We start from the raw sequence: 144,179 nt of genomic DNA, 5'->3' as shown, positions 1-144,179 counted from the left end.
CCAGACATCACCGGCACCAACATCATAGGTACAAGCCCACCATCGCTGGACCAGACAGAATTGGCTAAAAGTGCTCTTCACTGACGAGTAGCGGTTTTGTCTCACCAGGGGTGATGATCGGATTCGCGTTTATCATTGAAGGAAAGAGCATTACATCGAGGCCTGTACTCTGGAAAGAGATCTGTGGAGCTTGTTCAGTTTATGTCTCAGTTGTTGAATCTTATGTTCATACAAACATGCTAAGTTTGCTGAAAATCAACACAGTTGACAGTGAGAGGATGTTTATTTTTTTGCTGAGTTTACAGTCTATTAGACACGGTCTCTGGGATGGCTACTTCTGGAGATCCCTTTTGATCTCGAAACAGTTCGATAGATCTGCCTTTAGTTATTTTGCACTTTGCTTGTGGGACGGTTTAGGTGACACTGAAGCAGTTCAGATGGGTGTGTAAGGACTAAGGATGCAACAGTACACACTATGTTATTGAACCTTCGGTACGCCCCCTACAGTTCGATACGCAGATGTGAACAGCAGAATTACATTTCATTTTCCTACAATTTCCAAAACTTGCTACAGGCACGTTGTACATTTAGATCCACAGATCCAGACGCGCTTGTGGCCGTTAGGGGGCTCCTGAGGGCTGACAAACTTTACTCCACAGCAATGTCTCAAAATGTGGCAACCGCAGTGACTGCAACCCCACTCCCCTTACCTTTTGTGTTAAACAACCCATGGACGATTTGCAATGACATCTCAGTAGGAAACCTCCCTAAAGGGGCCCCATGAAGAGAGGGGAAACTAAAAACAAATATTCTTTCAGCTCCAACATGACAATAACGAGCAATAGCAAGACAGAGAGAAGCAAATTTGAGGAGGCACTGACCTCTTTCGCCTTTCTTTCAAATCCGCCTTGTGGGAACATTTTGGATTCAGCGTTCAATACGATGACGAGGGTAAGAAGACCGTAAACAAACAAAGTACACTCTGCAAGCATTGCTTTGCCACTGTCGGTTACTCGAGTGGAAACACTTCTACGTGATGTGTCATTTATGTCGCCATCATCTGGCTGTATCACTTGCAGGTGGAGCTGGAGCAAGGAGAGTCCACTCGTTAGCGAAAACACAACAATCTCTCGCTGCTGCCTTCCAACAACAATTTGCGACAAATTCAGAAAAACATAAAGAAATAACGAAAGAAGTGGGAGTATTCATAGCCAAAGATTTGCAGTGGTTACTGACTCGGGAGCGCATCACCTGATGAAAGAAATTTAACCATGTTACAATGTCCCCTCCCGCACACATTTAAGCAGCATAGTAATTTCCAAACTCTATGAAACATCACGGAGATAAACTGAAAACAAATTGACACAGACACTATCTAGCTCTCTCCACTGGTAGTTGGACCTCCAGAGCAACTCTTAGCTACCTCACTGTGACAGCTCACAATGTACTGGATTGGGAGATGAAGAGATACAGGTTGTCAAAGCTAAGAAGCACTTGTGATTTTAATGTTTTTCTACCCTTGATTTATTTCATACAGTAGAGACAGAAACCAGGCCTAGTCAGTCATGCTGCCATTTTTCTGAATGGGACGTTTTATTTATCTATAGGCAAAATAAAGCCTTAATTGTTTAAAGGGTGGTGTTTTTATTTTTTTCTTAAATATAAAGATACTGAAACTGTACCTTTACCGCGGCCCACAAACCGTGATACCTACCGAACCGTGGGACCACTGTACCCTTGCATCCCTAGTGAGGACCTTAAGGAAGAATGTGTTTATTTCTGATGATTCTATACTTGATCTTGTTTCTTTTTGTTTTATTTATGTTTTTTGCTTGCTTATATATTTTATACGTAGGTTAACTATGTATTTTCACTATATTTTGTAACTTTCCCAAGGTCGTTGCTGTAAATGAAAGTATTATCAGTCAACTCAGCTGGTAAAATAAGGAATACATATAAATAAAGCTACTTCTCAATGCCAAAAAACATCCCACATATGGTGCTTATTAGGCTAATACGCTAGCATGCTAATCCCCTCTCAGCCACTTGTGAGGGATGGTAGGTGACACAGGAGCTCAGCAGACCTAATTAATGGATCTGCAGAGCAGGCCAGAGTAAATGATGATCACAGGAGAGCTGTACTCTTGTGCTGGTGTGTCTGAAACCGCACTTGTGCTGGTGTGTCTGTTTCTGAAACCGCACAACTCATTACTGTTAGCCTTTCTCCAACCTTGTAGGGACCCCCATCAGACCATCATAGTTTAATGGATTATGTGAGTGACATTAAAGTAATTTACCATCAGTAGGCTACTGTAGTCCTCCTTTAGCAAGCTACTGAGTTTCTGCAGGTGACCTACAGTATGTTATGCTCTTTGAGTAGAGGGTGCAAATTCGGGAAAATCCTGTTTCAAAGATTTAGAAAACAGTGGTTGTGTTTTTCACAATGGACAAATGTCTCCACGTGTAGCACATTTATTTGTTCAGCCTAAACTGCGTTAAATGGGAACGCTGAAACAGCTTTTTTCCCATTAGTTTGCCTGAGGACTGCTTGCCTACAACTAACATCTTGTTAATTATGGCACATGAGCAAAACACCAAACAAAAGACCTTAAGCTAATGTTTTCAATTAGGGCTTTTATTCACACCATTAGGTTCTTTTTAAAAGTAGGGGTTCCTCTTACCCAAGAGTTAACTGCTAATAATAGCCTTTCGCTTTAATGCCAAACGATGCTAGCAGTTGCAGTTCAGAACAATGCAAATTAAGGAGTGATACAGCCTCTTCTTTAGGTTGGTGCATGCAGGCATAGGCATCTGTAGCCACATTTTTGTCTTATAGAACTGCCACAAATAAAACTGCAAAAACATTTGAACATCGCTAATACACTAGCCTTGGGTTACAGTAGTTAACAAAGTTGAATGTAAAACATAACCGTCTAGGTCACAAAATTAACATGAGTGGTAACTTAAACAGAATCAGTAGTCATACTAACTTGATTACATTAAGTAATACTTTTACACAATTCCTCGTGTGTATCATAGCCTTTGAACTGAAATGTCTGTCATCTTGCTTGATTGGTCATAACAAAATCGTGAGCTACTTAGAAATGACAAATAAAGAAGCAATTTGCATATACTGAAAATGTTGCACACCTTGCATTTTACTTCTGGTGGATGCCTGAAGAACGGAGGCAAGAGGTCATTCATTTTTAGATCAAACGGAGCTTGACTTATCCTCAGTTCATACTGTACCATTTCTTCTCTAACTGCCTGAAAAAGAAACCCTTTATACGGTTCTTCCTCTTTAGATGAAACATATTCTAGTTTGCTGTTGGTTTTAGTGACTCAAACACTGTTAATTCCAATGTCATCATACAAAGAGTCTAATTTCCTAAGTACTGGACTCAATTTCAAGTTGTAGTCTGATATCAAATAAATTAATCAGAAATGCAGAAACTAATTTGGAGAGAAAGTAATTAGGCCTACTATGTCTATGACCATATGATGAGAATGTGGAAGACCCTGTGTTGATATGGCATGGCTCAAACATCAATACATTTTCAGCTACCCTTCCTTATTGTTTCATTCAACCCCTGACGTCTCTCAATAGTTAGCTCCCTCACCACTTTCAGTGGGGCTAGGATTAACAATTGTTTCAATCTTGTAACATAGATATAGTGCCTTCAGAAAGTATTCATACCCTTTGACTTATTCCACATTTTGTTGTTACAGCCTGAATTCAAAATGGATTAAATATTTTTTTCTCACCCATCTACACAATACCCTATAATGACTAAGTGAAAACATGTTTAAATAATTTTTTGCAAATGTATTGAAAATTAAATACAGAAATAACAAATTTACATACAGTACCATTCAAAAGTTTGGACACACCTACTCAAGTGTTTTTCTTTATTTTGACTATTTTCTACATTGTAGAATAATAGTGAAGACATCAAAACTATAACACATATGGAATCATGTAGCAACCAAAAAAGTGTTAAACAAATCAAAATATATTTTATAATTTGAGATTCTTCATAGTAGCCACCCTTTGCCTTGATGACAGCTTTGCACACTCTTGTTGCATTCTCTCAACTAGCTTCACCTGGAATGCTTTCCCAACAGTCTTGAAGGAGTTCCTTTCCTTCACTCTGAGGTCGGTGATTGTGGAGGCCAGGTCATCTGATGCAGCACTCCATCACTCTCCTCCTTGGGCAAATAGCCATTACACGGCTTGGAGGTGTGGGTCATTATCCTGTTGAAAAACAAGTAGTACCACTAAGTATAGTACCACTAAGCGCAAACCAAATGGGATGGCGTATTGATGCAGAATGCTTAACCATGCTGGTTAAGTGTGCCTTAAATTCTAAATAAATCACAGACAGTGTCACCAGCAAAGCACCCCCACATCATCACACCTCCTCTTCCATGATCACGGTGGCTACCACACATCAAAATAAAATAAAATGTTATTGGTCACATACACGTGTTTAGCTGAGGTTATTGTGAATGTTCTTGAGATGCACCTGTTCTGACCTCGCCTTCTGGATGATAGCGGGGTGAACAGGCAGTGGCTCGGGTGGTTGTTATCCTTGATGATCTTTCTGGCATTCCTGTGACATTTGGTGCTGTAGGTGTACTGGAGGGAAGGTAGTTTGATGTGTTGGACAGACAGCACCACCCTCTAGAGAATGACTGTGGTTGCAGGCAATGCAGTTGCCGTACCAGGCGGTGATCCAGCCTGACAGGATGCTCTAAATTGTGCATCTGTAAAAGTTTGTGAGGGTTTTAGGTGCCAAGTCACATTTCTTCAGCCTCCTAAGGCGCTGTTGCGCCTTCATCACCACACTGTCTGTGTGGGTGGACCATTTCAGTTTGTCAGTGATGTGTATGAGGAACTTGAAGCTTTCCACCTTCTCCACTGCGGTCCCGTCGATGTGGATAGTGGGGTGCACCCTCTGCTGTTTCCTGAAATTGGTATTCCTCTTGTCCAGATGGGATAGGGCAGTGTGCAGGGCGATGGCGATTGCATTGTCTGTGGAGCTATTGGGGTGGTAAGCAAATTGAAGAGGGTCTAGGGTGTCAGGTAAGGTACAGGTGATATGATCCTTGACTAGTCTCTCAAAGCACTTCATGATGACAGAAGTGAGTGCTACGGGGCAATAGTCATTTAGTTCAGTTACCTTTGCTTTCTTGGGTACAGGAACAATGGTGGCCATCTTGAAGCATGTGGGGACAGCAGACTGGGATAGGGAGAGATTGAATATGTCCGTTAATACTCCAGCCAGCTGGTCTTCGCATGCTCTGAGGATGCGGCTAGGGATGCCGTCTGAGCCGGCAGCCTTGCGAGGATTAACGCACTTAAATGTCTTACGGCGGCCAAGGAGATCCCACAGTCCTTGGTGTGGGCCACGTTGGTCGCACTGTGTTATCCTCAAAGTGCACAAAAAATGTGTTTAATTTGGCCAGAAGCAAGACGTCGGTGTCCGCGACGTGACTGGTTTTCACTTTGTAGTCCATGATTTTCTGTAGACTCTGCCACATACATCTCGTGTCTGAGCCATTGAATTGCGACTCCACATTCTTTCTATACTGACGTTTTGCCTGTTTTATTGTCTTATGGAAGGAATAACTACACTGTTTGTATTCGGCCATATTCCCAGTCACCTTGCCATGGTTAAATGTCGTCATTCCCGCTTTCAGTTTTGCGCGAATGCTGCCATCTATCCACGGTTTCTGGTTAGGGTAGGTTTTAATAGTCACAGTGGGTACAACATCTCTTATACACTTCCTGATAAATTGTAGGCATCCCAGAAGTTGGAGTAGCAGTGGTCAAGTGTTGTAGCAGTGCAAGTACTGCAGTCAATCTGTTGATAGAACTTCGGTAGCTTTTCCGCACATTTACTTTGTTAAAATCCCTAGGTACAATAAATACGGCCTCAGGATATATGGTTTCCAGTTTAAATAAAGTCCAGTGGAGTTCTTTTAGAGCCGTTGTGGTATCGGCTTGAGGGGGATCATCTGTTCACCTACTCTGCTTCTCACAAAGACACAGCGGTTGGAACCAAAAATCTCAAATTTGGACTCATCAGAACAAAGGACAAATTTCCGCCGGTCTAATGTCCATTGCTCGTGTTTCTTGGCTCAAGCAAGTCTCTTCTTATTATTGATGTCCTTTATTTGTGGTTTCTTTGCAGCAATTCGACCATGAAGGCCTGATCCATGCAGTCTCCTCTGAACAGTTGATGTTGAGATGTCTGTTACTTGAACTCTGTGATGCATTTATTTGGGCTGTTATTTCTGAGGCTAGTAATGAACTTATATTTTTTTGACTGCACTTGAAGAAACTTTTAAAGTTTTTGAAATTTTGTGCATTGACATGTCTTCTTGTCTTAAAGTAATGATGAACTGTCGTTTCTCTTAGCTTATTTGAGCAGATCTTGCCATAATATGGAATTGGGTCTTTTACCAAATAAGGCTATATTCTGTATACCACCCCTACCTTGTCACAACACAACTGATTGCCTCAAACACATTAAAAAAATTACTTCTCCAAAAGCTCATTTGAGTCAGCTAACCTGGGGTCCAATCAGTGAGACGAGATTGGAGATGTTGGTTAGAGCTGCCTTACCCTCTAAAAAACACTCACAAATTTTGAGTTTGCTATTCACAAGAAGAATTACCTGATGTGAACCATGCCTTGAAGAAAATACATCTCAGTAGACCTAAGATTGAGAATTGTTGACTGGAAAGGGTTACAAAAGTATCTCTAAAAGCCTTGATGTATATCAGTCCACGGTAAGACAAATTGTCTATAAATGTAGAAAGTTCAGCACTGTTGCTACTCTCCCTAGGAGTGGCCGTCCTGCAAAGATGACTGCAAGAGCACAGCGCAGAATGTTCAATGAGGTTAAGAACAATTCTAGAGTGTCAGCTTAAGACTTACAAAAGAAAGATGGCACTACAGTTGAGTTTTTTTGGAAGTGAACACTGTCGTGGTAATTTCCTATATTCCTAAGTGAAAGGAGAGTTTACAAACCACACACAAGTCAGAGTTATACTTTAAACTTCATATTTTAATAATATGAGCTTCACCATAGCCCTTTGACTCTCAGATCAATTCAGTGTCGATAAATTAATTCTGAGAGTGTCAACATAATGGTAACTGAGCAAAGATAGCAAAGATCCACCCCTCTCAACTCACAATGATGAACCACAGGTCTTAGGAAAACTGCTCAAAGGAAGACTTTTACTTGAGAGAGGAGTATCCCATAGCCAGAGAGCATTAGCTATAAATTATTGTTCAGTTTGCTCTCTTAGACGAGGTTCTACTTCTCGTTCTTGGTACTTCCTATTACCAAAACATTACCTCATCCAATGGCATATATCAATTGTCAATTCTAGATATTCCTATCTCTCATACAACCACTCCTGGACAAGCTCACGGAGAGGAGTGAGCCTCTAGGTCATATACTACGAAAGACAAGTTTCGACATCAGAGGGGACATACAATGGTTCCAAACACTGCCATACTCCTCCCCCCAATGGGAAAAGTAGGGAGTGACTGGTGTACAGACCTTGTGGAGCCCTTCACATATTTTAACAGATACACCCACATATGAAGACAATCCTGACCTCTCCCCTCTCTGGGCCCCAAAAATTTTTCCACATAAGCATATTTATGAAAATTGATAAACATCTTATTTATCAATGTTACCTAACTAATTCTGATTCTGCTATGACAACACACAACACTATGTGTGGAGAAAAAAAGGCACAGCACTCCAACATCAAAACCTCATCCCAACTGAAATGTATGGTGGAGGGAGCATCATGGTTTGGGGCTGCTTTGCTGCCTCAGGGCCTGGACAGCTTGCTATTATCGATGGAAAAATGAATTCCCAAACGTATCAAGATATTTTGCAGGAGAATGTTAGGCTATCTGTCTGCCAATTGAAGCTCAACAGAAGTTGGGTGATGCAACAGGACAACAACCCAAAACACAGAAGTAAATCAACAGAATGGCTTCAACAGAAGAAAATACCCCTTCTGGAGTGGCCCAGTCAGAGTCCTGACCTCAACCCGATTGACATGCTGTGGCATGACATCGAGCAGCTCACACCAGACATCCCAAGAATATTGCTGAACTGAAACAGTTTTGTAAAGAGGAATGGTCCAAAATGCCTCCTGACCGTTGTGCAGGTCTGATCCGCAACTACAGAAAACATTTGGTTGAGGTTATTGGCGCCAAAGGAGGGTCAACCAGTTATTAAATCAAAGGGTTCACAAACTTTTCCCACCATGCACTTTGAATGTTGACACGGTGTGTACAATAAAGACATGAAAACGTGTAATTGTTTGTGTGTTATTAGTTTTAAGCAGACTGTGTTTGTCTATTGTCGTGACCTAGATGAAGATCAGATCAAATTTGATGACCAAGGTATTTCCAAAGGGTTCACTTACTTTTTCTTGCCACTGTATATGTTATTTCATAGTGTTGATACCTTCACTATTATTCTACAATGTTGAAAATAGTAAAATAAAGAAAAACCCTTGAATGAGTAGATGTGTCCAAACTTTTGACTGGTACTGTAAGTATTCACACCCCTTTTGCTATGACACTCCAATTTGACGTCAGGTGCATCCAATTTCCTTTGATCATCCTTGAGTTGTCACCTAATTTTGATTGGAGTCCGCCTGTGGCCAATTCAATTGGTTGTACATGATTTAGAAAGAAACACACCTGTCTATAAGGTCCCACAGTCGACAGTGCATGTCAGAGCATAAACTATACCATGAAGTCTAAGGAACTGTCTGTAGATCTCCAGTATATAATTGTGATGAGGCATGGATCTGGGGAAGGGTATTAAACCATTTCTAAAGTGTTTCAAGAGCACAGTGAGAGAGCACAGTGGTCTCCATCATTGGGAAATGGAAAAATATGGAACTACCCAGCCCATTCATAGAGCTGGTCGTCCGACCAAAATGAAGGACCTTGGTCAGGGAGGTGACCAAGAACCCGATAACCACTCTGACAGAACTACAGAGTTCCTTGGCTGAGATGGGAGAACCTGCCAGAAGGACAACCGTCTCTACAGCACTTTACCAATCTTTGCTTCATGCGAGAGCTGCCAGATGGAAGCACATGAGAAAAAGGCAAAAGATTCTGTGGTCTGCTGAGACAAAAATGTAACTCTTTGGTCTTAATGCAAAGTGCTATGTCTTGGGAAAACCAGGCACAGCTTATCATCCATCTCCATTCATCTTCCTACTGTGAAGCAGGGCGGTGGCAGCATCCTGCTATGAGGTTGCTATTCAGTGGCAGGGGCTGGGAGACTGTTAAGGATAGAGGGAACAATGGATGGAGCCGAATACATGAAAATCCTTGATGAGAACCTGCTTCAGAGTGCAAACGATCTTTGACTGGGATGAAGATTATACGTTTAAACAGAACAATGACCCCAAGCATCGAAGGAAAATGGCAAGAATCGTACAGGGTAACAGGTGGGCCACAAAGAGGCAAATAATGGCATAGTACAACAGTGTGCAGAACGGCATCTCAGAACGCACAAGTCATCAGTCCTTGTCACCTATGGGCCATTGCAGCAGACGACCACACCGTGTCTTCACTCCTATCAGCAAAAACAAGAAGCAGCGGCTCCAGTGGGCACGTTATCACCAACACTGGACAATTGAGGATTGGAAAAACATTGTCTGGTCCGACAAATCCAGGTTCCTGTTGAGTCATGCTTATGGCAGAGTCAGAATTTGGCGTGAGCAGAATGAGTCCATGGCTCCATCCTGCCTGGTGTCAATGGTGCAGGCTGGTGGCGGTGGTGTAATGAGTGGTGAAGGTTTCCTGGCACACGTTAGGTCTCTTGATACCAACTGGGCAATTTTTTTAATGACCCAAAGAATGCATTATTTTCTGGAGGCTACAGGAGGTCCAACCTGGTACTAGTTGGGTGTACCTAATAAACTGACAACAGTGTATATTTCTATATGTTGTTGCATAGCTGACTGTTTCAGAACTAGGAAAGTATCTGAGAATTTTAGATAGCTATAATTCCAACGTGATTAGTCAAATGTGTGATTCAATCTCTGACTGAAATGGTGATCAATATGAAACGCTGATGACAAGGGTTTTCATCCTCACGATTTGATTTAATTTCCTTACAAGTACATTTCCTGTGAGGTAAAAGGGGGATCTGTGTCAATTAAAATTGAGAACACAAAATCACAGCCTGTATGCCATTATCTGATGAATCACAGTAGCACAATCTGTATTATGTGCATATGTAACCTATACTGCGGAACCAGGGGGTAGTAAACCCAATTATTGAAATGCTTAATAAATTATTTTAGTGTAACAAAGTTAAGAATGTGCTGTAAGCTCACTCAACAGCTAGTTTGAAGTGTTGAGGATGGAGCCATCCAATCGGTGCCTAACTTAATGGCATAAAATAAATGCCTGAAACTATATCCCCTACATATTGCTCTTGACAAACACTTCTACACTGTTCAACCAATCCAGTAAATGTGGAGGAGGGATTAAGATGGTGTCGCCTTTGTAACATCTAACGTCCAAAAGCAGACTTTGTGTAATGGGCTGTCTTTCCATTTCCCCTGAAAACCAGAACATTTGGCTGTCGGGACTCAGTAGAAGCTCGGGTGGGTCAAACCGTTGGTAAGTTGTCAAGGAGGAAGGTCACGTGTGTTGTGAGGCAGAGGATCACTGGTTCCTCTGCCTCACAACACACGTGTATGGGACAGTGGAGGAAGCTAATCTGTTACTAGCACACTGACCCCTGTTACATAAAAAATACTACAGTTTTCTATAGAATACTACAGTACTCACTATACTATACTACATACTGAAGTATCCCTCGGTCATGTGTAGACCCCAGTCCTAACCACCTGCAGGTTATGGAAATGTTTATATTTGTGTATTCTTCCAGTAGGTTTCCTCAAGGAGAAAGCCTCCACAAAAGAAAATCACTACAATAAGGTCCTCAAAAACACTACAATAAATACTAAAGTATACTACAATCCGCAAAAACAAATACATTAATTCCTATAGTGTACTATATATAGTACAGTTATTTTACTACAATAGTTATACTATAGTTTACTCTAAAAAATACATTATACTAAAGTTAAAACTTCAGCAAAGTCTGCAAAAACACTACAGTAAATACTGTAATATTAATACCATAGTATACTATAGTATTTTTTTCATGTGGTTAGCTCAGCAAACAGTTTACTAATTTACATAATATGTAGCTAACATCTCCCTGTTTTTCATCTATGTGTGGATCAGTTTGATGACAATGCACGACAAATATCAAATTACCGGTCAGAAATTAGAGGAACTGGTTGAACTGTTTAAGGGTTTATGCAATACCTATTAAAGCAACTCCTATTCTAACTGGTTTTTAATGACCGCATTGGAATTTGATTTGAGGACTGCAGTCTTTGTTAATGAGGGCAGAATTCTGAAGTACTTTGTCTTCTGCTTTCTGGGGCATATGAAAGCAGCGATGGAACTGTCTTTGCCTCCTGCAGCAGATTTTTTAAAGAATCTCAGTACTCCCCGGGTCACGAACTTCAAAGCGCCAAAAACGGGATCCCTCTCCATACTGTCAACAGCTAGTCAATGCAGAAGACTGCAGCAAATGTCATTCGTGTCACTGGATGTGTGTAGGAGTCGTGTAGGTGAGGGGAAGAAATTATCATAAATTACAATAGAGTAAAGATTAATTTAACAGTCCATTAGCACACCATTAGATTAATCCACACCCTTATGAAGATAGTTATTTCTACATTGCAGAGAATAAAGTTAATTATTATTCAAATGAACACATGTAATGCAATTTCATGTTAAAATTAAGTAATCAACCTCACATGAATGAAAATGGTTGAAGATGCTATCTTCCTCATTGAACACTGTCTATTTGTTTGTGAGCTCAATTTTATTTTTCAATTATCCTTTTTTTCTCTCTCACTGTAATTGTACCTCCTTAATGGGAAGTCTGATGATGCCTGGACAGGAAGACAGGTTTTCAAGCAGAGACATTATTTTTCTATCTGTTTACGGTATCGATGCAAGGTGTTGGAAAAGCTTCTTGTGGTTCTGTTTCAGCTCAAACTGTAGTAAATGATGTATTATGTCCTATATACAGATGAAGTCAGAAGTTTATATACACTTAGGTTGGAGTCATTAAAACTTGCTTTTCAACCACTCTTGTTAACAAACTATAGTTTTGTCAAGGCGGTTAGGACATCTACTTTGGGCATGACAAAAGTAATTTTTCCAACAATTGTTTACAGACAGATTATTTCACATATAATTCACTGTATCACAATTCCAGTGGGTCAGAAGTTTACATACACTAAGTTAACTGTGCCTTTAAAAAGCTTGGAAAATTCCAGAGAAGTATGTCATGGCTTTAGAAGCTTCTGATAGGTTAATTGACATAATTTGAGTCAATTGGATGTGTACCTGTAGATGTTTTTCAAGGCCTACCTTCAAACTCAGTGCCTCTTTGCTTGACATCATGTGAAAATCTAAATAAATCAGAAAGACCTCATAAAATAAATTGTAGACCTCCACCAGTCTGGTTCATCCTTGGGAACAATTTCCAAACGCCTGAAAGTACCACGTTCATCTGTACAAACAATAGTACGCAACTATAAACACCATGGGACCACGCAGCCGTCATACTGCTCAGGAAGGAGACGTGTTCTGTCTCCTAGAGAGGAAGGTACTTTGGTGCGAAAAGTTCAAATCAATTCCAGAACAACAGCAAAGGACCTTGTGAAGATGCTGACGGAAACAGGTACAAAAGTATCTATATCCACAGTTAAACGAGTCCTATATCGACATAACCTGAAAGGCCGCTCAGCAAGGAAGAAACCACTGCTCCAAAATTGCCATAAAAAATCAGACTACGGTTTGCAACTGCACATGGGGGCAAAGATTGTACTTTTTGGAGAAATGTCATCTGGTCTGATGAAACAAAAATAGAACTGTTTGGCCATAATTACCATATGTTTATAGGAAAAGTGGGGAGGCGTGCAAGCCGAAGAACATCATCCCAACCGTGAAGCAGGGGGGTGGCAGCATCATGTTGTGGGGGTGCTTTGCTGCAGGTGGGACTGGTGCACTTCACAAAATAGATGACATCATGAAGCAACATCTCAAGACAGTCAAGAAGTTAAAACTTGGTCGCAAATGGGTCTTCCAAATGGACAATGACCCCAAGCATACATCCAAAGTTGTGGCAAAATGGCTTAAGGACAACAAAGTCAAAGGTATTGGAGTGGCCATCACAAAGCCCTGACCTCAATCCTATAGACAATTTGTGGGCAGAACTGAAAAAGCATGATTGGGCCACAATTCACCCAATTTATTATGGGAAGCTAGTGGAAGGCTACCCAAAACATTTGAAACAAGTTAAACAATTTAAAGGCAATGCTACCAAATACTAATTGAGTGTATGTAAACTTCTGACCCACTGGGAATGTGATGAAATAAATAAAACATTCTCTTCTATTATTCTGACATTTCACATTTTTAAAATTAAGTGGTGATCCTAACTGACTTAAGACAGGGAAATTATTAAACGTCAGCAATTGTGAAAAACTGAGTTTAAATGTATTTGCCTCAGGTGTATGTAATCTTCCGACTTCAACTGTATGTGGCAGGGTCTACAGAAAATCACGGATTACAAAGGGAAAACCAGCCACGTTGTGGATACCAACGACTTGCTCCCGGACAAGCTAAACACCTTCTTCACCCGTTTTGAGGATAACACAGTGCCAACGACACGGCCCACTCCCAAGGACTGTGGGCTCTCATTCTCCGTGGCCAACGTGAGTAAGACAATTAAGTGCGTTAACCCTCGCAACGCTGCCGTCCGCAGAGCATGCGAAGACCAGCTGGCTGGGGTGTTTACGGACATATTCAATCTCTCCCTATCCCAGTCTGCTGTCCCCACCTGCTTCAAGATGTCCACCATAGTTCCTGTACCCAAGAATGCAAATGTAACTGAACTAAATGACTATCGCCGCGTAGCTCTCACTTCTGTTTTCATGGAGTGCTTTGAGAGGCTAGTTAAGGATCATATCACCTCCACCTTACCTGACACCCTAGATCCACAGATGATGCAATCGCACTGCACACTGCCGTGTCCCATCGGAACAAAAGGAATACCTATCTAAGAATGCTGTTCATTGACTATAGCTCAGCCTTCAACACCATAGTACCCTCCAAGCTCCTCATCAAGCTTGGGGCCTTGGTTCTGAACCCCACCCTATGCAACTGGGTCCTGGACTTCCTGACGGGCCATCCCTAGTTACTGAAGGTAACACAGGGGCCCCACAAGGTTGCGTGCTCAGCTCCCTCTTGTACTCCTTGTTCACCCATGACTGCGTGGCCACGCATGCCTCTCACTCAATCATCAAGTTTGCAGATGACACAACAGTAGTAAGCCTGATTACCAACAATGTCGAGAGCCTACATGGAGGATGTGAGGTCCCTGGGAGTGATGCCAGGAAAATAACCTCTCCCTCAACGTCAACAAAATGAAGGAGCTGATCGTGGACATCAGGAGACAGTAGAGGGAGATTGCCCCTATCCACATCGACAAAACTACAGTGGAGAAGGTGAAAAGCTACAAGTTCCTCGGAGTATACATCACTGACAATCAGAAATGGTCCAACCACACAGAAAGTGTGGTGAAGAAGGTGCAACACCACCTCTTCAACCTCCGGGAGTTGAAGAAATTTGTCTTGGACCCTAAGACCATCACAGACTTTTACAGACGCACATTTATAAGCATCCTATTGAGATATATCACCGACTGGTATGGCATCTGCAATGCCTGCAACTGTAGGGCTCTCCAGGGGGTGGTACGGTCTGCCCAACGCATCACTGTGGGCATGCTGCCTGCACTCCAGGACACCTACAGCACTCGATGTCACAGGAAGGCCAAAAAGATCATCAAGGTCATCAACCACCCTAGCCATAGCCTGTTCACCTCGCTATCATCCAGAAGGCGAAGTCAGTATAAGTGCATCAAAGCTATGACCGAGAGACTGAAAACAGCTTATATCTCAAGCCCATCAGTCTGTTAAATAGCCATCACCGGGCTACCACCCGGTTACTCAACCCTGCACCTTAGAGGCGGCTGCCCTATGTACATAGACAAGGATTCACTGGTCACTTTAATAATGTTTACATACTGCTTCCCTCATTTCATTTGTATATAATGTATTTTACTGTATTTTAGTCAATGCCATTCCAACATTTTTCATCCTAATATTTATACATGTTTTAATTCCATTCATTTACTTTTAGATTTGTGTGTATTGTTAGATACTACTGCACTTTTGGAGCTCCATCCGCAATAACATCTGCTAAATTTGTGTGTGACCATTAAAATGTGATTTGATTTGTTTTGCTTTTGACCCTTTGTTTGTTTTGCTTTTGACCCTTTTGACCCTATATTTCCTAGTCAATGCTGTATATACACACACAGTACATTGGCACTCCCACAGACATCCACATACACTACATATATACACACACACACACACACACACACACACACACACACACACACACACACACACACACACACACACACACACACACACACACACACACACACACACACACACACACACACACACAGTACATACACATTACACACTCACATACTTTTACACTCATAATTAGCTGCTGCTACACTGTTCTTTATTTTACTCTTCTTATTAACTATCCTGACGCCTAGTCACTTTATGCTGCCTTCAGGTACATATCTACCTCAAATACCTTGTACCGCTGCAGATTGTTGTGGTACTGGTTTCCCTGTATATAGCTCCATTCTTGTGTATTTTATTCCTTGTGTTACTATTTATTGGAAATGTTTTAACTCTGCATTGTTGGTAGCTAACCGAGCAGCTAACCGATCGCTGCAGCTGTACATAGTCCATCTGTAAATAGCCCACCCAATTGACCTATCTTATCCCCATACTGTTTTTATTTATTTACTTTACTGCTCTTTTGCACACCAGTATCTCTACTTGCACATGATCATCTGATCATTTATCACTCCAGTGTTAATCTGCTAAATTGTAATTATTCGCCTACCTCCTTATGCCTTTTGCACACAATGTACTGTATATAGACTCTTTTTTTTCTACTGTGTTATTGACTTGTTTATTGTTTACTCCATGTTTAACTCTGTGTTGTTGTCTGTTCACACTGCTATGCTTTATCTTGGCCAGGTCGCAGTTGTAAATGAGAACTTGTTCTCAACTACCCTATCTGGTTAAATAAAGGTGGAAAAAAAGGTCTCATAAGCAAGTTTTCAAGGTAAAGTCTAAACCAGATGTATTCGGTACATATGACAAATACAATTTAATTTGATTGATTTGAATGTCTTTTCTATGGCTGTACCATAGCCAATATTCCAACAGAACCTTAAGGTAGGAACAGATTTATCCCAAAACCAGTACTGTATCTAGAACAGTGGCTCCCAAACTGTGGGGCGCGAGGTGTCAGCAGACTTTAAATGGTTTTAAACTTACTCTTGAAAGTTGTAATAGTAGAATGCACAAGGTGCAATTTCGAAATTGGGTAGTGTATCATCAGTATCTCTTGTCATGTTAGTCACACCTTAGAGAGCTATTTATAACTTGTCAGAAATGTCTAGATCAATTAGCTCATGTCAGCTGTTTTTTTCTTTCTTTTTTTTAGACCATATACAGTAAATTGTTGAAAAAAATGTGTCACTCAAATATCACATGAATACGCATTAGACATGGCAAAATGTATAGAATTGCAAGAAAAGTACCTTTAAAACAAAATAATTTTCTTTGCACCACATGACAAAGTGTGTCGAATTACAGGAAATAAGATTGAAACCTGCAAAATTCTCTACGCCAACAAGAGGGGTGTGAACAGTTTGTGTCATGAACAGTGCTTGTGCCCATAGAAATAGACTTGGCATGTGCCAATATTGGAAGGGGGGCCCCGAGTGAAAACATTTGGGAACCTAGAACACTCTGTCATAAAGCATTAGTACTATTTCAATGGTAATTAAAAAGGCTAATTAAAAAGAGCATAAAATTCAGGGTATGGATTACCCTTAGTCTGTGTTTAAGAAATGACAAAGTGAATTTCTAACTGTTTAATGCATCCTCATACTTAACTTTGAGCTGCAGATACTGAAAAACGTCCTCCGCTTAAAACTACTTAGGGTCTTTGTCTTGTACCTATCAAGCGTAAACATCACAGAGAAGACCTCTGATTCACTGAGAGAGATATTTAAGAGCCCTCAGCCAATGGATGTGCAAGCGGCCGAGCACCCAGCCTTGTGATGCCGCCTTCCCATTCATTATCACCCAGTACTCCCAGCCGCCTCAATCATTTTGCTCTCCTCCTATTGTTTCCTGGTGATGAACGAGCAACAGAGGCTCTAATCTATCTGCAGGGCAGCTCCATTTATCCACGCGGCTGAAAAATAGATGGTATATGAAGTGTAATTTGGTGCCATTGCCCGGCCCTGTCCCTGTGGATGTGTCAGCGCCGGTTTGATTAAATCCCCTTTATAGGAAATCAATACTTTCTTCATTAGGCCTCTCCATTCAACAATCCAGCCTTCTTCATAAACATCAAACCCATGTGGGTAAAATGGAGAAGAGAAATGAGTGGAATCAGCCACTCCTATTCACTCTGGCTTTCTCCCTCTTCCCCTATTCCCTCAGTCATAACCACCCCCGTCCTCATTCCCCTCTCATTGTTCCCACGCTACTGGAGTGGAGTAAGCAGGCTCAGAGAAGATCAATAGCAGAAATGCTAATGCTCACCAGAGAAAAGGTCTCAGAGAGGGCCTTGTAAAGGGCCTGTAAACCATACACTCTTAGAAAAAGGGTTCTTTGTCAGTGCCCATAGGTGAACCCTTTTGGGTTCCATGTAGAACCCTTTGTGTAACCAAAAAGGGTTCTGCAAAGGGTTATCCTATGTGGACAGCCGAAGAACCCTTTTAGGTTCTCGATAGCACCTTTTTTTCATAAGAGTGTACTAATGAACAACGAAGAAGCCTTTGAGAAATATTACAACCAAACAGCAAATCCCAGCCAAGTGGATAGATCAGACGCAGAGGAACGAATATCACATTAGGTAGCATTGACATTCAATACAGTCAAATTATTTTGTGAACAGCTGGTCAGCTAGCCAGTTAATTTTTCTATGTTCTGTGGGCAGGGGACCTGAGGCGAATCATTTTAAAGGCCGGGAGGGCGAATGACATTTTTTATTTATTCTTCCTTTGCTGATAAAGACACGGCTAGCTCTGGCCCCGCTTCCACCAGGGCTACTTTAATGTTTGCAAGTGTCACCTGCTGTCAATTTAAATTTGAGGAGAGAAGCTCCCTGGAGGCTAATTTGCTGTTGCAGTGGCTACGCGCTAGCGAATGGCAGCACCCATGCCTGGTGCATTCCCGTCACTCTCTATCTCCCCCACATAATCTCTTCCTTCATTCCTTCATCCCCTTATGGTGAAATGTTCTACTTTTGCCGATTGCATTGAAACTTCAGCCACCTACTGTATAGCCTGCCAAAACAATGCCCGGTTACACCAACCCCCAAAGGAGAAAAAAACAAGCTTATTTATCATCCCTTGTTATCGTGAAAGTGGTGTAAAACAGGATATCACATATCACGAGGCCCTAATTTCAAATCAAATCAAATTGTATTGGTCACATACACACATTTAGTAGATGGTTATCAAAATACGTGTGTTCCTAGCTCCAACAGTGCAGTAGTATCTAACAATTCACAACAACACACACATCTAAAGGAAAAATAATGCAATTAAGAAATATCTAAATATTAGATTGAGCAATGTCGGAGTGGCATTGACTTAACTTCAGTAGAATAAATACAGTATATAGATATGAAATTAGTAAAGCAGTATGTAAACATTATTAAAGTGACTAGTGTTCCATTATTAAAGTGGCCAGTGATTCCAAGTATATAGGGTAGCAGCCTCTAAGGTGCAGGGTTGAATAACTGGGTGAAAGCCGGCTAGTGATGGCTATTTAACAATCTGACGGTCTTGAGGTAGAAGCTGTTTTTCAGTCTCTCGGTCCCAGCTTTGATGCACCTGTATAGACTTCGCCTTCTGGATGATAGCGTGGTGAACAGGCCGTGGCTTGGGGCGTTGATGTCCTTGATGATCTTTTTGGCCTTCCTGTGACATCGGGTGCTGTAGGTGTCCTGGTAGAACCCTTTTGGAGAGCCCTGCATTTGCCGGCTGTGCAGTTGCCGTACCAGGTGGTGTTACAGCCCGACAGGATGCTCTAAATTGTGCATCTGTAAAAGTTTGTGAGGGTTATAGGGGCCAAGCCAAATTTCTTCAGCCTCCTGGGGTTGATGAGGCGCTGTTGCGCCTTCTTCACCACACTGTCTGTGTGGGTGGACCATTTCAGTTTGTCAGTGATGTGTACGCCGAGGAACCACCTTCTCCACTGCGGTTCCGTCGATGTGGATAGGGAGGTGCTCACTCTGCTGTTTCCTGAAGTCCATGATCAGCTCCTTTTTTTGTTGATGTTCAGTGAGAGGTTATTTTCCTGGCACCACACTCCCAGGGACCTCACCACTTCCCTGTAGACTGTCTCGTCATTGTTGGTAATCAGGCCTACTACTGTTGTGTCGTCTACAAACTTGATGATTGAGTTGGAGGCGTGCGTGGCCATTACAGTCATGGGTGAACAGGGAATACAGGAGGAGGCTGAGCATGCACCCTTGTGTGGCCCCTGTGTTGAGGATCAGCGAAAAGGAGATGGTGTTTCCTATCTTCACCACCTAGGGCCAGCCCGTCAGGATGTCCAGGATCCAGTTGCACAGGGTGGGGTTCAGACCCAGGGCCCCAAGCTTAATGATGAGCATGGAGGGTACAATGGTGTTGAATACTGAGCTATAGTCAGTCAATGAAGAGCATTCTTACATAGGTATCGCAGTGTGCACTGCGATGGCAATTACACCGTCTGTGGATCTATTGGGGCGGTAAGCAAATTTATGTGGGTCTAGGGCCGGGAGCCTTGCGAGGGTTAACACGCTTAAATGTCTGACTCACGGTCGGTCATGGAGAAGGAGAACCCACAGTCCTTGGTAGCGGGCCGCATCGGTGGCAGTGTGTGATCCTCAAAGCGGGCAAAGAAGGTGTTTAGCTTGTCCGGAAGCAAGACGTCGATGTTCGCGACGTGGCCGGTTTCCCCTTTGTAGTCTGTAATTGTCTGCCAGAGACGTCTCGTTTCTGAGCCGTTGAATTGCAACTCCACATTGTCTCTGTATTGACGTAATCCCTGTTTGATGGCCTGGCGTTTTGCGCAAATGCTGCCATCTATCCACGGTTTCTGGTTTGAGTAGGTTTAATATATTCACAGTGGGTACAGCATCTCCTGTACAACTCAGTCACCATATCCGTGTATTTGTCGATATTATTCTCAGAGGCTACCCAGAACATATCCCGGGTAACAAACCCTTGTTGGTGATTGCTTGAATTGATAAGTACTGACCCATTTCACAAGGTGACCTCTTAACACACCTACAGGGAGCTCCAAAAGTTTTTAGGACAGTGACACATTTTGTTGTTGTTTTGGCTCTGTACTCCAGCACTTTGGAATAATGATGAGTGAGAAAGTTAGAAGCTCAAGGTTAGCATTTTGGGGGGGATATGATATTTATGCCTCTAACTTTCTCACTCATCAAAATTCATGGTAGCATCCACTTTAATGTAGAAGTGTTTAGAAACCTATTCTTATTTAGAATAAAAGTGACTCCAAAATGACACAATACATTATTTACCATTCATTTCTATTGGGCACAAAATTATCTGAAACACAACCAAAACAAACACGAAATGCCTCCAACAAATTTGTAGAATTCCATGCTTGATGTAGTACTTGCGTGCTGTAAATATGGTATCAAATACGTATAACATGAAGGGTAAATTGACCTGCGCTAACACGTCTTGCTGGCTATTCCTGTGTGGAGTGGGTTGAACCACAGGTAGAGACTCTGGCCTATCTAAAGTGCATGCCTGCAATGCCCCTGCAGATGTTGAGTGTGTTACTGGGGTTTTTGTATGTTGCACTAGCAGGCCTCCTCTAGCACACAGGTCTGTGTGTGGCCACTACTCCTACTGCCCACCTCACACCACCACACACATCACCCTTACTGCCTAACACACACCACACACACCACCCCTACTGCCTGACACACACCTCCCCTACTGCCTGACAAACCACACTACCACCCCTACTGCCTGACACACACCTCCCCTACTGCCTGACACACACCACACACACCACCCCTTCTGCCTGTGCTAGTAAAGGCCACGCACCATTAAAGCTGGATGAACACAGATAAGCAGAAGAGAGAGAAACAGGAAAATGGCTGCAGGGACAAACTTGCTGCGAATATCAGAGATTGTGATGGAAATTAATTCTGCCAGCGAGGGAGGGCAGGCGAGGAAAGTGAAGGAAATCAGTGGCAGCGGTTTTTCGGCTGTGTTAGGGGGAGGAAATGCAGTGAGGCAGCATGGCCCCTGGGCTAGCTGAAGGGCCCTTCGTACTGGAACTCAATTATGCATCAGTCTGGTGATCCATTGAACATGGTCGCAGCTATGCTAATGGTTTATCAAGTTGCCCAGCTGCAGCCCCCGGCCACGGCACTGTGTCTGCGGAAAGGTCCCTCTTCCCAGGCAACATTAGAAATGTATTGGTGGTTGGGAAACGTGCATCTAATTAATGTTTTTGGAGCACGGTGCAAACTTATGCAGAAGGTTCACCCAGTGCTGGTGTGATGGAAAAGCTGGGATTTGGAATAGAATGCCTGTCAGTTTATATGTGGATAATGGCAGAAATAATTTGAACAGAATGTGTAGAAAGTTGAAACGGGAATAATTTTTTTTTTATTTTAGACCTACTGGAATTTACGTGTGTGTTTTGAAAAGAACAGCAAACAATACTAGATTAATCCCCATGTCAGCGACATTGCAAACGTTGCTGATTTTTTTCTAGACAAAATAAAATATTCAGTGCTCCAACTGTCCTTGGAGGACAGTCAAAAGATTCATGTTGTATTGCTCAACAGTGTGTAATGTTGTTTACCTCCCTTGGTATGACCTTTTACACAGTCAACATATAGACTGTCGCTGTTCGATAGACACATGAAAACATATTAAAAGTACAATGGTGCTGGGCTGGGCCATAGTGTAAATGGCTGCAGGTATTAGCAATATATTTCCTGCTTGCCTGACAACGGTGGCAATGGGTGTCAGCACTTCCTATTGGCAGAAGAGAGACCCAATAACTCAAAGGAAGAAAACAATCAATATACCCCCACCTCTGTTGTTCTGCTGGCGGTTTCACAACAGAATATGATGGACTGTGACCTTCACGCCTGTGCCGCTCTGCTAGAGCTTGCTAATTATTGTGCAAATGATAGCGGAGAGGCCGGTAATAAGCAAGACATCACATTCTGACAGGGAATTAGGATCTACCAGCCCCACCACCTTAGCTCTATTGTGGAAGAGAGAAAAAAAAGTGTGCTATTACACATTTATTAAGCCCTTCGCTGTTATCTCGGGAAGGACATGTACCTTCTGGGGTGACTTATATTTGTTTTTCTCAGGTGCCAAGACACTTTGGGATATATGGGGCTTTGCACTGACCTGCTTTAGTGTCATCTAAGGGTATGAACAATGATTTATATATACACTAGATGACATACAGGGGGACTGTTTTGAAGCCAACGTGCCTCCATATTGGTACTCCCCCACCGTTGTAAAAAAAATGCATTTATTAATGTCTACATTTGTTTTTGCTATGTTTATTCTATTGCAGATAAAATAATGCATACTTTAAAAAATCTAATAAAACATGAAAAAATATATTAAAACGTATTAACTTATATAAAAAAATATATTAAAACTTATATTAAAATTTCCTTAAAGTATATGTATATTTTTAAGTATTTAAGAAATACTTAAATACAATTTTATTTTACCCTGGAAGGAGGTCTGCTCCTACCAGGGAGTGCCAATATGGCCAACTGGTGGCTTCAAAGCCTCTCATTGGCAAATACATAGCATCCGCAATGCACGGTATATATACATCACTGGGTACGACCTTGAAAGGAAGGGTACGACTTTGAAAGGAATATGAGCCTCAGATCTTGTTCCCACATTGCTTCTATGTCACGTTCTGACCTTAGTTCTTTTGTTATGTCTTTGTTTTAGTATGGTCAGGGCGTGACTTGGGTGGGTTTTCTATGTTAGTTTTTCTATGATTTGCTATTTCTGTGTTTGGCCTGGTATGGTTCTCAATCAGAGGCAGCTGTCAATCGTTGTCCCTGATTGAGAACCATATTTAGGGAGCCTGTTTTTTATTGTGTTTCGTGGGTGATTATTTTCTGTTTTCTGTTGTGTGTCTGCACCAGCCAGAACTGTTTTCGGTCGTTTCTCTTTGTTATTTTTTTTATTTCGTGTTCATTCTAATAAATATGGACACATACCACGCTGCACCATGGTCTTCACCTTCTTCCACCAACAACGGCGCGTACAGAATCGCCCACCACCAAAGGACCAAGCAGCGTGGTAATGGGCAGCAGCAGCAGGAGCAGCGCTATAAGGAGGAATGGACATGGGAGGACATTCTGGACGGCAAGGGTTGCTACACATGCGATCCTGGTTGGAAGGGATCGCCTCCCATGGGAACAGGTGGAGGCAGCCAGGAGAGCGGAGGCAGCAGGTAAAGGGAGCCAGCGCTTTGAGGGAACACGGCTGGCAAGGAAGCCCGAGAGGCAGCCCCAAAAATGTATTGGGAGAGGGCACACGGGGAGTGTGCCTAAGTAGGAGACCTGAGCCAACTCCCCGTGCTTACCGTGGAGAGAGAGGGACCGGGCAGGCACCGTGTTATGCCATGAGGCGCACGGTGTCCCCAGTGCGCAGGCATAGCCCGGTGAGGTAAATAGCAGCGCCTCGTATCGGCCGGGCTAGAGTGGGCATCGCGCCAGGTGCCATAAAGCCGGCTCAGCGCATCTGGTCTCCAGTGCGTCTCCTCGGGCCGGAGTACTTTACACCAGCCCTACGCATGGTGTCCCCGGTTCGCCAGCACAGCCCAGTGCGGGCTATTCCACCTCACCGCACTGGCCTGGCTACGGGGAGCATTCAGCCAGGTAGGGTTGGGCAGGCTCGGTGCTCGAGAGCTCCAGTGCGCCTTCACGGTCCGGGCTATCCGGTGCCACCTCCACGCACCAGCCCTCCGGTGGCAGCCCCCCGCACCAGGCTGTCTCTCCGTCTCCTTCCTACAGGTGCTCCCGCCTGTCCAGTGCTGCCAGAGTCTCCCTCCAGTCCGGATCTGCCAGAGTCTCACTCCAGTCCGGATCTGCCAGAGTCGCCCGTCTGTCCTGAGCTGCCGGAGTCATCCGTCTGTCCTGAGCTGCCGGAGTCGCCCATCTGTCCTGAGCTGCCCGGAGTAGCCTGTCTGTCAGGAGCTGCCAGAGCCGTCCGTCAGCCAGGAGCTGCCGAAGCCGTCCGTCACGCCGGCGCTGCCAGAATCACCCTTATCTCCGGAGCTGCCGGAGTCTCCCGCCTGTCCGGTGCTGCCGGCGTCTCCCGTTCATTCGGTACCCGTGGCTAGGGTCCCCAGTCCGAGGTCGGCGGCGAGGGTCGCCGCTCTTAAGAGGCCACGGAGGCGGGCTAAGAGGCGGACAAGGACTATGGTGAAGTGGGGTCCACGTTCTGTGCCAGAGCCGCCACCGTGGACAGACACCCACCCAGACCCTCCCCTATAGGTTCAGGTTTTGCGGCCGGAGTCCGCACCTTTCGGGGGTGGGGGGTGCTGTCACGTTCTGACCTTAGTTCTTTTGTTATGTCTTTGTTTTAGTATGGTCAGGGCGTGAGTTGGGTGGGTTGTCTATGTTAGTTTTTCTATGATTTGCTATTTCTGTGTTTGGCCTGGTATGGTTCTCAATCAGAGGCAGCTGTCAATCGTTGTCCCTGATTGATAACCATATTTAGGGAGCCTGTTTTCTATTGTGTTTCGTGGGTGATTATTTTCTGTTTTCTGTTGTTTGTCTGCACCAGCCAGAACTGTTTTCGGTCATTTCTCTTTGTTATTTCTGTTATTTCCGTGTTCATTCCAATAAATATGGACACATACCATGCTGCACCTTGGTCCTCACCTTCTTCCACCAACAACGGCGCGTACAGAACCGCCCACCACCAAAGGACCAAGCAGCGTGGTAACGGGCAGCAGCAGGAGCAGCGCTATAAGGAGGAATGGACATGGGAGGACATTCTGGACGGCAAGGGTTGCTACACATGGGAGGAGATCCTGGTTGGAAGGGATCGCCTCCCATGGGAACAGGTGGAGGCAGCCAGGAGAGCGGAGGCAGCAGGTAAAGGGAGCCAGCGCTTTGAGGGAACACGGCTGGCAAGGAAGCCCGAGAGGCAACCCCAAAAATGTATTGGGGGAGGGCACACGGGAGTGTGGCTAAGTCATGTAGGAGACCTGAACCAACTCCTCGTGCTTACCATGGAGAGAGGGGGACCGGGTAGGCACCGTGTTATGCCGTGAGGCGCACGGTGTCCCCGGTGCGCAGGCATAGCCCGGTGTGGTAAATAGCAGCGCCTCGTATCGGCCGGGCTAGAGTGGGCTTCGAACCAGGTGCCATGAAGCCGGCTCAGCGCATCTGGTCTCCAGTGCGTCTCCTCGGGCCGGAGTACATGGCACCAGCCCTACGCATGGTGTCCCCGGTTCGCCAGCACAGCCCAGTGCGGGCTATTCCACATCGCCGCACTGGCCTGGCTACGGGGATTATTCAGCCAGGTAGGGTTGGGCAGGCTCGGTGCTCGAGAGCTCCAGTGCGCCTTCACGGTCCGGTCTATCCGGTGCCACCTCCATTCTAAGAGCAAATATTATTCATATACAGTTCTTTCGGAAAGTATTCAGACCCCTTGACTTTTTCCAAATTTTGTTAGGTTACAGCCTTATTATAAAATGGATTTAAAAAATACAAATCCTCTGCAATCTACACACAATACCCCATAATGACAAAGCAAAAACAAATGTATAAAAAAATTCAAAACAGCTTATTTACATAAGTATTCAGACCCTTTGCTATGATCCTCGAAATTGACCTCAGGTGCATCCTGTTTCTATTGATCATCCTTCACATGTTTCTACAAATTGATTGGAGTCCACCTGTGGTAAATTCAATTGATTGGACATGATTTTGAAAGGCACAAACCTGTCTACAGTATATAAAGTCCCAAAGTTGACAGTGCATGTCAGAGCAAAAACCAAGCCATGAGGTCGAAGGAATCATCCGTAGAGCTCCGAGACAGGATTGTGTCAACGCACAGATCTGGGGAAGGGTACCAAAACATTTCTGCAGCATTGAAGGTCCCCAAGAAAACAGTGGCCTCCATCATTCTTAAATTGAAAACATTTGGAACCACCAAGACCCTTTTTAGAGCTGGCCGCCCGGCCAAAATGAGCAATCGGGGGAGAGAGTTCCTCTGTGGAGATTGGAGAACCTTCCAGAAGGACAACCATCTCTGCTGCACTCCACCAGTCAGGCCTTTATGGTAGAGTGGCCAGACGGAAGCCACTCCTCAGTAAAAGGCACATGACAGCGCGCTTGGAGTTTGCCAAATTGCACCTAAAGAGTCTCAGACCGTGAGAAACAAGATTCTCAGGAAACAGAAACAAGATTTATAAAGATTTAACTCTTTGCCCTGAATGCCAAGCATCATGTCTGGAGGAAACCTCACACCATTCCTACAGTGAAGCATGGTGGTGGCAGCATCATGCTGTGTTTTTTTTCAGTGGCAGGGACTGGGAGAAGTCAGGATTGAGGCAAAAAAGTACAGCAAAGCTTCCGAGAGCTCAGGACCTCAGACTGGGGCAAAGGTTTACCTTCCAACAGGACAACGACCATAAGCATACAGCCAAGACAGCGCAGGAGTGGCTTTGGAACAAGTCTCTGAATGTCCTTGAGTGGCAAAACCCAATCAAACATCTCTGGGGAGACCGGAAAATATCTGTGCAGCAACGCTCCCCATCCAATCTGACAGAGCTTGAGAAGAATGGAAGAATGGAAGAAACTCCCCAAATACAGGTGTGCCAAGCTAGTAGTGTCATACGCAAGAAGACTTGACGCTGTAATTGCTGCAAAAGGTGCTACAACAAAGTACTGAGTAAATTGATTAGATGACGGCCATAGGTGTCGCACAATTGGCCCAGCGTCGTCCGGGTAAGGGGAGGGTTTGGCCGGGGTCGGCCATCATTGTAAAATAAGAATTAGTTCTTAACTGACTTGTCTAGTTAAATAAAGGTTAAATAAAAAAACATTTAAAAAGTAAAGGGTCTGAAGAAATGTAATATTTGGCTATCGATTTTTGCTTTGTCATTATGTGGTATTGTGTGTAGATTGACAAGTAAAAAAAAGATTTTATCAATTTTAGAATAAGGCCGTAACGTAACAGACATTGCCTCCCAGAGCTCTCCACACAGACACACAGGAGGCCGGGGAGCAGCTTCACACTGTTCTGTTCAATAGAATCAACTTTAGTCCTTTCAACTCTTGTCTTTAAAGTCCTTTTTTGTTCTTTTACACACTCAATTTACATACTGTAGAATTCTGAATCTCTCAAAATGCAACGCCTATAGTCAGAGTGCGAATTACACCACGACATGGGGGGGTCTCTATATAAAAAAAAATGATGGGCCTATTAGTAAAGACGGTATTTAAACGGTAAAAATGAATGACCTTTTAATGTGTCACACAACATTTCATTATTTTTTCATCTGATTGTCAAACAAATCACTTCAAAAAGTAGGCTTCCTGTGCATGTTCATCCACTCCAAAATAATTCCAGCTTCCAAACGGCATGCATACTCGCGCCATTTGATTAATGGAAATAGACTTCTGTTTACAAAACACCAAAAAGTGTGCCCACTGACATTCAGCGATTGCCATTGATTAGGCCTACATGAATTGATGCATCTTCCTGACAAATGTTTTAAAAAATTGCAGCCTGAAAAGTCAGAAAACCTGAAATGTGGCTGAAACTGTCCTAGTTAAAATAGGATGGTCACATGTATAAGGGCACAAGGTGAGACCCAAATGCAGGCACAGGAGCAGATGGTTGAGCTCCGATATTTATTATAACAAAGGAAGTAGGCAAAGGCAGGTCGGGGACAGGCAAGAGTTCATAAACCAGGTCAGAGTCCAAACAGTACCAGGTGATAGGAAGTCTCGAGGTCAGGCCAGGCATGGATCAGAAACCAGATTTGAGTCCAGAACAGTACAAGGGGATAGGCCGGCTGGTAGTCAGAACAGGAGTGGTCAGGCAGGCGGGTTCAGAGTCAGGACAGGCAACGGTCGAAACCAGGAGGACTATCACAAGGACAGGTGAACCAGATCACGGTGTGACAAGATAATAAACTTATTAGACTAGGCTACAATGTGTATTACCATGAACTTCAAAAAGGCCTACCGGTAGCCAGTGATATTGTGGTAAAAATGGTTGGTGAACTGATTCCTGGGCGCGGTAAAAAAAAAAGAAAAGGTAATGCTCCCTATACTTTCAATGCATTTTTCTGAAAAAGCTGGTTAAACAGCATTTACTTGTGTTTACCCTCCACTAGGCCTACACCACCGGTAGCCTACCCTCTCAACCGAGGCAATTTTACACACATGAACACATGCACAACAGGTAGCCTACGTTCAATATAATACATGAGTTGAATCAAAACATGTTTTACACATTGGTTCATGAGTTGTCTATAATTCATGAGTTAATGCTTGGAGTCTTCACAGATTGTGTGACATAAAACAATACCTTTCCTTCATTACATTGATGACATTTATGACAGTGTTCTTTGTCATTAATTACAACATCGAACTAAACCCTGTACGAATCATGGATCTTGGAGATCTTGGAAAATGCACTGTATGTCAGAGTCGTGTGTATAGGTGGCAGAGAATCAAACTGAGTGTAATGGAGTTATTTAATAACAATAAAAGAAACATACTCCAAACACCTAATGTAACAATAAACAAAGAGGGTTCGAGGACCCGTCGTGCACCAATACAAAAACAACACAACACTGAATAACAAACAATCTCTGACAAAGACATGAGGGGAAACAGAGGGTTAAATACACAACAGGTAATGAATGGGATTGAAACCAGGTGTGTAGGAAGACAAGACAAAACCAATGGAAAATGAAAAATGGATCAATGATGGCTAGAAGACTGGTGACGTCGACCGCCGAGCACCGCCCGAACAAGGAGAGGATTTGAACTTCGGTAGAAGTCGTGACACTGTAACTATCCCTACGTAAAAGTAATTACTTTTCACCGTGAAAACAGTTTTTATGGGCAATCCAAAACAATGTAAGCCTATGTAAGCCAAAATGAAATGCTTCTAACTGAGCGTTAACCTCTTCTAGCTGAAATAGTCATCTACAGTGCATTCGGACCACTTGACTTTTTCCACATTTTGTTACCTTACAGCCTTGTTCTAAAATTGATTACATTATTTTTCATCCCTTATAAATTGACACACAATACCCCATAATGACAAAGAAAAAACTGGTTTGTAGAAATGTTTGTAAATGTATAAAAAACCCTAACCTGAAATATCACATTTACATAAGTATTCAGACCCTTTACTCAGTACTTTGTTGAAGCACCGTTGGCAGCGATTACAGCCTTGAGTCTTCTTGGGTATGTCACTAGAAGTTGGCACACCTGTATTTGGGGAGTTTCTCCCATTGTTCTCCGCAAATCTTTTCAAGCTCTGTTAGGTTGGATGGGGATCGTCGCTGCACAGCTATTTTCAGTTCTCTCCAGAGATGTTCAATCTGGCTGGCCCACTCAAGGACATTCAGAGACTTGTCCCCAAGCCACTCCTGGGTTGTATTGGCTGTGTGCTTATGGCCGTTGTGCTGTTGGAAGGTAAACCTACCATAAAGGCCTGATTGGTGGAGTGCTGCAGAGATGGTTGTCCTTCTGGAAGGTTCTCCCATCTCCACAGAGGAACTCTGGAGCTCTGTCAGAGTGACCATCGGATCCTTGGTCACCTCCCTGACCAAGGATCTTCTCCTCAGATTGATCAGTTTGGCCAGGCGGCCAGCTCTAGGAAGAGTCGTAGTGGTTCCAAACTTCTTCAATTTAAGAATGATGGGGGCCACTGTGTCCTTGGGGACCTTCAGTGCTCTAGTCATGTTTTGGTACCCTTCCCCAGATCTGTGCCTCGACACAATCCTGTCTCCGAGCTCTACAGATAATTTCTTCAACCTCATGGCTTGGTTTTTCTCTGACATGCACTCTCAACTGTGGGACCTTATATAGACAGGTGTGTGCCTTTTAGAAATCATGTCCAATCAAATGAATTTACCACAGGCGGACTCCAATCAAGTTGTAGAAACATCAAGGATAATCAATGGAAACAGGATGCACCTGAGCTCAATTTTGAGTCTCATAGCAAAGAGTCTGAATACTTATGTAAATAAGGTATTTCTAATAACCTGTTTTCACTTTGTCATTATGGAGTATTGTGTGTAGAATGATACTTATTTAAAAAAAACTATTAAATAAGGCTATAACGTACAGTGCCTTGCGAAAGTATTCGGCCCCCTTGAACTTTGCGACCTTTTGCCACATTTCAGGCTTCAAACATAAAGATATAAAACTGTATTTTTTTGTGAAGAATCAACAACAAGTGGGACACAATCATGAAGTGGAACGACATTTATTGGATATTTCAAACTTTTTTAACAAATCAAAAACTGAAAGATTGTGCATGCAAAATTATTCAGCCCCCTTAAGTTAATACTTTGTAGCGCCACCTTATGCTGCGATTACAGCTGTAAGTTGCTTGGGGTATGTCTCTATCAGTTTTGCACATCGAGAGACTGAATTTTTTTCCCATTCCTCCTTGCAAAACAGCTCGAGCTCAGTGAGGTTGGATGGAGAGCATTTGTGAACAGCAGTTTTCAGTTCTTTCCACAGATTCTCGATTGGATTCAGGTCTGGACTTTGACTTGACCATTCTAACACCTGGATATGTTTATTTTTGAACCATTCCATTGTAGATTTTGATTTATGTTTTGGATCATTGTCTTGTTGGAAGACAAATCTCCGTCCCAGTCTCAGGTCTTTTGCAGACTCCATCAGGTTTTCTTCCAGAATGGTCCTGTATTTGGCTCCATCCATCTTCCCATCAATTTTAACCATCTTCCCTGTCCCTGCTGAAGAAAAGCGGGCCCAAACCATGATGCTGCCACCACCATGTTTGACAGTGGGGATGTTGTGTTCAGGGTGATGAGCTGTGTTGCTTTTACGCCAAACATAACGTTTTGCATTGTTGCCAAAAGGTTCCATTTTGGTTTCATCTGACCAGAGCACCTTCTTCCACATGTTTGGTGTGTCTCCCAGGTGGCTTGTGGCAAACTTTAAACAACACTTTTTATGGATATCTTTAAGAAATGGCTTTCTTCTTGCCACTCTTCCATAAAGGCCAGATTTGTGCAATATACGACTGATTGTTGTCCTATGGACAGAGTCTCCCACCTCAGCTGTAGATCTCTGCAGTTCATCCAGAGTGATCATGGGCCTCTTGGCTGCATCTCTGATCAGTCTTCTCCTTGTATGAGCTGAAAGTTTAGAGGGACGGCCAGGTCTTGGTAGATTTGCAGTGGTCTGACATTTCAATATTATCGCTTGCACAGTGCTCCTTGGGATGTTTAAAGCTTGGGAAATCTTTTTGTATCCAAATCCGGCTTTAAACTTCTTCCCAACAGTATCTCGGACCTGCCTGGTGTGTTCCTTGTGCTTCATGATGCTCTCTGCGCTTTTAACGGACCTCTGAGACTATCACAGTGCAGGTGCATTTATACGGAGACTTGATTACACACAGGTGGATTGTATTTATCATCATTAGTCATTTAGGTCAACATTGGATCATTCAGAGATCCTCACTGAACTTCTGGAGAGAGTTTGCTGCACTGAAAGTAAAGGGGCTGAATAATTTTGCACGCCCAATTTTTCAGTTTTTGATTTGTTAAAAAAGTTTGAAATATCCAATAAATGTCCAAATTCCACTTCATGATTGTGTCCCACTTGTTGTTGATTCTTCACAAAAAAATACAGTTTTATATCTTTATGTTTGAAGCCTGAAATGTGGCAAAAGGTCGCAAAGTTCAAGGGGGCCGAATACTTTGGCAAGGCACTGTACCAACATTTGGAAAAAGGAAAGGGGTCTGAATACTTTCCTGAATGCACCGTACCGTCATTAAAATATAGCCTACTTGTTGGATGGATTGGATGCACATTGGTGTCTAACTGTAGGCTAGTTGTCTCGTGATATTGTTGACCATCATCACCTGATCCAGGAAAGAAAACAAATATTGATACAAAATAATAAAGCTAAATAAACGGTCTACTACTTCTGGCCACGGATGGCACAGAAAACACCAGTAGCCTATTCGCGTGCACCAACAAACAGCTGACTGACAAAAGCAAACGATGATAAATGAACAGATACATCTAATGTATTGGAATTAAGGCAGCATGGAAAACAAATGGCGAAAATAAGGAAGTACAAAGGAAAATCTATGCTTAAAGTAGCTCAGTTGAAGCCGAAATTCAGCACTACTTAGTGGACAGAGCCACCACATAGAAATAAATGGTTTAAACCATGATGGAGAGGTGGGGGTGTTAGTTTCATTTGGAAGCTTTTATTTTCATATTTACCACGGTAAAACATATTTACCACTACATCTAAAACAAATAGGAGAATGGTTAAATTAGCATTATTTAGAGACCCCCCAAAAGTTAGACTTTGTTGTATTTAGGGGAGTTAATGTCTCATTCAGGGATCTGAGTCCCCCCTGGCTCCCCCATAATTTGCACCTTACCTAAAGTAACAGTAAAACTGACAGTACTGGGTGACTCTTGGAACTTAGTTTTCAAATAACTGTGTCTGCAAACCCACTTGTGCACAGATGCCAATTTAATATCTATTACACACGTTGGTTCAACATAATTTCATTGAAATGACGTGGAAACAACATTGATTCAAACAGTGTGTGCCCAATTATTTTTTGGACATGTTTTATTTCACCTTTATTTAACCAGGTAGGCTAGTTGAGAACATGTTCTCATTTACAACTGCGCCCTGGCCAAGATAAAGCAAAGCAGTGCGACACAAACAACAACACAGAGTTACACATGGAATAAACAGACATACAGTCAATAACACAATAGAGAAAAAAAGTCTATATAGAGTGTGTGCAAATGAGGTAAGATAAGGGAGGTACGGCAATAAATAGGCCATAGTGGCAAAATAATTACAAAGAAAGCAAAAAGCAAAAAAACAAAAACATTATGGGGATGAGGTAGTTGGATGAGCTATTTACAGATGGGCTGTGTACAGGTGCAGTGATCTGTGAGATGCTCTGACAGCTGGAGCTTAAAGTTAGTGAGGGAGATATGGGTCTCCAGCTTAAGTAAATTTTGCAATTCGTACCAGTCATTGGCAGCAGAGAATTGTAAGGAAAGGCGGCCAAAGGAGGAATTGGCTTTGAGGATGACCAGTGAAACATAACTGTTGGAGAGTGTGCTACGGCTGGGTGCTGCTATGGTGACCAGTGAGCTGAGATAAGGTGGGGCTTTCCCTAGCAAAGACTTATAGATGACCTGGAGCCAGTGGGTTTGGTGACGAATATGAAGCGAGGGCCAGCCAACGAGAGCATACATGTCGCAGTGGTGGGTAGTATATGGGGCTTTGGTGACGAAACGGATGGCACTGTGGTAGACTGCATCCAGTTTGCTGAGTAGTGTTGGAGGCTATTTTGTAAATGACATCGCCGAAGTAAAGGATTGGCAGGATAGTCAGTTTTACGAGGGTATGTTTGGCAGCATGAGTGAAGGATGCTTTGTTGCGAAACAGGAAGCCAATTCTAGATTTCGTTTTGGATTGGAGATGCTTAATGTGAGCCTGGAAGGAGAGTTTACAGTCTAACCAGACACCTAGGTATTTGTAGTTGTCCACATATTCTAAATCAGAACCATCCAGAGTACTGATGCAGGGCGGGCGGGCAGCGATCGTTTGAAGAGCATGCATTTAGTTGCAATGGGAAGTGACAGAAGTCTGTTAAGTGATGGCAACCTTGATGTTATTTGGTTTTCTTTTGTCCATCATTATCGATTGTTGAAAGGAATTCTGCATATCTTGTCTAGTATTTCTCTATTAACTCACAGCACCTCATTGGGGCGGCAGGGTAGCCTAGTGGTTAGAGCGTTGGACTAGTAACCGGAAGGTTGCAAGTTCAAACCCCCGAGCTGACAAGGTACAAATCTGTCGTTCTGCCCCTGAACAGGCAGTTAACCCACCGTTCCTAGGCCGTCATTGAAAATAAGAATTTGTTCTTAACTGACTTGCCTAGTTAAATAAAGGTTAAATAAATAAAATTAAACCAATGCAGTTTTGTCCTCGCAGCAAGTAGAATATCTACCACAGCAAAACATCCACCAGGGGACGTACAGTATAATTCCAAAACAAAACAAAAAAAGTTGAAGAGCAACTTATGACAAAGAAACTGACAAAGAAAAGGAACTTACAATTTTTGTTTATCATCCTTTTCCCCCCTCACCGCAGATATTTTGAGGTTCCTAACCAAGATGTCTCTGAAGGTTCAGACCAGCAACGTCACGAACAAGAACGACCCCAAGTCCATCAACTCACGCGTGTTCATCGGTAACCTCAACACAGCGGTGGTGAAGAAGATGGATGTGGAGACCATTTTCTCGAAATATGGCCGCATGCTGGGCTGCTCTGTGCACAAGGGCTACGCCTTTGTCCAGTACGCCAGCGAGAGGCATGCCAGTGGTGCTGTTATTGGGGAAAACGGACGATTGCTGGCAGGACAGACTTTGGGTGAGTCATGTTTGGGTTCTTCTCTCATTCGTCTGAATAGTGAATACTACCCAGCTAGCACATAACGTTCTAAGAACCATATGTTTCTTAGAGTTTGGTGAGAGTGTGGTTGACCTATGGTTATGTTTGCATACAACCTTCCCACAACTTTCTGGGAATGGTGCATGATAGTTGCTTGGTTTAGGAACATTCTCAGCCAGTGCTTCATTTGTAAATCGGGAGGTGCCGGAACAAAAAGTGAGCTCGAAAGGGGAGTGACCTGGGGAGCTCTGAGGTACCAGAATGCATGAAAACAAAAATCACCTTTATAAAGAAGCATTGCATGCATATCATCTCATTTGTGTAGTAGCATAGAGCAGTAGAGTAGAGGCACTTACAGAAGTTGCATACATGGAGAATATTTTTTGTGGCCTAGGATCTGGGAAAATGTTGGCCTTGCATTTCATGCAATTCTACATAATAAAACATTTGGCATAATATTTTTTTATGCCGCGTTCGAAACAACTGGGAATTCGGAACTGGGACATCTCCAACTTCAGTGCATCCAAGACAGCTGGGAACTCAGAAAAAAATAGCTCCACCTGGAAAAATTTGTTTTGAACTGTCAGTCAACTCGGAATTCCAAGTTGGGAACTCGGGCCTCTTTCCAGAGCTCCAGCTTTCCGACCTGAAGTTAACTGAAGTCATGAATCGACCTAGTTTTTTCTGAGTTCCCAGTTATCTTGAAAGGACCTTAATACCGCACAAATTATCAAAATGACAGGCTACTTTGACACTGACTAACTGAGAATCTAATAATGAACCTTGTCTTGAATCCATCAATAGCCTAGGTGTGTGGAGACATGTAGGCTACAATATGAGGAGGAAATTATAGTCATACAAATACTTTCCAGTTTCACTGACTCACCCAATGATGTGTAGCTCACTTGCTGGTGATGGCCCATGCACTCGTTCTAAAAGCCTCTCTCTTTCTTGTTTTACTTTGTAAAACAATATTTGGAAGTTGATGAAATATTTCAGTAGCCTACAGCAGACAAATTGGGGTCTTCTCTTTTCAGAAGGAGCCATTCGCCTTCCAACCTGTGTTTTCCACAATTGTATTTGAAATATTGCGAAATATTGCATGTTGTTTGTTCACTGACAGATTTGACCTGTGTTCCCAACTGTAGTCTATGCCTTGTTATTGGGCTACACTCCACAGCTAGGCTATTTTTTAAAGATCTTCTGTGGTTAAATTATAGGCTTTGTCATGGTGTAGTAGGCTATTCTGAATTATTTAATTTCTTTTTGAACAGTAGGTCTAACTTTGGCAAATTTATTTCAATGAATCAGGGGTACTGAAGCTCCACCATAAGCATTCGGGCAGCTATGATTTCTATAAGGAAATAAATAATGAAGTGCAACGCTTGAGCGATGAGAGTTGCGGACTCATGTCAATCAGAGAGAGAGGGACAGAGATCAAAGAAAGTGAATCTCATTCTAATTCTGTGAGTGATACAGACTAGCTTCTCACACAGCCATGGCCACGCTTTGGTCTCAAACATAGGTTACAATGTTGCGCAAACAATAAGCCCGGGCCGGCCCAACCCAAATCAACTCTTAGAATATCAGGCCCAGGCTGAAAATGTACTTTTGTTTTTGAAAATTGCAAAAAGTTACAATAATTAGGTGCCGGATCCAGCCAAATTATGTTCCAGAATGAAACAGTCCAAAACGGACAGGTCCCAGATCCTGTTCCAGCAGGATCCAGCTCAAATTAAACACTGTTCTCAGCACATGGTAACTCTTAATAGAGAGCTTGTAATTACATTACTTTAAAAGAAAAATTCCTAAAGGTTAAAACATGGTTAAATGTAATTTCCATTTTAGTATGTACCCCATGTATAATCCAGCAGCCTTGGCTACAGGTCGGCCATGTTTATTTTGGTCTTGCATCAACTACCTCTGGGAATGAGAGAGCAGAGAGAGCTTCTGGGCCAGAGCTAAGAGCAGTGGGTATATAAACCACTCTTACAGCGCTCCCTGTAGTCCTTATCAGGCCTTTGAAGAGTGGTGCTTGTTATCAGAGTATTGATCTCAATGGAACATGGAGATTAACCTCCTGACTGGGAAAATGTGTGTGTGGTGAGCCACAGAGGAATACCAGCACAGACTACACTGCACTGGGAATCATTTAACACCCTGCTACTGGTTGTCTGGTAAAGCTTCACCCCCCCCCCCACAGAAAAGAGATGTGTGCACTTTACTCTGAATTGGGCCTCAAGAGATTGTTATCAAATAGATATCAAAATACATATCACTCTTCTTAGCTACACATCATCTCTCATGATGCACTACTTTTGACCAGAGTCCAATGGGCATAATCCTATATAGGGAATAGGGTGCCATTTGGGAAGCAGACATACTGTTGCTAGCTACTGCAGTAAATTGCTTGACTAGTCCACTTATGCAGGCTACACAGCTTTACACATATCACCTCTGTATCACATAACGCTCAGGATACCGCTTATTAACTAGCAGCTGGAAACCTCGGTTTTCATTTCAACTTTGTCCTGCAAAATTAGATCTAGGTTAATCAGCTGTGGCATGGGCCGCTGTAACCACTGGTAATGTACCCCGGCAACAGGGCCTTTGCTGCCCTTCATGCAGATAGATGAGGGGCAGGCCGGGGCCAGGTGTTGACTCTGCAGGTGCCCATACCCAGCTAGCACATAACGTTCTGAGAACCATATGTTTCTTAGAACTTGGTGAGAGCGTTGTTGTCCTATGGTTATTTTGAATACAACCTTCCCACTTTCTGGGAATGGTGCAGGAGAGGGCTCAGCTCATTTAATGACATTTTTTTTAACTTTAACCAAACATTTCCTAAAAGTTCAAACATTGTTACATTTAATATAAATGTTGGTAATGTTCTCCAACTAGTTTGACATTGGGAATGTTGTCAAAAAAAAAAATCTATTGGAATTTCAGTACTTCAGCATAACGTTTCCTACAGGTTTCCTCATGGTTCTATTTAAAGTCATGTTCTCAAATTGTTCTGAGTACTTTAAGAAAACTTTCCATAAAAAAACACAAGAAAACGTTAGTAAGTTCAGAGAATGTTATTTACAAACACATTATTTCTCAGAACGTTAAAAAACAAAAATGTACGTTCCCACAACTTCTAAGGAACCAAATATGCTAGCTGGGTAGGATCACAGGGGGAATCAGAGAGGGCTTAAAGTGCTCACTGACTCGTGCCAACTCTGCTTTCAAAGACCCTGGTCCCGGCAGACCGAAATACTCGGACATGCCAACAGAGACACAAACACACATGCACAGACACATAAACAAAGACTTTCAAAGATACACACAACCTGATGCACACACACACACAAACACACACCTACTCATATACACACACACACTACTGAAAAACACACCACACACAATCTGCAACATATAGGCTGTAGGCTCACACCTACTCCCTCTCGCAAACACACACTCACACTCAAACACAGCTCGTTCACGTCACAGTCAAGTTAGTTCAGTGTGGAGTGAGGCCCCAGCATACACCTCACAGCCTCATCTTTAATCCCCACGCGGTGGGTGTGCCCAGAGAGCACAATCAGGATTGTGTCCACAGGAGCCAGAGAGAGTGACAGCTAGGGATCAGGCCACTGATGCTAGCTTTAGCTACATTCCAGTGGAGGGAGAGGCAGAGAGAGGCGTAGCATGGCTAAACACCTCCCTCTGGTGGAGATGGTAGGCCTGCACAAACATCAAGGTAGTCAGGCATTTATGTTGCCCTTTTATGGCTAGACAGATCTAGAATCAGCTTCCCCTCCCCAATACTAATCTTAATCATTAGTAGCGAAAATGCTAAACTGACCCAAGATGATCATCTAGCCTTCTGTCGCGTTCAATCAAAAAATTTTGACCATCGCGAATATGGGATTTGAACAGAAGCAACAGGGTGTCTACATATGATGCAACAAACGCGTCTAAATATTATTGTTGTCTGAAAAGCATCGACTAAACAATGTTTTGTACTGATGGAAAATAAAGGACTTCACAACTTTATTCCTCAATTTCACCTTTTATTGTAAAAGATAAATGATAAACTTCATCATCCAAGCATTACACGGAACACATTCACAGCCAAATCATTCCATAAACCAGTTTAAATTACAGGATGTGTTGACAGAAAACAAAACATAAGTTAGACTTGTTTACAATGCACCACTTCTCTGGTTGGCACATCAGAGAAATGTAATATTGTTTAGAAAAGAGATACGTGTCAGCTAAGCTAACAGCGGCTAAATCCACATAGCAGCTATGTTTGACAGATATTACACATCTTCGATGTGCTTGTTACAGTGTATACAAGAACCGGACCACATGACTTACCATTTTTGACAAATCACAAAGCACACAGGTTATCATCTCACAGATTATCACATCACATACAGGGAAAGGAAATGGAATGGGGGATACCTAGTCAGTTGTACAATGGAATGCATTCAACCCAACCTCTGAATCAGAGAGGTGTGGGGGGCTGCCTTAATCAACACCCACGCCATTGGCACCCGGAAAACAGTGGGTTAACTGCCTTGCACCTTAATTGTTGACAGATACTGATAGCCATTGAGTATAGAGTAATGATATTTTGTAATTCTGATGAAGAATCTGTGTATGAGAGTGAGTCGGCTCAATTAATATCTGCCCCCCACCTTCTGGACTGTGAGCGTGAGATGTCTGAGGACAATGGTAACCACATCATTAATTTTTTGGTCAATAAAGTTTTGTATTAATTTATCAACATGACACTAATAACAACAAAAACATAACACTCAACAAGTCAGTAAACAAGACAGCACCTTTTAACCATATATCAGTGGTTGAAAAATTTACCAGCAAATAAAAATAAATGACTATATATTTTTTTAAATGCCAAACAAACACCCATTACATATATATTTGTTCTAACTTATGCCCTAGCTTCTCACCCGCATGTCCCTTATATAATTCAATAAGTGTTCCCATATCTTGCTAAATTTCCCTTTCCTCTCCTGTAATTTTGCTATCTTTGATTCATAAGATGCAGTCTCCACCATGAGTTTCAGCCAATCTGTTGATTTCGGACTATCTGCACTCTTCCATTTATGTAGTATGAGTCTAGCCGCAGTAAGAAAACCCACACAGGCAAGACCAAACTCTTCTTTGCTAATACCTGGTGGTAAAATAGATATCCCCTAATAAGCACACCTGTGGGGACTCTGGGATAGACTGTCCCACCCATTCTTCAAGCTTTTTAAGAACCTTCTTCCAAAAAGGGAGCACCATGGGACATTCCCATATAGCATGAAGAAAGGTACTTACTTCACCCTTGCATTTCCAGCATAAATTGTTTTGCAATAAACCGATTTTAAGTAATCTAACTGGGGTACAGTAGTATCTATGAACAATCTTATAATTTGTAAATGTCCCCCTTGTATCCCTGGTACACCACCCTACATTGGAAACAAAAATCTTCCTCAATGTCAAAATTCAGATCCCTCTGCCAAATCAAATTCAATTATCACAGTTTCCATATTGTGCATATGAGACTCTTTTATAAAACACTGAAACGGAGTGTGATATTCCTAACAATATGAAATATTGTTCTAATACGTTTTAATCTCTCTGGAGGTTAATACTCATAAGAGACCCCATGCAGCTCCTTAGTTGTAAAGTATTTCCACAAATCTCCCTTATCTGGCAAATGTTCCCTTCAGATCCTGATAGGACATAAGCACTCCTTTCTCATATAGATCCCCTAGTGCATGCAGGCCTTGCCTAAGCCATACCTCCCAGATAAATGAATGTTTTCCTATGCAAACCGATGGGTTGTGCAATATGGAGGAATCTTTTTGTTTAAACTGTGAAATTCCAAACATATTTTGAATCTTAACCCATACCTCTCAGGAATGTCGTAGGATTGGGTTATCCTCTTCAGTTAGCTGTCTCTGAATTTTTGGGGGTGATAAGGCCTCAATAGGCTTAAACGGGACTGTGATTGAGAGGTCTGTCTGAGTCCATCCCAAATGGAAATCATAATTGTCCCAGTGTCTGGACAATTTGGCTACTTCAAATGATATGTTGTACAGTTCTACATTGGGTAACGCTAGTCATCCTTCATCCCTTGGAATATACAACCTGTTCACATTTATTCTGGGATTTTTCCCATCCCAAAGATAATCCTTAATCATTTGATTGTACTGCTTAAATAGTAAGGGAGAACTGGTCACAGGGAACATCATGGACACATAATAAAACGTTGGGGACACAACAATTTCAACAGTATTTATTTTACCCCATAAAGTAAGATTAAGCAACCTCCATTTATCAAGATTATTCTTTGTTTTTTGTAGTCGTGGCATCATATTACTTTGCATGATATTCAGTATAATAATTTTGCACGCCCAATTTTTCAGTTTTTGATTTGTTAAAAAAGTTTGAAATATCCAATAAATGTCGTTCCACTTCATGATTGTGTCCCACTTGTTGTTGATTCTTCACAAAAATACAGTTTTATATCTTTATGTTTGAAGCCTGAAATGTGGCAAAAAGGTCGCAAAGTTCAAGGGGGCCGAATACTTTCGCAAGGCACTGTAGATACTTTTGTACCTGTTTCCTCCAGCATCTTTACAAGGTCCTTTGCTGTTGTTCTGGGATTGATATGCATTTTTCGCACCAGCGTACGTTCATCTCTAGGAGACAGAACCCGTCTCCTTCCTGAGCGGTATGACGGCTGCGTGGTAATACAGTGAATAATAAGTGAAATAACATGTCTGTAAACAATTGTTGGAAAAATTACTTTGTCATGCACAAAGTAGATGTCCTAACCAACTTGCCAAAACTATAGTTTGTTAGCAAGAAATGTGTGGAGTGGTTGAAAAACTAGTTTTAATGACTCCGACCTAAATGTATGTCAATTTCCGACTTCACCTGTATGTCAAAAAGCCCCACTCCACCCTATCGAATGCCTTCTCCACATCCAGGGAAAGGGCTGCTACCTGAGTATCCTCTTTTTGACTCAGCCACATGAGGTGAAGCAAACGTCTAAGATTGTCTGTGGAGGTTCTACTTTTTACAAATCCCACCTGATCTGTGTGAGTAATATGAGGTAAAACCTGCTCCAGCCCCATGTCTAGTACTTTGGAGAGCACCTTACAATCAACTCTAATTAAACTGATAGGGTCAGTGGGGGTCTCTATCCTTCTTGAGAATTAATTAAATTAGTGCCTTGTTAAAAGTGTCAGGTAGCTGTTCCAGTTCCAGAGCTTCTGCATCCACCTGTGTTAATATAGGAGCTAATACGTCAATATTCCTTTTATAAAACTCAACTGGGAAGCCGTCTAATCCTGGTGAATTTCCAGATTTCATTGTGAGGTCTGTTATCTCAGATTCTAGTTTAGGAGCATCCAAATCCTTTATTTGATCTGGGGACACCCCCGGAAGCTGTATCTTTGAAAAAAAAGGCATTAATTTTAGTTGGGTCTAAGCTTCAGACTTATAAAGAGTCAAATAAAAGTCACAAAGCAAATTGTTAACTGTTGACTGTACCAGTCATTACCTCCCCACTTCCATTTTTGATAGCTGGTATTACAAAACTGGCATCGTTTTGGTTCAATTGTCTAGCCAATATTTTACCTGTTTTTTCACCACTTTTCACAAAGTTTGTCCTCAGCTGAAACATTGCATATTCAGCCTTTTTGTTAAATATTTCATGTCATTGAAATTTCAGATCACAGACTTGTTTCAACAGTGACTCAACAGTATTTCTCTTGGATAACTATTTTTCCAGCTCTTTAATTTGAGACTCTGGTTTTTCAACTCTTTCTCTATCTTCCCTTATCTTTCTACTGGTGTGTGCTATTATTTTGCCCCCAAACATAAGCTTTAGAGGCCTCCCATACTGTACTCAATTTGTCAGTGGCACCAATGTTTGTTTTAAAACAAAACTTGAGGTCTTCATTGAGAGAAAGATGAAATGTTTCATCTTGGAATAAGGACGTATTCATCCTCCATCTAATTATTTTCTTAGCCATATCAGCCTCAACTGCTATACATAATTCCACTGTTGCGTGGTCAGTCAAAGCAATAACCCCTATTTTACGATCTATGAGGATTGGCAAGTCTCCATATATCTACCAGACCCAAATCCCTCATTAATAGTTGTATCATTGCTCTGTCCCCTGGTACAGGTTTAGAATACATAGTTTTATCAAGGATACCATGTTGAACCTGGTTAAAGTCTCCCATTGTATTGCCATCAATTATTTCTCCCATGACCATATTAACCTTATGGAAAAACCAAGGATCTTCCCTGTTTGGTGCAGAAATATTACACATATTAACCGTATTACCATTTACCAGAGCCTCAACACAAATCATTCGTCCTTCCTCATCCTTATGTTGCTTTAACATGACAAAATGAAACTTTTTATGTACCAAAATTGCAACACAAAATTGTAACTTGAAAATGAGCTATGAAATACCTGCCCAACTCAATCCATTTTCAATTTAGCAGCCTCTGAATCAACCGAATGTGTTTCTTGGATAAAAGCTATATCAGCCTGTTGGGATTTGAGATAACAAAAATATTCCTTCCACTTAATACGATTCTGTGAACAGTTGATATTCCATGAAATTAACTTTGTATATGTTTTAGACATTTATCAAAACTTGCATATTAAGTATTAGAATTATTGAAAATCATTCATTTTCGATGTTGTCATATATTACAGCCTCAACATTTGTCGTGCCAAAAACACTTGCACGCGCCATGAACCTGACGACACAATACAAAACACAAAACAGCAACAACCACCCCACCACTCTCTTTGTTTTTCTACTTAAAGAGAAAAGCCCTCTATTAAAGTCCACGAGACACTTACAAGTGCTCACCCTAGTCCCAACCCCCTCCCCTTCTCAATTTAGCTGTCTACTTGAAAATATACAGCACACCTTAGTAAAAAAATATATACATGAAAGCAGCACATCTTTGTAAAAAAATATATACATGAAAGCGTGCACCCCATTTCTTCAGCTTATTTAACCAGCATATACCAAAATATCAAATCAAAGTTTTTGTCACGTGCGCTGAATACAAAAGGTTACACCTTACAGTGAAATGCTTACTTACAGGCTCTAACCAATAGTGCAAAAAAAGGTATTAGGTGAACAATAGTTCGGTAAACAAATAAAACAACAGTAAAAAGGAAGGCTATATATAGTAGCGAGGCTATAAAAGTAGTTAGGCTACATACAGACACTGGTTAGTCAGGCTGATTGAGGTAGTATGTACATGTGGGTATGGTTAAAGTGACTATGCATATATGATGAACAGAGAGTAGCAGTAGCGCAATTGAGGGGGTGGCGGGTGGGACACAATGCAGATAGACCGGTTAGCCAATGTGCGGTAGCACTGGTTGGTCGGCCCAATTGAGGTAGTATCTACATGAATGTATAGTTAAAGTGACTATGCATATATGATAAACAGAGAGTAGCAGCAGCGTGAAAAGTGGGGTTGGGTTTGGGGTTGGGGGGTACACAATGCAAATAGTCCGGATAGACATTTGATTACCTGTTCAGGAGTCTTATGGCTTGGGGATAAAAACTGTTGAGAAGCCTTTTTGTCCTAGACTCGGCACTCCGGTACCGCTTGCCATGCGATAGTAGAGAGAACAGTCTATGACTGGCATGGCTGGGGTCTTTGACAATTTTTAGGGCCTTCCTCTGACACCGCCTGGTGTAGAGGTCCTGGATGGCAGAAAGCTTAGCCCCAGTGATGTACTACGGCGTACGCACTGCCCTCTGTAGTGCCTAGCCATAGCTAACAATACTTGTATTCACCCACCAAATGGCAAGAAGTAAAAAGAGTCGACAAACAAAACTGAAATGGAAAGGGGAGAACAACATTTTCTATGCAACCATATAAAATCAGATCAATTAAAAATAATGTCAAAGTTGTTAGTTCCATCTACTCACTTGACCACATCCTTGCTTAAAAACCTCTATAGGGTAGGTGAGACGATAGCGTCCCACCAGGGCAACATCTGGTGAAAGTGCTAACATTCTAAATACACCATTTGTTATAGTAAACATTATTGTAAATACATGTATCTTACATCATTTAAAAGATGAACATCTTATTAATCCAGCCGCTTTGTGTCAGATTTTATAAAGGCTTTACTGCGAAAGCAAACCATGCAATTTTCTGAGGAAAGCTCCACGCACACACAAGTATTACTAGCATATTCCAACCAAGCATTAGCGTCACGAAAGTCAGAAATAACAATAAAATAAATTGCTTACCTTTGAAGATCTTACTCTGGTGGCAATGCCAAGTGTCCTAACTACACAGTGAATGTTCGTTTTGTTTGATAACATCCATTTTTATAGCCTAACACGAAACATCTGTAAACCGCTTGCGTCGTGATTGTCGTCTCATTCAACTTTGGACGAAGCGATCGTGGTAATTACACACACTAAACAAACGTTTATCCAGTCATGGTTGTTACTAACACAACCATACATGATGGTTCTTTTCTCAGGACGTATTGACCGAAACAAACCCATTTGAAAACACCAATCAATGACCTCATTGCTCACCAATGGTAGGACCCGTCTATCATTGATTGACTGTATTTTGGCCCAATAACCACTGATCATCTTGAAATCTAGCTTGGAAGATAGCCAATGAGCTGAGGTAAACGTCAATATGTAATGGTTATACGTTCGAAGACCAGCCTTTGTCATAAACTCTGGCGTAAAAGAGGTTAATTCGCCATTCCAAATCCTTCTTGACGGAGCCATAAGTGTTACGCATAGCAGTACATAGTCAATAGCATTTCCAGCAAGTTTATATATTTAAATTATGGCGAATAAATCAGGAAAAGCTAAAACAAAGTCTAGGTATACAGATTTAACCCAAATTATAGAGGAAATTGATAGAGAAAGCGAGACCGAATAAATAGTTACCCTTGTTATTTTTTATCTATATTTTTTTTGGTGTGTGTTAGAATAGCATTTATGTATTTTGTATATAGTTATTTCCTTCAAAATGTATCACTGTACCAATTCTGCCACTTGGGTACATTTGGTTACATTTGTGTGGGACACCTGGGTGACTTCATGCTCAATGTCATGTAACTCACTCATTTTTTTAAGTTATCTGTCTAAAACTTTGCTCAGCTATTGGTGCCATCTTTTGTTCTTCATTAAAATCATCCACAGCATCCTATTTGTATGTTTGGCTGTTCTTGGTCATTTGAAAGATGATGCAGCAACAATAAAAAAACAGAAAACCCATGTTTATTTCCTTGTTTTTTCTTCTAGAAGAAAAATAAACGCACACCTATTTAGACGAGGTGCTGGCTAGCGGAGTAAAAAACTTGAAAATAAGAGAGCCGCACACTCTAGGAGCTCAGATGCAAAAATGTAATTACCAACGTTTCGACAGCCAAGCTGTCTTCATCAGGGTATAATCGCCCTCGGGATGCGTTGTTGAAGACAGCTTGGCTGTCGAAACGTTGGTAATTAAATCTTTGCATCTGAGCTCCTAGAGTGTGCGGCTCTCTTTTATTTTATTGTATTTTCTTCTACTAGATCTATGGTGTTATAATCTCCCACATTCAATTCACATTTCCACAAAATGCAGAGTGTTTCCTTTCAAATGATACCAAGAATATGCATATCCTTGCTTCTGGGCCTGAGCTACAGGCAATTAGATTAGTGTATGTCTTTAGGCGGAAATTGAGAAGAAGGGGAAGTACCCCAAAGAAGCTTTAGTTTTGACCAGGCAAGTTGAATATAGTCACTGAGTAGCCAACCGGCTAAACCTCCAGTGACAAAAATAACATTGTAGCTATACAGTCTGAAATTCACAAATAGCCGAATTGTCATTTCACAGTGTCTTTGTGATAGTGTGTAACACAGATACCGGCCAAAATAGCTATGCGATTCATGCCCTTATTTCTGGGCCTCTGAGTTTTTCTTGTTTTTCTTGAGGAATTCCATCGCCTTGCGATAGTCATCGAAGCTGTCTTTCCCCCTTCCATGAAAAGGGTAGCACAGCTGGGTAGGCGAGTGTGAGTCTATATCCAACTCATGCAGCCTTTCCTTGTTGCGGTAAAAAGTATAATTTTATCTGCTAGCTCCTTGGTCATATCAGGAAAGAATGATAGCTGGTAGCTCTTCCAGGTCACCTCTCTCTCCTCCCGATACATGCCCTTCGCAGTGGCCAGTACTCTCTCTCTCCAGATCCCTGAGAAAGAGGATGATGACCGGTCTAGGCAGCTGATTCTCGCGTGGTAATAATGCTAGGGAATGGTGGACTTGTTGAAGCTCAGATTCGTCCAGGTCCACCCACACAGCCTCCGAGATAATTTGTCTCACGCATTCCCGCGGCTTGCCATCCTCTAGACCCTCCTAGACCCCTTAAAGTCTTAAATTGAGGCGCCTGTCTCGGTTAGATGTGACTTGCACGCTTCTGTGGAGATCCTCATATGGTTTGGCATTCTTCTCTGCGTTCTTAATCAGTCGATCGTTGTCGTCCTCAAGCATTGACATCCGACCCTCTGCCTCGTCTAGCCTCTGTAATATGACCGATACATCTTCTTGCATATCCATGTGAGATTGTTTGACCTGAGAAAAATCAGATTCAAGAGATTCAAGAATGATGCTGACTCTACCCATTTCTTCCATGGCCTTCTGTAGGGATGATTTCAAGGCCGACAACAAGCTGGGTTCTATGTTCTGCCCTTTCAAATTCATGCTTGCTGAAGTGCTAGCAACAGAGCTAACGTTGGCCTTGTCAACCACTGGACTAAATGTACTATTCTATTCTAGGCTCCGTTCAGACAACCACCTTCCTTCGCAGCATCACATGGCTCCCCCCACCCCAACCTTGCAAGCAATGAGCATCCCTCACTTTCCCAAGATGCTTGTGCTGATGTCAATTTTGTAGGCTGTGCAGTAGAAAATATTGAAATTGAGGAGGATGGCTGGAGATCCTGCCATTTCACACCATTAGAGATAAACTTCAATGATACCCTTTCTGGTGTACAAAGGACCCTGCCTACCCCCTCAGAGGCAGAGTGTTTTAAACTGTTCCTTGATGAGGAATTGGTGGAGAGTGTGGTGCAGGAAACCAATAGGTATGTCCAATATTATATTAGAGACCCAAGGCACTCTTCAAATATTTTAAAATTCAGAATAACTTTAGCCTACTAAATATGCATATTTTTTTGCAGGTATGCTCATGAACTGAAAACGATGACTTGCACCTGGCATAAAAGGGAAGCTCTCAAAATGTGTGAACACTACGAGCAAAATTAGGAATGTCCTTGGCAGCTTGGCCAGGGCATTTGGAAGAGAGTTTATGCATCACAAACATGCATGAATGAGTCTCTCATGGCTTGGAAAGGGAGGCTTGCATTCTGCCAATACATCCCATCAAAGCACCACATATTTGAAGTTGTTCTTTGTTTATGTCACTCTCTGACAGGATATGTACAGGACCTGATCATCTACACCAGCACCACCACAGATATAAGGCATGTTGAGGGTCTTGGCATATCTGGATCAGTGGTGATCACCATGCTGCAGCCTTACCTCGGAAAGGGGCACACTGTATTTGTGGATAGCTGGTACAGTACGCCTAGCCCTTTTCCAGTAACTTTTTTTAGGGAGAACACAGGGGCCTGTGGCACAATAAAATCCAACAGGAAGGGGATGCCAATATTAAAAAATAAAAATTAGCAATGGGGAGGTGGAGTTCCAAACCAACGGGGAGATAATGGCAGTGAAATGGCATGACAAACCTTACGTCCATGTTCTGTTCACACTTCCAAAATGTCGGATACAGAAAAAGTGGACTGTCACCAGAGAGAGGAACATGAATTCAGACTGTGTCTTGGAGTACAATAAGAAGATGGGAGCAGTTGACAAGTGGAGTGTGTTGAGTGTGCCAGAAAGTCCCTCAAATGGTTCAAGAAGCAATTTTCCCACCTAATAGACACAGCTCTCCTCAACGGCCGTATTGTCCACCGGCAGATCACAGGACAGGTGATATCATACCAGTAGTACAGGATAAACCTGATTCGGCAGCTCCTGGAGGACCACCACACTCATCGTCGTCCATCCACTGGGGGCCGGCCTGCCACTGACAATACTCTCCTCCTAACTGAACACCACTTCCCAAGTGAATTCACTCAGACCACCCTGCAAGGGAAAGGCACAAGGACACATTGCAAAGTCTGTCTATCATCTACCCGGCAACCAAAACAAAGGATGATGACCAAGTACGTGTGTGCCTTGTAACACAATCTTGTGTGCAGTCCCTTGCTTTGGCGAGTACAACACCCTCAAACAGTTGAAAGTATGCCTATGCGGCTGACAGGAATAGCTGATTGACCTATGAGGTGTATATAATGACTGATAGCAGAAGGAGAAGTAAAATGTGTGTGTGGGGGGGATATCAAATACATTAATATAAACTCAAAAAAAAAATAAACGCCCTCTCTGCCAACTGCGTTTATTTTCAGCAAACTTAACGTGTAAATATTTGTATGAACATAACAAGATTCAACAACGGAGACATAAACTGAACAAGTTCTACAGACATGTGACTAACAGAAATGGAATACTGTGTCCCTGACCAAAGGGGGGGGGGGTCAAAATCAAAAGTAACAGTCAGTATCTGGTGAAGCCACCAGTTGTATTAAGTACTGCAGTGCATCTCCTCCTCATGGACTGCACCAGATTTGCCAGTTCTTGCTGTGAGATGTTACCCCACTCTTCCACCAAGGCACCTGCAAGTTCCCAGACATTCCTGGGGGGAATGGCCCTCACCCTCCGATCCAACAGGTCCCAGACGTGCTCAATGGGATTGAGATCTGGGCTCTTCGCTGGCCCTGGCAGAACACTGACATTCCTGTCTTGGAGGTAATCATGCACAGAACGAGCAGTATGGCTGGTGGCATTGTCATGCTGGAGGGTCATGTCAGGATGAGCCTGCATGACGGGTACCACATGAGGGAGGAGGATGTCTTCCCTGTGACACACAGTGTTGAGGTTGCATGCAATGACAACAAGCTCAGTCCGATGATGCTGTGACACACCGCCTGTCATGCCCTGACCATAGAGAGCCTTTTTATTCTCTATTTTGGTTAGGTAGCGGTGTGACTAGGGTGGGTGATCTAGTGTGTGTATTTCTATGTTGGCCTGGTATGGTTCCCAATCAGAGGCAGCAGTTTATCGTTGTCTCTGTTTGAGGATCATATTTAGGCAGCCATTTCCCTACTGTGTTTTGTGAGATCTTGTTTTTGTGTTGTTGCCTGTGAGCACTCCAGAACGTCACGTTTTGTTTATTTTTATTGTTTTGTTGTGCGGGTGCACTTATAATAAATATGTCAAACCGATTTCTGTGCTTTGGTCTGAATGTTATTACGACGATCGTGACACCGCCCGAGACCATGACCGACCCTCTACCTCCAAATCAATTCCGCTCCAGAGTACAGGCCTCGTGTAACGCTCATTCCTTCATTGATAAACGCAAATCCGACCATCACCCCTGGTGAGACAAAACCGCGATTCGTCAGTGAAGAGCACTTTCAGTCCTGTCTAGTCCAGCGACGGTGGGTTTGTGCCCATAGGCGACGTTGTTGCCAGTGAGGTCTGGTGAGGACCTGCCTTACAACCATCCTACAAGCCCTCATTCCAGCCTCTCTCAGCCTATTGCACTGATAGAGGAATTGTGCATTCCTGGTGTAACTCGGGCAGTTGTTGTTGCCATCCTGTACCTGTCCCTTCATGAAGTGGTCACCTGGAATACATTTCAATTATCAGGTGTGCCTCCTTCTTAATGTGTTTGAGCCAATCAGCTGTGTTGTGACAAGGTAGGGGTGGTATACAGAAGATAGCCCTATTTGGTAAAAGGCCATGTCCATATTATGGCAAGAACAGCTCAAATAAGCAGAGAGAAACGACCATCCATCATTACTGACATGAAGGTCAGTCAATCCAGAAAAAGTTTTTTCAAGTGCAGTCGCAAAAACCATCAAGCGCTATGATGAAATTGGTTCTCATGAGGATCGTCACAGGAAAGGACAGTTTGGTGAAGAAGGCGTAACAGCTCAAATTTTTAAGTATCACAGCCTGGTACGGAAAATGCACCGCCATCAACCACAAGGCTCTCCAGAGGGTGGTGTGGTCTGCACACCGCATCCCCGAGGGCAAACTACCTGTCCTCCATGACACCTACAACACCCGATGTCACAGGAAGGCCAAAAAGATCATCAAGGAGGTCAACCACCCGATCCACTGCCTGTTCACACCGCTACCATCCAGAAGGCGAGGTCATTACAGGTGCATCAAAGCTGGGACCGAGAGACTGAAAAACATCTATCTCAAGGCCATCAGACTGCTTAACAGCAGTCACTAACTGAGGCTGCTGCCTACATTGAGACTGAATCACTGGCCACTTTAATAAATGGATCAGTATTCACTTTATACAATGCCACTCTAAATAATGCAACTTTAATCATGTTAATATATTTCACATTACTCATATCACATGTATATACTGTATTTTATAGCATCGATTTCACCTTCCCTATGCCGCTCGGCCATCGCTCATCCATATACTTATATATGTACATATTCTCATTCACCCCTTTAGATTTGTGTGTATTAGGTAGTTGATGGGGAATTGTTAGATATTACTGCACTGTCGGAACTAGAAGCACAAGCATTTCGCTACACTCGCATTAACATCTGCTAACCATGTGTATGTGACAAATAACATTTGATTTGATTTGAAAGACCCAGAGTTACCTCTGCTACAGACGATAAGTTCATTAGTGTTACCAGCCTCAGAAATTGCAGCCCAAATAAATGCTTCACAGAGTTCAAGTAACAACATCAACTGTTCAGAGGAGACAGTGTGAATCAGGCCTTCATGGTCGATTTGCTGCAAAGAAACCACTTCTAAAGGACACCAATAAGAAGGAGACTTGTGTAAGAATATTTTGAAGATAAGTACACAACGCAGAGGACGAGAGGTCAAAAGTACTAAAGGTCAATAGAGTACTAACGGTCAATAGGGAATTTATCAATGGGAATAGTTGGTTATCATAACTACGTGTGGCACGTTCTCATTGGTTCAACCTGAAATAGGATACTTGTTATCTGGCCATTGGCACAGTTTTATTGCAAGGAATTCTAATTGGTCAACCACAGGCTATGGCTGGGTTATAAAACAACATCCTATCCTTTGTTCTGTGGAGAGAACCACAGGAGAGAATCACTGAGGACAGGGGAGCATGAACATTACTTCCATGCATGATTTGTTCGCTTTGAATAAACCTATTTCCCCCCCCACCCCTGATTTACTTTGGGGCATGTGTTATTGAAGAGTAACATCAACTGCTAACATTTGGTGCTGTAACCCGGATGACTTGGTCTAAACAACAACAAGAAAAACTCAACTGGGTGTTGTTCCAGAAGAAAGAGAGAAGGCTGAGCACAACCCACTTTGGGGAGTCAACTCTTAATCTCCTGATTGATGGCATAAGTGCTGGGTGAGTCTAGACCAATATAATTTTAAAAGAACCAATCAGGTTAAAATGTGTGCATGCAATGAGTGATACGTATCTGTGATGTATAAGGGTTCAAGTCCTTTGTTCTATTACAGAGTTTAGTCCTTTGTTTGCTCAGTTAGTGGTTTGTGTCCTCTGTAACAGGTTTGTTCTCTATTATAGGGGTTCAAATCCTCTATTAAAAGGTTAGAGTCCTTTCTTTTTGTGAAACCTTGTTGCATAGAAGTGAGTTGCTAGTTGAGTAGCAATTTTTACACGTATGGCTTCAATGAGATTTTTGAGGTGAACATACGTTTTTTATGGGTAGCCAGACCCAACAGAAAAAATATTTGAGTAATCAAAAGGGGATATATTTTGGGGTAAAATAAATGTATAAACATTGTGTATATCTCTGAGTTCCTCTGTCCAGTGTCTGTGTTCTTTTGCCCATCTTAATCTTTTATTTTTATTGGCCAGTCTGAGGTATAGCTTTTTCTTTGCAACTCTGCCTAGAAGGCCTACATCCAGGAGTCACCTCTTCACTGTTGACGTTGAGACTTTTGTTTTGAGGGTACTATTTAATGAGCTGCCAGTTGAGAACTTGTGAGGCATCTGTTTCTCAAACTAGACATTTGAATGTCCTCTTGTGCACCGGTGCCTCCCACTCCTCTTTCTATTCTGGTTAAAGCCAGTTTGTGCTATTCTGTGAAGGGAGTAGTACACAGCGTTGTAAGAGAGCTTCAGTTTCATGGCAATTTCTCTTATGAAATAGCCTTCATTTCTCAGAATAAGAATAGACTGACGAGTTTCAGAAGAAAGTCCTTTGTTTCTGGCCATTTTGAGCATGTAATTGAACCCACAAATGCTGATGCTCCAGATACTCAACTAGTCTAAACAAGGACAATTTTATTGCTTCTTTAATCAGAACAGCAGTTTTCAGCTGTGCTAACATAATTGCAAAAGGGTTTTCTAATGATCAATTAGCCTTTTAAAATGAGAAACTTGGATTAGCTAACACAACGTGTCATTGGAACACAGGAGTGATGGTTGCTGATAATGGGCCTCTGTATGCTTATGTAGATATTACATAAAAAATCTGCCGTTTCCAGCTCCAATAGTCATTTCCAACATTAACAATGTCTAGACTGTATTTCTGATTAATTTGATGTTATTTTAATGGACAAAAAAATGTGATTTTCTTTGAAAACAAGTACAATTTTAAGTGGCCCCAAACTTTTGGACTGTAGTGTATATTATAATGCCATTGTTACGTTAGAAGGCCACTCTGGAAAAGGGCGGAACAGCTCCTCCGGATGTGAGCATGAAAGATATTTTAAATTCACTATCTAGTGATATGAAGAACCATTTCAAAGTAAAGAAGTGTAGGCAAGAGATAATAAAGAAATATTCTGTCATTGTTGACAAAGATGGAATATGGAATCTGTCTGATATACAAAAAGCTGGGGGGGGAAATACAGAGAATGTCTAATTCCTTGACAAAGACACAATGGTAAGAAAACGGGATGAGAAATCATTTCTGGAGAATCGTAACAGGACATTGAAGAGAGAAGGATCATTTAAAAGCTCTCGGTGAACAAATCAAAACCTTGAAAGTAGAAATTCAACAATTACAGGCAAGGGTAGTTAAAACAGACTTGACACCCACCTGCGGACCATTTGTTCCCTCAATCTACCCTCAGGCTGAGTTGCGCAAGGATGATCGGGTTTCAAGCATCTGGTCAGTACTGCCTGGCTTTGAGTCAACAGATACTGACAGCGGTGACGAACAATGTCTTAGGCCAACCAGAACACAGGCTGTAAAAGGTAGTAAAGACAAACCTCTTCTGACAGTTATCACGCACAAATCAGCATCTCCAAAACAGTTGGATGAATAGTCAAAAACGTTGAAACATCCACAAGAAGTGGGTATGAAAACATGGGACCATTTGAAGCGCTATAAGAAACTCTACAATCTACATCCTTATGATGGGTTACAGTTATTAGCCTTTGTTTTGAACAACCGTGAACATGGTGTACTTGAAGAAAATAGTTTAGAGCTGTGGATGGTGAAGAGCAAGATGTGGCGGATGGATGGAGAACCATACATGTTTTCCTTAAGGGTCTGACCAATGCAAGCACTAATTGGGGAGAGAGAAACCAAATGTGTTCAAAAACCGAAATAAACATTTGTTGAATTTGAAGAAAGGTTTAGAGCGACGGTGGTTATACACAGTGGGTTACCTGACATGGAAGATGAAGATACACACAATTCCTCCAAAAATGGGGCAATCACTCATCAGCTGATGCAATCCATACATGATGATTTGCGAAAAACGTTTGTTTCCACAACTAATGACTGGGAGAGACAAAACTACGGCAACATCATCGACAGGTTGTCCCAACTGGACAGAGACATCAATCAACATAATAAACCGGCTGTTATCAGAGTTCTGCGGGTTACGAGTGAAACCTATAACATTATTCGTTCAGCAGAAGAGAAACCTGGTGTATGTCATTATTGCTGCATTTCTGTTCACAACGAGAATGTCGGAAAAGAAAACTAAATCTTATGATGAATTGCCAGAAGAAATAGGGTCCGTCTAAGGGAAAATGGAAACAGGACAACTGCCTTAATGATACAATGCTGATGCAGAAATTTAAGAAACTCTCTACGGCTCAGCTGGATGCTGTGGAAGTAAACTAACAAGGCCCCCTCTTACGTCCCATCTCAGCTGGTGTACATATGAATTCAGCTGGAATATATGTGAACATGATTAACAACTTTGCAGTAGATACAGGTGCTGAAGTCACTGTATTGCCCATATCTTATGCAAAACATATATGTCTTCAGTACAGTACACGGGCAAGAAGAGCAACAGGAGTTGGGGGGGGGGGGGAGACAGATATGAAACAGACTAAATCATTATCAATTTCTATTGGTCCAATGAAGATTGATGCAGGGGTGTGGATAGGCTCATTTGAACAACCTATTTTAGGTCTTGATGTTATTATTGACTCGACTTGAACATTTCTGAAGGGAAGGTGAAGTAGAAAATTAGACAACTGCAGGGATCTACAGTTCAGAACCATCCTTATTTGGACTACGAAGAAAAACGAGCGTGGAACTTTGGATATGGAACCAGTGTGCTAGCAAAGAAGCTATGGCCGCTACTAAAGTAGTGGAGGCTCCTAACATCATCATACAACGTGGCACCACATGTAATCCAGCCACTCTGATGTATCTTACAGATACCACATTATTTGAACACGACTGTTGTGAGTTGGTTTTGGATCAGCTCTCTGATAGGGTTAATAAGAGTCATCTGTTGGAAAACCCTGAGTTTATCTTATACATAGGCGGTTTAAGCATTGTGGAGGGGGGTGTGAGGAAGGCAGGCTGGGCAGTTACTACAATGGACAATGTGATAGTGGCAGGCACGTTAGATTTGAGGAAAGCAGTTGTTCACCTTATGAGTGACACAATGCTTAACTATTGCATACAACTCTTTAATGCAGTATGGGAAGCAGACAGACAAGAGGAGTGGGGAATAAGCCCCGAGGGGGTACATGACGTAGTACCAGGACAGTGGGTGATGGTAAAAGAAATAGGGCCAAAATGGGAAGGTCCTTATCAAGTTTTGCTCATAATGAGGTCAGCAGTAAAAGTCCAGGGAAAATCACGACGGATACATGTCACTCATTGCAAGGTTGTCCATTTTGATGACAAAGCGGAGCCTGGAGAATTTAGAAATGATTGATTAGCAATCGGGGGCCAATCTTGGGTGAAGAAGCATAGTAAGATCATCAGAACCTGATAAGCTTCTATGTTGTACACAGGAGTCATCATATTAGGGATATCTAGCCAACATTTTCCTGAAAATCGGGGCATGCTTACTTAGGGAAATCTATTTTTCTTGAAACCAGGACATGTTACTTTCACTTTTTTGTTTCCTTCGTTACAGGTTATGTGAATTTACAGTCTGAAGCTGAAGCAATATCCCTTGATCCAAGGACTGTACTTGAAATGATAAAAGATCACCGGTGAAGTGTTCATTAGGGAGTCCTTATCAACCAGTGGAACGGAAGAAGAATTCGAATGGAAGAAGAATTCCTTACTACCGGCAGACTGTCAGAACATAATTTCTAATAGCTATCTATGTGAGACTGATACCAGTGTGGAAGAGCTGGTCACTTTTTAAAGGACCTGGTGAATGATTACCTTGCCAATAGGACGATAGAATATTGTCTTGTAGATTTATTTTTTTTTTGTTTCCTCCTAATACAGGATGTTGTAGGGACATTATCATTACACCTGTTAATACTTGTTTTCTATAACTGTTTGAAATCTATTTCTTATTGTAACAGCAAGTACAATATGCCCTTTGTGTTTTATAGAAATGCAAGGAGTTGAATGTGAATGATTTATGCTTACTACTGTTTTTATACTGTCTATTTTTTCATGATTTTTGTTTTCTTAAAATACATTTTAAGTATTTATTTTTTAAATGGCGAGAGTAAGGGGGAGAGTAAGAATATTTCGAAGATAAATACACAACGCAGAAGAAGATAGGTCAAAAGTACTAAATGTCAATAGGGAATTGTGAATTATCAACATCTGTTAGGAATGTCAGTCCTGAACTCATAGCTACATGGGGCACGTTCTCATTGGTCAAACCTGAAATAGGATACTGGTTATTTGGCCATTGGCACAGTTTTATTGCAAGAAATTCTAATTGGTCAACCACAGGCTAGGGCTGGGTTATAAAACTACATCCTGTCCTTTTGTTGTGTGGATAGAACTACAGGAGAGAATCACTGAGGACAGGGGAGCATGAACATTTACTTCCAAGCATGATTTGCCCGCTTTGAATAAACCTATTTTAATCTCACTTATTTGCTTTGGGGTCTGTGTTATTGAAGAGTAACATCAACTGCTAACACTTGCTTGGGCCAAGAAATATGAGCAATGGACATAAGACCAGTGGGAATCTATCCTTTGGTCTGATGAGTCCAAATTTGAGATTGTTGGTCAAAACCGGCGTGTCTTTTTTGGACGCAGAGTAGGTTAACGGATGATCTCCGCATGTGTGGTTCCCACCGTGAAGCATGGAGGAGGAGGTGTGATGGTGTGGGCGTGCTTTGCTGGTGACACTGTCAGTGATTTACTTAGAATTCAAGGCACACTTAACCAGCATGGCTACCACAGCATTCTGCAGCGATACGCCATCCCATCTGGTTTGCACTCAGTGGGACTATCCAACCCTGATCCAACACACCTTCAGGCTGTGTAAGGGCTATTTGACCAAGAAGGAGAGGGATGGAGTGCTGCATCAGACCTGGCCTCCACAATCACCCGACCTCAACCCAATTGAGATGGTTTGGGTTGAACCGCAGAGTGACGGAAAAGGAGTCAACAAGTGCTCAGCATATGTGGGATCTCCTTCAAGACTGTTGGAAAAGCATTCCAGGTGAAGCTGGTTAAGAGAATGCCAAGAGTGTGCAAAGCTATCATCAAGGCAAAGGGTGACTACTTTGAAGAATCTCAAATATAAAATATATTTTGATTTGTTTAACACTTTTTCGGTTACTACATGATTCCATATGTGTTATTTCATAGTTTTGATGTCATCACTATTATTATATCATGTAGAAAATAGTAAAAATAAAGAAAAATCCTATAATGAAAAATCCTATAATGAGTAGTGTCCAAACTTTAGACTGTTACTGTTTTTATAGAAAAATGTAATATATGTTTGTTAACCTGACATTTTTTGACTCCTGGGTTCCATTCCTGAAATAAAACAGAACAAGGAAATAATGTATGACTTTTGTTATTCCTTGAGATGTAATGCTTTATATTTGATCAATTTCAATCAAACTTTTCAAACTTTTTCAAATCATATTTTCCCATCCTTTAGCCAAACTGTTTCATCAGCTGGTTACTACTGTATGTAACGTCTGCTTCCAACTCATTCTCAAACACATAGATCCCCTGAACGCAGCTCACTTTCCAGCCCACCTTCCAGCTCACACTCTCAAACACATAGATCCCCTGAATGCAGCTCACTCTCCAGATCCCAATCCCCTGAATTCTGATCACCTGTTCACACACCTGTATGTCATTTACACTATTTAGTTCAGTTCATTGTACCCCATCATTGTGAGGTATTGTTTGTTTTTGTGCACATTCTATTCGGAGCGCTTATTTTAGTTTATTTTCATATTAGTCCTCCCGTGTATCGTAGTTTTTGGCCATCCTCACTAACAATGTTTTTTGCCTATCAGATTTCCTATCATCAACTTCTTGTCTGATCTCCCAGACTACGTTATTAGCCTTTTTTCCCCACCTGTAATGTTACCTTTTTGGATTCCCTGTGTATGACCTTCTGCCTGTCCCTGGACCCTGCTACCTGCCTCCTCCTGTGGTCCTTTACTAAATAAACACCTGCTGTGCCCTGCGCTTTAAACCAGCACTCTGTCTCCCATCATGCTCATTACACTGTAGACTAAAGAGCACGATTTGAATTGTTACATTACATAGATTTTTCCGAGGAATATATAGTTGGTGTCGTAACGTGACTATCATATTAATGTGATGACTGCAAATAATTACCTACTACGTTTAATTATTACTCAATTAAATTAATCATGGAATAATTAACTCATTGGGAATTTGGGGCACCACGGGAAAAGTCATTTACCGAGTTACTATCTCCCGATAAACTCTCAATATGATCTAAATATCTCTTACATCAATAAGTCAACTATTCATTATTTCCTCATATCAGTCTAATTCGTAAATCTGCACGAACCCTAACCTAAGTGATAAATCAGCGATACACAAATTGGCTTAATTATTTATTTACTAACTAAATAATCACACAGAAATACATAAAACACACACACACGGTATATGTTATTGATTACTAACATAATGCAATGAAAACAGTCCCTAGTGGACTAACAAAAACATGACCTTCTGGTTACACAACGGAAAGGGGAGGGGTATGTATAAGGAGAGAGTCAACTTCTCGTACATACATTTGTAAACTACGCTCACCGTAGTCAGAATATTTAGCACCCTAACAACCGAAATGCAACATATATTTACGCATAGATGTCTTTCTCTGTTGTCTCTCTTTTGAAACCATTCGATCCGTCTATGGCGAGTAGTTCAATGTACGTCTCTGTCCTTTTTAGTTGTATGCTTCTTTGTCTTGGAATGTCCGTTAGAATGGATACATCAGAGGTGCATATGGTGGTGAGAGGGAACTGTTCTTCCCTCTTTGGTCATGTTTCCTAGACTACTTTACAGAGCTTCAGACTGTGAATGTTTGGTCTAGTCTTCACCTTCTTCCCTCATCGAGAGTTTCAGAGGGTCTTAAAATTTCTGGTCTTGTATTTTTAACCATTTCAGCATGTGGACCATGTCCTCATGTTATCTGGTCTGTATTTAAATTCTCAGAGAGTCCTTTTAAGCACTCTGGACTGAAAGGCGGTTCCATCCTGTTGATACAAACTCTGACCTCATTAGGGGCGTGGCTTAGTTTGTGTGCAACAAACATGAAAACCATTATCTCATTAGAAGACTAAAATCACATTTCTATCGTTTCAAAAAAAAATTCATATTTAATCATACGTTTTACAACATTTAGATGTAAATCTGATATATACTGTGTGGAAGCTCTTAGTTACAATGTTTCAGTTATGTCTTTCTGATCATTTTAATAGCATCACAAAATAGACATTAATCTCCCATATTCTGTCATCATTCCCAACATTCTTTATGTTAGAAATATTGTTTCAATGTCCATTGTTTGATGTTAAAGTTTTGGCGGCACAGTCTCTCTGAGTAACAAAGGATTTTCAGCCTTCCATTTCTGCATGTGGGAGAGTTTCTGCAAGGTATTTAAGTCATAAAACAGGCCAAACACCCCCCTCTCCTCTCCTGTGGGAAGAGGGGGGAGTCTGGCTATCCTCAGACATTTGTCTAGCTGATGGGTCCTTTTGATCCTCACCAAAGAGAGAGAGAGTCATGACATTGGTAATACTTGAAGTTTATTCAAATGTAACCAAGGAGATCAATAACGTGTCCACATAACAATCAGCCCGTAGATGTCGCCAAAGCATAAGCCTTGATAATCCTGTCTGGCTTCAGAGTTTACGATAACCCATTATATCTACAACTTCGCCTCACTCATGCCATGGTCTCTGCATACAATATATCTAATTACACACACACACACAATTCAATTGGATGATATCTACAACCTCGCCTCACTCACGCCACATTCTCTGCATACAGTAGATCTGATTAGACGCCCAAACTACCTCACTTTGTTGCTTACTTGACTTAATCCACCCTTGTTCTCACTCCCCTCCGCAAGGTAAATCTTCCCCAAGCTATAATACTCACCGAAATATCTTCCTCGCTTGGTGATGAGGCAGGAATCTCAAGTGGTGATGAAATGTAGCCACCGCTGTAGCCCTCTCTTTCCAGGGGAGAATTTTTTAAAATATATATTTTTTAAATGAACCAAATGTATTTAGATGCCAGCGTTTCCCTTAGCCGTGGTTGACATATGTACGCACGTGTTAAAAGGCTAGGGGCAGATTCACCCTATTTCTGTGGGCTTGCCTTTGTGTTATGGCTAGGTTCCATGCAGAGATCAAAGGGTGGGGTCTAGATATTCTTGTTATTTTGAAAGGGTTTACATTGTGCCATTTATGTTGATTCACCGTTACCTGACTCCCAAATGTCAGACATAATATTGCAGCACTTACACCTTTAGCAGAAAATGTCCTCGTCTAATATTGAGAGATGAAAGGAGTCCTGCTCTTTATTGTATGTCTATGTTTGATGTAATATTAAAGTTCACCCAAATTACAAAATTACATATTGGTTTCCTTATCCTGTAAACAGTCTATGGACAAGGTAAGACAGCAGTCCATGCTTTGGTTTTGTTTATTCGACCACTGTCTCCGAAACCTAATACCAGGGATATTGACTTGTATTGGATTTGTTCCACAAATGCGGAGAGTCGGCAGGTAAACCAAACCAAAGCATTGATTGCTCTCTTACCTTGTCCATAAACTGCTTACAGGGTACAGAAACCAATTTGTAATTTTTTATTTGAGTGCACTGTCCATTTAAACGGGCAATCTGCAGTTCAAACAATAACAAAGTGACACCCCGCCACTGATTTGGTAAATAGCTGAGGGATGGGACTGGACAAAATGTAACCACTCTCAAATTCAGACAGAGATGTGTATGCAAGGACTGACCACCCATGAGATAGAAAATATAGTCTCAACAATTTTTTAAGGCTATAAAGTGCTTGTTCACACTTATTGTGTACAAACAAAATGATAAAACAAGCTTATTTTGGGTTTTGATGGGGTACAACAATTGACCTAAGTTCATAAAGCATTTCTACGTTATATCCTTCAAGATAGCTATACACTAAGTGTACAAAACATTAGGAATGCCTTCTGAATATTGAGTTGTACCCCCTTTTGCCCTCAGAACAGCCTCGAGTTGTCGGGGCATCCGTGTCGAAAGCATTCCACAAGGATGCTGGCCAATGTTGACTCCAATGCTTCCCAAAATTGTGAAACTGTTGAGCATGAACAACCCAGCAGCGTTGCAGTTCTTGACACACTCACACCGGTGTGCCTGGCACCTACTACCATACCCCATTCAAAGTCACTTCAATATTTTGTCTTGCCCATTCACCCTCTGTATGACACACATACACAATCTGTGTCTCAATTGACTCAAGGCTTAAAAATCCTTCTTTAACCTGTCTCCTCTCCTTCATCTACAATGATTGAATCCGATTTAACAGGTGAAATGAATAAGTGATCATAGCTTTTACCTAGATTCAACTGGTCAGACTATGTCATGGAAAGGGCATGTTTAGTACACTCAGTGTACTGTATGAATTTAAAAGTCCCAGAATTGGTGTAACAATCGCAGATTGCCCCTTTAATAACAGATTATAAGGGTGATGTTGATACAATTGATAATTGAGACTCATTTTATCTCGATCCATCTGCTTTTCTCTGTAACACCCCTTTTCTCCACTCCTCTCCTCCTCAGACATCAACATGGCGGGGGAGCCCATGCCCAACAGACCCAGAGGGCAAGGTTGATATTGATGATTGAGAGACTCCTGTGACTTTTTACTACATTTTTCTAAATTTCTCTGTAACATTCTCCCTCTCCGTTTTTCCTCAGACATCAACATGGCGGGGGAACCCAAGCCCAACAGACCCAAAGGGCTGAAGAGGTCTGCCACTGCTCTCTACAGGTACTCCATAGGGAGTAAAGCTTCATGGAAGGGACGGGGCAATAAGTAATAAGGGTTCAATCTCAATTGTCTCAATACAGTAATTGTTGATAATTCCTTTACTCATTTCCTATCCTTCAACATCACTGATCTGATAGAACCGGACAGTGGTTTTTTTGCCATACAGCTCTGATCTGTCTTTTTCTGAGACCGGGGCATACAATGGAGAGGAATTTGAGGAAATTAGGAAACTTTTGATGCTAATTGTCGTTCCAGAATGTTATAATGTTGTTTAATTATATATATACATAAATATACATTACTGTTCAAAAGTTTGGGGTCACTTAGAAATGTCCTTGTTTTTGAAAGAAAAGCACATTTTATGTCCATTAAAATAACATCAAATTTATCAGAAATACAGTGTAGACATTGTTAATGTTGTAAATAACTATTGTAGCTGGAAATGGCAGATTTTTTATGGAATATCTACATAGGTGTACAGAGGCCCATTATCAGCAACCATCAATCCTGTGTTCCAATGGCATGTTGTGTTAGCTAATCCAAGTTTCTCATTTTAAAAGGCTAATTGATCATTAGAAAACCCTTTTGCAATTATGTCAGCACAGCTGAAAACTTTTGTTCTGATTAAGAAGCAATACAACTGGCCTTTCTTACACTAGTTGAGTATCTGGAGCAATGGCATTTGTGGGTACGTTTACAGGATAAAAATGGGCAGAAACGAGCGCTTTCTTCTGAAACTCGTCAATCTATTCTTGTTCTGAGAAATGAAGGCTATTCCATGCAAGAAATTGCCAAGAAACTGAAGATCTCGTACAACATTGTGTACTACTCCCTTCACAAAACAGTGCAAACGGGCTCTAACCAGAATAGAAAGAGGAGTGGGAGGCCCCGGTCCCCAACTGAGCAAGAGGACAAGTACATTAGAGTGTCTAGTTTGAGAAACACATGCCTCACAAGTCCTCAACTGGCAGCTTCATTAAATAGTACCCGCAAAACACCATTCTCAACGTCAACAGTGAAGAGGCGACTCCGGGATGTTGTCCTTCTAAAGCAAGGTTGCGCTGTTTCTAAAGAAGGCCAGTTGTATTGCTTCTTTAATTACCACAGTTTTCAGCTGTGCTAACATAATTGCAAAAGGGTTTTCTAATGATCAATTAGCCTTTTAAAATTATGAACTTGGATTTGCTAACACAACGTGGCTTTGAAAACAGGAGTGATTGTTGCTGATAATGGACCTCTGTACGCCTATGTAGATATTCCATTAAAAGATCTGTCGTTTCCAGCTACAATAGTAATTTACAACATTAACAAAGTCTACACTGTATTTCTGATCAATACAATGTTATTTTAATGTACAATAAATGTGCCTTTTCTTTCAAAAACAAGGACATTTCTAAGTGACCCCAAACTTTTGAACGGCAGTGTATATATATATATATATATATATATTTTTTTTTATCTTTCAGTGGGTACGACTTTGATTATCACTACTACAGAAATGAATTATATGGCAGGTGAGTGGATTACACCAGAGCATTTCCATCTAAAAATACCCATGAGCATCAACATGTGAAGTTCATAGGAGCACATCAAATTTGAAACTAAGAGAAATGAAGGCATACATTTTCCATCCCAAAAAATTGGAATAAGCAAAGGTATAGATTTCTGGTCAAACATATGGAAAAGGGGTCTAAGAAAACATTTAGCAGAAAAGGTCTTAGAAATACATCAAAACACAATGTCGAAGTAAAGAAACCCCTCAACTAATATCAACATTTATATTTAGTTTGCTGAAAAGATTTGCCTTCTGTAAGTTTAAGAAACATTGCCTAGCATCTTGTCATTCTGTTACCAAAACCCCACATACAGTAAATATTCACATCCCTGAGTCAATACTTTGTAGAAGCACCTTTGGCAACAATTACAGCTGTGAGTCTTTCTGGATAAGTTTCCACACTTATTCTTTTCAAAAGTCGTCAAGCTAGATAGATTAGTAGATTTAATTAAAAACTGTAACTCGGCCATCCAGGAACATTCAATGTCTTCTTGGTAAGCAAATACAGTGTAGATTTGGTCTTGTGTTTTAGGTTATTGTCCTGTTGAAAGGTGAATTCATCTCCCAGTGTCTGGTGGAAAACAGACTGAACTAGGTTTCCCTCTCGGATTTAGCCTGTGCTTAGCTCCATTGTTTTGGTTTATTTGCACAGGCTTCCTTCTTTTCACTATGTCAAATAGGATAATATTGTGGAGTAATTACAATGTTGTTGATCTCCGATCAGAGGATGGATCAGTCACTTTTTAGTGAATGGATACATCATCCAAAGTGTAATTAATAACCACCCTGCTCAAAGGCATATTCAATGTATGCTTTTTTAAATTTGACCCATCTACCAATTGGTGCCCTTCTTTACAAGGGCATTGGAAAACCTCCCTGGTCTTTGTAGTGGAATCTTTGGTTGAAATTCACTGCTCGACTGAGGGACCTTACAGATTATTGTATGTGTGGGGTACAGAGATGAGGTAGTCATTCAACAGAGTCCATGCAACTTATTATGTGACTTATTAAGCAACATTTTACTCCTGAACTTTTATTGAACCTTTGTTTAACTAGGCAAGTCAGTTAAGAACAAATTAAGATTTACAATGGCGGCCTACCCCGGCCAAACCCTGACGACGCTGGGCCAATTGTGCGCCGGCCTACGGGACTCCCAATCACGGCCGGATGTGATACAGCCTGGATTCAAATCAGGGACTGTAGTGACGCCTCTTGCACTGAGATGCAGTGCCTTAGACCGCTGCACCACTCGGGAACTTATTTAGGCTTGCCATGACAAAGGGGTTGAATACTTCATTTGTAAAATGTTCGAAAAAAAACATCATTCCACTTTGACAAATGGGGTATTGTGTGTAGGGCTGTGAAAAAAATCTGAATTGAATCCATTTTAAATTCAGGCTGTAACACAACAAAATGTTTAAAAAGTCAAGGGGACTGAATACTTTCTGAAGGCACTGTATTCAAGAGTTTTTGGAAAACGTGGTCATAAAAACTGAGGGAGATTGTTAGTCATTCTGTTACCAAACTTTACAGCTGCACTGTTCTTCGAGTAAATGTGTTTTTGTCAAATGTTCTGTGGAAATTGTTAAAAGTAGTCCTTGTGCATAGATTTGTATGGTTTGTTTAATTTTGCAATCAATGGTTTTTGTTTGGCATACTTTTAAAGTGAAGAATTTGTGTCTCACCATTCTGTTACTGTGGAATTGCCCACCTGTTAATACCCTTTCAGTATAACTCTACTTAGCACAAATGAGGTAGAAAGAATAATTTTGCAATGGCCAACATTCACAGTAAATTAAATAAAGAGATAAATTGTTTTGCAATCTCCCAAAAGCTCAGTCACTGATGCCATTATAAAGCAGTCATACAGAGGGTGCAAACCATTAATGTAATTGATCAAAAGTATAATCTCTATATTTTACTATCCAGAGACTTTTTGTGAGAGATGTTTTTGCCTTTTGTTCTCCACTCATCATCACTGGAAGGTCTTTAAACTCGTTCCCATAAAGAAAGCTCAACCAGCTTTTAAGTCCAGCTTTAGTTTCACAAGACGACCTTTGCCAAGCAAACTTTGGCAGTGTCTTTTCCCCCATCTCTATAGCCCTGTTTCAGTGGCTATAGAAGCCCCGCTGGTGCTCTCCGCTGGATGCCCGTGTTTGCAGACGTAAGAACATAATATCCAGATGAGGAACACATTTCAACCATCCAGGGAAGTTTATTTATACCCTCTCTGTGATGTCCAATTCAGAGTTACGGCTGTCAGAGGCTGCCTTTGACTGGGATCAATATATTACAGAGAGATACACCCAATAATTTCATTGCCCTTCTGCTTTCAAGTGATCTCCAAAACCCCCAGTCTTCGGGGAGCCGCTGACGTAACCGGCGAACCTGTTCTCTGTCTGGACTGCAGATATCGCTTTGAAGCAGAGGCGATAGCCTATTACTTCAATCGCAACACACCAGATAGAAACCTTTTTTCCTCAAAATCCTTGCTTATCTAAATCTTTACAGCGCAGTGGACTCATATACCCTTAAAGGCAATATACAGGTAACTACCAAAATAAAGGAAACACTAACATAACGGGTGTTAATAGGGTGCTGGGGCACCACAAGCTGCCAGGACAGCTTCAATGCACCTTAGCATAGATTCTACAAGTGTCTGGAACTCTATTGGAGGGATGCAATCATACAAGGATGTAGTCATCAAAAAAACGAAATATGAAATTTATTTTGGAAGGTGGTGGAAAAGGCTGTCTCAGGCGCTGCTCCAGAATCTCCCATAAGTGTTCAATTGGGTTGAAGTCTGGTGACTGACACACACACACACACACACACACACACACACACACACACACACACACACACACACACACACACACACACACACACACACACACACACACACAAACACACACCCTTTAAACCCCATTCTTCTCCTTTGAGACGGCTCTTTCAAAGTCACTGAGATCTTTTCTTCTAGCCACGGTAGCCAAAATAACGGGCAACTGGGCATTTTTATACATGATTCTAAACATGATTGGATGCTAATTGCTTAATTAACTCAGGAACCAAATATGTGTGTGGAAGCACCTTCTTTCAATATACACTAAACAAAAATATAAATGAAACATGCAACCATTTTTAAGATTCAAGATACAGTTCGTATAAGGAAATCAGTCAATTAATCTATGGATTTCACATGACTGGGAATACAGATATGCATCTGTAGGTCACAGACACCTTTCAGTATCTGGTGTGACCACCATTTGCCCCATGCACCGCGACACATCTCCTTTGCATCGAGTTGATCAGGCTGTTGATTGTGGCCTGTGGAATGTTGTCCCACTCCTCTTCAATGGCTGTACGAAGTTATTGAATATTTGCGTGAACTGAAACACGCTGTCGTACACGTTGATCCAGAGCATCCCAAAGTTTCCAGGAATTGTGTATAGATCCTTGCGACATGGGGCAGTGCTTTATCATGCTGAAGGGGGAGGGGATAAGGGGATAGTGGCAAATGAACGGCATGATAATGGGCTTCGGGATCTTGTCATGGTATCGCTGTGCATTCAAATTGGCATCGATAAAATGCAATTGTGTTTGCTGTCCATAGCATATGCCGCTCATACCATAACCCCACCGCCACCATGGGGCACTCGGTTCACAACGTTGACATCAGCAAACCGCTTGCCCACATGACACCATACACGTGGTCTGCGGTTGTAAGGCCGGTTGGATGTACTGCCAAATTCTATAAAACACATTGGAGGAGGCTTATGGTAGAGATATTAACATTACATTCTCTGGTAACAGCTCTGGTGGACATTCATGCAGTCAGCATGCCAATTGCATGCTCCCTCAACATTTCAGACAGCTGAGGCAGAGTGGCCTTTTATTGTCCCCCAGCACAAGGTGCGCCTGTGTAATGATCATGCTGTTTAATGTGCTTCTTGACATGTCACACCTGTCAGATGGCTGAATTATCTTTGCAAAGGAGAAATGCTCACTAACAGGGATGTTAATAAATGTGTGCTGAAAATTAGAGAAGTAAGCTTATTGTGCATATGGAACATTTCTGGGATCTTTCATTTCAGCTCATTGGACCAACACTTTACATGTTGCGTTTCATATTTTTGTTCAGTGTATTTTGTATCCCTCATTTACTCAAGTGTTTCCTTAATTTTGGCAGTTACCTATAGTTCTCTCAAACTCCATAAAATGTATCCATGGTACTGTACTGTAGTAATAGCTACAGTTGACCCTTTCAATGTTTCAGGCATGTCAAGATCTTTTTAAGACCTTTTACCTCTGAACTGTCATAACTCAATACGGAAATGTACATTATGAATGTATCAATATCCTTCCACCAAATGCTTTGTTAATGATTAGTGTCCCCCATCTCGCTTTCCCTCTGTAGGCTGTTTGAGTACCGGGGCAGAGTGTCGCCAGTGCCTCGAGTGGTGCCAGTTAAGCGGCCTCGCATGGCCATGCCCCTGGTGCGCCGGGTCAAGTCTTTGCCCGTCAAGCTGTTGGCACGTGCTTCAGTCCTCCCCGGCAGCACCATCAAGCAGAAGGGTGAGTTTCCGCAGGCGCTCTATACAATTTATCCAATAAAGTTTGAGACGTCTTCGAGACAAAGCTTTGACCTGAATTGGCTGGGTTGAACATGAACAACTCTAAAGCCAGCTCTTTTCATCTAGAATAATGTTATATCTGCTTTAAAACAGTCAATTCTAAGGTTAAATAATGGATTTAATTTTGTCGGGACAAATAATTGTTATTGTCTTGAGTAATAACCTTTTGCAGTGTTGTTACCATATATACAGCAATCTTCTCTTGATTCACATGCTATTACATTGCAATGAATGTCAGAGTGAATGTCTTTTAAAGGCCCAGTGCCATCAAAAACATTTTTTTTTTTTGAGGTTGGAATAACACTATGAAATTGTGATAATGATGGTAATGCCCTTTTAGTAAAAGAGCTGTTTGAAAAGGCCGCCTGAAATTTCAGCCTGTTTTGGTGGGATGGAGTTTTGGCCTGCCTGGTGACATCCCCATTTGGTAAATTAGTGAATAGATTAATAAGAAAGAGTTCCAAACCTCTCTGCCAATAACAGCTTGTTTTCAGTTTTCCCCTCCTCACTCAGACTACCTCCAGACAGTCTAAGCAAAAATTATTGCTTGAGAAATTGTTCTTTATTTAGAAGCTATTTTTGTTTCTTTTTGACCATTTTAATTGAAAATAATCACAGTAAGGAACTTCATTGTTACCCAGAGATGATTTAATATTGAGATGAAAATAGCTGCATTGGACCTTTAAACTTAAACACTCTTCTCTGCTGTCCCTTGCTCTCTCTCGCTCTGTCTCTCTCTCTCTGGTGTTTTCTGTTATGGGTGGCTCAGCGGTGAACTCCAACGAGCTACAGGATATCAAATCAGAGCTGACTCAGATCAAGTTCAACATTGATGCGCTGCTCGGCCGACTGGAAAGGATCACAGAGGACAAACACATCGCTGCTGGTGAGTTCCATCTCCATCAGGCCACAACAAAAATACAACTCTACAGCGCACACCTCTACAGAGTACCCTTTCTCTATCAGGTGGAGTCAACCAAGGGTCGAAAATGTCTGTGTGAAAACCAGGGGTTGAAACCGGTTCAGGCAACAAAATCAGAGCCACAAACGAAAGTGATCTATAATGTTCCAGAACAGAACCGTTATTTTGAAAGCATGAGAACGGGTTAAAAATGTTATTTTATGTTACCGGCATTTTCCAGTCCCACAAAAAGCCCCCACTCTGTCACTCAGAAACATATTCCAGTGTCTGTCTGTCAGAAAATATTTCCCAGTGTGTGTGCCAGGGTTTCCGTCAGGAAAAAATGTCGCCAGACAATGTTACTAGAAAGATGAAAATGTATTGGACATTTGAGAAATTTTACGGACATATGCGTTCAGATCCGACCTTGCCCAGCCAGCGCCATCAATAGCGCCATCAATAGCACCATCAAGGGATATTGGCCAAATGAGCCAAATTGAATTGCCCTTACAGCCTATAAATCTTTTTGGAACTGTTAATTGGGTTTCGATGTGTAGCATATGCTAAACGTTATAGCCAATCTGTATTTATTTTTTACTTTCCCAAAACAATGATCGTCCACCTCACTGTGTAGCTGTTGGAGATTTTATCACTAAATGCAACAGGGCACTGCATGCATAGGCCGATAGGCTATAATATTAAAAATATATATTTACAGTGCCTTCAGAAAGTATACAGCCTGAATTCAGAATGTATTAAATATTTTTCTCATCCATCTACACACAATACCCCATAATGACAAAGTGAAGACATACAGTGCCTTGCGAAAGTATTCGGCCCCCTTGAACTTTGCCACCTTTTGCCACATTTCAGGCTTCAAACATAAAGATATAAAACTGTATTTTTTTGTGAAGAATCAACAACAAGTGGGACACAATCATGAAGTGGAACGACATTTATTGGATATTTCAAACTTTTTTAACAAATCAAAAACTGAAAAATTGGGTGTGCAAAATTATTCAGCCCCCTTAAGTTAATACTTTGTAGCGCCTCCTTTTGCTGCAAATACAGCTGTAAGTCGATTGGGGTATGTCTCTATCAGTTTTGCACATCGAGAGACTGAAATTTTTTCCCATTCCTCCTTGCAAAACAGCTCGAGCTCAGTGAGGTTGGATGGAGAGCATTTGTGAACAGCAGTTTTCAGTTCTTTCCACAGATTCTCGATTGGATTCAGGTCTGGACTTTGACTTGGCCATTCTAACACCTGGATATGTTTATTTTTGAACCATTCCATTGTAGATTTTGCTTTATGTTTTGGATCATTGTCTTGTTGGAAGACAAATCTCCGTCCCAGTCTCAGGTCTTTTGCAGACTCCATCAGGTTTTCTTCCAGAATGGTCCTGTATTTGGCTCCATCCATCTTCCCATCAATTTTAACCATCTTCCCTGTCCCTGCTGAAGAAAAGCAGGCCCAAACCATGATGCTGCCACCACCATGTTTGACAGTGGGGATGGTGTGTTCAGGGTGATGAGCTGTGTTGCTTTTACGCCAAACATAACGTTTTGCATTGTTGCCAAAAAGTTCAATTTTGGTTTCATCTGACCAGAGCACCTTCTTCCACATGTTTGGTGTGTCTCCCAGGTGGCTTGTGGCAAACTTTAAACAACACTTTTTATGGATATCTTTAAGAAATGGCTTTCTTCTTGCCACTCTTCCATAAAGGCCAGATTTGTGCAATATACGACTGATTGTTGTCCTATGGACAGAGTCTCCCACCTCAGCTGTAGATCTCTGCAGTTCATCCAGAGTGATCATGGGCCTCTTGGCTGCATCTCTGATCAGTCTTCTCCTTGTATGAGCTGAAAGTTTAGAGGGACGGCCAGGTCTTGGTAGATTTGCAGTGGTCTGATACTCCTTCCATTTCAATATTATCGCTTGCACAGTTCTCCTTGGGATGTTTAAAGCTTGGGAAATCTTTTTGTATCCAAATCCGGCTTTAAACTTCTTCACAACAGTATCTCGGACCTGCCTGGTGTGTTCCTTGTTCTTCATGATGCTCTCTGCGCTTTTAACGGACCTCTGAGACTATCACAGTGCAGGTGCATTTATACGGAGACTTGATTACACACAGGTGGATTGTATTTATCATCATTAGTCATTTAGGTCAACATTGGATCATTCAGAGATCCTCACTGAACTTCTGGAGAGAGTTTGCTGCACTGAAAGTAAAGGGGCTGAATAATTTTGCACGCTCAATTTTTCAGTTTTTGATTTGTTAAAAAAGTTTGAAATATCCAATAAATGTCATTCCACTTCATGATTGTGTTCCACTTGTTGTTGATTCTTCACAAAAAAATACAGTTTTATATCTTTATGTTTGAAGCCTGAAATGTGGCAAAAGGTGGCAAAGTTCAAGGGGGCCGAATACTTTTGCAAGGCACTGTATCTTTAGAAATGTTTAGAAATGTTTACAAAATGTTTACAAATTTATTGAAAATTAAATACAGAAATATCAATACTTTGTAGAGCACATTTGGCAGTGATTACATCTGTGAGTCTTTCTGGGTAAGTCTAATGGCTTTCTATACTTGGATTGTGCAACATTTGCCCACCATTCTTTTCAAAATGTTTCAAGCTCTGTTTAATTGGTTTTTGATCATTGCTAGACAACCATTTTCAGGTCTTGCCATAGATTTTCAAGTAGATTTAAGTCAAAACAGTAACTCGCCCACTCGAGAACTGTAACGGCAGATTTCCTCCTCTTTGTCCGAATTGTCGTCTTATTGTCCTGCTGAAAGGTGAATTAATCTCTCAGTGTCTGATGGAAAGCAGACAGAACCAGGTTTTTCTCCAGTATTTTGCCTGTACTTAGTGCCATTCTGTTTTTCTTTTATCCTGAAAACCTCCCCAGTCCTTAACGTTTACAAGCATACCCATAACATGATGCACACACCACTATGCTTGAAAATATGAAGTAGTATTCAGTAATGTGTTGTGTTGTGTTGGATTTGCCCAAAACATAACACTTTTGTATTCAGGACAAAAATATAATTCCTTTGCCACGTTTTTATGCATTATTTTTTACATTACTTTAGTGCTTTGATGCAAACAGGATGCATGTTTTGGAATATTTTTATTCTGTTTCCTTCTTTTCACTCTTTCAATTAGGTTAGTATTGTGGGGTAACTACAATGTTGTTGATCCATCCTCAATTTTCTCCAATCACAGTCATTACTTAGTCACTATTGGCATAATTGTGAAATCCCTGAGCAGTTTCCTTCCTCTCCTTCAACTGAGTTAGGAAGGACCACTGTATCTTTAGTGACTGGGTGTATTGATCCACCATCCAAAGTATAATTAATAACTTCAACATTGTTAAATGGGATATTCAATGTCTGCTTTTTTATTTTTTACCCTTCTACCAATAGGTGCCCTCCTCAGCAAGGCTTTGGAAAACTCCCTGGTCTCTATGGTTGAATCTGATTTTGAAATGTACTGCTCAACTGAGGGACCTTCCGATAATAGTACGTGTGGGGTACAGAGATGAGGTAGTCATTCAAAAATCATGGTAAACACTATTATTGCACAACATGAGTCCATACAACTTATGTGGCTTGTTACACAAATATTTACTCCTGACCCTATTCAGGCTTGCCATAACAAAGGTGTTGAATACTTATTTACTCAAGACGTTTCAGCTTTTCATTTTTTATTAATGTGTAAGAAATTTGAAAAGCACAATGCCAATTTGACATTATGGGCTATTGTGTGAAAGCCAGTGACCAAACATCTCAAATTAATACATTTTAAATTCAGGCTTTAACAAAATGTGGAATAAGTCAAGGGATGTGAATACTTTCTGGGGCTAGGCCTAAACTTTTCTTCTTCAGAGAGATGACACCGACATGCATTTCTATGTCAGATACAGTGGGGAGAACAAGTATTTGAAACACTGCCGATTTTGCAGGTTTTCCTACTTACAAAGCATGTAGAGGTATGTAATTTTTATCACAATCTAAAACAAAAATCCAGAAAATCACATTATATGATTTTTAAGTAATTAATTTGCATTTTATTGCATGACATAAGTATTTGATACATCAGAAAGCACAACCTAATATTTGGTACAGAAACCTTTGTTTGCAATTACAGAGATAATATGTTTCCTGTAGTTCTTGACCAGGTTTGCACACACTGCAGCAGGGATTTTGGCCCACTCCTCCATACAGACCTTCTCCAGGTCCTTCAGGTTTCGGGGCTGTCGCTGGGCAATACGGACTTTCAGCTCCCTCCAAAGATTGTCTATTGGGTTCAGGTCTGGAGACTGGCTAGGCCACTCCAGGACCTTGAGATGCTTCTTACGGAGCCACTCCTTAGTTGCCCTGGCTGTGTGTTTCGGGTCGTTGTCATGCTGGAAGACCCAGCCACGACCCATCTTCAATGCTCTTACTGAGGGAAGGAGGTTGTTGGCCAAGATATCACGATACATGGCCCCATCCATCCTCCCCTCAATACAGTGCAGTCATCTTTTCCCCTTTACAGAAAAGCATCCCCAAAGAATTATGTTTCCACCTCCATGCTTCAAGGTTGGGATGGTGTTCTTGGGGTTGTACTCATCCTTCTTCTTCCTCCAAACACGGCGAGTGGAGTTTAGACCAAAAAGCTCTATTTTTGTCTCATCAGACCACATGATCTTCTCCCATTCCTCCTCTGGATCATCCAGATGGTCATTGGCAAACTTCAGATGGGCCTGGACATGCGCTGGCTTGAGCAGGGGGACCTTGCATGCGCTGCAGGATTTTAATCTATGACGGCGTAGTGTGTTACTAATGGTGGTCGCAGCTCTCTTCAGGCCATTGACCAGGTCCTGCCGTGTAGTTCTGGGCTGATCCCACACCTTCCCCATGATCATTGATGCCCCACGAGGTGAGATCTTGCATGGAGCCCCAGACCGAGGGTGATTGACCGTCATCTTGAACATCTTCCATTTTCTAATAATTGCACCAACAGTTGTTGCCTTCTCACCAAGCTGCTTGCCTATTGTCCTGTAGCCTATCCCAGCCCTGTGCAGGTCTACAATTTTATCCCTGATGTCCTTACACAGCTCTCTGGTCTTGGCTATTGTGGAGAGGTTGGAGTCTGTTTGATTGACTGTGTGGACAGGTGTCTTTTATACAGGTAACGAGTTCAAACAGGTGCAGTTAATACAGGTAAGGAGTGGAGAACAGGAGGGCTTGTCACGCCCTGACCATAGTTTGCTTTGTATGTTTATATGTTTTGTTTGGTCAGGGTGTGATCTGAGTGGGCAGTCTATGTTGGATGTCTAGTTTCTGTGTTTGCCCTGATATGGTTCTCAATCAGAGGCAGGTGTTAGTCGTGGTCTCTGATTGGGAACAATATTTAGGTAGCCTGGGTTTCACTGTTGGGGTTTCACTGTTTCGGTTTTTGGTCATGTTCACATTTATTGTTTTGTATTTCTTATGTTTTATAATAAACGATATGGACACTTACCACGCTGCGTTTTGGTCCGATCCCTGCTACACCTCCTCTTCAGACGAAGAGGAGGAAATCTGCCGTTACAGGGCTTCTTAAAGAAAAACTAACAGGTCTGTGAGAGCCGGAATTCTTACTGGTTGGTAGTTTATCAAATACTTATGTCGTGCAATAAAATGTAAATTAATTAAAAATCATACAATGTGGTTTTCTGGATTTTCTTTGATTCCGTCTCTCACAGTTGAAGTGTACCTATGATAAAAATTACAGACCTCTACATGCTTTGTAAGTAGGAAAACCTGCAAAATCGGCAGTGTATCAAGTACTTGTCCTCCCCACTGTAGGTACTGTCTGCTATACAGATAAAGGTGTACAGAAGGAGGTTAATTTGTTCATTTTGCATCAGAATATATTTTTTTAAGGTAAGCATTATTGTTAGAAGTAACTATAGGAGTAACTCTGGAAGGCCGAAAACATTCTTCCTCACCTCAAGTTCAAATGCCATAGTCAGTTGGAGAGCTGGTGCGCACTGCCTTCATATCACAGGCCTGCAGTAGGTAAAGCTTAATAATAGCCACACCTTAATTAACAAAAATAAGTACATCCATTTACAGTTGGAATTTAATTTGTATACTTAAAGAACTGGTTTTCATTCATCAATAGGCTTCAAAAATAATAACACAAATTATTATAAATACGGAAATAAATAAAAGTAACCTGCATATGCCACTGCCAATGTTATTCTCATCTTAGTCCACAACAATATTAAACATTTTCCACGCAGAGGACATTCCTCTTGTAGCCTTTTCACTGTAGGCATATTCTTTTTTTTCTCTCCAATGAAAAAGACCTCCGTCTTCTCTTTCAACAGTAGCCTGGGCCAAGCTCTTTCTCTCTCTCTCACTCTCTCACTCACTCTCTCTCACTCACTCACTCACACACACACACATGCACAAGGAGTGTGAGAATTTGGGGAGTTGGCTATGATAGACAGCCTCTCCAGGAAAATTTGGCTAGCTACAATTTTACTTATCATTTTTTTTCAGGCAATAGGCCTACCGGCTAGTGTGTGCATGTGTAGGCAACACAGCTCCCCCTCGAAAGCATAGTCTAGTAAGTAGCCTACTGACTTTACAAGCATGATTCAGAAATTAGGGAGAGAGATTTTTAATTAGAGAATTAACCTTTTCATTGCAAGTTAAGAACACTATAGTTATAATGTTTCACATTGGATTTATTACCTACAAAAAGGTAAGACATGTCTTTATTTTAATTATGGTGCTGCTCTGCAAAAAAACGTTCCTTTTGAACCGGTTCAAAACTTTATTTTGCTGGTCAGGACAGTGGAACGAACGAAAAAAACAATGGTTCAAATCGAATCAAATCAAATCAAATTGTATTTGTCACATACACATGGTTAGCAGATGTTAATGCGAGTGTAGCGAAATGCTTGTGCTTCTAGTTCCGACAATGCAGTAATAACGAACAAGTAATCTAACTAACAATTCAAAAAAAAAACTGCTGTCTTATACACAGTGTAAGGGGATAAGGAATATGTACATAAGGATATATGAATGAGTGATGGTACAGAGCAGCATAGGCAAGATACAGTAGATGATATCGAGTACAGTATAACATATGAGATGAGTATGTAAACAAAGTGGCATAGTTAAAGTGGCTAGTTATACATGTATTACATAAGGATGCAGTCGATGATATAGAGTACAGTATATACGTATGCATATGAGATGAATAATGTAGGGTAAGTAACATTATATAAGGTAGCATTGTTTAAAGTGGCTAGTGATATATTTACATAATTTCCCATCAATTCCCATTATTAAAGTGGCTGGAGTTGAGTCAGTGTCATTGACAGTGTGTTGGCAGCAGCCACTCAATGTTAGTGGTGGCTGTTTAACAGTCTGATGGCCTTGAGATAGAAGCTGTTTTTCAGTCTCTCGGTCCCAGCTTTGATGCACCGGTTCTGTTCAGAACGAAACGATTGGAACATTTATTTAGGTTTCAACCTCTGGTGAAAATGCCTTTAGAGGACAGAGAAAGTAGGGTAGAGAGAAACTCCCAAAACTGAAAATGTTAGGTCTTCACAGCCAAGTTTAAATACATTTCAATACAGTTTAATCAACCACAAAATAGGCCCAAAATAAACTTTTAGATTTGCAGCCAAGCAAATCAGACCAATTAATAAATAATCTCAATTAGTATAATAGTGCATTCAGATATTTGAAAGGTCAAATTTAGCCATTTCTATTTCAATATCATAATTTCTAGGTAACAATTAAGTACCTTACTCTGATTGTTTTCAATTAAAATGGAAGAAAAAAAATGCAAAAATTGCTTGTTAGCAAAGAGCAATTTTTCACAAGCAAGAATTTAATTTGGGCTGTCTGGGAGTAGTCTGAGTTGGGAGGGAAAGCAGAAAACTAGCTATTATTAGCAGATAGGTTTTGAACTGTGTCTCTTATTTATTAACTAATTTTACCGCCTGGTGAGCTCACCAGGAAGGCCAAAACTCCATCCCACCAAAACAGGCTGAAATGTCAGGTGGTCTTTTCAAACAGCTCTTACACTAAAAGGGTATTTTCATAATTTTCACTTTCTTCAGTAGGTTTCCTCAAGGAGAAAGCCTTCACTTCTGTCAAAGATAATAAAATAAAAACACTATATTTAATATTATAGTAATGTCCACAAAATCACTACACTAAATACTACAGTATATTACAGTCCACAAAACACTACAGTAAATACTACAGCATAATACAATCCCCCACTACACTACATGAATTACTATAATATATGCTACTGTTTTCTTTTACTACAGTATTTATACTATAGTTAACTGTAAATATTACATTCCGGGTCTCTGGCAGCCTTTGGAACTGCCGATCTGCAGTCAAGAACGTTCATCTCAACCCATACTGCCCTTCAGTCCCTTTATTTTTTGGCCCTGACAGAGACATGATCACCCCAGAGAACACTGCTACTCCAGCTGCTCTTTCATCATCTAACTATGTTTTCTCTCATAGTCCGAGACCATCTGGTCGTCGCGGTGGTGGCGCACGTCTACTAATTTCTCCTAAATTGAGATTTTTTCTTTTCTTTTCTCCCTCTCACCTGTCCATCTCCTCATTTTAATTCCATGCTGTCACTTGTCCACTCAAGCTTAACATTATTGTCATCTATCGACCACCAGGTGCCCTTGTAGAGTTCCTCAATGAGCTTGACACCTTGATAAGTTCATTTCCTAATGATGGCTCCCTCTCTTCATACTTGGCGACTTCAACATCCCGACGTCTGCCTTCGATTAATTTATTTCCAATTTTCTCTTTCCCCTCCTTGCCTCTCTTACCCTTTCCCAATCCCCTCCAACTCACAAGGCAGGCAATACGCTTGAACTCATCTTTACTAGAGTCTGCTCGCCACCTAATCTCTCTGCAACCTCCCTCCAGGAGGTTGTCTCCCTTTCCTCCAACCCTAACCACTCAACCCCTAAACAGATGGTCATGCGGCGTCCCAATCGTTGCTCTTTTCCCCACTACTCTCTCCTCTTCTATCCTATCCTAATCCCTTCTGCTAAATCCTTCTCCCTCCTGTCTCCTGATTCTGCCTCTTTGACCCTACTCTCCTCCCTTTCCGCATCCTATGACTCGCACTGTCCCCTTTCCTCCCGGCCAGCTCAACCCTCCCCTCTGTGGCTGAGTGACTCATTGCGAGCGTACAGAACAGGGCTGCGGGCAGCTGAGCAAAAATGGAGGAAAACTAACTAACTTCTGGAGGACCTATCATCCTTTAACTCCCTCCTCTCTACCTTCTCTTCCTCTGTATATGCTGCGAATGACACTTTCTACCACTCAAAAATGTCAAGCTTCTACTTCTAGGAAACTCTTTCCTTAATCCTCCACCGATCCCTCTCTGCGGATGACTTTGTCAACCACTTTGAAAAGAAAAGAAGGTTGATGACATCCGCTACTCATTCACTAAGCCTATTGAGTCCACTGGTCTCACTCACACAGAACTACCCTATGCCTACTACCCTCACCTCTCTCTTCAATGACATCTTGCGACTAGTGAGGTCTGACCGCCCGACAACCTACCCGCTCGACACCATCCCCTCCTCCATTCTCCAGACCATCTCTGGAAAACTTCTCCCATTTCTAACATCCCTCATCAACTCATCTCTGACCACTGGCTGCATCATCTCTGACTTCAAAATGGCCCGAGCCGCTGCCCTCCTCAAGAAACCAACACCATCTGAGGTCAAAAACTATAGACCAATATCGCTTATTTCTTTTCTTTCCAAAACACTTGAGCGTGTTGTCTCTGATCAACTTTTTTGTTTTCGCTCTCAGAACAATCTTCTTGACCCTAACCAGTCAGGCTTCAAGACGGGTCACTTAACCGAGAAGGCTCTTCTCTGTGTCACCATAGCATTCTCTGTATACTATAGCATTTTTTCATGTGGGGAGAAGAAGACTGGGGGAGAAATGGGCTCAGAGTACACACTGCACACAAGCAGGCTAGCAAGCCAAGCAATCCACAGCTGTAGTTAGCAAACAACACAAAGCCTATACAACAACTTATGTGGTTTGTAAGAGTTGGGAAAAGACAAGCCTGCCGGGAAGTTTGTTATGCAGCCGGACCCGGGCAGCCTGCCCAATTTGAATATCCAAGTGTATGTATGTCTGGCAAATCGGCTGTTTATGTCTGGTGTATGCCCAAACCACTATGTTGTTTCCTAACAGGCCAAGCAGGGGCACAGAGAAAAGCTATTTATTTAACATCCTTGACTTAAAAAATGGTAAGGACCTCTATTTAATTCATAATGTAATTAATTTGAGGTCATAATTCATAGAAATCTGGAACAGTTGACAGATACTTTAAATATCATTCAAGTTGTGTTATTATAACAGGACTGGTGTGCAGTTCGCATAGTTTCCTTCCCTGCCCTCATGCCAAAACTGTCCAGTAGGTGGCATAATTACACAATCAGCCATTGGCTATCCTTCTGGTGTGACGAAAGACGATAACTCTCTCCCACTTCCTGGTCACAGATTGAACTTTATTTTACTAACAGCCCCCACATACTTTTCCCTATAATGTGATATACCTTATAGGTTGTTTGACCCTCCACAGACACCTAATTCACTGTCTACACAAACACTGTAACGGTGCTGAGTCAGCGAGGTCCTAGCCGTGTCTCAAATGGCACCCAATTCACCATGTAGCACATCACTTTTGACCAGAGCCCTATGGAAATAGGATGCAATTTGGGACGCAGCCCTGTTATATGAGCTGGCATTCACACTGGGTTTATGACCCTATTGGCTGGGCCAGCTGTGCTCCTCACTCTCTCTCAAACACATACACACACACACACAGGTCATAAATTCAAGCTGAGTTCAGTGCTCCCCTGTCTCTGACCAGGTGTGGCCTTAAGCCACAGGTTCAGGTTCAGTATTCTCTTTCTAAATATTTAAGTCAAACCGTATAGATGTGAAACACAATTCATCATGGATCAGGTGTTTAGGGGTCTACTCTACAGAGCCCTATATGTTCTAACTAATCAAATATATGTTTGACAGTTGTTACTCTGCTGCCTGTACCGTACTTTTAGTTTTCAAGTAGACTTGTCAATGATGTGACTGGACAAATAGTACCTAGTTGAAGTGCTCTATTGAGAGCAGACACTTACCTATGGAGCCTTTTTGGGACCCATTCAATCATATTGCGAAACGGTGGTGAAAGCATACCAAAAAAATGTATGCACAAGTCCTCTGTGTTACTGGTTTCATAACTTTGGCTCATGACATGTTTAAGGTGCAACCTAGAAAATTATCCCCAAAGGGCAAGTCTTGTGTGGGAACTGAAAAGGCATGTGGTTAACAAAATGTGCAAGGCACCCAGACACTAAATGAGACACAAAAATGGTTACGATCCGGATAAATCCAAATTCTGATTCCCTCGAATCAACTTGTCTCACATGTCTTTGGTTTTGACTGACTTCTGGTCTTCTAGAATGGCTTAACTTTCTCAGGCATGAGGGTTTCTGTAGCTAAGCTTCATAGCTACAGCTCTAGTGTAGTAAATGTATAATTCCCCCAACCCCACACATTCCCCCAACCCCACCCATCTAACATATCTCCATCCAACCACCCCCCTCCCCCCAGAAAACCCTTCCCATACCACATCAAATAAAGTAAAACATTTATAGATTAATAGATTCAAACAAAATGTATATATGTGTAACAACTGCATCCCACGAAGCATCGTTACTTATTGCCTTACAAAAGTCGCGGCCCTTGCAGAGCAAGGGAACCAACTAATTCAAGGTCTCAGAGCGAGGGACGTCACCAATTTAAACACTATTAGCGCGCACCCAGCTAACTAGCTAGCCATTTCACACCGGTTACAAATGTACAGTACCAGTCAAAAGTTTGGACACCCGACCTCAAACCAATTGAGATGGTTTGGGTTGAGTTGGACCGCAGAGTGAAGGAAAAGCAGCCAACAAGTGCTCAGCATATGTGGGAACTCCTTCAAGACTGTTGGAAAAGCATTCCAGGTGAAGCTGGTTCAGAGAATGCCAAGAGTGTGCAAAGCTGTCATCAAGGCAAAGGTGGCTACTTTGAAGAATCTCAAATATAACATTTGATTTGATTTGATTTTTTGGTTACTGTTGATGTCTTCACTATTATTCTACAATGTAGAAAATAGTTTTAAAAAATAAAGAAAAAACCCTTGAATGAGTAGGTTTGTCCAAACTTTTGACTGGTACTGTATTTGTTGGGATTTCTGGGTTTTGTATTTGTATGTGTTGGGCTTTAGCTGAGATTATTCTTTACAGAGCCAAGTGTATTCTAGGCTTCAATTGTTCCTTGACAAAAACCATTAATTCTCTAAAATAATTCTAATGTTATAACTTCTAAGTAACTGTACCCACTGGCGAATTGGGAGAGAGTGGGGGAATTGCCATCTAAGAGCCAATATCTTTTCTTGCATCAGTAAAGCATGCCAGCAGTATTTGTCTCTGATTAACTGACAGATTCAAGGTGCTATCATCGCTAATTAACATAGTAGATGCAATGCATTGAATATTTACATCATGCACTTCTAAAAAATTTTTTTTTTAATTTTGTAACTTTGTATCAGAAGCAATTAACTGCAGGGCACTCCCACGTGCTTCTTGTCCCAGAAGCAATTAACTGCAGGGCACTCCCACGTCATATGAAGGAATGTGGATACCTGAATGTGGATATAAGTATTTTAAATTTGCAGCCAGACGGAAAAATAATCTAGACCACCTTTAACTCCACAATACAGAGACGCGTACAAAGGTATCCCTCGACCTCCATTTGGCAAATCTGACCATAATTCTATCCTCCTGATTCCTGCTTACAAGCAAAAAGCACCAGTGACTCGGTCAATAAAAAAGTGGTCAGATGAAGCAGATGTTAAGCTACAGGACTGTTTTGCTAGCACAGACTGGAATATGTTCTGGGATCCTTCCGATGGCATTGAGGAGTACACCAAATCAGTCACTAGCTTTATCAATAAGTGTGTCGACGACGTCGTGACTATACGTACATACCCCAACCATGGATTACAGGCAACATGGATTACAGGCAACATCCGCACTGAGCTAAAGGGTAGAGCTAACGCTTTCAAGGAGTGGGGCTCTAACCCGGAAGCTTATAAGAAATCCCGCTATGCGCTCCGACTAACCATCAAACAGGTAAAGTGTCAATACAGGACTAAGATTGAATCGTACTACACTTGTTCCGACACTCGTCTGATGTGGCAGGGCTTGCACACTATTACAGCCAGGAGCTGCCCAGTGACACCAGCCTACCAGACGAACTAAATGACTTATATGCTCGCTTCGAGGCAAAAACACTGAAACATGCATGAAAGCATCAGTTGTTCCGAACGACTGTGTGATCATGCTCTCTGTAGCCGAAGTGAGTAAGACCTTTAAACAAGTCAACATTCACAAAGCCAAAGGGCCAGACAGATTAGCAGGACGTGTACTGCGAGCATGCGCTGACCAACTGGCAAGTGTCTTCACTGACATTTCAACCTGTCCCTGACTGAGTCTGTAATACCAACATGTTTCAAGTAGACCACCATAGTCCCTGTGCCCAAGAACACTAAGGTAATCGGCCTAAATGACTAAAATGAATGGTGGAAAAACGATTGGAACCATTTCCCTGTTTGACCGCTATGTTTCATGGGTATTATGCCACTTCCATTGTGGGGCTCTATAGGAGACACCATATTTCTCTCTATACTCCGCCAGGAGGCAGAAGAATCATGTCTAAAAATGTAGGAAGGGACTTAATGCTAGTGCCTGGAAATACAATTTCAAGTTTGGTACGGATAGTCCTCCTACGTCTTTTCCTCTGTGTATGTTGGTTAATTTTATCCTCAATCGCTTACCTTGCCACATTTTATCCCAATAGCCAGAAGGCGTTAGACATGGGAATCATTGAACCGTGAAGACAGTCAGCGTACATATCTCCGGACGACAATGACTCTTCAACCTTAGGATGTTGAAGAAATTCAGCCTTGCGCCAAAGCCAGGGCATGTTTTCCCCGTTTCCATCACTCAGACTCCCAGTCTTCACCTGGTTAAAGCAACTGGGATGTTAGTCCATCTACCGAGGTCGGGTTTAATTCATTTGAGCTTTCTGATAAAGTTTCTGGCAATGGTTTTATCTAAGGAAGGAAATATACAGTATCTCCTCGCAAATATTTTAAATGGGAAACAATTGGGATTACATAAGTAGAGATAGGAGTCCTCCATCGGGGTCTTGAGAGGCACTAGGGCTGATTTGGTTTGATTAATATTATAACTTGAAGCGAACCTGAAATAATTGAATCTTCAATGTGTTTCAAATCAAATTTTAATTGTTACATGTGCCGAATACAACAGGTGTAGACTTACCATGAAATGCTTTACGAGCCCTTTCCCAACAATGCAGAGTTAAAAAGTAAGAAAAATTTGCAAAAGGAAATAGTAACAATAATGAGGCTATATACAGTACAAGGAATACCGGTACCAAGATAATGAGCAGGGGTTCACCTTGACTTTTTCCACATTTTGTTGTGTTACAGCCTGAATTAAAAATTGATTAAATTGCGATTTAAATTTTTTTATAATTTTGGTCACTGGCCTACACACATTACCTCCATTACAAGTGAATAAAAAAAACTTTGTTATGGCAAGCCTGAATAAGTTCAGAAGTAAAAATATGCTTAACAAATCCCATAAATTACATGGACTCGTGTGCAATAATATTGTTTAACATGATTTTTGAATCATTTTGGTTGAATCTGTTTGAAATTCACTGCTGGACTGAGAGACTGTAAGGTCTGTAAGGTCTCTCAGTCCAGCAGTGAATTTCAAACAGATTCAACCACAATGACCAGGGAGGTTTTCCAATGCCTCCATAACCTACAATCAGAAGTGCGCAGAATTTGGGCAGCACGTGGAGCAAATACAAAATAGAAGATTGCTGAGTTGCGAATGTCAGTGAGAAGTAGAGACCCAGGCAGGCAAATTGCAATATTTAAAAATAAATTGTGAAAAAACTCTTTGGAAAGCAAATGGCTATTGCTGTAGAGATTACAATGAAAAGACTCCAATCAGTCTTTAAATTATGAAAATTCTCAACTTAATTGAGTGAACAGTAAGTAGCCTATCTTATTGGCACCAGCAGAGAACATCAGCCATATCCCTGCATTCCAAGTCAATCGCCAAACATTTCTGAAAAAAAAAAAAACGATAAAGCCATAGGTTCCTATTTTTCTTGCTCTGTTGATGGTAGGTGCACCAGATTCAGCTGCCCTGCGTGCCGGATAGGCGACATGTTCCCATTTTTTTAACCATTTTGTGTGTCTGGCCATAGGATAAACAACATGGATTTGTGCATGAGGCAAAACAATGCAGTGTGACTCGAGTTTCGCCATAAACTGGAAGACGGTGTCCCTTTTTGGTTAGCAGAGGAAAAGTAGAGTGGAGGGACGTTGAGAGGCGAACCCTCAGTCTGCTGCTTTCTCCCTCTGCTGAGACTGACAATCAGATGCAGGCACCATCAGCCCAGTAAAATCAAAAAGCGAATTATTTAAATGTAGGCTCACTCAGCTGTACCTCATAAAGTAATACAACTTACCCTATCTATTGCTGGTGTGATCGTATAGCAACAATTATCTCTTTTATGAACAAGTCTTACAAATGGATACATTCTTTTGACAGCTTATCAGTGTACACCCAATATGTCCCCCCTGTTGATGATGCTTATTATGCATTATGGTTGAACCTAAAATATTACATGTAACAAAAAAATGAAATAGGATTAAATATATATGTGAAATTGAATTAAACAATAATGTATGTTGATGCTAATATTATGAAGAATATTTAATTATGTTTCCATATAACAATAGCCTAATATATTCAATAAATGATTGTTTTTTAACAGTTTCACTTAATTCATTCTAATTAACTTAATAATTATGACACACCCCTCACTGTTGTCATTGGTTGCACTAATTGCACTGTTAATCTACATAACCTGGTTCAAACATTCACTGTCACGCCCTGATCTGTTTCACCTGTCCTTGTAATTGTCTCCACCACCTCCAGGTGTCGCTTGTTTTCCCCAGTGTATTTATCCCTGTGTTTCCATGCCAGTTCGTCTTGTATTTTTCCAAGTCAACCAGCCTTTTTCCCATTCTCCTGCTTTTTGCATTCTCCTTTTTCCTAGTCCTCCTGGTTTTGACCCTTGGTTTTGACCTTTTGCCTGTCCACGACCATTCTCTTGCCTACCCCTTTGGATTAATAAACATGGTAAGACTCCAACCATCTGTCTCCTGTGTCTGCATTTGGGTCTTGCCTTGATAGTATGAACTGGCCATGACAGACCCAGCAGACTTGGACCAGCTCTGCCAAGCTGTCTCCCTGCAGGGAACCACCATTGGGAGACATCAGGAGTTGCTACAGGGCCTTTCAGTTCCTTGACAGAACGCCACGACCATGGGTTAAAGGCTATTTTAGAGCAAATCGGGGAGTTAGCTCAGACTGTCTGCCACCTCTGAAAAAAAAAAATCTCCCTCTGTTGAGTTTGTACAGCCTATCCCGACTCTCCGTGAAACCCGCTTACCTCCTGCAGAGCGATATTCAGGGAATCCTGGTACCTGCCGGGGTTTTCTTTCTCAGTGCTTGGTTATTTTTGAGCTACAGCCATCTTCGTTTTCTTCAGACTGATCGAAGATAGTGTATATAATTAAGCTAATGTCAGGAAGGGTGCTCTCCTGGGCTATGGGAACAACAATCTGACATTTGCGGTCATTTGGTGGAATTCATGGCAGAGATGAGAAGTTTGAGTCTCCAGTATCTGGGAGAAAGGCAGCCAGCAAACTGCTTGACTTACGTCAAAACTCCCATAGTGTGGCAGTCTACGTGGTGGACTTTCGCACCATGGCTGCAGAGAGTGCCTGGAAGCCGGCACATTTTGATACTTTTCTGCAAGGATTATCTGAGGTAAAGGATGAGCTAGCTGCTCGGGAACTTCCGGTGGACCTCAACTCTCTTATCGCCTTAACCATGAACATTGATGGACACCTAAGTGAATGTGAGAGGTGGTCTGGTCTCGGGTACACCCGATATGGTGCGTTCACCTCGTATGGAATCCGGAAGTTTCCGAAGGCAGCTCTTCCAAGAGGAGTCGAAGTCACCCGAGCGCTCTCGTGAATCTATGACGGGTGAGTTGGATACTCCTGAGCCTGTGCAGTTGGGAAGAACTAAGCTATCAGTTTGGGAGTGCACACGGAGGATGAGTAATAACTGTTGTCTGTACTGTGGAGTGGCATGACATTTTATAGCTACCTGCCCTATTAGGAAACCCTTGTCTCTAGTGGGTACTAGTACTATGGTGAGTCAGACTGGGAGTTCCCAAATTCCCATCACCCGCACACCCCTTTTTGCTCTTGTGTTGTGGGGAGACCAATCTAAGTCTTTCCGAGTGTTCATTGATTCTGGGGCTGATGAATGTCTTATCGATGCCATGATATCTTCAGAGCTTGGTATTCCCACTCAGCATCTCTCTGTGCCCATGGATGCTAGTGAACTGGACGGCCACTCTATAGGGGAAGTCATTCATAGTACTGTGCCCGTTCAATTACGGGTTTCTGGTAACCACAGTGAGACCATACAGTCCCTCCTCATTGCATCTCCCCATGTTCTAGTTGTTGGGATTTTCCTGGCTACAAAAGCACAATCCTGTGATTGACTGGACAACAAGCTCTATCCTGGGTTGGAGTCCTTTTTGCCATTCCCTACATAAGGGACGCCGATGGCATTTCCCGTATGATTGATAAGGATCTCCATATTGCAAATGTACAGTCCCTTACTAGACGTCCGCAAATGTTTTTAAAATAGGCCGCCGGACTCAGGTCGTGCCCCAGGGTCAGATCTTCCGGGAAGTCATCAAATAAAGTCTCTCGGAGATTTGGCTTCCATTTTATAACATTTTAAACTTTTAGTCATTTTTACGCTGTCCTGGAGAATTCCACCAGATGGCGACTGGCTACTTATTGCAAATGGGCAAAACCTCACCAAAGTGACATGGCCATTTCTCCTAAATGGAAAAGTCTTCGAAGACAACTCGGTGAGCACAGGTTTGGCCAAATGGGCTTTTAGCCCAGAAACAAGATGGCGTCAACGCCTCAACGCTTTTTGAGTTATAAGGCCCATTTTCTGGGATTAAAGGTAAACGGTAATAGAGCTCTAATTGGACCGCTTCACATCAAAGTACATGAACCTACGGTGTAAGGAAAAAAGAACCAGCCATTTATCTATCGTAATTTACGAGAATGGTTAAAGAATTTTAAAAATAAAATAATTGAGTTACAGATCCAGTTGTGGCATGTTCAGACGAATCCGTTAAGGCGGGTTTTGGAACTGTATGTGATTTCTGTGATTTTCTGAACTCGCACACACAGTCAATGGGGAAAGACACAGTGTGAGGCTTTCAGACAGAGCGTGCAATAGTTACCTGCTTTCGAACTATCAAAGAACCGTCAGACCTAGAGCTCTGAAACTTTAAATACATGTTCTAGAGCTTAAGTCGATAAATGGCATCACCATAGTCTCTAGGAAGTGCCGAGTTCAACGAGATGCCACACTTGACCGTAGCGACCTTGCAAAAAAGTATGCCCAAAATTAAGCCTGACCTAAATTTGAGGTGCTTTTGGGTGACAGCGGCAGAACCATTGACACTAGAGACACAATTCAACCACAGGAACGTTCCTAAGGTCCTCCCGATCTGTGCAAGCCTAACCTTAACAGTTTACAATGACATCTCTCCCCATAGGAATACATTGCCTGCTCCCCTAAACTTCAACCTGATGCCTATGTGGCATCAAACTGTCTTCGATAACAATCCATCAGGCCACTATGAGGATTACCTGTGTTGATTCTAAGCTTCCTGGAGAAACCGGAAGTTGTTCAATTCTCCCTGGTGGTTTTGATATACCCAACCTGCAGTTTTTCAAAAACACTGCATTCAACCCTCTGTAAATCAGTCAGTTCTTATCGTAAAGACTTGAAACTCAGGATTCTGTAAAAGCCTACCCCAAGGAGAATATGTGTTTAACTTCAGTGCGAACATGACGTGCCTTAAATTGGGGACATAGGGGCTGTTTCAAAGGGTTAAAGTCACATCTTTCCAAAATGTCATGTGTGATTAGGCAACCCTCGAACTGTAAATCAGTCATTTCTCCCATCAGATGTCCAAGAAAACTCACACACACACAACCAGGATGGAGTAACAGTGTGGGGCTTACAGACACACAGAGCATACAATAGTTACCTGCGTTCGAACTATCAAAGAACCGTCAGACCTAGAGCTCTAAAACCTTAGAAGCCTGTTCTAGCTCTTAAGTCACCGTGCACTATGTTGCTCTAGAAGGTTCCTAGGCCGAGAAACAGCCTTGTACATTTGCAATGACTTCAATTCACTTTGACCATCGCGAAAATGACATTTTAGAACATTTAGAAAAGTCCCAGAGTCACAAGACTAGGTGTATTGAAACCGCCTCGGCCCATAGAGATGGACCCTAAAGTTTCTGTCCCATAGCAATGCCAGGATAAAGTGCACTTTCAGCAATAATTAAGGTTGCTGCTCGGGCTCCGAAGGACCTATCATGTCGAAACTTGGAATTCGGGGTTGCCTTAGCTAGGCCTACACATAATGTCGAAACTGGACCCGCAGCTAGAACATAACTACGTGTTTAAACAGAAGGCGCTGTGAATTTTGGGCCTGCTCTGAAATATGTGATAGTTGCCTTCTAAACGAGTTGGAAGTGGGTTTGGTGTCAGTTTGTTTCAGTTTGGTGTCAGAATGATATCTTATTGACTGATGGACGGTGACTTTATTGTTGACTTTTGTCCATTTGCAATAAGTTTAAACAGTGATAAACAATCACCAAATTGACATGCTGAAATCAACACCAATGAGCGATGGAGAGGAACCACTATCACTGCCCGAGTTCAACGGGCCAGTCAATTGGGCATTTCTGCAGTATATTAGAGCATGTCAAATTTGTGATGGTAAATACCCATTGCAAGACATAGCAAATGGACAGTACATTTCCAATGTTTTTAATGAGTGATTTACCATCACCAAATGGACATGCTGAAATCAACACCAACGAGCGATGGCGAGGAACCACTATCACTGCCCGGCCATCCCGAGTTCAACGGGCCAGTCAATTGGGTATTTCTGAAGTATATTGGAGCATATCAAATTTGTGATGTAAATGCCCATTGTAAGACACTGCAAATGGACAGCCGTGCACCTGGAAATCGGAACGGGTTACCAGGCGCACATTATTTATTTATTTTTATCCCTTTTTCTACCCAATTTTGTGGTATGGTATCCAATTGTTTAGTAGCTCGGGAGAGACGAAGGTTGAAAGTCATGCGTCCTCCGATACACAACCCAACCAAGCTGCACTGCTTCTTAACACAGCGCGCATCCAACCCGGAAGCCAGCCGCACCAATGTGTCGGAGGAAACACCGTGCACCTGGCAACCTTGGGTAGCGTGCACTGCGCCCGGGCCCGCCACACGAGTCGCTGGTGCGCGATGAGACAAGGATATCCCTACCGGCCAAGCCCTCCCTAACCCGGACGACGCTAGGCCAATGGTGCGTAAAATAATCAAATAAGACAAAGGTATTGTTATATATGTATAATTGACACAAAAAAAAGAAAACTGTCCAGAAAGTACTTTTTAGAGGGGGTTGTATTTTTGAAAATGTCCTGTGGCTTGTCCATTTGCAATATGAAAATCTACGGTGGAGCGCGCTCGCCATCTTTGGAATTTTTGTTGTATGACACTTAGCATTTGCATGAACTGCCGTCCAGTTGAGCGGTATTTGCGATTGTGTATATGTTTCACCCAATGGCAATAAGTTGCCATCCATTTTTGTTCATTTCATGGGGGTCTTCCCTTACCACTGCCTTCAAGCAGCACAGCCTTCAAGCAGCACAGCCAAATCGTCCTCCTCAGGATGTTAGCAAGAGTGTGGTTTTCTCTGCTAGTCCTACTGAATAGCATTGACCTTCTGGAAGTGTTCAGTAAGGCACGTGCTATTTCCCTTCCCCCATACCATCCTTATGATTGTGCCATTGACCTTCTCCCAGGCACTACACCACCTCGGGGTCGGTTGTATTCTCGGTTGTATTGCTGAGGGCAATGGTCAGATGGATTGGCATAAACCAATGTCCAGTGTGCAGTTGCAAAGGTTTCTTGGGTTTGCAAATTTCTACCGCTGTTTCATTTGGGATTACAGCACCCTGGCGGCCCCCCTCTCGGCACTCACCTCCCCCAAGGTACCGTTCAAATGGTCTCCAGCTGTCGACAAAGCCTTTGTGGACCTGAAGCATCAGTTCACAACAGCACCCATCCTCATGGATGCTTCGGAAGTTGGAGTGGGGGCCATCCTGTCCCAGTGATCTGCCCCTGACCAGAAGCGTCATCCCTGTACCTTCCAGTCTCATCTCAATCCTGCTGAGAGGAACTACGATGTTGACAACCGAGAACTCCTGGCGGTGAAGATGGCGTTGGAGGAGTAGAGGCACTGGCTGGTAGGAGCAGAACAGCCATTCCTGGCCTGGACCGACCATAACTTGGATTATCTCCGTTCAGCCAAGAGCCTCAACTCAAGGCAGGCCCGGTGGGCCCTCCTGTTTACCAGATTCAACTTTACCATTTCTTACCATCCTGGGTGTGCTCTCTCCCACCTATACAGTTCCTCTGCCACATCCTCTACTGCCAAAACCATTCTCCCTACCTCATGCCTTGCTGCCACTGTGGATTGAGGTATTGAGAACCTGGTTTGTGAGGTGCAACGCTCCCAACCTGGATCTAAAGGGTCCTTGCTAACCGTCTGTTTGTCCCTAACCCAGTTCAGTCCGAAGTTCTGGAATGGGCTCATTCCTCCAGGCTGACCTGTCATCCAGGGTCCTGTCGTACACTAGCGTTCCTTCAACGTTTCTGGTGGCCCACAATGGTCCCTGACGTCTCTGCCTTCGTCACCGCATGCACTTTTTGTGCTCAAAACAAGACTCCACGGAAAGCTCCTTCTGGCCTCCTGCAGACACTCATCCCTGGTCTCATATCTCTGGACGTTTTCACTCTGGTTCCCTCCGTCTGATGGCAACACTGTCATTCTAACGATTGTCGACCGGTTCTCCAAGGCCTCCTATTTCATCCCTCTCCCCAAAGTACCCTCTGCCAAGGAGACGGCCCAGCTTATGGTGCAGCATGTCTTCCGGATCCATGGAGTCCTGGTAGACATGGTCTCTGATCGGGGTCCTCAGTTCTGGAAGGCATTCTTCACCCTTATTGGGTTGTCGGCCAGCCTGTCATCCGGATTCCATCCCCAAGCTAAAGGTCAGTCGGTGCGAGCCAACCAAGAAATGGAGACCGTCTTAAGGTGCCTGGTCTCAACCAACCCCACTACCTGGAGCCGTCAACTGGTCTGGGTGGAGTATAATGTTAAGTTAGTTTTTTTAAAGAAATGTTTAAAAAAATCTGAGGGGTAGATCTTTGTTTGCATTTTCACTCAAAGGTTGGTGACCACTGGGCAACAAAAAAAGTCTGTCAATGAAAATAGTCCGGATAGCCATTTCAGCAGTCTTATGGCTTTGCGTTTCAGTCCCAAACTTGGTGCCCTGGTACCATGTGGTAGCAGAGAGAACAGTCAATAACTTGTTTGGCTAGAGCCTTTTTCTGACACTGCCTGGTATAGAGGTCCTGGATGGCAGGGAGCTGTAAACACTACCCTCTGTAGCGCCTTACGGTCGGATGCCAAGCAGTTGCTATACCAAGCCATGATGCAGCCTGTCAAGATGCACTCAGTGGTGCAGCTGTATAACTTTTGAAGGATCTGAGGGCCCATGCCTAATCTTTTTATCCTCCTGAGGGAGAAGAGGTGTAGTGCACTCTTCACAGCTGTGTTGTTGTGTTTGGACCATAATAGATCCTTAGTGATGTGAACTCTGAGTAACTTGAAGATCTCAACCTGCTCCCACTACAACTCCGCCGATGTGAATGGGGTGCGTGCTCGGCCCTTCGTTTCCCTTAATCTATAATCAGCTCCTTTGTCTTGCTGACTTTGAGGGAAAGGTTGTTGTCCTGGCACCACATTGCTGTCTCATAGTTGTTGGTGATCAGGTCGACCACCGTCGTGTCATCTGCAAACTTACTGATGGTGTTTTGGAGTCATGCTTGGCCACGCAGTCATGAGTGAACAGGGAATATAGGAGGGAACTAAGCACGCACCCCTGAGGGGCAACCGTGTTGAGGTTCATGTGGTGGATGTGTTGTTGCCTACCCTCACCACCTAGGGGTGATCGGTCAGGAAGTCCAGGATCTAGTTGCAGAGGAAAATGTTCAGTCCCAGGGTCCCCAGCTTAGTGATGAGCTTGGAAGACGTTATGGTGCTGAACACTGAGCTGTAGTCAAATGCATGGTATGCAAATGTGAGGGGGTCCAGGGTGTATGGAATGATGGCAATGATATGAGCCTCATTTAGAATTATGTGATTACAAGCTGCAGGTGTTCCTGGTTTTAGGTTTTCTAAATGGATTATTTGGACGAATCAGGATTAGGAGAAGGCAGGTGCTTAAACTGAGGCAGTGATTTCAAGCCCTGTGTGCAGTACTTTTTGTACCCCTGGGGAAACACTAAAGACGGTGTCACGTCATGACTGTAGATTGCTTTGTATGTTTCTATTTTTTTGTTTGGTTGGGGATGTGATGTGGGTGGGGTGTTTGTATGTCTAGGTTTTGTATTTCTATGTTTTGGCCGGGTATGGTTCTCAATCGGGGACAGCTGTCTTTCGTTGTCTCTGATTGAGAACGATACTTAGGTAGCCTGTTTTCCCACTGTTAGTTGTGGGTGGTTGTTTCCTGTTTTGTGTTTTCACCTTTCAGGACTGTTTCGATTTTCATTTCTTACGTATACTTTGTTATTTGGTATTTTCGTGTTCTGTTATAATAAATAATTATGGACACTTACCACGCTGCGTTTAGGTCCGATCCTTCCTACTCTTCATCCGATGAAGACGAAGATCGTTAGACGGACCGTTCATTCTACATTTATATTTGAATTAAATTCCATGTTTCAGATTAGCATCTCCCAAACAATAAATGATATGTATCAATATGATATGTCACTTTGTTTTTAAATTGGATATTGGAAATTTGAAATAGAATTGATGCTGCTGTGTGGTGAACAGCTTTGGAAAACTGAGCCATTGACTGTGCCAGATGGCTGTGTAACGAGTGAGTTGCTGTTTGACAATAAGGCACTAGAATGTCTACAGTCAAAGTTTTTAACCTAAAAGAAGACCGAGAGACAGGAGTATGCAATAAGGAGTCGACCGGGATTGGCAAGAAGAATACTGAGTTGTCCTGAAAAGCATGGTAAGCTAACGTTACTGAGTGAGTGTCAAGCTAGTTACAGTAGCTAGCTAGCTAGTTGGTTAAATATCTAGCTAGCTCGCGGCGTTTTACAGACAAACTGTCAGTTTTACATGTAACTAGCTAGATAATGAACTAAACTGCAATTATCATAAACCATTGACATCTCTCTCCCTCTCCAGTGCTGTTACGTAAGATGAAGTAATCTCCTCTGCCTTCCAGCTGTTCCTCCATGCTGTTCCTTCATGCCATACCACTTTCCAGTGGTGGCGAATCTCTCGTGATAGGCAACAATTCTTCTTGTGAACAATGCTGTTTTCAGGCCTGGCATGCGAGGAAGCATGATGACCTTTTGCATATCAACGCTGCTCACAGACCAGTCCTCAGGCCAATCTTTGTGCAGACTTCTTATGTTCCTCATGTTTTCTACATTGCATGCAGTCAGGTGCTGCATGTCTTGGAAGGCTTGGGTTTCCATGGCCTCATTCTCCCTGTGCTCCATCTTCAGATGATGACCCTGCACCAAACAGAACTCATAATCCTCCTCTCCAAGCTTCACAAAGCTGATGTTCCTTCCCTTTACCGCCTTGCGATAGGTTTCATAACCGCAGCTGGCATCTTTGTTCTTCTCCTTGTAGTCATTATGCATGAACCGAATATTGACATCACTAGAGAGGTAGAGGCAATGTGGGGCATGCTCTCGTCTGTAGTGGCTGATTTGGGGATGGAAGGACTCAATGTGTTGCAGGATTGGATTCATGTTCAATTTGCTCAAGGAAGATTTCTTTCCCCTCTGATCCTTTGGTGGAATCAGTTTGGTGATTGACTTGCCCATCATTGTGACAATCAACCTGTCATTTTTGGGGTGGTAGCCCAATGTTGTCAGAAAAAAACACTTTGCACACCTGTTGATCAGAACTGCTCTGGTTTGGAAGATGGTACAGAAACGACTTGCTGCGTTGACTGTCAGCACCAACAGTGACATTTTCTTAGATTGCTGTGCCACCATGTGGAAGATACATGTCCTCTTCTCCTTATACTTAATCTCCCAATACTTACCCATATTTCCTTTCACCTAACCTCAAATACTCTAAGTACTTTGCCTCTTGCATTTGGGACCACATGTCTTACCCATTGGTGGAATCCTGGATTTCTGTTCTGGAGTTGTGTCCACGGGCTCAGCTGCCACTTGTGCTGGAACATCCAACTCTGAAGGTGGATGATAATCGTCATCATCATTGGCAATTGATTACTCTTCTGATAGACTGATGTCTAAGGAGTTAGAGACCACCCACTAGTTCTCTATTTCTTCAAATAGTGTTGACACTGTGACTTCAGTAAAAGGGGGTAGATCAGGAATCTTTGTTGGAATGTGGTGCTCAAACTCAACTGAAATAAATAGAGCAAATAATCAGGGACATGCATCCTAATGATTCTATTCTGTCATGGATGATAATTAATACTGACATTTTCTGGTGTGGAAACATATGATCATAATCCTTTTCAGTTATTCTATAATATAGGATATAATCAATGTTGATTTTTTTCTTGTGCAAACATTATCATAATTTTCACTGTCATAACTGAGTTCATCTATTAACCTGTTTCTTCGAGCAATCCTGTATCCGGGAGCGTAATTGTAGCCTCAAGCTCATTACCATAAAGCAACATTAACTATTCATGAAAATCGCAAATGAAATGAAATAAATATATTGGCTCACAAGCTTAGCCTTTTGTTAACAACACTGTTATCTCAGATTTTCAAAATATGCATAAGCATTTGTGTAAGAGTATTTGTGTAAGAGTATTGATAGCTAGCATAGCATTAAGCCTAGCATTCAGCAGGCAACATTTTCACAAAGAAGAAAAGAAAGAAAAGAAAAGAAAAGCATTCAAATAAAATAATTTACCTTTGAAGAACTTTGGATGTTTTCAATGAGGAGACTCTCAGTTAGATAGCAAATGTTCCGTTTTTCCAAAAATATTATTTGTGTTGGAGAAATCGCTCCATTTTGTTCATCACGTTTGGCTAAGACTGAATATTCAGTCATTAAAACGCCAAACTTTTTTCCAAATTAACTCCATAATATCGACAGAAACATGGCAAACGTTGTTTAGAATCAATCCTCAAGGTGTTTTTCACATATCTATTCGATGATAAGTCATTCGTGGCAGTTTGGTTTCTCCTCTGAAGCAAATGGTAAAATACACGCAGCTGGAGATTACGCAATAATTGCAATGGAGGACACCAACCGGAGCACCTGGTAAATGTAGTCTCCTATGGTCAATCTTCCAATGATATGCCTACAAATACGTCACAATGCTGCAGACACCTTGGGGAAACGACAGAAAGTGTAGGCTCATTCCTTGCGCATTCACAGCCATATAAGGAGACATTGGAACAAAGCGCATTCAAAATCTGGGGCATTTCCTGTTTGAAATTTCATCTTGGTTTCGCCTGTAGCATCAGTTCTGTGGCACTCACAGATAATATCCTTGCAGATTTGGAAACGTCAGAGTGTTTTCTTTCCAAAGCTGTCAATTATATGCATAGTCGAGCATCTTTTCGTGACAAAATATCTTGTTTAAAATGGGAACGTTTTTTTATCCATAAATTAAAAGAGCGCCCCCTATATCCAATAAGTTAATTTCATACCTGCTCGCAAAAAGGCTCTTACATTTTTATTTACAAATACAAAAAAAATGCATGGATGGACATTGACAGGAATAAAACCAAGTGTTGACGTGGTTGTACTGTCCTAATACATCCTCACAGATACTAATCAGTTAGACCACAGTTAGACCACAGGGATTGGTGGAAGTCATGCAAAACAGTTTTTCCCGCATTCATGTAATTATGGCACTGAAGCAGACACATTGAGCACACGTTTGGCATGTCAAAGCTTGTTGTACTAATTACATATGCCAACAACAAAGGTGATGGATACAATTTGGGATTTTAACTTTCCTGACCAGGACAGTCACTCAATACTGGAATATAAAAGAAAACCAGAAACCCTGAACATGTGAGTAGATGTATTATTAATGAGCTAGCAATGCTGTGTGTGCGTGGCTTTTGACAATTCAGTATGGGGTGCACGTCCAACTGACCGTCAGCTGGCTAGAGAGCATGTGTGTGTGGTGTAACGTTATGGATTCAAATAGCCCATTGAATGACAGAATACAACTATAGGGATTATATTAATTCTAGGTAAATTAGATTGAAGCTAGATGGCTGTCACTGGCTAGAAATTGTATGTATGGTGTACTGATTCAAAGAAACCATCAGATGAAATTTCAGAATATAACTAATTATATGGCTAATAGATTGATGTTAGTATCAATTGCAGATCTCTTATGAGAGCGGGTAGCATTGTTAGTCTATGCTCACTAGCTAGCTTAGCTTGCTAGATAGCTAATTCATTTTGATGTCAGATCTACTTAGCTAGCTAGTTCTTACCAGTGTCTGGATGTCGGCGTTTCAGAGCAAGTTCAACCATCATTTCCCCCCAGGAATGCAATGCCATGTTATTATATCCCTAGATTAGCAATGTAGGTGTCAGTCAGTGTCATACAGGTTCGATTGCATCACTATCAGAATAAAATGATATTATACAAAGGTAAAACGCAGTAACTGCAGCCAATGGCAGGTTGAAACCAAGCTAAAAGGCAGTAAGTTTAGTTACTGCCATTTACCTTGGTTTCACAGTAACTTTTTGCAGTTACTGCTAATACGACCTCCATTTTCTCCAACACAATACAATAGAGGCAGGATACTTGTCCACATGATTTAAGCATGCATTTAATGTAACAAAAATTACATTAACTAATTTTTGACCAAATGAGCAGTTACTGCCTTTTTGCTTGGGAGGGCAGTTTAGTCCCATGGTTTTTAGCTTAGTGACGAGCTTTGTGGGCACTATGGTGTTGAACACTGTGCTGTAGTCAATGAACAGCATTCTCACATAGGTGTTCCTTTTGTCCAGGTGGGAAAGGGCAGTGTGGATTGCGTCATTTGTGGATCTGTTAGGGTGGTATGCAAATTGGAGTGGGTCTAGGGTATCCGGGATGATGCTGTTGATGTGAACCATGACCAGCCTTTCAAAGCACTTCATGGCTAGGAACGTGAGTGATACAGGGCGGTAATCATTTAGGCAGGTTACCTTTGCTTTTTTGGGCACAAGGACTATAGTGGTCTGCTTGAAACATGTAGGTATTGCAGACGGTTAAGACACTTGCCAGTTGGTCTGCGCATGCTTTGAGTACACGTCCTGATAATCCGTCTGGCTTCGTGAATGTTGACTAGTTTAAAGGCCTTGCTCACATCGGTTACCAAGAGCGTTATCACACAGTCATCCAGAACATCTGGTGCTCTCATGCATGCTTCAGTGTTGCTTGCCTCGAAGCGAGCATAAAATGCATTTAGCTCGTCTAGTAGGCTTGCCTCACTTAGGAGCCAATAAAATGGCAGCCAAGGGAGGGTAAGGGAGAACTTTGTATGCGGAGTAAAGGTGGTCTAGTTTTTTTCCCCTTCTGGTTGCAATTAGGTCAAACGGATTTAAGTTTGCCTGCAATAAAGCGCCGCTTCTGGATGAGCATTTTCTTGTTTGTTTATGACCATATACAGTTGGTTGCAAATAAATACAGTTGGTTACAAATAATATAGCTGAGAACTCTCTTGGTAGATAGTGTGGTCTACAGCTTATCATAAGGAACTCTACCTCAGGCGAGCAATACCTTGAGACTTCTTTACTATTAGACATCGCGCAGCAGCTGTTATTGACAGACACACCCCCACCCCTCGTCTTACCAGACGTAGCTTCTCTGTCCTGCCGATGCATGGAAAATCTTGCCAGCTCTATAAATATCCGGGTCGCCATGACCTGGTGAAAAATAAGATATTACAGTTTTTAATGTCCCGTTGGTTGGATGGTCTTGATCATATATCATCCATTTTGTTTTCCAATGATTGCACATTGGTCAATGCATTGCTTCTGACACATGGTAGTGGAAGTTTACAAACTCGCCTAAGAATTCTCAGAAAGCAGCCCGACCTCCACCCCCTTTAATTTCCGTCTTCACACATGACGGATTTGGGCCTGTTCCCAAGAAAGCAGTATACACTTTGCATTGGACTCGTTAAAGAGAAAATCTTTGTCCAGTTTGAGGTTAGTAATCGGTGTTTCTGATGTCCAGAAGTGATTTTGTGTCATAAGAGACGGTAGCAGCAACATTATGTGCAAAAAAACCTGACAAAGCACAATTGATTTGGACCCAGTAAAATGGCAGCCATTCCCTTCGGCGCCATATCTGTCAGATCTAAAGCATGAAGGATCGTGGCATGTGTCAGAAGCAATGCATGTTAGATAGATCCCATTAGCTAGTTAACTATAGCCTACAGATGTAACTCAGAGGTGTAGCCTACTTAAAACCTTTTTGGGATAGGGGGCAGCATTTTCACTTTTGGATGAATAGCGTGCCCAGAGTGAACTGCCTCCTACTCTGTCCCAGATGCTATTATTAGTATTGGATAGAAAACACTCTGAAGTTTCTAAAACTGTTTGAATGAGGTCTGTGAGTATAATAGAACTCATATGGCAGGCGAAAAGCTGAGAAAAATCCATCCAGGAAGTGGGACATCTGAGGTTTGTAGTTTTTCAATGCTTGGCCTACCGAATACACATTGAGATATGGATGAGGTTGCACTTCCTACGGCTTCCACTGGATGTCAACCGCCAGTGGTCTGGCAGAGAGCCTTGGTCTCATGACACGCGCTCTCCACAGAGTTCTCGCATTCCAGTGCTTTTCTGAAGACAAAGGAATTCTCCGGTTAGAACATTATTTGATGTTTTATGTTAAACATAAAGATTGATTACATACATCGTTTGACATGTTTCTAAAGGACTGTAACGGAACTTTTCGAGTTTTTGTCTGGATGAAGTGCCTGCGCCTCATGAAGATGGATTACTGGGCTGAACACGCTAACAAGTGGCTATTTGGACATAAATGATGGAACTTTATGGAACAAATCAGTCGAACTGGGATTCCTGGGAGTGCCTTCTGATGAAGATCATCAAAGGTAAGTGATTATTTATGGTGTTTCTAACTTTGTTGATTCCAAAATGGCGGATATTCCTATGGCTGTTTTGGGTTCTGAGCGCCGTTCTCAGATTATGCTTTTTCCGTAAAGTTTTTTTAAAATCTGACACAGCGGTTGCATAAAGGAGAAGTCTATCTTTAATTCTGTGAATAACACTTGTATCTTTTATCAATGTTTATTATGAGTATTTCTGCAAAATCACTGGATGTTTTGGAATCAAAACATTACTGCACGTAAGGCGCCAATGTAAACTGAGATTTTTGGATATAAATATGCACATTATCGAACAAAACATACATGTATTGTGTAATATGATGTCCTATGAGTGTCATCTGATCATCAAAGGTTAGTGATTCATTTGATCTATATTTCTGCTTTTTGTGACACCTATCTTTGGCTGGAAAAATGGCTGTATTTTTTTGGACTTGGCGGTAATCTAACATAATCATATGTTGTGCTTTAGCTGTAAAGCCTTTTTGAAATCGGACACGATGGGTAGATTAACATGATGGGTAGATTTTGAATTTTGCGCACTGCCTTTTCAGTGGAATGTTGTCGAGGGGAACGCCTGCGCTAGAAAGGTTAAGAAATAGAGTAGATACTTAAGGTTTTCGCTTAGCTAGTTACCTAGGCAAATCTTTCAGACATCACCATGAGCCAGTTTGGTATCAACAATCACAACTAAGTTAACAGCAAACTACTGTACAAGAAGGAGGAGCATGATGTTGTCATTGTCAATAAGTTGAGGTAGCAATTGTTAGTGAGATGAGACGTGGTGCCATAATATAATTCACTTGGAATGGCATGTCATGATTTTTTTTTTATCAACTCTATTGTTGTAATTTTCAGACATGAATCATGAAATAGGCAAACTGATACATGAACTCTAAATGCAGGAACCATTTTCTTTTGTTAATGTCTGCAGGTTTGTCATCTGATTTCTTGGAGCCTGCTGGCTACACTATCTAGACAAAGGTATGTGGACACCTCTTCAAATTAGTGGATTTGGCTATGGCTGAAAGTTGTATAAACTTGAGCACACAGCCATGCAATCTCCATAGACAAACATTGGTAGTGGAATGGCCTTACTGAAGAGCTCAGTGACTTTAAACATGACACTTTCATAGGATGCCACCTTTCCAACAAGTGAGTTCTTCAAATTTCTGCCCTGCTAGAGCTACCCCGGTCAACTGTAAGTGGTGGTATTGTGAAGTGGAAATGTCTAGGAGCAACAACAACCCTGCTGCGAAGTGGTAAGCCACACAAGCTCATAGAATGGGACTGCCAACTGCTGAAGCATTTTGCGCATAAAAATCATCTGTCCTTGGTTGCAACACTCACTACCAAGTTCCAAACTGCCTTTGGAAGCAACGTCAGCACACTAACTGTTCGTCGTGAGCTTCAGGAACTGGGTTTCCATGACCGAGCAGCCGCAATGCCAAGCAGGACAGGTGTAAAACTCGCCGCCATTGGACGTGTTCTCCGGAGTGATGAATCACGCTTCACCATCTGGAAGTATGATGGACGAACCTGGATTTGGTGGATGCCAGGAGAACGCTACCTGCTCGAATACGTAGTGCCAACGGTAAAGTTTGGTGGAGGAATAATGGTCTGGGGGTGTTTTTCATGATTCCCAATGAAGGACAATCAGCATACAATGACATACTAGACAATTCTGTGCTTCCAACTTTTCTGTTTCAGCATGACAATGCCCCTGTGCACAAAGCGAGGTCCATACAGAAATCATTTGTCGATCAGTATGGAAGAACTTGACTAGCCTGCACAGAGCCCTAACCTCAACCCCATCGAACACCTTTGGGATGAATTGGGACACCGACTGCGAGCCTGGCCTAATCGCCCCACAACAGTGCCCGACCTCACTAATCTTCATGGCTGAATGGAAGCAAGTCACCTCAGCAATGTTCAAACATCTAGTGGAAAGCCTTCCCAGAAGAGTGGAGGCTGTTATAGCAGCAACGGGGGGACCAATTCCATATGAATTTTGGAATGAGACATTCAACGAGCAAGTGTCCACATACTTTTGGTCTTGTTGTGTAGATGCCACCATTCCACAATGGAAGACATTGATCTGCAGCCATTGCATGATACTATTACAAGAGCACAAAGGCCCTATACACCACAAACCTGTAAAATCCTGGATATAACAAGATTCAACAACTGAGACAGACTGAACAAGTTCCACAGACATGTGACTAACAGAAATTGAATAATGTGTCCCTGAACAAAGGGGTGGTAAGGGTCAAAATCAAAGTTAGTCAGTATCTGGTGTGGCCACCAGCTACATGAAGTTCTGCAGTGCATCTCCTCATATACTGCACTAGATTTGCCAGTTCTGACTGTGAGATGTTACCCCACTCTTCCACCAAGACACCTGCAAGTTCCTGGACATTTCTGGGGGGAATGGCCCTAGCCCACACCCTCCGATCCAACAGGTCCCAGACGTGCTCAATGGGATTGAGATCCGGGCTCTTCGCTGGCTATGGCAGAACACTGACATTCCTGTCTTGCAGGAAATCACTCACAGAACGAGCAGTATGGTGGCATTTTCATGATGGAGGGTCCTTTCAGGTTGAGCCTGCAGGAAGGGTACTACAGCGTAGAGATTGCCTGCAATGACAACAAGCTCAGTCCGACGATGCTGTGACACACCGCCCCAGACCATGACGGACCCTCCACCTCCAAAATCGACCCCGCTCCAGAGTACAGGCCTCGGTGTAATGCTTATTCCTTCAACAATAAACACAAATCCGACCATCACACCTGGTGAGACAAAACCGTGACTAGTCATTGACGAGCACTTTTTGCCAGTACTGTCTGGTCCAGCGACGGTGGGTTTGTGCCCATAGGCGACGTTGTTGCTGGTGATGTCTGGTGGCGACCTGCCTTACAACAGGCCTACAAGCCCTCAGTCCAGCCTCTCTCAGCCTATTGCGGACAGTCTGAGCACTGATGGAGGGATTGTGCGTTCCTGGTGTGTGTTCCTGGCCATCCTGTACCTATCCAGCAGGTGTGATGTTCAGATGTACCGATCCTGTGCAGGTGTTGTTACACGTGGTCTGCCACTGCGAGGACGATCAGCTGTCCATCCTGTAGCGCTGTCTAGGCATATGACAGTATGGACATTGCAATGTATTGCCCTGGCCACATCTGCAGTCCTCATGCCTCCTTGCAGCATGCCTAAGGCACGTTCCCGCAGATGAGCAGGGACCCTGTGCATCTTTCTTTGTTTTTCAGAGTCAGTAGAAAGGCCTCTAGTGTCCTAAGTTTTCATAACTGTGACCTTAATTGCGTACCGTCTGTAAGCTGTTAGTGTCTTAATGACCGTTCCACAGGTGCATGTTCATTAATTGTTTATGGTTCATTGAACAAGCATGGGAAACAGTGTTTAAACCCTTTACAATAAAGATCTGTGAAGTTATTTGGATTTTTACAAAATATCTTTGAAAGACGTGGTCCTCAAAACGGGACATTTCTTCACTATGGCATTCTGCCTGTGTGATTGCACAGCATATTATCCAGGGCCACTGATTGGATTTAATATGCACACTCAATCGCATTCTCTCTCATCTCTGTAAAAGTATCCCAGACTTTTATAAAGAACTAGCATGTGTCCATGCCCCTATCCCCAGGTGAGTCTGCTGGGCTATAGTACTCTAGAGCAGTGCATCAAAACACCTGCCACCCTGTTGTCAGCTATCCGCAGACAGTTCCCTGAGGAAGGATGCAACTAACCCTTTAAATGGCCACAATTTGGGGATGACCAATGCAATAAAGTTTTGTATAAACAAATCATTTAAATTTTTTATATATTTAACTCAATTGTTAGATTACAAACAACTTTTTCATAGCATGTTTGGCACGTTAGGCTCTTATTTTTTACTTCTGTGCTAACTTCAACATCAAGACATCACTTAGAGCTTATGATTGAAAAGGTCTAACATCAGTGACATTCCCATGTCCAGGGTGAATTCCTTTCCATTAATTTACACCAGACACATCACACAGGCGTGTAAACTAAAACATACTGTATATATTATTCCAGTCAAGATTTAAGAATGGGTCAAATGGACAAAGTGAATATAAGTCTGGGCTTTTGCCTCTAGTACTTTCTATGAATTTGAGTGGTTATATACAATACATGTTGACAGAATGGCTGTGAGAGAAACTGTTGCTGTGCTCCCAGGTAAGGTCCTTGCTTCTGTTAGCACTGAATGCCCCAGTATTCAGTCAGGCAGCTTGAATCCGTGACAGTGGATTCTGTTGCTGTGCTCCCAGGTAAGGTCCTTGCTTCTGTTAGCACTGAATGCCCCAGTATTCAGTCAGGCAGCTTGAATCCGTGACAGTGGCTAACTGCAAGCATTGCAAAGCAATCACTAGCCTGATATTCAGTGGAGTGGGTATGTGGTCCATGTCTGGGTTTAAGGGTCTCTATTCCAAGTTTAAAAGGAGAAACATTAAAATGCCATGGGTCAGAAAAGGTTGAATACATTGGCCATGCTGTGAATCCAGCATGAATTATGTCATGTTCAAAACAATTGGAAACAAAAACACAAGCTCCGACTGAGAAAATACGTTTTGAACAGTCATCCAAGTCGGGAACTCTGATCTCTTTCTAGAGCTCTGACCTGAAGGGAAAGGGGGATACCTAGTCAGTTGTACAACTGAATGCCTTCAACTGAAGTGTGTCTTCCGCATTTAACCCAACCCCTCTGAATCAGAGGTGTGGGGGGCTGCCTTAAATCGACATCCACGTCTTCGGCACCTGGAGAACAGTGGGTGAACTGCCTTGCTCAGGGGCAGAACGACAGATTTTTACCTTGTCAGCTCAGGGATTCGATCCTGCAACCTTTTGATTACCGGCCCAACACCAACCACTAGGCTACCTGCCTCCAATCAGTTTATTTTTTTACCGAGTTCCCAGTTGTCTTGAAAGCACCATAAATCCAGAGATAAATGCCAGACTTTGATGACAAAGTTTAAAAACAAAATTTAACCACGAAAGACCGCCGCTTTTTCATGTGAGCCCTACACAAAAATGTTTTGTATGCTGCTGCATAAATGCTGTAATATGCCAGGGAGATATGTAATTTTGCACGCCCAATTTTTCAGTTTTTGATTTGTTAAAAAAGTTTGAAATATCCAATACATGTCGTTCCACTTCATGATTGTGTCCCACTTGTTGTTGATTCTTCACAAAAAAATTGTTTTATATCTTTATGTTTGAAGCCTGAAATGTGGCAAAAGGTCGCAAAGTTCAAGGGGGCCGAATACTTTCGCAAGGCACTGTATATATATATATATATATATATATATATATATATATATATTTTTTTATCAGCCCATGATAAAATGTGCAGAATTGCAGGAAATAAGCTTTAAACATGCAAAATTCTCTCCACCAACAAGAAGGGTGTGAACAGTGTCATGATCAGTGCTGGTGCCCTTAGAAATAGATGTGGCATAAAGATGTTCCAATGCTGGAAGGGGGCACCGAGTGAAAAAGTTTGGGAACACCTGGGCTAGTGCACATGTGCCAATACCAAAGTTTGCATACTAGCTATATAATACAAACACATTTGAGAAAACCATCAGTAGAGTTGAAAATGCAATGTAAACCCATTTAACTTTTTTTTTAACCAGTTTTCACACTTATTCCCAACCTAACCCAAACAAATGGACTCAGAATTTAGATGAGTTGGAGTTGGATGGAGGATCGGATGGACGGATTGAGCTTGAAACTGACGTTGCTAATTAGGAGTCTTCGTGTGAATCTCATGTTGACTTTGAGCCTCGCCACAGCAGAACCAGGACAGAGCAAACAGACAGTGATCAACTGCCACGGTGAGACAGGAGTCTGGAAGGGATGGCACAGTTTGGGTAGAAAAGAGTGACGAGTTTGTGACATGCAGATGTTGCTGCACAGAGATTGCACTGTTGCTCATGCACTCTTGTATGTCCGGGGAGCATACGACGGAAAAAGCATGGATGTGGAGTCATTTGGTTTGATAGGTATGGGGTGGGGTGGGCTTTTTCCAATATACCATGCCACTCAACCGCTTGAGAAATGGAGTCGCACCTCTGTCGCATTGGCCACATTCTCCAGACTTTCCACTTTAGTTGAATAGGCATCCACTTTAGAAGTGAGCAATGCGGGTGATTAATTTACAGATTTTAATTGCAAGTTGAGGATAGAGGTAATCGCCTCACGAACAATCTCTTATAGTAGTGACCAGCTCTTTCTGTTTTCTGGTGTTAAGAGCCGGCATGTTCCCGCAGGTGAATTGTGAATGGACCAGCAGCACCAGTGTGACAGAAAGAAATCTATTCAGTCATGTTTGTTTCCTCATCAGCTAGCTAGCAAAGAACCAGCTAACTTTACCAGTATATTCAAACATTTGGGAGTACAGAAAGTAAAAGGGATAGCTTCTTCAGGAGAGCAATAATCATAGCAATGAACGAATGACAGATCTCTAGAATGTTGTCATCACAAACGTGACTTTTATTTATTTATTTTTTTTACCTTTATTTAACCAGGCAAGTCAGTTAAGAACAAATTCTTATTTTCAATGACGGCCTGGGAACAGTGGGTTAACCTTGTCAGCTCGGGGGTTTGAACTTGCAACCTTCCGGCTACTAGTCCAATGCTCCAACCACTAGGCTACCCTGCCGCCACTTAAGGAGACAGTGTACAATTTTCAATATAATGTGTTCTCTAGAAAGGAAAATTGTACTTTTATATAATATAGAAACCTAATATTCCATAAATGAGGGATTTGTATCAACATTTTAGCTTTTAATAATAAACAAATGTATTTACATGATTACATACATTTACATGATTACATACATTTACATGATTACATATTTGTTTATAGGGCACAACATGTACTTCAGAAGTAGCTGGGAATCTCATAGGCTATATCTCAATCGATTTAAAAAATAGATGTATTTTCTTGTGTTTCAAGATGTTGTGCTCTTACCCTTTTTAAAGTAAAACAATGTAAATGTAGAGCCGTGTGTGTGTGTGTGTGTGTGTGTGTGTGTGTGTGTGTGTGTGTGTGTGTGTGTGTGTGTGTGTGTGTGTGTAGAGCTACGGAAGTCAGAGGACAACAAGAGTGAGGCGTTTCAGGACGAGTCATGCTCAGACACAGAGGAGCTGGTAGACGAGCCCCATAACAGTGATGTGGAGGATGGGGAGGAGGACGTCACACAGAATGAGTGTGAAGATGACGACATGGTCAGATTGTGTGTTTATGCTTGCAAGAATGTGTGCTTGAAGCCTGTATTGATGTGGGGTGTGTGTGCATGTGCAAGCATATTTACAAGGGTGGAGGTTAGTGTGTTTGTGTGGCCGTGCGTATGTACCTTTGTGTGGCCGTGCGTGAAGGCAGTATGGATGCGGATGAAGGAATGAGGTCACATATGACATGTGTGTGTGTTTTGGCTTTAGCACGGTATTGTACTGGCATCACACGCTGTCTGAACTAATGTTTGCTCAACCATAAGTTCTATTGCATGATATTACATTCAATTCCCTCACATTTCTCCTCACGTCATTTCACAGGAAAACAACCACCTATCAGAAATGGACTCCAACCTGCAATAAAAGGCAAGTTGTTCTGAATGTCGAAATATTTAAGTGAAGCAAAGAAACCTTCGATTGACACTAATTACTTGAAATGTGCATGGCCACCGGGCATTTGTATGAGACAATAGGTCAGAACAGAACTACTCTGATGCACATTCATAGCTGTGCTTTTGAAAGACAGCCTGGTCCAAATAGCATGGCAGCTAGTCAATCATTATATAAATGATGGTAAAGTGCTTTATTGACTTGAATGTAGGAACATTAATAAATGCTAGAGCACTCACATGGATAACGTCTGGGTAGCTTGCTAGCTAAGTAGATCGAGTAAGCAATTGCGGTCTTCTATGTTGAGTAGATACAAGGACTTGACTTGGATGTCCATCCGAAAGCCTTTTTCTTGGTATATTTCCAAGAGCAACTGTGAGTACCAAAACATGAATATTGCAGCACAATATTACAATATTCAGTGAAATATAGACTGTTTGCAGATTTCAATCAGTTTTGTTTCTCTGAGAATTCTGTAGATAATGTACGGATACGTACATTACTCACTTGAAAACCTGTTATGCAACAGGACCATCCCAGATTAAATTGACCAAATCACCCATGTACTGTAGTAAATGTTAACAACAAATCTGTCTTACTTGGCTCTAAGCTAAAATGTCAGTTACAGATATCTAGTGGGAAATTACTCACATTGAACTTGAAACAGTTGGTAAAAGTTATCAAAATGAGGGAAATTATCCCGATTGTTTTCTCTAATCTGGTGTTCAAGGTTAAATGGCTCAACTTCTCTCGCGTTTAGACCTCCTCAGCCACTGCGATATTGCAAGGCTTTCAGAAAACAAACACACCATAGTGTCAGGAATCTGTTTCTGATTCCACTGTGATCACATTTCCCCATTTCTCCTCTGAGCAAACACAGAGTGAGGCCCAGGAGACCCAAGCCAAATTAACACAGCGCCAGACACCAATTTCCCCGGTTCGTCACGCTGCCTCCGACCGACACGTGTTTATTTATTTATAAGTTGATGCTCACAGAGAGGGTTTGCATTGTAGACTGAATCAGGCTCATGAGGAAGGTCGTTTTAATACAGTAGGCTGCACATATTCACATCTGAGCCTGCATTGAAATAAAATGAGAACATACACTCAGCGGACAGTAAACCCATCTAGTCCTGGGTCGGATCCCCCTTCGCCTCCAGAACATTCTGAATTATTCGGGGCATGGACACATTGCTCAATTGGTATCAAGGGACACAACTTGTGCCAGGAAAACATTACCCCAACCAGCCTGTACCGTTGACACCAGGAAGGATAGGGCCTGACTCTGCAGTCAGCATAACAAAACAGGAACCGTGATTCGTCAAACCAGGCAATGTTTTTCCTCTCCTCAATTGTCCAGTGTTCGTGATCGCGTGCCCACTGGAGCCGCTTCTTCTTGTTTTTAGCTGATAGGAGTGGAAACTTGGTGTGGTTGTCTGCTGCAATAGCAGAGTTGTGCTTTACGATATGTCATTATGCACACCACCGTTGTAATGCGCCATTATGCCTTGTTTGTGGCCCGCCTTTTAGCTTGCATGATTCTTGCTATTCTCAGTCGACCTCTCATCAACGAGCTACAACGACAATGCTGCTGTTTATCACACCATTCTCGGTAAACCCTAGACATTGTCGTGCGGTGAAAAGCCCAGGTAACCAGCTATTTCTGAGATACTGGAATCGGCTCTTGAACTGCACTGTTGGTTAAGGGCTTGTTAGTAAGCATTTCACGGTAAGGTTTACACTTGTTGTATTTGATACCAATGATCGTACCACTCTCAAAGTCGCTTAGGTCACTTGTTTTGCCCATTCTAACGTTCAGTTGAACAGTAACCGAATGCCTAGATGCCTGTCTGCAAGCCACAGCCACGTGACTCACTGTCTGTAGAAGATAGCCATTTTGAATGGGGTTGTGTACCTAATAAACTGGCCACTGAGTGTATATCACCTCACCAAAAGGGTGCTTCAACTGTCCCCATAGCCGAAGAACCCTTTTATGTTCTGGATGGCACCTTTTTTTTCTAAGAGTGTATGTGAGCCACAGCACTGCTCATTTTTAATCCTTACCCTCTAATCAGGGACTGAGTGAATGGACTGAAATCAAACTCTTTGAGGCAGAGGGCAACAGAGCATGGCAGGCCTGCTCTACCTACGTAATGGTAGGGGGAACACTAGTATTGGGGACCTCAAGGCCCGTGTTTGAATTCTCTTGGAGTGGGCGTTTTCCCAAAGCCTACTTTGTTCCATCTATACGCATACAGGAAAGGCTAATAATGTTTAAAACCTGCATATATTAATGCCTTGGTGTGTTGCACAGGTGAATGCTACAGTTCTAATTATTCAAAACTAAAGCAAATGTACTGTATGAATGAAGCCTAGCTGGATTTTTCACACCGTACTGATGGCATACTGTGTTGAACCACTGTCTTTTCATGTGTGTTCCTTTGCCTCAGTTTTGAGTATTAGTCCCATAAAGTATGACTGTTACCATTTAACCCTAGAGGTAATTCACCCTTCATTGTTGAGACAAATATTGGCAAAATCTATTGCTCATTGAATAAAAAAGGCCCTACCAGACAGTATTCATCACGATCAGAAGGGATTCTTAAAAGGAAGATTAGTGAGTCTATGAAACATAGAATTGTAATTGATTATTACTAGTAATAATGGAAAACTTTGAAAATGCAGGGAAAACGGGTATAATCTTTGTAGCTTTGACAGCATTTGATACAGTACATCTAGAATCTGTTTACAAGAGCCAGGATTTTTTCAATTCAGGAGATTCTCTCATAAGATTGGTAAAAGTTGCATATAACACTCCTTTATGTAAAATAATAAACAATGGTTACTTCTCAGAGAACTTTGAATTGTAAAGAGGCATAAAACAAGGATTCCCTATGTCACCATACCCTATTTATCATGGCTAATGAACTGTTAACATAAGATCAGTGTCACAGCTGTTGGAGGAGGACCAAGCTGCGGCGTGGTGAGCGTACATATTCTTTATTTAAGATGATGCCGACACAAACAAACCGTGAAAGGCTGTGTCCTAAACAAAGTCAACTTCCACCACCAAGAAATGAGGGAAAAAGGGCTACCTAAGTATGGTTCCCAATCAGAGACAACAATAGACAGCTGTCCCTGATTGAGAACCATACCCGGCCAAAACATAGAAACACCAAATCATAGAAATTGAAACAGAGTGCCCACCCCAAATCACACCCTGACCAAACCAAATAGACATTAAAAGGCTCCCTACGGTCAGAGCGTGACAGTACCCCCCCCCCCCCCCCAAAGGTGCGGACTCCGGACGCAAAACCTGAACCTGTAGGGGAGGGTCTGGGTGGGCATCCATCCACGGTGGCGGCTCAGGTGCGGGATACAGACCCCGCTCCACCTCTGGCTCACCCCACTTTGGTGACGCCTCTGGTGTGGGGGACCTCGCCGCTGCCCCCGGACTGGGCACCCTCGTTGCTCCCGTGCCATGGATCATCGCTGGAGGCGCCGTGCCATGGATCGTCGCTGGAGGCGCCGTGCCATGGATCATCACTGGAGTGGAAAGACACACAGGAGGCCTGCCTCGGAGTAGGCACAGGACTCACCAGGCTGGGGAGACATACAGGAGGCCTTGTCCTTGGCCGAGAAACCGGATACACTGGGCCGTGGAGGCGCACTGGAAGTCTCGAGCTAAGAGCCTGCACAACCCGTCCTGGCTGGATGGTGACTTTGGCCCGACACGCAGGACGCACTGGAGACACAGTGCGCAGAGCAGGCGCAGGATATCCTGGGCCGTAGAGACGTACTGGGGGTCTGGAGAGCAGGGCTGGCACAATCCGTCCTGGCTGGATGCTCACCCTAGCCCGGCAGATGCGGGGAACTGGGATGTAGCGCACCGGGCTAAGAACATGTACTGGAGACACCGTGCGCTCCACCGCATAACACGGTGCCTGACCAGTACGATGCCCGCCACGGTAAGCACGGGGAGTTGGCTCAGGTCTCCAACCTGACCCTGCCACACTCCCCGTGTGCCACCCCAAAAAATTTTTTGGGGCTGCCTCTCAGGCTTCCTTGCCAGCTGTGTTCCCTCATAACGACGCCTCTCAGCTTTAGCTACTTCCAGTTCCTCCCGTGGACAGCGATACGCCCCAGCCTGCCTCCAGGGTCCTTTCCCATCCAGAATCTCTTCCCATGTCCAGGAGTCCTGACCACGCTGCTTGTTCCCTTTGTGGTGGGAAGTTCTGTCGCGGCTGTTGAAGGAGGAGGACAGTACAAACAATAAACACTACAAACAAACCGTGAAGCTAAAGGCTATGTTCCCTAAACAAAGTCAACTTCCACCACAAAGAAAGGAGGGAAAAAGGGCTACCTAAGTATGGTTCCCAATCAGAGACAACGACAGCTGTCCCTGATTGAGAACCATACCCGACCAAAACATAGAAACACCAAATCATAGAAAATGAAACAGAATGCCCACCCCAAATCACACCCTGACCAAATCAAATAGAGACATTGAAAGGCTCTATACGGTCAGGGCGTGACAGATTGTTAAAGCTAACACAAAATGAAAGGATTAGAGACAAAAGTATCAATGTATGCCGATGATTCAAGTTCGAGTCCTCAATCTTCAACCTTGAAGAACCTCATTGAGTACCTGGATAATTTCTCCTGTTTCTCTCAACTAAAGTGTACTACTATATTACAGATTAGGTCTCTAAAAGATTCAAACTTTAAATTGTCATGTGGTCTCCTGATTAACTGGGCAGATGATGTACTTGGTGTACATATCCCAGAAAAGTTTAGCGATCCTACAAATATGATATTTTATCAAAAACTTAGCAACAGAGTCTCAAAACCTTGGAGAGGGAAACACCTATCCATTTACAGGAAGGTGATATCACAGTTTAAATATTTATTCAGGGCTCTACAGACTCTAGGGAGAATCCTTTTTCAAATCATGCGCAATTTAAAAAAAACTTTATTTGGAATGGAAAACAAGTATATTTATATAATAAGCCATTAAACCACTCTCTTAAAGCCTTCATTGTTTCTAGCAAGCTACTAAGAGAGGCCCATCCACACACTCTTAGAAAAAAAGGGTTCCAAAAGGGTTCTTTGGCTGTCCCTGAAGTAGAAAACATTTTTGGTTCCATGTAGAACCTTCTATGTAAAGGCTCCTACATGGAACCCATAAAGCTTCTACCTGGAACCAAAAGGGATTCTTCAAAGGGTTCTCCAATGGGACAGCCGAATAACCATTTTAAGTTCTAGATAGCATAAGAACGGTAAAAGTGTCACAAGTGTTTTTGGGTTAATACACGCTCACACACACACACACACACACACGTCAAAAGTTTGGACACACCTACTCATTCCATGTCACGTTGGTATAAAGGGATCGAGAGACAGGCGCGCAATAGTTTTTTTTAAATGTACCCAAATTACAGCATGCCATGTTTGTAGACCAAACAAACACTATACAAAACACAGGGTTGATACCAAAACAAAAAGAGTGAGGAGTACCTCAAATAACACAAGTGCGCAATGATACCACATGGGATGAGACCCGTAATCATCTGCGCAATACACGCGGCACGAAAGCCAAAACACAGCACAGATACTCACACGACCAACGGACATTGGAACAATAATTGACACCCCAATTGTGAACCAACGGGCACATTTATACAATTACAATCAGGGGAGTATATGGGAACCAGGTGTGCTTAATGACACAGTTCCTAGAGACCTGGACACACCGAAACTGGTGCACGGAATGAGCAAATCCGTGACATTCCAAGGAGCAAAGCTGTCATCAAGGCAAAGATTGGTTACTTTGAAGAATTGTTTAACACTTTTTTGCTTACCACATGATTCCATGTGTTATTTCATAGTTGTGTCAGTATTCGAGCATTTGAGCTAGCCACACGTTTCTTTCACAGAAACATTTTGCACAAACACAGTCCTTACAAAGTTATGCCCTGAATGTAACCAGTTTGATTTTGGATGCAATGTTCAGACATTCACACAAGTCACTACAGCATACACAATCATCCAAACCGGAAAATGTAGGCTACATTAGTCCTAGTGCTAACTGGGGAAAGATTGACATAACACAAGCATATAATATTTCGATAACTCTTGGCTGTCAGAAACCACAAAATAAATTAGCTGAAAGCAATTACTATTTCTAATTCATCACATCGCAGGTGAGCTCACCACTGATAAAAGTAATTGAGTTAAACACTTCTTAGAAATCAAAAGTAATCTGACGATGGGTAGTTTGTGCGCGCCGCAATGTTTCATTGACATGACAACAAGAATGCAGTGTATAATATCAACAAACATGGTGTCACACATAGCTTAGAATTAGCTCATTATTAACAGTAGAACCTTCAAAAAAGCATTTTACACGCATCATAGGTGTCCATTATAATCTATCCAATAATTGGAATGCATTACTTGTCACCAGTACTTGAAAACATTTAAATACATTATAAGACAGAGTGCTACAGTAGAAATGACAACACGATATACAGGAATGCACACATGCCCAAAGTTATTATTTGTAAGGAAAACAACAAGGCAGGCAATGCGAGCGCCAATTAGAAAAAGTGCCAATTTGTGCAAGACTGAGCAAATGTCTGCATACCTGATCTGCGGAAACATTGGTTTAGTGCTTGGGCTCTCCTCGAAGAGAGATGTTTGTCGGCTCAGTAAAGATTCAAACATAAATCGTACGCAACACTGAAATGGGCTACTTCTATGTGAATTAATGAGGCAGAACACACCTAAAATCAAACTGAAAATGAAACTTGTTAGAAAATTATTTGAAATTGACCTGTTGAAACAGGCTATAGATAATTAGCAGGCAGCGTGTGTTAACTGTCCTGTTGCGTAACAATCACATTTTGGAACAGTGCATTCTGACATCACTTGCATAAAACTCACACGGGGGCAACAGTTAGAAAAATTTGGAATTCACGTGTAAACAGGTTAAGAATGATGATGGGGCCTCACGAGTGGCGCAGTGGTCTAAGGCACTGCATCACAGCTGCTAGCTGTGCCACTAGAGATCCTGGTTCGAGTCCAAGCTCTGTTGCAGCCGACCATGACTGGGAAACCCATGGGGCAGCGCATGATTGGCTCAACATCGTCTGGGTTAGGTGAGTGTATGGCCGGCAGGAATGTCCTTGTCCCATCTCGCTCTAGCGACTCCTGTGGCATGCCGAGCGCATGCACGCTGACAAGGTTGCCAGTTGTACCTGACACATTGGTGTGGCTGGCTTCTGGGTTAAGCGGGCATTGTGTCAAGAAGCAGTGCAGCTTGGTTGGGTTATGTTTCGGAGGACGCATGAATCTCGACCGTCGCCTCTCCCGAGTCCATATGGGAGTTGCAGAGATGAGACAAGACTAACTACCAATTGGATACCACAAAATTAGGAAGAAAAGTAAAACAATAAATTATTATTTTTAAAGAATGTGTTCTTTGGGACCTTCAATGCTGCAGAAATGTTTTGGTACCCTTCGCCAGATCTGTGCCCCAACACACTCCTGTCACGGAGCTCTACAAAACAATTCCTTCGACCTCATGGCTTATTTTTTTTTGCTCTGACATGCACTGTCAACTGTGGGGCCTTATGTAGACCGGTATGTTCCTTTCCAAATCATGTCCAATCAATAAAATTTACCACAGGTGGACTCCAATCAAGTTGTAAAAAACAGCTCAAGGATGATCAATGGAAACAGGATGCACCTGAGCTCAATTTCGAGTCTCGTAGCAAAGGGTCTGAATACTTATGTTAATAAAGTATGTTTTTTTACTGTCATGTTTACTCCCCCTCCCCCCTCGAAATGACGTCACCAGTTGTCTCATCATTACACACACCTGCCACCATCATTACATGCACCTGCGCCTCATGACACTCACCTGAACTCCATCACCTTCCTTATTACCTCCCCGATATCTTGGTTCTTTCCTCAGGCGTTATTGACTCAGTTTCATGTCTATACACTTTTCGTGTTTCTTGTTTTCTACTATGTTCTATTTACTATTGTACTTCCTTCCCGACTCCCAGCGTACACAGTACATATACACTACCGTTCAAAAGTTTGGGGTCACTTAGAAATGTCCTTGTTTTTGAAAGATTTTTTATTTTTTTGTTAATTTCAAATAAAATCAAATTGATCAGAAATACAGTGTAGACATTGTTAATGACTATTGTAGCTGGAAACGGCTGATTACCACAAACAGTTGAATTTGGAAGTTTACATACACCTTAGGCAAATACATTTAAACTCAGATTCACAATTCCTGACATTTAATCCTGGTAAAAATTCCCTGTCTTAGGTCAGTTAGGATCACCATTTTATTTTAAGAATGTGAAATGTTAGAATAAAAGTTGCCACAACTTTGGAAGTATGCCTGGGGTCATTGTCCATTTGGAAGACCAATTTGCGACCAAGTTTTAACTTCCTGACTTATATATATCCACATAATTTTCCCCCCTGATGACGCCATCTATTTTGTGAAGTGCACCAGTCCCTCAAGCAGCAAAGCACCCCCACAACATAATGCTGCCACCCCTATGCTTCATGGTTGGGATGGTGTTCTTCGGCTTGCAAGCCTCCCCATTTTTCCTCCAAACATAACGATGGTCATTATGGCCAAACAGTTCTATTGTTGTTTCATCAGACCAGAGGAAATTTCTCCAAAAAGCAAGGAAGAAGCCACTGCTCCAAAACCGCCACAAAAAAAAAAGCCAGACTACGGTTTGCAACTGCACATGGGTGTTTGCAACTGCACATGGGTGTGCAGACCAGAGGAAATTGCAGTTGCAAACCGTAGTCTGGCTTTTTTTTTTGTGGCGGTTTTGGAGCAGTGGCTTCTTCCTTGCTGAGCGGCCTTTCAGGTGATGTTGATATAGGACTCGTTTTACTGTGGATATAGATAATTTTGTACCGGTTTCCTCCAGCATCTTCACAAGGTCCTTTGCTGTTGTTCTGTGATTGATTTGTACTTTTCGCACCAAAGTACCTTCATCTCTAGGAGACAGAACGCGTCTCCTTCCTGAGTGGTATGATGCCTGCGTGGTCCGATGGTGTTTATACATGCGTACTATTGTTTGTACAGATGAACGTGGTACCTTCAGGCGTTTGGAAATTGCTCCCAAGGATGAACCAGACTTGTGGAGGTCTTGGCTGATTTCTTTTGATTTTCCCATGATGTCAAGCAAATAGGCAGTTTGAAGGTAGGCCTTGAAAAACATCCACAGGTACACCTCTGATTGACTCAAGTTATGTCAATTAGCCTATTAAAGGCTTCTAAAAAGCCATGCCATCATTTTCTGGAATTTACCAAGCTGTTTAAAGGCACAGTCAACTTAGTGTATGTAAACTTGTTGGAAAAATGACTTGCACAAAGTAGTTGTCCTAACAGACTTGCCAAAACTATAGTTTGTTAACAAGAAATTTGTGGAGTGGTTGAAAAAACAAGTATTTTTTAAATTTGATTAAAATAAAAAAACATGTCACGACTTTATTTCTCCCCAATTTCGTGGTATCCAATTGGTAGTAGTTAGTCTTGTCTCATCTCATTGCTGAAACTCCCGTACGGACTCGGGAGAGGCGAAGGTCGAGAACCATGCGTCCTCCGAAACACAACCCAACCAAGCTGCACTGCTTCTCGACACAATGCCCATCCAACCTGGAAGCCAGCCGCACCAATGTGTCGGAGGAAACACATTACACCTGGCGTCAGCGTGCATGCGCCCGGCCCGCCACAGGAGTCACTAGTGCGCGATGAGACAAGGATATCCCTGCTGGCCAAACCCTCCCTAACACGGACGATGCTGGGCCAATTGTGTGCCGGTCTATGGGCCTCCCAGTCGCAGCCGGCTGCGACAGAGCCTGGACTCAAACCCAGAATCTCTAGTGGCACAGCTAGCACTGCAATGCAGTGCATTATAGACCACTGCGGAGGCTGAAAAGGGAGTTTTAATGACTCCAACCTAAGTGTGTGTAAACCTCTGACTTCAAATGTAGGTGTACAGGTGCCCATTATTAGCAACCATCACTCCTGTGTTCCAATGGAACGTTGTGTTAGCTAATCCAAGTTTATAATTTTAAAAGGATAATTGATCATTAGAAAACCCTTTTGCAATTATGTTAGCACAGCTGATAACTGGCCTTCTTTAGACTAGTTGAGGATCAGCATTTATGGGATCAATTACAGGCTCAAAATAGCCAGAAACAAAGTAATTTCTTCTAGAAATCGTCAGGCTATTCCATGCGAGAAATTGGCAAGAAACTGAAGATCTCGTACAATGCTGTGTACTACTCCCTTCACAGAACAGCGCAAACTGGGTCTAACCACAGTAGAAGGAGTGGGAGGCCCTGGTGCACAACTGAGCCAGAGGACAAAGTACGTTAGTGTCTAGTTTGAGAACAGACACCTCACAAGTCCTCAACTGGCAGCTTCATTAAACTCTAGGCTGTGTATGCCTATTTGACCAAGAAGGAGAGTGATGAGTGCTGCATCAGATGACCTGGCCTCCACAATCACCCGACCTCAACCCAATTGAGATGGTTTGGGATGAGTTGGACCGCAGAGTGAAGGAAAAGCAGCCAACAAGTGCTCCACATATGTGGGAACTCCTTCAAGACTGTTGGAAAAGCATTCCAGGTGAAGCTGGTTGAGAGAATGCCATGAGTGTGCAAAGACGTCATCAAGGCAAAGTGTGACTACTTCGAAGGATCTAAAATATATTTTGATTTGTTTAACACTTTTTTTGGTTACTACATGATTCCATGTCTTATTTCATAGTTTTGAAGTCTTCACTATTATTCCTAAATGTAGAAAATAGTAAAAAATAAAGAAAAACCCTTGAATGAGTAGGTGTGTCTAAACTTTTGACTGGTACTGTATATACACACATTCACACACAGTGTATGGAGGTGTATGCTCAATACAAAATTATAACTCATCACCTCTGTGCCTCAACATTGGAAGAGAATTACTTAAAGAATAAATGTAATAGTTAGTCTGACTGCTACCCATTGAAATTATAAATATTCTATTCTACAATAAAATAAGACTCCAAGCTGACACAATCCATTATTTAACATTCATTCCTATTGGGTTGAAAATAATCTGAAACACAAACAGGAAATGCATCCAACAAATTAGTAGTCACAAGTTTGATGTAGTTTGTGTGCTATGACTATGGGACAAAATACTTAACTTTAACTACTTTAATACAAATAATTTAATTTGTCCCATAAAATGTGAGGACTAAGTACACAAAGTGCTATATATTTCAAAATGGTTCACCCTATATGGATGAAAATACCCTGAAATTAAAGCTGATAGTCTGCACTTTAACCTCAGTCATTGTAGCATTTCAAATCCAGAGTCCCCCCAAAAAACAAAAATCCCAATACTTTGAGCTAACTGTATCTGTCGCAGTATTGTTGTCCATTTGTTTACTCCAATTATATATATGTTTTTATTAACCCTACAGGCCCCAGAATCAGCAGTCACTGGCCGGTGATGGGCATGCCCCCACAGAGTAAATTCCCAGACCATACCTAAATGATTATTGCACTGTCGGTCAATTCTTGCTGTTCAGTTCCATAAACTGGTGCTGTCTTACCAGGAAGATGCACACACAAAAAATAATCCACTCTTACATTCTTTATGTGTCCAACATGACTAAAATATTTGTTTGATGGAAACATTAATGTGAAAGTAAAGATGACAATGGATCTCTCTATTCTCGCTTGGCTGTGGGCTGGAATTTTTCCTCCTTTTGTTTGTCTCTGAAGTAAGGGGGAAATAGTTCATGTTAGCTATTCAGCTTTAAAAGCAATTGAGGGAAAATAAAACCACATGTGAGGTTTGACAGTAATCCAGCCAAGAGGTTTTTCTTTTTTTGGTTTTAGCATGCTCTGGTGCTCTCCCTGTTCGCAGACACATCTTAATACTGCTTTCCTTTTCTTGTCCAGTCAGCGGGGAGAAAAAAAAAGATTGTCGACTGGAAACTGTTTTAGTACCACAGACTCCACAGGAAGACACTCAAACCATAGGGTGCCGTCAAAACCCGCAACACCGGCCACAGATGAGACGGACAGACTCACAGCTCCACTGTTAAGCAGAGAGGGGGAGCCTCTCTCTTCAAACTGAGAACTCACAGAACGCCACTACACCTCCAAATGACACCACCAGACAATTATTACAGGAATCAAGGACCTGTAAAATTGTTCTATAACTGTCCAAAACGAACAGAACATGTCAAACTGAGGAATGCTACTAGCTAAGGAAAGGAATTACGTTTTTATACTGTATGCTACAGAACTCTCGAATCACTCCTTGTCCAGTCTCCATCCTGCCCCTGTTCTTCCTTCCTCAGTCTTTTCACAATGTTTCTGTTGTCTTATTTATATGCTGATCTCAAATAGATCAAACTGTTATTTTTAATGACTGTGCATATTCTTCTGCTTGCATTCTAGAGGCTGCAAGAGATCTTTACAGATGTAAATAAACTATGTTAACTTGTGACTTGGACTTGTGCTTTCACTGCAGGTACACACATCCTTCCGAAAATCTATGCAGAACTGCAGAACCTGGCAGGGTTTTCATGAAAAAGGGTGACAGAGTAAAGCAAGTAACTTACACTAAAGAAAATAATTAACGTTTCTGGTCTGTGAATTTACCACTGGGTTAATTCAAGTTAACAGATCAGTAGTATTCCAAGCAGGCAATATTTGGCACAGAACGTCTTAATGACATAATTTGTTTGTAAACCATTTCTGGGATATTATATAACCAGATTACAACCAACTGGTCTCTGTTACAACCAGGTAAATATTTTTTATGTTTACGCAAGTCGTTAATAATCTTACTTGAGAAATATCCAAGTGTCTTGGCTGTGTCTGTTTAATATCAAGATGGAAGATCTGGCTTTTTCACCTGAACAAGACCATGTGCAAACTCCCGTTGCCTGAACAGGATTGGCAGAACAAAAAGTATTTGTGAAGATGGGGAACAGGTTGACATGCATAAATAACAGATGGAATGCTATTTTGACAAGTAAGTAAGTGAACACTAGTTAGGGCTGCTATTTGACTTATCAAGCTCTATTTAGGAATGAGAAATGAGTAATGCTTTATTAGGGGTTCAGAACAAAGCTGTGAAACATATTGTTATTCTCTGAATTCTTCAGGTTTTTGTTTTTAGCATAGATTGGTGACTTTTCTCATTTGGAACACAGCAACTAGATGCCATGAGTAACTTGGTTAAAAAGATTGGCCTATAAGCCGTTATAAGCAGTCTCACGTAAACCCTCATATCCGTCGCCCCATTTGACAGGGAGACGTGAAACTTTGTATGTAGGTGTCTTTCCTCATGTTGAACAAATCTTCCGCAAGGACACAAGGTCAGTCAGGATAGATTTTTCTCCATCTTGGAAATTTTGAAAATCCTTTGAAAAACCCATTCTCATTAACCATAACCACATGTAGTATGTAGGCCAATCAATGGCACATGTTTTAACGTAGTTTGAGAAAAGCTAAGGGATTGGTCAAAAGATGGCTGAGTTTTGACAAATCCAAAATCTGATTTGACATGTCCATTTAAAATCACTGTAAATCTACTCCACAGTGGCATATCAATGTGAATACTTGCCATCGCTATCATGGATGTCCCTAAGATGAACCACACTTAATTACATTGAGATCTCAAAAAAAAAGGAAACTACAGCTACTAATTCTTTGCAAATGTAATGCTAATGCTGAAAATCATCTGCTCTTCATCTTCTCTTTAATGGTTTTGAGAAAAGATTGTTGCTGCATTCATTTATTTTACAATCCCTTAAATGGCACACAGTTCTCAATGGTTTACTGTCGCTGCGGGTTTACTGGAGCTGGTTTACCCAGCAGCCAAATCAAATTCTCTGCACGGTATTGTTACGTTTTATTGATAACAACCTATTGTTTTCAGGCACATTCATTTATTTTCGTTTGCTTGTTTCATATGGAACTACAAAGTACTGGCGCATAGGCTTACTGTGATTTGATTGATGAACAGCAAGCTTGACATAGTTATAAATGGTGTCAAAGTTTCTCATATATCCTTGGTATTCGTAAATAATAAAACGTAGTTATATTACATGTCCATGGTATCACAAGTAAACTGAAGATCTCGTTTGTATTTTTGATATGAAGACCATCAGGACTTGCCAAACAGTGACGTTAAAGTGAGTGAATCGTTACTAACCTCCCGAATCACATCGGTAAGAGAGCCATTCATTTGGCTCCATAATGTGCATACTAGTAGGCTTTTTGGCGATTTAACTGATATCGTTTTCTCTCTTCTCTTAACAGGTATGGAACCAGAAGTTAATTAACCATCTGCTCTGTTCATTTTAGAGACACATTTTTCCATTTGAAAAAGTGCCCCTCACACAATTGTTTTTATTTTAAATTGAACCTTAAATTATTATTTTTTCTAGATGATTTGGGCTATTTAATTGAAATTCTGTTTTAATAAAATACATAATTTAAAGAAAAATATAATTGTGGGAATCCATATCTTGCTGTAAAATACTTTAATCTCAAGACAGGTTAAATGTAAAAAAGGTTGAATGTTCTTTTACCTAGAAAATAGTCCTGGGCCCAGTTTCCCAATAGCGATGGAACTTAGGCTTATGAGTGTTTTAATAATGCATCTTTCCTACATCTAACGATGCACTTAGCTGTTCTACGATTGGTCTGAGGTAGGCATTAGATTACGAGCATTTAAATGCAACGCCAATAACAATGGTTTTGGGAAACAGCTCAGAGATTTAATGATGCTTCTATGAAGGTTCTAACGATTAACTTAATCATCTTAAGGCTATGGGAACCCGAGCCCAGATCATATAGGTGTAGGCCTAGACGATATCCAAAAAAACAAACAATACAGTGAATTCTGTAACAATAATGCTAGTACAAACTTGAACTCAGGCACATAGAAACAGGGCAAGGAGAGGTAAGGATAAATCCAGAACTTTTACCTAGTCTGAACAGAAACAAGGCAACCGCACAAGAGCACACTAATAAAACATGAGACCTAAGCAAAGATACAGAACTACTGAGGAACCTAAATAACAAGGCAACCAGGTGAACAGAGAAGGTAATTAAACACAGGTGAATCCAATGAGTAATCAGGGTAACCTGGAAACTATACAACAAGGTAAAGGTTCCCTCCAGAGGTAACCTAAGGAAACAACAATCAAATAATACAGAAACGGCTCCTGACGTTCCACCATAAGTAGCTGAATGGCGACAGAAATCACAAATGAGTCTGGGGTCCAGAATGTCCCGAGCCAGATCCCAGGATCGCTCCTCAGGACCATAACCTTCCCAGTCCACGAGATACTGAGTCCCACTTCGGAACTGGAGAGGATGCGTATAGGATAGAGGATAGTGTAGGCTGGCTGTAACTCTATCATGCGAGGCGGAGGCCGAGTGGCCAGAACCAGAGGACTGAACACCACAGGCTTCAGTCTGGAGATGTGGAAGATGGGATGAACCCTCATGGACCGGGGAAGACGATAGGTCACTGGATTAATGCACCATAGAACCTTGACTTGCCCAATGTACCAGGGTGCCAACTTTCTTGATTCCACACGCAGAGGCAGATCCCTAGTAGACAACCAGACCATCTGGCCTGGATGCAGGAGAGGACTAACGGCGATAACGGTTGACCTGTCGTTGAACCTGAGCTGAGGACCTTACTTTAATCGGGTAACAATTAAACATAGCAGGTAGATTAGGTAAATAACAGTCTTCAGATTAATGTTAGAACATATCGGAGCCCCGTGCGAGGAATACAAGACAAAATTAGGCCTTGCTGTTGAATTCAGTCTACATAAATTGTGTAGAAAAATACATTATACAGTTGAAGTCGAAGTTTACATACACTTAGGTTGGAGTCATTAAAACTCGTTTTTCAACCACTCCACAAATTTCTTGTTAACAAACTACAGTTTTGGCAAGTCGGTTAGGACATCTACTTTGTGCATGACACAAGTAATTTTCCCAACAATTGTTTACAGACAGATTATTTCACTGTATCACAATTCCAGTGGGTCAGAAGTTTACATACACTAAGTTGACTGTGCCTTTAAACAGCTTGGAAAATTCCAGAAAATTATGTAATGGCTTTAGAAGCTTCTGGTAGGCTAATTGACTTCATTTGAGTCAATTGGAAGTGTAGCTGTGGATGTATTTCATACCTTCAAATTCAGTGCCTCTTTGCTTGACATCATGAGAAAATCAAAAGAAATCAGCCAAGACCTCCACAAGTCTTGTTCATCCTTGGGAGCAATTTCCAAACGCCTGAAGGTACCACATTCATCTGTACAAACAATAGTATGTAAGTATAAACACCATGGGACCGCGCAGCCGTCATACCGCTCAGGAAGGAGATGCGTTCTGTCTCCTAGAAATGAACGTATTTTGGTGAAAAAAGTACAAATCAATCCCAGAACAACAACAAAGGACCTTGTGAAGATGCTGGGGGAAACCGGTACAAAAATATCTATATCCACAGTAAAACAAGTCCTATATCGACATAACCTGAAAGGCCGCTCAGCAAGGAAGAAGCCACTGCTCAAAAACCGCCATAACAAAAGCCAGACTACGGTTTGCAATTGCACATGAGAACAAAGATGGTACTTTATGGAGAAATGTCCTCTGGTCTGATGAAACAAAAATAGAACTGTTTGGCCATAATGACCATCGTTTGGAGGAAAAAGGGGGAAGCTTGCAAGCCGAAGAACACCATCCCAACTGTGAAGCACGGGGGTGGCGGGTTGTGGGGGTGATTTGCTGCAGGAGGGACTGGTGCACTTCACAAAATAGTTGGCATCATGAGGCAGGAAAATTATGTAAATATATTGAAGCAACATCTCAAGACATCAGTCAGTTAAAGCTTGTTTGCAAATGGGTCTTCCAAATGGACAATGACCCCAAGCACACTTCCAAAGTTGTGGCAAAATGGCTTAAGGACAACAAAGTCAAGGTATTGGAGTGACCATCACAAAGCCCTGACCTCAATCCTATAGAAGATTTGTGGGAAGAACTGAAAAGCGTGTACGAGCAAGGAGGCCTACAAACCTGACTCAGTTACACCAGTTCTGTGAGGAGGAATGGGCCAAAATGCACCCAACTTATTGTGGGAAGCTTGTGGAAGGCTACCTGAAATGTTTGACCCAAGTTACACAATTTAAAGGCAATGCTACCAAATACTAATTGAGTGTGACCCACTGGGAATGTGATGAAAGAAATATAAGCTGTAATAATTATCTCTACTATTATTCTGACATTTCACTTTCTTAAAATAAAGTGGTGATCCTAACTGACCTAAGACAGGGAATTTTTATCGTTGAGAGTGTGAACTATCAAATGTCCTTAATCGGCTGGCCCTAGGACATTAGGGCCAGCCGATTAAGGAAATTTGATTAGATATATTCGTTTGGCCGAAGCAAAGTATTATCTCTCTGTTTCTCGCACTTCAGGAGCGAGCATTACGTTTCCAGAGCCAGGACATAAGGGCCAAGCCGATTAAGGAAATATGAGGAGATATATTTGTTTGGCTGACTCAAAGTATTATCTCTCTCTCTCACATTTCAGGAGCATGAGTAGAGGCATCTGATATTTCTTTATGTTACAGCCTGTTCCTGAAGAAGAAAAAAATTCAATGTGATGGCACAACATCTTCTCACAACTATAACATCTGGTTACACTTTTTAATATCCAACCAATCTCAACTGATTGGATATCGTTGCCTCATTCGATTTAACAAGGAATTGAAATTGAAACAAACATTTTTAACAGGTTGATCATTCAGATAAAGACCAAATTAATTTGTTCCAACCATTGAGACATATTACATTTTTCAATCTTAACCTAGATACAGCGATGCTTTCAGTTGTATTAAAGTTTAATTCCCAGAAATCCTACACAGGTATGATTAATCATTAACATTGCTAAATCAATTAAATTTGCTTTTGCAAATTCATTATAAAGTCCAACTCCTTGATCCAGTATTGATGATTAATTATCGTCTATAAATAGATTATTTTTTTATTTATCCGTTATTTTACCAGGTAAGTTGACTGAGAACATATTCTCATTTGCAGCAACGACCTGGGGAATAGTTACAGGGGAGAGGAGGGGGATGAATGAGCCAATTGTACATTTATGACTCCAAGGGAGGAAGGAAGTTGCAGCTTCCAATGACTCATGAACCCAAACTTTACAAAACAAAATAATAATAATGAGCAAGCTCTCAAGAGGGGGTGGCTCCCATTCCCACACTAATTAGTGAACCCTCACCCATGGAAAGAGTCATTGTTGACCTCCGCAGCGATATAATCCCAAACTATGCCAAAGGGATGAGAATGTTAGATCACAATGCAATAAGTGAAAAAATAGCAGAAATTGCAACAAACACTCCAAGATAAACCATCAGGTGCAGGTAAAGATTCTCTCCAGTTTAGCCCTGATATATGGCCTCCAGCAGAGATCGACATCAGCACCGCAGTGCACAGCAGAAGCACGAACAAGTAATGGTTGACATGAAGGGACAGGTGGAGAGAAACAGGAAGCCAATGACAAAAATAGAAAAGGAAAAGATATTGCTAGCCGAGGAACTGCGTTTGAGAACGTAACAATGAAAAGAAATAGCAAAAACTTATGCCGACAAACGAGCACAAACTCTTGAACAAAATCGTCTTTTACAGAAATAAAGTCATCTTCTACAGGAACAACTTGATTTAGCCAAAAATAAAATATGAAGTCCACACCAAACTAGATAAATCGGACGAGTTAGCTACAAACAAGAGCGCACAATTTCTTAACATGCATGCAGTTTTGATGAACAACACTCAAAGCAATAATGTTCTAATCCAAATGAAGCAGACCAAAGATGATCCGTTAATGAACACAATGACCAACTTTAATGCAGGGAAACTGAAATCCATTTTACCAAATTTCTATCAGCATGTTAAATGTGCAACCAGAGGAAGAAAAAAACAACAACTCTGGACCACCTTTACTCCACACATAGAGATGCATACAAAGCTCTCCCTTGCCCTCCATGACCAAAATGATATCCTCCTGATTCCTGCTTACAAGCAAAGCAATTCAAGCAGGAAGCACCAGCGACTAGATACATTTTTTAAAAAGTGATTGTGTTGAAGCAGATGCTAAGCTACAGGACTGTTTTGCTATCACAGACTGGAATATGTTCTGGGATTCCTCCGATGGCATTGCGGAGTACACCACATCAGTCATTGGCTTCATCAATAAGTGCATCAATGACATAGTCTACACAGTGACCATACGTACATACCCCAACAAGAAGCCATAGATTACAGGCAACATCCGCACTGAACAAAGGCTAGAGCTGCCACTTTCAAGGAGCGGGACTCTAACCTGGAAGCTTATAAGAAATCCCACTATGCCCTCCGGACAAACCATCAAACAGGCAAAGCGTCAATACAGGACTAAGATAGAATCGAACCACACCGGCTCTGACGCTCGTCTGATGTGGCAGGGCTTGCAAACCATTACAGACTACAAAGAGAAGCACAGCAGAGAGCTGCACAGTGACACGAGCATACCAGGCGAACCAAACAACTTCTATGCTCGCTTTGAGGCACATAACACTGAAACATTCATGAGAACGCCAGCTGTTCTGGAAGACTGTGTGATCATGCTCTCCGCAGCCGATGTGAGTAAGACCTTTAAACAGGTCAACATTCACAAGGCCGCAGAAACAGATGGATTACCAGGACGTGTACTGCGAGCATGCGCTGACCAACAGGCAAGTGTCTTCACTGACGTTTTCAACCTCTCCCTGTTCGAGTCTGTAATGCCAACATGTTTTAATAAGCAGACCACCATAGTGCCTGTGCCCAAGAACACTAAGGTAACCTGCCTAAATGACTACCAACCTATAGCACTCACATATGTAGCCATGAAGTGCTTTGAAAGGCTGGTCATGGCTCACATTAACATCATTATCCCAGAAACCATAGACCCACTCCAATTTGCATACCACCCCAAAAGATCAACAGATGATGCAATCTATATTGCACTCCACACTGCCCTTTCCCACCTGGACAAAAGGAACACCTATGTGAGAATGCTGTTCTACAGCTCAGCGTTCAACACCATAGTGCCCTCAAAGCCCATCAAAGCCCATCACTAAGGACCCTGGGACTAAACACCTCCCTCTGCAACTGTACCCTGGACTTCCTGACGGGCCGCCCCCAGGTGGTAAGGGTAGGTAACAACACATCCACCACACTGATCCTCAACACAGGGGCCCCTCAGGGGAGCGTGCTCAATCCCCTACTGTACTCTGTGTTCACTCATAACTGCACGGCCAGGCACGACTCCAACATCCTCATTTAGTTAGCCAATGACACAACAGTGGTAGTCCAGATCATCAACAACGACGAGACAGCTTATAAGGAGGAGGTCAGAGACCTGGCTGTGTGGTGCCAGGACAACAAACTGTCCCTCAATGTGATCAAGACAAAGGAGATAATTGTGGACTACAGGAAAAAGAGGACCGAGCATGCCCCCATTCTCATCAACGGGGCTGCAATGGAGCAGAATGAGAGCTTCAAGTTCCTTGGTGTCCACATCACCAACAAACTAACATGGTCCAAGCACACCAAGACAGTCGTGAAGAGGGCACAATAAAACCTATTCTCCCTCAGGAGACTGAAAGCATTTGGCATGGGTCCTCAGATCCTGAAAAGGTTCTACAGCTGCACCATCGTTGATTCACTCACATAAGACTCCTGAACACCTAATAAAATGCCTACCCAGACTATTTGCATGCTTCCCCCCTCCACCCCTCTTTTACACCGCTGCTACTCTCTGTTGTTATCATCTCTGCAGTCACTTTAATAACTACCTACATATACATATTACCTCAACTAACCGGTGCCCCCGCACATTGACTCTGTACCGGTACCCCTTTGTATATAGTCTTGCTATTATTATTTTTCTGCTGCTCTTTAATTACTTGTAACTTTTATTTATTTTTCTTATCCATATTTTTTTAAATGCATTGTTGTTTATGGGCTCATAAGTAAACATTTCACTGTAAGGTTGTTTTCAGCGTATGTGACTAATACAATTTTATTTGATGACAAAACAGCAGAACTCATTGAAGTCGCTGATCAAATGATTGTTGAGAGAACCCAGGTGAGGAAGATGGAAAAATGTATCTCTAAGCAATTGGAGGAAATCTCATTGCTGAATCTCTCGCTCCGCGCTCTATTTGCAAACCATGAGAGATAAGTATGAGGCCGAACGGAGCAAGTGCTAAAATAAGTACTGTAATCGCCCAAGTGGACTCTGCTATGCAGCAGAATACCACCCTTAGGTACCACCTGGAGGAACTCCAGAACAGTGACGGGCTACCCAACAAAGCAACCAAGCTCGGTACAGAAAGGAGTGAATATGACAGAAGGTTTCAGACTTTACCTCTCTCAGATGTCCCTCAGTCTTTTACTCTTGGCCATTCGGCAGAGAGTAATATGGCGCCTCCTCGTCAACAAGCCAAAGTTTGTCTTCTCCTTTTGGCCTCTCCACGCACTTGGCACGGAACGCCATGACAAAATCGTCAAAAATTATTCTTAGCAGACAGAGGGTGCCTTGGATGGCTTCCCCGAACGCTACGGGTACTGACAGGTTTTACCTGTTGAAGCAAACGTCGAATAGATAAGTGAAAAGGTTCATCCGTCTACAACAGCAATACGTGCTAAACGACTACGCAAAACTTGCCATGGCTTTGGTTTTGAGGGTGACCAGAGAGATATACCTGCTGATGCGCGTGCTACAGGTGGGTGCTGCTATGGTGACCAACGAGCTGAGATGAGGGGGGACTTTACCTAGCAGGGTCCTGTAGATGACCTGGAGCCAGTGGTTTTGCGAAGAGAATGAAGCGAGGGCCAGCCAACGAGAGCGTACAGGTTGCAGTGGTGGGTAATATATGGGGTTTTGGTGACAAAACAGATGGCACTGTGATAGACTGCATCCAATTTATTGAGTAGGGTATTGGAGGCTATTTTGTAAATGACATCGCCGAAGTCGAGGATCGGTAGGATGGTCAGTTTTACAAGGGTATGTTTGGCAGCATGAGTGAAGGATGCTTTGTTGCGAAATAGGAAGCCAATTCTAGATTTAACTTTGGATTGGAGATGTTTGATGTGAGTCTGGAAGGAGAGTTTACAGTCTAACCAGACACCTATGTATTTGTAGTTGTCCACATATTCGTATTTACATATTTGTAGTTGTCCACAAGTCAGAACCGTCCAGAGTAGTGATGCTGGACGGGCGGGCAGGGGCACGCAGCGATCGGTTGAAGAGCATGCATTTAGTTTTACTTGTATTTAAGAGCAGTTGGAGGCCACGGAAGGAGAGTTATGTACAGTGCCTTGCGAAAGTATTCGGCCCCCTTGAACTTTGCGACCTTTTGCCACATTTCAGGCTTCAAACATAAAGATATAAAACTGTATTTTTTTGTGAAGAATCAACAACAAGTGGGACACAATCATGAAGTGGAACGACATTTATTGGATATTTCAAACTTTTTTAACATATCAAAAACTGATAAATTGGGCGTGCAAAATTATTCAGCCCCTTTACTTTCAGTGCAGCAAACTCTCTCCAGAAGTTCAGTGAGGATCTCTGAATGATCCAATGTTGACCTAAATGACTAATGATGATAAATACAATCCACCTGTGTGTAATCAAGTCTCCGTATAAATGCACCTGCACTGTGAGTCTCAGAGGTCCGTTAAAAGTACAGAGAGCATCATGAAGAACAAGGAACACACCAGGCAGGTCCGAGATACTGTTGTGAAGAAGTTTAAAGCCGGATTTGGATACAAAAAGATTTCCCAAGCTTTAAACATCCCAAGGAGCACTGTGCAAGCGATAATATTGAAATGGAAGGAGTATCAGACCACTGCAAATCTACCAAGACCTGGCCGTCCCTCTAAACTTTCAGCTCATACAAGGAGAAGACTGATCAGAGATCAAATCAAATCAAATCAAATTTATTTATATAGCCCTTTGTACATCAGCTGATATCTCAAAGTGCTGTACAGAAACCCAGCCTAAAACCCCAAACAGCAAGCAATGCAGGTGTAGAAGCACGGTGGCTAGGAAAAACTCCCTAGAAAGGCCAATACCTAGGAAGAAACCTAGAGAGGAACCAGGCTATGTGGGGTGGCCAGTCCTCTTCTGGCTGTGCCGGGTGGAGATTATAACAGAACATGGCCAAGATGTTCAAATGTTCATAAATGACCAGCATGGTCGAATAATAATAAGGCAGAACAGTTGAAACTGGAGCAGCAGCACAGTCAGGTGGAAGTTGAAACTGGAGCAGCAGCATGGCCAGGTGGACTGGGGACAGCAAGGAGTCATCATGTCAGGTAGTCCTGGGGCATGGTCCTAGGGCTCAGGTCAGTTGAAACTGGAACAGCAGCATGGCCAGGTGGACTGGGGACAGCAAGGAGTCATCATGTCAGGTAGTCCTGGGGCATGGTCCTAGGGCTCAGGTCCTCCGAGAGAGAGAAAGAAAGAGAGAAGGAGAGAATTAGAGAACGCACACTTAGATTCACACAGGACACCGAATAGGACAGGAGAAGTACTCCAGATATTTTATTTATTTTATTTATTTACCTTTATTTAACCAGGTAGGCAAGTTGAGAACAAGTTCTCATTTACAATTGCGACCTGGCCAAGATAAAGCAAAGCAGTTCGACAGATAAAACGACACAGAGTTACACATGGAGTAAAAACAAACATACAGTCAATAATGCAGTATAAACAAGTCTATATACAATGTGAGCAAATGAGGTGAGAAGGGAGGTAAAGGCAAAAAAGGCCATGATGGCAAAGTAAGTACAATATAGCAAGTAAAATACTGGAATGGTAGTTTTGCAATGGAAGAATGTGCAAAGTAGAAATAAAAAATTATGGGGTGCAAAGCAGCAAAATAAATAAATAAATAAAAATTAAATACAGTTGGGAAAGAGGTAGTTGTTTGGGCTAAATTATAGGTGGGCTATGTACAGGTGCAGTAATCTGTGAGCTGCTCTGACAGTTGGTGCTTAAAGCTAGTGAGGGAGATAAGTGTTTCCAGTTTCAGAGATTTTTGTAGTTCGTTCCAGTCATTGGCAGCAGAGAACTGGAAGGAGAGGCGGCCAAAGAAAGAATTGGTTTTGGGGGTGACTAGAGAGATATACCTGCTGGAGCGTGTGCTACAGGTGGGAGATGCTATGGTGACCAGCGAGCTGAGATAAGGGGGGACTTTACCTAGCAGGGTCTTGTAGATGACATGGAGCCAGTGGGTTTGGCGACGAGTATGAAGCGAGGGCCAGCCAACGAGAGCGTACAGGTCGCAATGGTGGGTAGTATATGGGGCTTTGGTGATAAAACGGATTGCACTGTGATAGACTGCATCCAATTTGTTGAGTAGGGTATTGGAGGCTATTTTGTAAATGACATCGCCAAAGTCGAGGATTGGTAGGATGGTCAGTTTTACAAGGGTATGTTTGGCAGCATGAGTGAAGGATGCTTTGTTGCGAAATAGGAAGCCAATTCTAGATTTAACTTTGGATTGGAGATGTTTGATATGGGTCTGGAAGGAGAGTTTACAGTCTAACCAGACACCTAAGTATTTGTAGTTGTCCACGTATTCTAAGTCAGAGCCGTCCAGAGTAGTGATGTTGGACAGGCGGGTAGGTGCAGGTAGCGATCGGTTGAAGAGCATGCATTTAGTTTTACTTGTATTTAAGAGCAATTGGAGGCCATGGAAGGAGAGTTGTATGGCATTGAAGCTTGCCTGGAGGGTTGTTAACACAGTGTCCAAAGAAGGGCCGGAAGTATACAACAAACTGACCCCAGCCCCCCGACACATAAACTACTGCAGCATAAATACTGGAGGCTGAGACAGGAGGGGTCAGGAGACACTGTGGCCCCATCCGAGGACACCCCCGGACAGGGCCAAACAGGAAGGATATAACCAGAGATGCAGCCAAGAGGCCCATGATCACTCTGGCTGAACTGCAGAGATCTACAGCTGAGGTGGGAGACTCTGTCCATAGGACAACAATCAGTCGTATATTGCACAAATCTGGCCTTTATGGAAGAGTGGCAAGAAGAAAGCCATTTCTTAAAGATATCCATAAAAAGTGTTGTTTAAAGTTTGCCACAAGCCACCTGGGAGACACACCAAACATGTGGAAGAAGGTGCTCTGGTCAGATGAAACCAAAATTGAACTTTTTGGCAACAATGCAAAACATTATGTTTGGTGTAAAAGCAACACAGCTCATCACCCTGAACACACCATACCCACTGTCAAACATGGTGGTGGCAGCATCATGGTTTGGGCCTGCTTTTCTTCAGCAGGGACAGGGAAGATGGTTAAAATTGATGGGAAGATGGATGGAGCCAAATACAGGACCATTCTGGAAGAAAACCTGATGGAGTCTGCAAAAGACCTGAGACTGGGACGGAGATTTGTCTTCCAACAAGACAATGATCCAAAACATAAAGCAAAATCTACAATGGAATGGTTCAAAAATAAACATATCCAGGTGTTAGAATGGCCAAGTCAAAGTCCAGACCTGAATCCAATCGAGAACCTGTGGAAAGAACACAAAACTGCTGTTCACAAATGCTCTCCATCCAACCTCACTGAGCTCGAGCTGTTTTGCAAGGAGGAATGGGAAATAATTTCAGTCTCTTGATGTGCAAAACTGATAGAGACATACCCCAAGCGACTTACAGCTGTAATCGCAGCAAAAGGTGGCGCTACAAAGTATTAACTTAAGGGGGCTGAATAATTTTGCACGCCCAATTTTTCTGTTTTTGATTTGTTAAAAAAAAGTTTGAAATATCCAATAAAGGTCATTCCACTTCATGATTGTGTCCCACTTGTTGTTGATTCTTCACAAAAAAATACAGTTTTATATCTTTATGTTTGAAGCCTGAAATGTGGCAAAAGGTCGCAAAGTTCAAGGGGGCCGAATACTTTCGCAAGGCACTGTATTTTGTATAGCTTTTTTTTGTGTTTTTATAAAAATAAAAGATCTTTGACACTTAGGAAGTGATAGTGCCACAAACAATTTTCCCATACGATCACCAGTTAGTGCCACAACTCCGCTCATTTGAGGAAGAAATGTAATGATGTATTTTGTGAGTGTTGTGCGATATTAACGTCAGTCTAAGTTACTGCCTAGATCTACCAGCCTGGACAACCAGACGGCGGACCCGGAAAGACGATCCACAACTAAGACATCCCATGGCCATTCTTGTGGGGGTCTGCAGCTTGCAGAAATCCTACCAGTTTAAACCAGATGGGGACTGTCATGATGATCCACAAACCAGGACACCCCATGGTCGTTTCCTGTCGTGGGTTGCAAGGGAGGGAGGAGGGAACTGGTGGGGGTTAACACCTCACACCCTGTTGGAAATCAAGGACAGAACATTCAGCTCTCTCCATCTCCAAATTCACCAGAGGAATGTGCCTTTTTTTCACAAATTTGCCCACCAAAACTAACACAAATGCTGGAACAATATTTCTAACATAGAACGTGGGGAATGGTCAGAAGTGACCTGAAGGAACACTGATGACGGTTTGGTTGTTATTTTGTGATGTCATTAAAAATGTTAAACAAAATATTGTAACTTGAAAAGTATACACACTACATGGATGAAGTTTCCGTCCCCTACGTTGTGCATGCTATATGAAAAATTATGTGTGTTTTTGTTAAGAGAGGCATGTGATTTTAGAAACTATAAGAGGAAATTGTTTCTATAACTGTGCACATTAAGTAGTCACCGCCCCCTTGAGTGAGGTCAGAGAGCGTGTAAACCTGACAGAACTGTCCCTTTTGAACAAACTATATAAAATGAGGGGTTAAAAATGAACATATTAGAACAGAGAGACGTAGAGCTGCAGCTAACATTTAAAGTGGTTTGAACTCTGAATCTTAATACGAGGTAGAGATGATAAAATCACCTCCCGGACAATCCCCGGTACAGCTGATTAGCTGTCCTAAATAAAGTATCTAGAAAAGTGAACTTAAGTAGGACCATTCTACTACTCTTGTCAAACCAAGTCATCACCCCACTTGGGAACCATCGACATGGCTGGCTAGCCTATCTTCAAAGAGGCATCTTCCAGAGCGAATGGAAGGAGAATAAACATGTAGTTCTGTTCAGGACTACACGACAAGTCACCGGATACTGGACAACTGCAGAGGAGAACAACAGAGAAACCCTTTGGGACAATCAGAGCCTCACAAGCATGCCGCGAAAAAAGGCCCAACCCCCTTTCCAAGAATGCCTTGTCCACCAAGAGAAACTAAGGATTTTCACATAAATACATGAATGATTTCTTACTCCAAGCAGGTGGCGGTTCATGTGTAAAGTATAGGAGTGCTATAAGTGAGAGTAGTTTCTAAAAATGTACCAACGTTAAGTGTCTATCCGTCTCTCTCTCCATGTCTTTTGAAACAAGCAGCCATATTGTTGTCAGTCCGCTATGGACCTGTTTTTAATGTATTAAGTGTGTATGTTTATCCTGTGTTACCATTTAGTTAGCTAGTAAATAAATAATTAAACCAATTTGTGTAGTACTGACTCATAAGTAAAGCCTGGGTTTTTGCAGATGCAAAGAGGTTACGACTGTTCAGAATGATATGATACGAGATTATGATTAATAAGTTAACTGTTTATAGATGTAATAGGTAAAGACCTTTAGAGTTTTATTCGGGAGATCGTAAGTCTTTAAAGAACCTCTCTCGTGGTGCCCCAAATCCTAATTAGTTAATTGTTGCACAATGAATTTAATTGGGTAACAATTAAACATAGTAGGTTGATTAGATAAATAACAGTCTTCAGATTGATGTTAAAAGTCAAGTCACAACAATGCTTTCTGCGGTACAAACCCAATACACCACAGTAGGTTAATTCTCAAAGCAAAAGCTTTGATTGGTTGGAGGACGTCCTCCGGAAGTAATCAGAATTACCTTGTAGGTCTATACGGACAAGACTTTGCCCAAATTGATGGTGTATGTCTCGCAGCTGAGAGTCGAGTGTGGAGACAAATGGGTTTGGTTCAGTCAGTCGATCTGATGATAAGCCCATCCCAGCTAGCTAGTTTATACTAGCTGACAATAACAGAAGCATGGTCCTAGTTGCAGCATGGCGCTTCTAAAATACATTTTCTGAAATAAATCACTTGTACCATTGATCACCATCTGGATGTGATGGAGTGAATGACCAGTACAACGGTGTTGTATCAAGGTGGTTGCCGACATGAGTTACTTCCCAGTGTGCAGCAGTTGCTTCCCACCGGGCAATGTCGACGGTAGTAGCGAATGTGGCCAATTTGTTCCATTTGATTTGATTTAGAGTAGGATAGCAGCCTACACGAGAAATAACTTGTAATTGGTAGTAACTATCTGGATGTAACCTCCTCTGCCCAGATACTGCTGGTTCAGATGTCACCGAGATAGTGCTAACTCTCCCCATTGAGCAGTAGCAGTAGTAATCCAGCAACACAACAACACGGGGCACAGTGTCCTTCGCTCCCGCTTGCAGCAGTAAGGAGAGGGAAGTAGCTAGATAGCTGTCACCCAGGCCTGATATTGGCTACACTAAAACACATTTGTTGTAGTGACTTTTACTGAAAATGTATAACTACGATATTAATGTCTACATTTCATCCAAAACAACAACTAACAAATACTCCAATAAAAACACTCTCCCAAGTCCCAACTTTGGCAGACAAGTTTCAAATTCTCGCAGAGGTTTCTAGCCACAAGCATAAACTAGGTAGCTGGGAAGGGCTCAACATGTCCACATAGCCTCTCCCCTATGGAAGGGTTACCAACGCTATATTTATAATTTCATCTAAAAAAATCAACTTTAATGTTTTGTTATTGTAAATGTTTATGAAATTCACTAAGTAGGATGGTACTACGGGGTCAAATCAGCCTCTAAAGTCCATTGCGCACAAGATGGTGTTTTCGAGCAAGATGAAACATTAAGCAAGCAACCACTGGGTTGAGAGCACAGAGAATAGGTCCCGCAAGTAGAGGATGAGTGCTGTGAACAGACAGGCCAAATTTGAGAGCTTGTAAGTGTGACTTTGGGCAAACAGAACATCATTGCCGCAGATCAAAAAGAAAAATGTCTGAATCAAAAACGATAGAACCGTAAGCATGGTTCAAACATAAAAAAAAAAAATTGAAAGCATCAAATTGTTCACTAAAAATAGTAATGTCTGTGTCAAGTTTTCGGTCTAAATTTCAAAAAAATCTCTGGCAATTCTTGGCACCTTTGTGTTTCAATTTCTCTTTTTTCTTGATTGGTATCAGGCAGGCTTAGAGGCGGGTGCGTGTCTACAAACCTTTGATTGGCCGGACTGGAGTAATGGACAAACTAACAAATGCTTGCCTTTAGCCAGTCCAGTATTGTGTCGTACGATTGAGTCTTCTGGGATGCATGACGTCCAACAGATGCACTTCAGAGCTTCAGTTAACACAGCCACAAAGTCACAAACCTGCCTATTTCTACAATTGAAAAAAAAAAAAGAGTTTAACCCTAACTTTAACACTAACCACACGGATAACCTTATGCCCTATCCTAAACTTAAATTATGACCAAAAAGATTATTTTTGTTTTCATTAATTTATACGATATAACCAATTTAGACTTTGTGACTGTGGTACCTCGTGGAAACTGCTACAGAGCTGTCTGTTTTGCCTCCTAGCAGGCTTGAATTGTAAGCACCGAACGACTTGGGAAATTCAGCTTCAACTTGATACATGAGAAAAGTAATTGGGAAATCAATGAAACAGCTATACTATATCTTGAGTTGAGTGGAATCTACTTGCTACGTTTAGCTAGCTAGCTAATTACTGTATTTGCTCGTCAACAACGTTCGTATGTTAGACAAAATGTAGGCAGGTGGCTCTAGCTAAGTAACAGCAGTCCAGCGAACTAGCGAATTGTTTTTCTTCATCTTTCCACAAAGTGTCTGTTGTGTTTGCTTGATATGAGCAAGGTAATCCCAAAGTATCAAAGAATAGTTGGAGTATTGGCATAATGTGCTTGGGATCTAACAAGTTCATTCATTATACACTAGGTCATGACCATATTTTGATATAGGTAAATATAATGACTAATGTTGGGAATAACATGTGGGTACATTTTATGATAATGGCATAACGATGATAACATTGAAAGAAAGGAAGCCCTAGTGGCCTAAAGTGCAGGAATTCAAAAGAAGGCAAGATCCAACATTTTGGGTATTTAAGCCCAAGGCCACACACACACACACACACACACACACACACGGGAATGTTGAATTATATGGAGACACAAAGAGGAGAACCTGCTACATTAACAGTACATAACCAGTGCCAAATAATATAAAGTAGACTGAAATGTACTGTATAGGATTAACCAGCTAAACTCAGGTTAACATGTCATCATGGTACACACATCATTCAAAGGAAGAATGAGGACAAAGCACAACATGCATTCACCAAACATTTAACTGAGGAAAATAGATTTGTTTCATAGTAATTGTCTGATTGGGAACTACCATTGTCTATCAAATTAGTGTCAAATTATTTTAATTTGCCATTGGAAGTTTCATTGAGTACGGGCAGTAATGCAGGAGTCAAATCGCATAGGGAGCCTCATCAGATCAGATGTTATCAGCAAACCAGAGCCATCTGTGGAAAGAGCACAAGTAGAACAAAGATACAGTTGAAGTCGGAAGTTTACATACACTTAGTCATTAAAACCCGTTTTTCAACCACTCCACAAATTTCTTAACAAACTATAGTTTTGGCAAGTCGGTTAGGACATCTATTTTGTGCATGACACAAGTCATTTTTCCATTAATTGTTTGGACAGATTATTTCACTGTATCACAATTCCAGTGGGTCAGATGTTTACATACACTAAGTTGACTGTGCCTTTAAACAGCTTGGAAAATTCACGAAAAGGATGTCAAGGCTTTAGAAGCTTCTGATAGGCTAATTGACATCATTTGAGTCAATTGGAGGTGTACCAGTGGATATATTTCAAGGCCTGCCTTCAAACTCAGTGCCTCTTTGCTTGACATCGTGGGAAAAAAAAAAGAAAAAGAAATCAGCAAAGACATCAGCAAAAAATTGGAGACCTCCACAAGTCTGGTTCATCCTTGGGAGCCATTTCCAAATGCCTGAAGGTACCACGTTCATCTGTACAAACAATAGTACACAAGTATAAACACCATGGGACAACGCAGCCGTCATACCACTCAGGAAGGAGACGCGTTCTGTCCCCTAGAGATGAACGTATTTTGATGAAAAAAGTGCAAATCAATCCCAGAACAACAGCAAAGGACCTTGTGAAAATGCTGGGGGAAACCGGTACAAAATGATCTATATCCACAGTAAAAACGAGTCCTATATCGACATAACCTAAAAAGCCGCTGAGCAAGGAAGAAGCCACTGCTCCAAAACCACCATAAAAAAGCCAGACTACGGTTTGCAACTGCACGTGGGGACAAAGATCGTAGTTTTTGGAGAAATGTCCTCTGGTCTGATGAAATGGCCATCGTTATGTTTGAGGAAAAAGGGGGAAGCTTGCAAGCAGAAGAACACCATCCCAACCGTGAAGCACAGGGGTGGCAGCATCATGTTGTGTGGGTGCTTTGCTGCAGGAGGGACTGGTGCACTTCACAAAATAAATGGAATCATAAGCAAGGAAATTTATGTGGATATATTGAAGCAACATCTCAAGACATCAGTCAGGAAGTTAAAGCTTGGTCGCAAATGGGTCTTCCAAATGGACAATGACCCTAAGCATACTTCCAAAGTTGTGGAAAAATGGCTTAAGGACATCAAAGTCAAGGTATTGGAGTGGCCATCACAAAGCCCTGACCTTAATCTCATAGAAAATCTGTGGTCAGAACTGAAAAAGCGTGTGCAAGCAAGGAGGCCAACAAACCTGGCCCAGTTACAGCAGCTCTCAGGAGGAATGGGACAAAATTCACCCAACTTATTGTGGGAAGCTTGTGGAAGGCTACCTGAAACGTTTGACCCAAGTTAAACAATTTAAAGGCAATGCTACCAAATACTGTGCGTGTAAACTTCTGACCCACTGGGAATGTGATGAAAGAAATAAAAGCTGAAATAAATCACTCTACTATTATTCTGACATTTCACATTCTTAAAATAAAGTGGTGATCCTAACTGACCTAAGACGGCATTTTTACTTGGAATAATATCAGGAATTTTGAAAAACTAAGTTTAAATGGCTTACTAAAGTCATGACAGGGAGACTCTGCATAGTGCATTCCCTCTGAGAGGGTCTTCTCGAAAATGGGACAAATAATTACTGAGAGAAGAAACCGCATCAGCCCCTCGAAAGTGAGGCAGCTTGCACTTTGGAATGCAAATATCTCATAAATGCAAAAATATGGTCAGCATTGCTGTGTGCTGCTGGTTATAACATGGCAATAAAGGAGAGAAAAGAGGGACCAGTTTAATGTTTTAAGTGGGATGCTGCAGTTTTGCACATAGTTATTTATTTTTCTTTGATATGGTGCAATATTTTATTTTGTTGTTCAGATTGTATTTGTTTTCAATTGTTACATTATATGCACTTTGTTTATATACATTTAAAAAGGTTATACTATAAATGCACATGTGTAATAGCATCCTTTTTTATATTTATTTCAATTTGTGGGATGCTGCAGTTTTGCAAATTGTTATTTATTTTTATTTGATATGGTGCAATGTTCTATTATGTTGTGATTGTATTCGTTTTGAATGGTTATATTTATTTGCACTTTGTTTATATATTAAAAAGTTCTACTTTAAATGCAAATGTTTAATAGTATTCTTTTTCATAACAAACCAATGCATTTTTAAATACATTGTGGTTAAGGTAGAGTATGATTTCATTTAATAAACACCAATCATAGTCAAACTATCGCAAACTGTTTGACTTTAAAAAATACCAAGCCGAATACTGAGGTGAGCTGAGCCGAACGAGCCGGCTCACTGAAAAGAGCCAGAATGCCCATCACTACGGTCCACGGTCGCTCCACCGTTCATATTGTCAGTATCTTTCCACACACTAATGCATCCAAAATAAATGTACACCACTCTCAATAAATCGATGTAAATATATTGTAGAGCACAATACATTACAATATAAAAATATCTACATTGAATACAAGGTAATGATGGTAAATATATAAAAAATAAAAGTGGTTCACACTTAAATAACGTGCCATAGAGTTCTGCGGCACCATGCAAGCTGCGCCGCAGTACGCTGCAACCTTTTCTTTTTTACAATTTTACCCCCTTTTCGTGGTATCCAATTGTTAGTAGTTACTATCTTGTCTCATCGCTACAACTCCCATATGGGCTCAGGAGAGACGAAGGTCAAAAGCCATGTGTCCTCCGAAACACAACCCAACCAAGCCGCACTGCTTCTTTAACACCGAACACCAACCCGAAGCCAGCCGCACCAATGTGTCGGAGAAAACACCTTCAATAGTGACATCACAACTATGAAATAACACACATGGAATAACAGAGTTAAGAACAACTTCTAATTACCTAGCATTAATGGTACCATTAATGCTAGTTTGAACACCAGATGGCATCTTTGAGAAGCATTTTATAACCTCCAATAGTGGCTGTACTAGAGAATGCAGGCACGCAGGAGACCTGTGTTCAATTCCCTGATGGGGAGGAAGGAGTAGGCTGTCCTTGTAAATTAGAATTTGTTCTTAACTGTGTGTTATTCCATACGTGTTATTTCATAGTTGTGATGTCTTCACTATTATTCTACAATGTAGAAAATAGTTAAAAAAAAGAAAAACCCTGGAATGAGTAGGTGTTTCCAAACTTTTGATTAATATTATGGTGTTTCTATTCCAAGAAAAACCCTCTGGGTTTCCATTAGGATGGGATTGAAAATAGCACACTGTACAACGTATCTGTCGGGAGTACAGTAGTGGGCTATTTAGCTCAAGAATTCCAGTTTCGTGCAGGCACGCGAGAGACTGGGGATCAATTCCCCGACAGGGAGGAAGGAGTAGGCTGTCCTTGTAATTAAGAATGTGTTCTTAACTGACTTGCCATGTTAAATAAAGGTTACATTAGGATCATAATATTTCTACATCCTAATTTTCTAATTCTAGTCTAAAGAATACCCAAATGGAGATTCACTGAAAATAAAAATCTCATGGATTTATCAAGACCAGTCCCCATGCTTGTCTCAGAGCAGTGCGAAACGGTGCTAAAATATTTGTAGGCTATTGCTTCTAAATTAATAATAATAATAATAATAGCTTTGTTTAAAAAAACATTATTTTGGAGATTAATTTCGTTTTCAAATAACATAAAATGAGCGAGAAATAGCCCATTCTTGAACATGGGTGTCACACTCCCTCGGGGTTCTCTATGGTGTATAGGTTAGGGCGTGACTAGGGGGGTTTCTAGTTATGGTGTTTCTATGTTGGGGTGTGTGTGTGTGTGTGTGTGTGTGTGTGTGTGTGTGTGTGTGTGTGTGTGTGTGTGTGTGTGTGTGTGTGTGTGTGTGTGTGTGTGTGTGTGTGTGTGTGTGTGTGTGTGTGTGGTTCCCAAATGGAGGCAGCTGATGATTGTTGCTCTAATTGGGGATCATACTTAGTGTGTCATTTTTCCCACCTGCGATGTGGGACATTGTTTTGTGTTAGTGCCTATGTGAGCTACGTTCGTTATATCGTTGTGGTTTCACTATTAATAAAAATGTGGAACTTTACTCACGCTGCACCTTGGTCCACTTATTTATACAACGATCGTGACAATGGGGTGAGCATTGTTACTCATTTGTAAATAAAGTCAGTTTGTTATTTAGAATGATTTATTTCTGCTTTTAGAGGGAGAGAAACCAAAAACCTACATTCTTCTCATGGGTCTCTCAGTAGAGGGTGGCCCGGGAATTGAACCAGCATCTGTAGCAACACAGCTGCTATGCAGTGTCTTAGACCATTGTGCCACTCAGGCGGGAGTGGCCTCCAGTACTACTGTAAGAGCAAAATAATCCTAACAAAATCAAATAATAACCTTAGTGTAACAGTTTTACTAAGTAATACTGAAGTCGTGCACAATTATCAGTTTCTATATAGGTTTATGTAGCCCATTCATTGTCAGTTAGAGACACAGTAGGAGGCAAAAGCATAATCAGTGTTCTAACTCCCCCTTGCGCTGGTCTAGAGCAATGAAGTGGTGACGCAGGGAACCGTACTTAACCACAAATTAAGTCCTGCAGCGCAATTGCAAAACTTTTAGTGGAGCAACCACTGTATGCACTAAAACACAAGAAAGGCAGAGAGAGCTCAACACTAGATTTAAACTACTCAATCAGTGTGAGGAGTGAAGTCTGATGGGCATTGACTAGAGAGGTATAGGTCAGGTATAGTTTCTGATGTTGCCATGCGCAGGATTGCTGAGAAGTGAGAGTCAGTAAGGGATGATCTGTGCTTTGAAATCCTGAAAACGATGCGAAAACTCCCCGTTCATGGCATGCAGCAGCGATGTATACTTTCTACCGCTGGTTATCTGATAGGGAACAGACTAGTAGTGTCGGAAGGTGGGTGAGATTGTTGGCTTCTATTTGGCGGGTCAGGAAGAATAATTTTCCCTTGAAGGCTTTGACAAGGTTGTACAGTTGATGTGCAAAAAGGCCCTTCCCTTGTAGTTTGGAATTCAGTTCATTCATGAGGGCCATGAATGT

At 41.9% G+C, this 144,179-nt stretch overlaps 1 protein-coding gene across 2 annotated transcripts; it reads left to right on the top strand.

Moving 5' to 3' along the window:
- The first annotated feature begins 34,757 nt into the window (after positions 1 to 34,757).
- Positions 34,758 to 108,280, top strand: raly (RALY heterogeneous nuclear ribonucleoprotein). Of its 2 annotated transcripts, XM_031827269.1 has the most exons (8): positions 34,758 to 35,033; positions 62,742 to 62,789; positions 62,880 to 62,952; positions 64,419 to 64,466; positions 68,925 to 69,082; positions 69,911 to 70,027; positions 107,757 to 107,905; positions 108,233 to 108,280. In XM_031827269.1, exons 1-8 carry the CDS (start codon positions 34,778 to 34,780, stop codon positions 108,272 to 108,274), a joined length of 891 nt encoding a protein of 296 aa, XP_031683129.1. In that variant the 5' UTR covers positions 34,758 to 34,777; the 3' UTR covers positions 108,275 to 108,280. The 2 variants fall into 2 exon arrangements, with proteins under 2 accessions (XP_031683129.1, XP_031683131.1); XM_031827271.1 differs by lacking the exon at positions 62,742 to 62,789.
- The last annotated feature ends 35,899 nt before the right edge of the window (positions 108,281 to 144,179 follow it).

This window comes from Oncorhynchus kisutch, linkage group LG1 (genome assembly GCF_002021735.2).
Source record: "Oncorhynchus kisutch isolate 150728-3 linkage group LG1, Okis_V2, whole genome shotgun sequence".
Classification (NCBI taxonomy): domain Eukaryota; kingdom Metazoa; phylum Chordata; class Actinopteri; order Salmoniformes; family Salmonidae; genus Oncorhynchus; species Oncorhynchus kisutch.
The sequence above is the reverse complement of the archived record's forward strand: the minus strand, read 5'-3'. Positions and strand labels throughout refer to the sequence as shown.

Bases quoted from the DNA above. Each gene is read 5' to 3' on its own strand.
- raly (XM_031827269.1), top strand. From the start codon at position 34,778: ATGTCTCTGAAGGTTCAGACCAGCAACGTCACGAACAAGAACGACCCC. The intron at 35,034-62,741 runs GTGAGTCATGTT...TCTCCTCCTCAG, and splicing joins GCTGGCAGGACAGACTTTGG to ACATCAACATGGCGGGGGAG. The intron at 107,906-108,232 runs GTCAGATTGTGT...GTCATTTCACAG, and splicing joins AGTGTGAAGATGACGACATG to GAAAACAACCACCTATCAGA.